Genomic DNA, 144,179 nt, shown 5'->3' with positions numbered 1-144,179 from the left:
GCACATTGTCATTCAAAAATTTCATAAATCGATGAATCTGGTCTCCAGGTAACCAAACGTAACCATTTTCAGTCAATGATTGGTTCAGTTGGACCAGAAGACCCAGGCCATTCCACATAAATACAGCACACACCTTTATGGAGCCACCACCAGCTTGTACAGTGCTTTGTTGAAAACTTTGGTCCTTGGTTTCTCAGGGTCTGTGCCACACTGGAGCCCTGCCATGAGCTTGTAGTGGCAGCTTCTGCCACCAAATGTATTAGGATGGTCAAATGTAGAGGGAAGAGGTAGAAGGCACCGTATTAAGACTCATCTGAGCTTTCCAAATGATTTATTTGTTTCCACTACAGTGTCCCATTCACCTCGGTCCATGTCGCAGGGTCCCGCAATGCTGAGGCCACTTTCCCAGCGATCCAGTGCAATGCGCTGCTGTATGTTGGCCTTGTAGGGCCACATTGTCAGGGCTGTGCCAGCTGCCAACTCAGCAGTCTTCTTCCCCGTTGACTCAGCACCACTCCGCTGGGAGCCGCCGAGCTGCCCGCTGAGTCCATCCTTGCTGGCGTAGCTGAGATCGCGGCGACCACAAGCGCCCACGATTTGGCATCCAAATCTGTGGCCCTCACCTCGGGATGCCTCCAGCATGTGTTGGAAGCCAGGGCGACTGCCCGCGGTAGCGAGCTGTGGAGTGGCCCGCTGCTGGCTGGCTACGGACCCCATGTCGACCTCAAAGGGTCGAACCAGCAACCTGCTGTGGACTGGAACGCTGGCGCCTCCCCATCTGGTGCTGCATGTAGCTGGTGGTGTGACACGCCCCGCCTTTCAGGAGAGCTGTCACACTTGAATGAATCTCATTAGATACCCATGCCTATTTATACACACCATGCAAACTGCTGCATTTACGCTTTTCTGTGGTTTGACGGCCCTGTGACTTCCATTCTAGTTTGCAACTGCTGGTCAGTGTAACTTACTGTCAACCATCCTGCACCAGGCTGTAACTCATGCGCTCAGAATATTGCACAAACCTAACTTTCCCTATCCTAAATGGTGGTGTTGCAACATTATTCCCCTCTTTGGAAAGATCCAGTCCCCGAGTCGACCCTTAACTAGCTCTTAACTTGGCGGGATTGGCACCCATGGCATATTTCCTTACTACTGGAAAACTTAAATGTAGTCTAGTGCCCCTTCAAACCATGACATGAAACAAAACGTAAAAATTCCTTACTGGACGACCACTGCCCAATCATCCCCTTACCTACTTGTCTCATACCCTCGGTATCCAATCCACTGGGACTTGGACTACCCTTGGTTCTCTCTTGGAATTAGCTCTCTGCCTGATCAGAAAGAAAACAACTCATAACCAAGTTAAGGCTGCAATGACACTTGGCACAGAGGTGCTCAAAATGATCGTTATTTGCAATTGCCTTTCCATATACTGAGCGACATGTTGCACAAGCTGTTCAGCTGATATGCACCCCTTTTTCTTTGAAATGAACTGGTTTACAGTTCTCAACAGACCTGGCTACAGAGTTCGATCTAACAAGGTCAGATTCTGCCTTGGCAAAAACTCTAAAGTGGCATCTGACCAGTACAGCTGTGGCTGCGTAACATTCAGTTACGTGACTCCTGAAGTTGACACTCCTATTATGTTACACTTAGTTCCATTAATTAAAATTTCATTCCCCTCGAGCTCTATACGTTTCACTTCAGCAAATACTCCCTGCCCAAAACAGCTTGCTACTACTACCAAATTCTCATAGATGGAAAAAAGTCCAATACATCCCGACCTGTTGCAAGCTCAATTTTTGCTCCACAATGTCCTTTGGACAATCTATTCCTTTTCCCCTGGCCAAAAATAAATGCACCGTGCATGTGTCCCATATTTGTAACTTCACAGATTTTTCCTCCAACATTCACTAGTTTTGATCCAAACCCAACACTGATTGTGTGACTACTTTCATCCTTAAATTTGCATTATATAAACACGACTTTCCTGACCCAGCACATTTGATAACTAAAAAATTTAAACAGGATATTGTAAGACTCTGACATCATTCAACGCCTATTTATTAGGTCTTTCCCACAACATTTACTCTGCCGCATTTATTTCTCCAGAACTGTGTTTGATTTCTCCTCCAACAACACTCCACATAGTCAGACGCTACACTTCCCTTTTCAGTGACCTGAGGATAGGGATCACCATCACCCTTCCTCCCTCTTCAAAAGGACTGCTGTCCCTAGCAGGCTCACAATACTCGAAAACACATATAAAATACAGTGCCTAATTACTCTACGCAAACCCAACGATACATGACACAAAAACAAAAAAAGCTACAAATACTCTACTACTTTCTGGATCGCAAAGCATATGGTACTTCATGCTGTACTCTATTTTCCTGGTTTTCTCAGTGCTTATCACCTCTCTTCACTCTGTCTTTCTTCCTCTTTCCTTCCTATAACACACCTGGAATCACATCCGGGCAACCCTTAAATGGCCATAACTGCCCAATGTGTACTATTTTTGTTCTAGTTGGCAGCTGAAGCTTAACATTAATGGGGGATGACGTTTTAACAACTTGGTATGGCCCTTGATACCTCGTGAGGAACTTCCTTTTCTCTTTTTGTGTAGAGGGGCTGGACAGCATTACCCATTGCCCCACTCTATTCTGCAGTAAACTTCCTTTCTGATTTACTGCATCTTCCAGCCTTTCCAAATCCCTTGTATTCACCTTTTGTACCCATTTCCAAACATCCCGAATTATTCTTGCAAATTGACGTACCGATTTACTGGTCCTTCCTTTCTGTAGCTTCACTAAATCAAAAGGTGATGGTATTTTTTGCCCTTATGCTACCTCATATGGAGACAAACCAGTATTTGCATGGACTTTTGCATTGTACATGCATACAGTATGCTTCAGATACTCGTCTCACTGATGGTGATGAGAATCCACATAAAAACTCAGCATCTTCCCAATTGTTCTGTGTACATGTTCTGTACTTCTGTTGGCCTGTGGATGCAATGCGCTCATCCTCGATGTCTTTATGTTCAACAATTTACACAGTTGCTTCATTAAATCCAACATGAAGTTGGTCTCTTGGTCAGCAATTATTGTCTCCGGTACATCAAACTTCAAAATCCAGTCGTTTACTAATGCCTGCGCGACCATTGCTGCCTGTTGATTTGGCATAACCACCATCTCCACATACCTTGAAAAATGGTCTATTATTGTGAGAATGAATCTGTTCGCTGATGGTGTTTGCCTAAAAGGTCCTAAGACATTGATCCCCAACAAAGAAAATGGACATGTCGCTTCCGGTAATCGTTGTAGCTGTATCTGTGTCCAACTCAAATCTGCTCTCTGTGCACATGGTATACAATTCTTGACATACTGATCCACATCTACTTTCCTACCTCTCCACCAATACCTCTCTGCCACTCTCCTATTTGTCACTCTACACCCTCCATGACCAGATAACACGTAATCATGTGCTTCCTGTAAAACCTCATCCCTCAGCTTCGTTGGCACTACTACCATCGGCCCTAACTTTGTACACATTAAATTGTGGCTGTGTCCAATACAATTTACAATCATTGTCAGCGTCCTGTAATTCTTGCCATACTGCTGGGTCATATCCTATGACTTCTACTTTTGCCACCTTTCTACTCAGTGCATCCGCATTACTGTGCTTCTTCCCAGGCTTGTGCACCACCTCATAGTCGAATTCACTAAGCCTCACAGCCCATCTAGTGAGTCTAGTGGACGGATCCTTCAATCCCAACAACCACTTCAATGCAGCATGATCTGTCATTATCTGAAATCTTCTACCATATAAATAACATTTAAAATATGTGAGTCTATAGGTTACGCTAAGCATCTCCATCTCAGTTGTTGAGTTATTCCTCTCTGCTGCATTCAACTGCGTAGACACATAGGCTACAGGATGTTCTTTCCCATCAATTTCCTGACTAAGAACACACCCAATGCTTCATTCGAGGCATCGCATGCTAGTATAAACTCCTTTTCAAAATCTGATAACACAAGAACCAGACTTGATGTTAACACTTCTTTCAGTGGGCCAGACACTTTGTGACACTCTTCTGTCCACTCAAATTTCACACCCTTCCATAACAATTGCGTCAAGGGCTGTGCTAAATCTGCAAAACCCTTCACGAACTTTCAATAGAAATTACAAATTCCAATGAATGACTGCACTTCCTTAATTGTTTTCGGATCCCAAAAATCCCTCACCGTGTGTACCAACCTTGGATCTGTTCACACTTTGTCCTTACTGATAATATGACCCAAATATTTTACTTCTTCTAATGCACAATGACACTTCTCCAGGCTCAATGTCAAACAGACTGCTCCTGACCTCATAAAGACTTCTCTTAAACGCTGTCTATGTTGCTCCATACTACTTGAAAACACTTTAATGTCATCCAAATACACTAGTCACTGCCATGGTTTCAAACCCCTCAAGACACTGTATAGCAACCTCTGAAATGTTGCCAGAGCATTTTTCAAACTGGATGGCATTCTAATGTACTGCTAATGGCATCCAGGAGTAGAGAAAGCAGTTTTTGGACGATCCTCTGGAGCCACCTCTAACTGATGATAACCACTTGTCAAATCCATCATAGTAAAGTTTTGGCACTGTCCTAAGCGATCCAAAGTCTCCAATATGTTTGGAATGGGGTATACATCCATTACTGTCTTATTATTGAGGCATCGGTAGTCACAACAGAACCTGTATTTTTTAGTTCCATCCATAGATTTTTTAGGCAAAATGACGATGCCCGCTCTCCAGCAAACTATTACTATGCTCTATAATACCATCCGCGAGCTGCTGATTGATGAAATCCTCCACAATCAGCTGCAAATACCTCGGTATTCTATATGGTTTATGGTAAACAGATACTTCATTCGCTATTGGTATCCTATGCTCAACTAATGGAGTTGCTGGTAACTGCCCTTTGGAAAAAACAAATCCTTAAATTCCCACAATAATTCTTCCATATGCTCTCTTTCTCCTCCTCTCAAATGCTGAATTTTGTCACACAATGCAGTTCTGTCAGCAGTTAGTGGTTGATCCCTTCACCTACCTCTCGAACACCAGTCTTTGTCATCTGGCACATCCAAATTATCTGCTGAAGCTCCTTTTCTCAAATTCGCATCTATAGCACTCAAATTATCCACATTCACGGTAACTACTCCCTCTTCATTCCCCTCCTGTATGTGTACAACACTACATTTCAGAAAACAACCCAATGGTCCCAAAACTTCATTATCCTGCAGTGGTTCAATAACACATAATGTACCCACAGGTAGATTTGACTCCACACTTACCCAAAGTGACTTCTTGGTGACACTAGACACACACTCATGTGAATTAAGCCTTAATGCTAATTTACACGGTTCAAATGGTCTGTTCATTACGTCGAACACCCCTCGTGACAGCTCTGCATTGACAACAGTTTCCGCTAGCTGAAATCACATTCCACCAAGTTCCACAGTTTGTCCTCTGAGGTCAATTTTGGCACGATGTTGATGCAAGAAATCTACTCCTAGGATCATGTTGTAGCCCTCACTTACCCATGGTACTACCTCCATGCAAGCATTAAATCGGACTTTCTCTATTTGAAAGTCAATTGTCACCGACCCCAAAGGCGTGATCTCCTTACCCCCACTCCACGCAACCTAAAATGTGGTGGGTCTAGCTTCCTTCGTCCCATTATATTCCTAGTAGCCACTGACACTTGTGCCCCTGTGTCCAACAAAATCTTAAACTTTTTAGTTCCTATGGATTGTACCACTGAACATTCCACCTCTGCATACATATTCGTAGCATTGAAATGAAACGGGAGCTCCCTTAGGTGGGTCTTGGGCCCCCTCTGCCATTTAATGCTTGTCCACCTCTCCTATCTCCACTTCTCCATCCTCCCTGTTGCAGCTTTCTACCCCTTCCTCTATTCCTCGGTGCCCGGGTACATTGCCTCTGGGCATGTCCCATACGACCACACTCATAACATTTTATACGCACTGTAAACACTGTTTGTCTATCACGTACTCCCATTGCCACGTCTATTTCCTCACATTGGATTGCCAGCTGAATGGCCAAATACAAATCTTTTGGAGTCCCTTCATGCACTTTCTGTGTCATATGCATCAGTAACCCTCTTAGATTTACATCAAGTGCCCTTTGCTCAGCCATACCCATTAATTTCCCTTATTCTGTCCGCCAATGTCTCTACCGTCTTCCCCTGTCTCTTCGTCACTGTACTCAATCTCTCCCTAAAGTACTAAGCGCTATTCTGTATCCTGTAGCCCTGTAAAAGCCCCTCCTTCAACTGCTTAAACTGCCCTGCCTTCCTTAAGGCCTGAGAACACCTTACATATGTCTTCGTTTCACCTGTTAATCTAATCTTGGCTACATGTAGCAACTGTTCATCAGATCAACCATTCATCACCACTGAAGTTTCCAAGTCCTCCATAAACGAGCGCACATCCTCAGATGCCTTGACAGAAAACTGAATAATCAAACTCACGGCAGCTGGATCAATCTCCTGCTGCTGCACCCTAAGCAACAACAACTGATCAGATGCGGTTTCCAGCTCACTCCTAGATATTAATTCACTTCTCAACTGCGTATTGACCGCTGCCTATTGTGCTACCTTTTCCAATAACTTCCATACCACTCCTGGTTCCAACACACTTTGCGTCCTTGACTCTGCTGTTGTGTTACTTTCATTCCCCGTTAATCTCAAAAAAAAGGCTCTTTAACACCAAATTTTGCTGCACTGTCAAAACAGATACTCTGTCGTATGTCCCACATTAATTTTTGTAGTTATTTCAAGCAGTGCTGCTTGTCTGTTAGCAATGATAACTAAGCAAATGGAGCTGCTCTCTATCATTAAGCAGAGGTTGTGGGCCATTGCATTGTCCTATTGAATTACCTAAGATTTCCACAAAGGAATATCCCTTGCGTCTAGCTTGAACTGTCATTCCACATTCAAAGGCTGTTAATTCATGTTGTGTGACCATAGTAACCTCAGAAACCTTTTCATGTGAATCAACTGAATATAAATGACAGCTCGGCCAATGCAGAGCCCTTACGTACACAGTACTACTGCCATATGAAATAAGTGTGTATCACTACCCCTTTGCTTTTGTCACCTTTTTGTAGACTGGATGGACAATGAAGGACAAAACAGTTTATGAATGGAAGCCAACCAGAAGAAGGCAAGCAAAAGACAAAACAGTGGGCAGACAATGTTGCAAGGGTTACTGAAACTCTGAACTTTACTAAAAGAAGGGATCAGTTGATAGGGGACATACTGAGACACTAAGGGATCACCACTTTAGTACTAGGGGGTATAGGGGGAATGGAAAGGGGGGGGGGGGCAGTGAAAGTCTTAGAGCAAGATTAGGAGATCAACACATAAGCAGGTGCAGAAGGATGCAGGTTGCAGTAATTATTCAGAGATGGAGGAGGTTACACAGGTAATTAGTATGGAGAGCTACATTGAACTGGAGAGAATACTAAGTCAGAGGATGGTGATGAACCATACTAGATAGGGTAGGTAAGAGGTAACTCATGTAGGGGCTAGACACATACAGAATTGTAATGTCATGAGACTTCAAATGTAATTATGTCTGCCACTTGCAAAAAATTTCTGAAAGGTGGAGGTAACTTTCAAACTATATTGGAACAAAACATAAGGCTCACTGCTTATAAATAAAACCTGCATCCTTCTGAACCTGCTTATGTGTTGATCTCCTAATCTTGCTCTAATACTTTCACTGCTCCCCCCCCCCCCTTTCCATTCCCCCTATACCCCCTAGTACTAAAGTGGTGATCCCTTAGTGTCTCAGGATGTCCCCTATCAACTGATCCCTTCTTTTAGTAAAGTTCAGAGTTTCAGTAACCCTTGCAACATTGTCTGCCCACTGTTTTGTCTTTTGCTTGCCTTCTTCTGGTTGGCTTCCTCAAAAAAATAAATAAATAAATAAATAAAAATAAAAAAAAATAAAAAAAATTGAGTACGTGAATAACCCGACTCCCTACACCTCAGTATCATCACAGCCAGTAACATCATACTCAAACCAATACAAAAGTAATTAAAGGCCACAAAAAATCTCACTGCCCAAAATACAATAACCCTTATATATATGTCCATCCTTGCTGACGTAGCTGAGATCTTGGTGCCCACAAGCGCCCGTGATCTGGCATCCGATTCTGCAGCCCTCGTCTCGGGATGCCTCAGAGGCCGAACCAGCGACCCGCCGTGGACTGGAATGCTGGCACCCCATCTGCTGCTGTGTGTAGCTGGTGGTGTGACATGCACCACTGTCCAGGAGAGCTGCCACACTTGAATGAATCTTGCTCGAAACCTGCACCAATTTATACGTGGCTGTGCACCTCCATTTTGCTAACACGCCACTTAAGGTCACATACTCACAATACCTGGGTTGTGCCAGTGGGCCCCTTCTGCCTGTAACTTGCGCCATGCAAACTGTTGTGTTTAAGCTTTAACACGGTTTGATGGCCCTGTGGCCTCCACTCTACTTCTCAACTGCTGGTCAGTGTAACTTACTGTCAACCGGCCCGCACCTGGTTGTAATTTTTGTGCTCAGAATATTGCACAAAACTAACTTTCCCTATCCTAAACAGTGGTGCCGCTACAAGCTTTTACACACAGAAATCAGGATTCATTTGACCAGGCCACAGTTTTCCAATCATCTAGGTCCAACTGACATGGTCACGACCCCAGTAGTGGCACTGCAGGCAATGTAGTGCTGTTAGCAAAGGCACTCACACCGGATGTCTGCTACCAAATTTGACCACACTGTCCTAAAGGATACATTTGTTATATGCCCCACATTGATTTCTGTAGTTATTTCATGCAGTGTTGCTTCTCTGTTAGCACTGACAACTACACAAATGCCACTGCATTGTCCATGTTATTGTTGTTGTGGTCTTCAGCTCTGAGACTGGTTTGATGCAGCTCTCCATGCTACTCTCTCCTGTGCAAGCTGCTTCATCTCCCAGTACGTACTGCAGCCTATGTCCTTCTGAATCTGCTTAGTGTAGTCATCTCTTGGTCTCCCTCTATGATTTTTACCCTCCACGCTGCTCTCCAGTACTAAATTGGTGATCCATTGATACCTCAGAACATGTCCTACCAACCGATCCCTTCTTCTAGTCAAGTTGTGCCACAAACTCCTCTTCTTCCCAGTTCTATTCAATACCTCCTCATTAGTTATATGATCTACCCATCTAATCTTCAGCATTCTTCTGTAGCACCACATTTCGAAAGCTTCTATTCTCTTCTTGTCCAAACTATTTATCATCCATGTTTCACGTCCATACATGGTAACACTCCATACAAATACTTTCAGAAACGACTTCCTGACACTTAAATCCATACTCGATGTTGACAGAGTTCTCTTCTTCAAAATGCTTTCCTTGCCATTGCCAGTCTACATTTTATATCCTCTCTACTTTGACCATCATCAGTTATTTTGCTCCCCAAATAGCAAAACTACTTTAAATGTCTCATTTCCTAATCTAAATCTCTCAGTATCACGTGAGTTTAGTTGATGTTCATCTTATATCCTCGTTTCAAGAAATTGTCCACTGCGTTCAACTGCTCTTCAAGTCCTTTGCTGTCCCTGACAGAATTACAATGTCATCGGCAAACCCCACAGTTTTTATTTCTTCTCCATGGATTTTAATACCTACTCTGAATTTTTCTTTTGTTTCCTTTACTGCTTGCTCAATATACAGATTGAATAACAACAGGGATAGGCTACAACCCTGTCTCACTCCCTTCCCAACCACTGCTTTCCTTTCATGTCCCTCGACTCTTATAACTGCCATCTGGTTTCTGTACAAATTGTAAATAGCCTTTTGCTCCCTGTATTTTACCCCTGCCACCTTCAGAATTTGAAAGAGAGTATTCCAGTCAACATTGCCAAAAGCTTTCTCTAAGTCTACAAATGCTAGAAATGTAGGTTTGCCTTTCCTTAATCTAGCTTCTAAGATAAGTCGTAGGGTATTGCCTCTTGTGTTCCAATATTTCTGCAGAATCCTAACTGATCTTCCCCGAGGTCAGCTTCTACCAGATTTTCCATTCATCTGTAAAGAATTCGCGTAAGTATTTTGCAGCCGTGACTTATGAAACTGATAGTTCGGTAATTTTCACATCTGTCAACGCCTGTTTCCTTTGGGATTGGAATTATTATATTCTTCTTGAAGTCTGAGGGTATTTCACCTGCCTCATATATTTTGCTCACCAGATGGTAGAGTCTTGTCAGGACTGGCTCTTCCTAGGCTGTCAGTAGTTCAAATGGAATGTTGTCTACTGCTGGGGCTTTGTTTCGACTTAGGTCTTTCAGCGCTCTGTCAAACTCATCACGCAGTAGCATATCTCCCATTTCATCTTCATCTAAATCCTCTTCCATTTCCGTAATAGTGCCCTCAAGTACATCGCCCTCTATATACTCCGTCCACCATCCTGCTTTCCCTTCTTTGCTTAGAACTGGGTTTCCATCTGAGCTCTTGATATTCATACAAGTGGTTCTCTTTTCTCCAAAGGTCTCTTTATTTTCCTGCAGGCAGTATCTATCTTACCGCTAATCAGATAAGCCTCTACATCCTGTAGCCATGCCTGCTTAGCCATTTTGCACTTCCTGTCAATCTCATTTTTGAGACGTTTGTTTTCCTTTTTGCCTGCTTCATTTAATGCATTTTTATATTTTCTCCTTTCATCAATTAAATTCAATATTTCTTCTGTTACCCAAGGACTTCTACTAGCCCTCGTCTTTTTACCTACTTGATCCTCTGTTTGCCTTCACTACTTCATCCCTCAAAGCTACCCATTCTTCTTCTACTGTATTTCTTTCCCCCATTCCTGTCAATTGTTCCCTTATGCTCTCTCTGAAACTCTGTAAAACCTCTGGTTTATTCAGTTTGTCCAGGTCCCATCTCCTTAAATTCACACCTTTTTGCAGTTTCTTCACTTTTAATCTACAGTTCATAACCAATAGATAGTGGTCAGAGTCCACATCTGCCCCTGGAAATGTCTTACAATTTAAAACCTGGTTCCTGAATCTCTGTCTTACCATTATATAATCTATCTGATACCTTTTAGTATCTCCAGGCTTCATCCATGTATACAGCCTTCTTTTATGATTCTTAAACCAAGTGTTAGCTATGATTAAGTTATGCTCTGTGCAAAATTCTACCAGGCGGCTTCCTCTTTCATTTCTTACCCTCAATCCACATTCACCTACTACGTTTCCTTCTCTTCCTTTTCCTACTATCAAATTCCAGTCACCCATGACTATTAAACTTTTGTCTCCCTTCACTATCTGAATAATTTCTGTTATCTCATCATACATTTCTTCAATTTCTTCATCATCTGCAGAGCTAGTTGGCATATAAACTTGTACTACTGTAGTAGGCATAGGCTTTGTGTCTGTCAGGACCACAATAATGTGTTCACTATGTTTGTAGTAGCTTACCTGCACTCCTATTTTTTTTATTCATTATTAAACCTACTCCTGCGTTACCCCTATTTGATTTTGTATTTATACCCTGTATTCACCTGACCAAAAGTCTTGTACCTCCTACCACCGAACTTCGGTAATTCCCACTATATCTAACTTTAACCTACCCATTTCCGTTTTTAAATTTTCTAATCTAACTGCCTGATTAAGGGATCTGACATTCCACACTCCAATCCATAGAATGCCAGTTTTTCTTTCTCCTGATAACGACGTCCTCTTGAGTAGTCCATCCCCGCCTGCAGATCTGAATGGTGGACTATTTTACCTGCAGAATATTTTCCTCAAGAGGATGCCATCATCATTTAACCATACAGTAAAGCTGCATGCCCTCGGTAAAAATTGACCATAGTGAGAGGTAATGCCTGCTGTTTGTGGCACACCCTTGATACTGTGGATCTCAGAATATTTAATTCCTTGACAACTTGCGAAATGGGATGTCCCATGCTTCTAGCTCCAATTACCATTCCATATTCAAAATCTGTTAATTCCATCATGTCAGACACAAACCACCTAATTGAGTACAAATGATGTCTCTAAAAATGCATTGACCTTTTATTCCTTGTCATCATGATACTACTGCCATCTGTATATGTGCATATCACTACACCATGACTTTTGTCACCTTATTGTGTATCATAAAATGAAGTCACAATTGTAATTTTGGAACTAGGGGAATCTTTCAGTCACTCTTCCACCACTACAGAAATGTATGAGACGGCAAACGTTTGTTGCAGTGTAGATTGATCTGTAACTCACATTTGTTTATACACAGTGTTGACAATGTTTTGCAGTTCATATTTATTATTATTATTATTATTATTATTATTATTATTATTATTATTATTATTATTATCATTATCGATTATTCCCTTTTGAGAGAGTGATTGAAATTGAGTAGTCATGATTTCTTCTTCCCAAATTCTCTTCATACATTTACTGTGTTCTCTCTTGCGTTCTTCCAACCATCTTTTCCCCATTCTGTTGCCCGTGTGTTCTTCTTTAAATGTGTGTTTCTAAACTGTTCTCTATTGTTTATGCTGTCTTGTGTGAGCCCCAGTTCTTTAATGTTTTGTTCTGTTTCAGTGATCCACTTTGTCTTGTTTACTCCCTCAAAGATTTGCCTTGTGAGCCTGCTTTTATTCATCCTGCTGATATGTCCATAACATTTCATCCTTCTCTTTCTAATGGTATCTGTTATTGTTTCTACGTCTTTGTAAATCTTTCTAGGTGACCTCTTCATCCAGATTCCTTCCCGAAACACTGGTCCATATATTTTCCTCAGCATTTTTCTTTCCTGCTTTTCAGTCTCTTTGATCTTTGTATGACCATGAATCACTGTAGTTTCCGAAGCATAAAGTGTTTCTGGTAGGACTACTATGTGGTAATGCCTTAGTTTCGCATTGACAGAAATAGATTTCTTATTATAGTGATTTCAAGTGAGCTTATATGCTTTTTGTAATCTGGAGATTCTGTCTTTATTGGCTGTTGAGTTCAGTCCTGATGGTTGGATTATCTCTCACAGATATCTGAAGTGGGCAACTTGTGCCACTTTCCCGTATTGGGTAGTAATGGGGAGGTTTTTTTTCTGTATACTATGTTTGATTGTAGGAGATTTGTAGCCTAGTTTTCTGTGAGACTTCATGTAGTTTTTCCAGTGTAAGTTTGGCTTCCTCTCTATTGTTCGTTAGAATGGCAAGATCGTCTGCGAAAGCCAGACACTTCACCCTGATTCTCTGCTCTTTTTTATTTCCAAGCTGAATTCCTTTTATTTCCTTTTCCCATGTTAACAATTTTTTTCAGAAGTATGTTAAACAGAAGGGGGGACATTCCATCTCCTTGGCGAACAGCAGTATGGATATGAAATTCTTCCGAGTTTCTCCTATGAATTTAACCTTGGAGGTTGTATCTGTTAATGCCTGTTGAATAGTTGACCTGTAAAGTGTGGAATAATGTTTGTCTATCTATTGAATCATAAGCCTTTTTAAAATCGACAAAAGTTACCACAGTATTTCTACATCTTCTCATTTGCAAAATTGCTTTTAAGTTCCACATCTGTTTGATGCAAGATCGACTTTTGCGAAACCCTGCCTGATACTCCCCTATTAACTGGTCTGCATGTTATTCTAGTCTGTTTAATAGGGCCTTTGAAAGAATTTTGTATATTACAGGGAAATTCCTCAGTAATTATTTGGATCAGTTTTTGCACCTTTTTTGTGGAGAGGGTGAATTGATGCACATTTCCACTTTGCGAATGTTTGTTCAGTTTCCCAAATATTTGATATAATTCAGTGGGTTGCTTGTGTGAGAATATTGTCATTTTATTTCCATACTTCTGCTATGATTCGATCTTTCCCTGGAGACTTTTTGTTCAAAGAATTGATTATTTCCTTCACCTCTTTAAGTGATGGTGGATTTGAATGGGGACTGGATGTGGGTTTTTTGAAATCTAGTTGTTCTGTCGGAGGCTTGCAGTTGAGAAGTGAGTGAAAATATTTACCTAAAATTTGACGTTCTTTTTAGGGTTGGTTTCCAGTGATCCATCAGGACAGCGAAAGCACAGATTAGGAGGTTGATACCCTGTTAGGTTTTCTTTGAAAATTTTGTAAACATTTCTGATGTTGTTCTTGATAAATTCTTGTCCAATTTCTTTAAGTCAGCTTATAGCATATCTATGCTTTTCTCTTTGTATTGCCTTGGATGAACTCTTGTGTATTCTCAAAAATTCCTGCCATTTTTCTGTAGTTTTGTTGCTACTGAAAGTTTTCCAAGCTTGTATTCTTTCTTTTATTACTTGATCACATTCACTGTTGCACCATCTGTGTTTTCTCTTCCTTGGGGGTTTGCCAAATTTCATAGTGTTTTTCAGTACTTCTGCAAGTTCCTTCCAGTTTGTTGCATTTGATTGCCCAATTTCCTGGAGAATTTCCCTCTTGTTAAGTTTAAGGTATTCTGAATCAATTCTAACTGTTCTGTTGATTGGTGGTTTCTTTCATTTAGGCTGAAACCTAATCTTTATTTGTAGCAGATGGTGGTCTGTCTAAAAAAAAAAAATCCCTTTCTTGCTCGTACATTGAGTATTTCTTTCGTATTCTTATTAGATATGGCAACATGGTCTATATGAAATTCACCCAAAGTTAAATTTGGTGATTTCCATGTTGTAAGTTTGTTTACACGTTTAAGGAATTGTGTAGACATGATTTTAACATCAAAATTTTCGCAGAGGTTTATCAGTCTCTCGCTGTTTTTATTTGTTCTCTTGTGAGCTGTGTGAATTCCCGTTGTTTTCCTGAATTTCTTCACTTTCCTGAGTTGTCCATTGAAATCTCCTAACATAATTTTCATGTGATGAGTAGGGCTTTTATTTGAGGTTTCCTCCAGTAGTTCCCAGAGGTCATCTATTGCCTGAAGATCTTTTCTATTGTAATCATTTGTGGGGGCATGTGCATTTATGTGTATGCCTTGTTTCCAGATTTTAGTGAGATTGTCAATATTCTTTCTGATGTTGAATGGTAGTTTAGTACTGAGACTATAATTGTTTTGTGTACAACAAAAGCTGTGCCAAATTGTTCGGCTGAACTGCAGGTTTTCCTTTTAGATTCTGAAGTTCCTGAATCAAAATGATTTTTGTCAGTAAATTGTGTTTCTTGAATCGCAAGGATTTTTATGTCGAATTTTTCCATAGTATTTGTGAGTTGTTTCAGTTTACCTACTTCGGAGAGTGTGTTTGTGTTGAGAATTCCAATGAAGTTTTTCTGTTTTGGTCTTAGAGATTTTTGAGAAGCTCCAACTCTTCTGCACATGACGTTCTTGGTCCCCCAGCATCCGATGACCAGGGGTAGTGGATTTCTTTCCTTTTGTTCCATCATGCTTATTTAAGTTGAAACTTGTTTTGTGGTGATCTTCTATGAAGGTCACATGTTTACGACTTGATTGTTGAGTTCAAGAAGAGCATGGAGCAGCTGCACCAACTAGGTGAACAGATGCTAGGGGATTTGGGCTGCCTCTTCCGCCGTTTCTGCTGTACCATTGATCATCTCCACCTTCACTGTGATTGAGGTCTTGACCGTATCCCTGGCAAGGGGCCCTCACAACGTACTATCACCTGGGCCAGGTGAGCAAAGGTTTTTTTTTTTTTTTTTTTTTTTTTTTTTTTTATGAGGTGTTACTCCTCCCCCTCCTGCTTTTTCAACCGGGCTTGGGATTGGCTTTGGTGGAGTTAGTTTATATTTTATTTATATAGCTCCATGTTTTATGATTACCACTTTTTTGAAAATATAGTCACAGAAAATAATAAAATAAAGTAAATGGTTTCTACCATAAAGAATGTTCTGTCATAAATAATTTTCTATCAAGCAGTGACAGAAGAATCTGTTAACATCATAAAATAAACCACTGACAATTCTTTCTTTTGACCCTCTGTGCTTTCTCTAGTTCATTTCAGTTTTCGAGATTTTCAGTTAAATGAGCTTGTTGTAATGTTTCCAATTGTTCAGGAAACATTCATAAATAGTTGAAGAAATGATCTTCCTAATACCACAGTTCCATGCAAAGACATTAAAATTCCTTGTCATCTTGTTGTTTAGTGTTAATTTCATATTTCCTCTTTCTTCGTTTCCTCAAAGTGAGTGCAAATAAAGGACACAGCTGACTGTCTTGAGAAGTGCTACTCATGTTTACTGGACAGCACCAACTTGCTCACAACAAGCACCATTCGACAACTGGATCACTGTGTGTTGCTCGCACTCTGTTCCAACAAGGCCGACCACAGCAGACGAGTGATTGTCCTGGGTGCAAAGTGGCCCGCTCTGTTTGACACAGCCTTATTCTCCACACAATCACATCGCCTATGAGATCATGCATGTGGTGTGTTTCTCACTTCTGCATCCACTCATGCTTATGTTGTCATCATACACAACACAACTTTTCATGTGGTTCTCAACTTAAAAGTAAAGTTTGTAATTCAAGTACTAACTGGTCATAGTGAAGCTGGTTCTGTTGTATTTGATATAATCAAAAGACAGTGGACTCTCCACTATCTGGCTAATGACTATCCAGCCTCTGGATTATCTAACCTGCTTAATATCATAATAATACTTCTTTGTAATAAAATGAAGATTGATTTATTGCGGGTACTGTACTTTCCCAAAGTTGTAGCAATCAGGCTGCCAGCTGCAATTGAGTGGACTTTCAAAATGTTTTATACATCTTTTAACACAATACTGAATAAATTACGGGAACCACTCTTCAAAAAATGATGTATAGAAGTACTCACAAACAACAAATTTATGGCCCATAAAAGACCTAGAGATGAAACATACACCATCTGCTTTACACCCTGTTCATGTATTAGCAAAATAATTTAGTAAAAGAGGATTTTGAGGTCGAATAATTGAGGGTAGACAAGACATGTGAGTTATAAATTAATGAACATAAAACAACGGAAGTAGGTTACAGTACTTGTTCGCCCACTGCTTGAATACTACTCACCAGTGTGGGATCCATACCAGATAGAGTTAATAGAAGAGAGAGAGAAGATCCAACGGAGAGCAGCGCGCTTCGTTACAGGATCATTTAGTAATCTCGAAAGCATTATGGAGATGATAGATAAACTCCAGTGGAAGATTCTGCAGGAGAGATGGTCAGTAGCTCGGTATGGTCTTTTGTTGAAGTTTTGAGAACATACCTTCACTGAGGAGTCAAGCAGTATATTGCTCCCTCCTACGTATATCTCACGAAGAGACCATGAGGATAAAATCAGAGAGATTAGAGCCCACACAGAGGCATACTGACAATCTTTCTTTCCACGAACAATACGAGACTGGAATAGAAGGGAGAACCGATAGAGATACTTAAGTACCTTCCGCCACACACCGTTAGTTGGCTTGCGGAGTATGGATGTAGATGTAGTTGTAGATGTAAAACAACAATGAACACACACAGAGATGAGTTCTCCTGGAATCCCTGTGTTATTTGTTTCTGTAGGTGCACACTGGATGTGCATGCATTGTTAAATTATTTTGTATGGTCATTTTATTTTAATTAGAGTGTTTACAGTGATTATGGAAGTCAGAAAATGTTAATAAAATTGGGTTTTGGTAATAAAAAAGGGTGTTTTCAATGGTATTGTTGGGGTCAAAAGAAAGAATTTATAAAACTCTAGTTTAGTTTTCTTTGTTGTCCAACTTGACCCTGCCGCATTAGGCTGGATGGTAGGGAGTCCGCTGTACGTTCACACTAAATCGTTTTTTTTTTTTTTTCCCCTCCCAGTTCATGATAGCAATATGGATGGACAATCTAGGTTAAGTGGTGCTGCTTATCGAATGAAAGTTGAAGAAGAAAGAAAGAGGGGTAGTAAACTTTTACGAAGTTACCGTGGCTGAACTCATATTCTAGTGGTTAAAGAAAAGTGAACCATGTGGCTCAGAACATCCAGGTGAAGCTGCAGTTCAAAACAGTAACAATGAACAGTGTAGCTCCAGAAGTGTAGATGAAATTAGAGTTCTAAATGGTAAACAGAATTCAGAAGTTCTAACTTTCAAAGAATCTACATACTCTAAAGCAGAGGATTTCCCTGTTCCCAAAAATAGCCCATTTAACTAGACACTGGATTAATTAATTAAAAATGGTATTAATCAAAACAAAAATACCAATTTTTCTATGCCTTCATGATGATATGCCCAAGGATGTCAGCAATTTTGCAGCAAAAAATAGTTTAAAAGGGTTTTGGTGAATAGGGAAATTACCAACTGTGAATATCACAGTGTGGTGAATATCTTGTACATTCCCTAGCCAACAATCATTGTTCTGTGCATGTTGTAAATTACTCAATGGCACGTTTTAATTAGCAACACCTGGTTTCAGTGACAGAAGCCATGCTGGAATATGAATAGTTGAACATGAAAATTCTGCCTCTCACAGAGACTGCTTGTTAAAACTGGAAAACAGATGAAACAAGATGACTAAAAATGATAAACAATTGCTCACCCAGCTTGAACAAGAAACGGAGAAATATGGTTCCTGTAGTTAAGAAGCTAACTTCCTGGGGTCAGCATTTCATGGAGACAATGAGATATTTGGCTCTGTGAAAAAGATGGGAATTTCTTGATGTGTCTGGAATGAATTGCAGAGTATGATTCTTTTTTGGCTAACCAGAGAGCAAGCTTTAGTAATCCTAGAAAAGGATTTACTTGCAGCATTGAGGGGAGGTTAGTGACCCAAAAGATATATAGTGAAGTTCTTTCTTCAGAATATTTTTCAGTAATAGATTCTACACCAGATACATCCCATAATGACCAGTTATGAATAATAATCAGACAGGTAAGTGAAATTGGCTATCAGTTGAAAGATTCCTGTTTTTTACAAAAAAATGCAGGTCAATCTGCAGAGAAAGTTTCTGAAGCAGTTTTGAATTCCTTAGAACTAGTGTCTTTCAGATGGAGGCATGACATCACAGCCAATTGCTGAGGCGGAGAGCTTCATCAGCCGTCCCGATCACTGTCCTGCGAGAGGACGATAGTTCACTGCAGCAGCTGCCAGGCACCATAACTTGTCGCACACCGGACACTGGTCTCTAGCCACATGCCATGCATCTATGCTGGTTCCATCGGCAGTTTGGCTATAAAGCGTGCAAGTGCCGATCACCACATACACTTTGCCACCATGTTGTGCAACCCACATCACGCACACGGATCGCAGGAACTACCCAAGCCTCACCTATCTGCAACGACAACACCCTCAAATTGGAGAACAATGTTACTGTATTAAACAAGATGTTCCAGCAGCATACCATGGCTTACCAACGTCCTTCACAACAGTGACAACTGCTGTGCGAGGCACATGCTCTGCCAGACCTGTCACAGCTGTGACTTCTCAACTCAGCAACTCATACCCTACGATCTCTGCGAGAAACAATCTGGTCATCTGAATTGAAAAAGATATCTTCTGAAGCTCAGCTAAAAACACTGTAAATGAGTCATAAACTTCAAGAGAAGTAGAAATATCTACAACCTCGGCTTGCACTCTTTTCATTGGTTAGCAAACTGTTGTACAGTGCAACCCCACAATGTCATGAAAGCTACTTACTTTCCAACTTTCTTACTACTACTTAACTAAAAAGACCTTCAGTTTCACATCTAACTGTACAACTCTCATTTTTTGAAATTATGCTTAATGCAGGAAACACAGCTTTCCTGTCTGTATTCAAAGCCTTACAAGCATCCTCATATACACACTATTGTGTTGTAGACAGTGACTTCAGTGTCATACTCATAGAATCAAAGAACATTCACATGATGTTCCATCTGCCTGCATAATCTTGAATTAATTCAAAAATGCATATTAAACTTGTGCAGCTCATGAGCCAAATAGGGAATGAAAAAAAAAAAAAAAATTAAGTGTGTTTCTGTCACTGAGTCTTGCTTGAAGAGTGTGTACTGTTGTCTGTGAAGAAAGAAGGTGACAGAGAATAGCTTTGGTGAAGAGTGTGTACTGTTGTCTGTGCAGAAAGAAGGTGATGAAAAATCTCTGCTCTTCAATTTCTCTGTAGTGTGTTGGGTTAAAAAAAAATTGGTGCGGTCTATTCAAATGTGTACAGAACACTCGAGATTTACAGTTTTACTCCAGCAACAAACTATTCCATTGAAAAGTCCTTTTCTGTTTTAAAATGGATTAAGAACTTCCTACAGACAGCAGAGAATCAAGAATGACTGGTCAATCTTGGAGTACTGGCCACAGAATCAGGCACAAGAGTCAGTCTGGATTTTGAGGAAATGAAAAATAAATTCTCATGTACACAAATGAGAAGAAAGTAATTTCTGTAAGTTTGCTATATTTTGGAAAAGGCCAGTTAAATAGTGTTGTATTATGTATTTGGCATTGACTATATTTCAACAGGTGGCGGGTCATGGTGTCTCATCTCAGTGCAGCCAGACCTAATCCATAAGCTGCCACCATCCTGCCTCCATTGGTGTGCACTCATCATTTCATGCTAATGTTGTCCCCCACATGGTGCTAAGTTGGAAGCCACTATCCCACTGGACAAGGTCATCATTAACTCGCATCTCCACTGCCTCTTCAATAATAGAGTCCCAAAGCCATCCACTCTACACAGTATCTTGGTATGTTCAAAGTGAAATGTATGATCTTCAATGATGCTGTGGTTGTCCAAGGTGAATGCTTCTCGTGTTGTTCAGAGAGGCATTCTGTGATGCAGCTCTGTGTCGGTCCAATATATTGTTTTCCACATTCACACAAAATGCTGTAGACACCTGGCCTTCTTAGACCTAAGTTGTCCTTCATTGAGCCCAGCATATTCCTGATTTTTGCTGGAGGACAGAAGATGGTTTTGATCTTGTTCTTCCCCGGAATCCTGACAGTCTTTGGCGTGGGTGGCCCCACATATGGGAGGAACACCAGGCCTCGTTGTCCCCTTCTTCCTGAAGGTCGTCCTCGTCCTTCTTCTTCTTGCTCATCTTGAGAGTGTGTCTAACCTGTGTTTCAGTGTAGCCATTCTTCTGGGTGCCTGTTGGTATCCCACACCGACTCCTTTCACCTGATGGCAACACTTGCCCCCACACTTGAAATTTGTGGCTGTGAGCATATGGCAGAATAATTTCACTGTGTCTTCATCCAAATGGTTCTCCAGTAGTTTTGAGGAGTCCTCTAGCGGCACCCTATGGAAGAGGGACGTGACGTCACAGCCGTCTTCATGAGGGTACCTCTCTAGTGTATTTTCAGTGTGGGGGCAGGTTTTACCGACAGGTGGATGAAGTTGCTATGGGAATATCACATTAGAAACAGCTCACCTTAAATCCAAGATCTTTTTTCTCAACCATCTGAACAGCATAAGTGAGAATATAAAGTTCACAATGGAATTAGAAGAAAATGGGTGCCTATCCATCCTCAATATCCTAATAAAGAAGAAAATGGATGGCACAATAGGACACTCGGTCTACCAAAAGAAAACACACATGGACCTGTACCCCAGTGCTAACAGCTGCCATCACCCACCACAATGGAAATCTGTGCTCACTACCTTTGCTCACAGAGTGCATGACATATGCAACTAGGACAGCCTAGGTACTGAGATGCAGCATCTGAAGAAAACCTTCAGGAAGAATGGCCACTCTGAAATGCACATTAGACACACTCAAGACTAGCAAGAAGAAGAGTGAGGACTGCAGGAAGAATTCAACAACAAGGGCCTGGTGTTCCTCCTGTATGCAGGGCCGCCCATGGAAAATATTACCAGGTTGCTGGATAAGAACAAAATCAAAACCATCTCCCATCGTCCAGCAATAATAAGGAAAATGCTGGGTTCCATGAAGGACATCTTAGGTCTAAGAGTTCCAGGTGTCTACACCATTTCCTGTGAATGTGGAAAACAATATGTAGGACAAACACAACGCTGCATCACTCAACACCTCTCTGAACACAAGAGAAGCGTTTGCCTCAGACAAAAGAAAAAATCCGCGGTAGTGAAGCACAGCCTCAGCGAAGAACACACATTTCAATTTGAACAAACCAAGATGCTGTGTAGAGCAAACGGTTTCTGGTACTCTTATTAAAGAGGCAGTAGTGATAAGAGTCATTGATAAACTGGTCAACCAGGATAGCAGCTTCCAACTTAGCATTACATCATAGGACACACCATTAGCAAGAATATGATGAAAGCACACTGATGGAGACAGGATGATGGTGGCTGATGGATTAGACAGGCCACACAGAGATGAGAAGCCAGGAAATGCCACCACATCCCCCCTCCCTCCTCATACATGCCAATCCCTTTCGCACCTGATTGGTCTGACTAGCTTCAAGGATACAGAGAAGCCCTTGGTCAAGCAGCTATAAAGTCCGGGACCAGATGTGAACTCAACACTTTGCCTGAAGATGGCAAGTAAGAAACTTCATGAAACATTCCCGGAGAACAACACATTGATTCAGCTGTCAACCTAAGAAGATTTTATTAGCTGGTTGGTAGTTTTACTAATATGAAAAGCTGTGCAATGATTGCAGCAGAGCTGATAAATGACATGCCTGCTTTCACAGGTGGCCTGGCCAGTGATGGGGTAAGATAAACCTGTGAAAGGACTGGAATAGGAAGTGCTGGGTGGGAGGATTGGGCAGGTTCTGCACCTCAGTCTTCCACAGGGATATGATCCTTATGGCAAGGAGTTGGGACTGGGAGTAGCAGATGGACTGGGATGTTGTGGAGTTTTGGTGGGTTATGGAATGCCAGTTTAGGAGGGATGGGAACTTTTTAGGGCACAATGATGGGTAAATGAAGCCCTAATGAAGGATATGGTTAATGATTATAAAGAATCTGCCTATACTGCAAATTGAAACTGGATGTTGACCTAGGTTTTGGCACAGATAACCATGCCTTCTTCAGAACATACAAAAACTACAAACTGCCTAAAGAGGCATGGTCCAACATTAATACAAAATGGCAAAAGACTTTTGGGTGTTCTGTATTAATGTTGGACCATGCCTCTTTAGGCAGTTTGTAGTTTTAGTGTGTTCTGAAAAAGGCATGGTTATCTGCGCCGAACCCTAGGTCAACATTCGGTTTCAATTTGCAGTCAAAGCGGATTCTTTATAATCATTAAATTATTCACAATTGCTGACGTGCTGCAATGTTAAAAGTTCTCAAGGGTATGGTTAAGTTGTTCCAGTCTGGGGTGGTACTGGGTGATGAAGGGAATACTCCTTTGTGGCTGGTTCTTAGGGGTGGTGTGAGGATTGTGGGTGTGAGGTGAAATGGACCAGGTCTGAGGGACAGGGTCTATCTGTGAAGGCCTTGGTGAGACACTCAGCATACAGAGCAAGGGAGCTTTTGTCACTGCAGATATGACATTTCCAGATACTAAGGCTATATGGGAGGGATATATTGGTGTGAAAGGGTGACAGCTATCAAAATGCAGGCTCTGTTGGTGGTTGGTATGTTTAATGTGGACAGAGGTGTGGATGGAGCCATCAGAGAGGAGGAGGTCAACATCTAGGAAGGTGGCACACTGAGTTGAGAAGGACCACATGAAGCAGATGGGAGACAGTGTCTTGAGATTGTCAAGGAATGAAGATAGGGTGTCTTGGCACTGAGTCCAGATTATGAAGATATCATCAATAAACCTCAACCAGACCAGGGGTTTGGTGTTTTGGGAGGCTAGGAAGGTCTCCTCTAGATGATCTGTAAAAAGGTTGGCATAAGAGGGTCCCATGCAGATGCCCATGGCAGTGCCATAGATTTATTTATAGACTTCCCTTCAAATGAGAAATAGTTGTGGGTTAGGATAAAGTTCGTCAAGGGTATGAGGAGTGAGGTAGTGGGTTTGGAGCCTGACAGACACTGGAAAAGGTAGTGTTCAATAGTGGTAAGACCATGAGCATGAATGATGATGATGTATAGGCAGGTGGCATCAACAGTGGTGAAAAGGGATGCAGGAGGTAAAGGAGTGGGTATGGTGGAGAGGTGATGAAGGAAGTGGTTGGTGTCATTGATGGGGAGTCTAGATTAAGGGCAATTGGTTGGAGGTATTGGTCAATGAGGACCAAAATTCTTTCAATGGGGGCACGATAACCAGCCACAATGGGACATCTCGGATTGCTGGGTTTGTGGATTTTGGAGAGCATATAGAAGGTGGGTGTGCAGGGCATCATAGGGGTGAGAAGGGAAGTGGATTCAGGGGGGATGTTCTGGGAAGGGCCTAAGGCTTTAAGCAAGGATTGGAGTTTGTGTTGGACTTCTGGGATGGGATCACTCTGGTGGGATGGGATCACTCTGGCAGGGTTTATAGGTGGACTAGTCAGATAATTGGCAAAGGCCATCTGCCAGGTAGTCACTGCAATTCATAACAACAGTGGTGGAACCTTTATTGGTAGGTAGGCTGTTTAGGTCAGGATTTGTTTAGAGGTTGTGTGTGGCTGCTCTTTCTTCTACTGAAAGGTTGGTGTTCTGATGAAGGGACCTGGAGAAGGATGGTGATGCTAAGTTGGACTTAAGGAATTCCTGGAAGGTGACCAGCTGGTGGTTAGGTGGGAAGAAAATGCTGGGGGGGGGGGGGGGGGGAGGATCACAGTTGGGTGGTGGTATGACCTGAAAGAGGCACAGTCCAGTGTTGGAATTAGGGTGATTTTGGTTGGAGGGATTGGCAGCAAAGATGTGCTTCCATTGCAGACATTGGGCGAGTAGGTCTTTGACAAGTCCAGCATGCTAAAATTTGAGTGTAGGGCTAAAGGTGTGGCCTTTGTATATTACTGATACTACTACTCTGCAATCCCTATTTTATACATCACATCTCTGAAATTGAATCTCTAGCTCTCCAGCACCTGAAGGAGTTTTCCCAACACCACCTCCATAAGCTATCCATTCTGCCGACATCCTACTGCTGCTTTCAGGGCAACACTATACAACCCCTATTGTACTCACAATGTTTTTCCCCGTCCAGGTCTCATTGCAACTAACACCTGCCCAGCTGACCTTTTCAGCTTGCCACATCACCAAAAACTCCCTACCAAACCTCCACCAAATCCAGAGCCAAAAAATTCCTGTAACACTATTGTAACACCTTTCCATCAAAACCTTCAGCCCCACAGAAGTTTGAGTCCTATCCAAAGGCCTCATCTTTTGCCCTACACCCAAATTTAACCACACTGGTCTTGTCAAAAACCTATTCTCCTTCTCCCAATCCCTGCAATGGAAACACTTCCTTGCCACCAAGCCCTCCAACCAAAATCACCTGAATTCCAACATTGAACCTCGCACCTCTTCCAGTTCATACCACTATCCAGCTGTGATCTTCTCGTCATACCACCTAACTATGCACAGGTCACCTTCCAGGAATTCCTTACCTCCAACTTACTCTCACCATCCTTCCCCAGGTCCTTTCCTCAGAACACCAACCTTTCAGTAGAAGAAAGAACAGCCACACACAACCTCAAAACAAATTCTGACCTAATAGTCCTACCTGCAAACAAAGATCCACCACTGTTGTTCTGAATCACAGTGACTACCAGGCAGAAGGCCTCTGCCAATTATCTGCCCCCTTCCACATATAAACCCTGCCAGAGTGATCCAATTCCAGAAGTCCAAAATAAACACCAGTCCCACAGGCTCTTCCCAGAACATCTCTCCTGAATCCATTTCCCTCCTCACCCCTATGATGCCCCACACACCCACCTTCAACATGATCCCCAAAATCCACAAACCCAGCAACCTAGATGCCACATTGTGGCTGGTTATTGTGGCTCCTTTGAAAGAATTTTGGCCCTCATTGACCAATACCTCCAACCAAATGCCCACACTCTAGCCTCCAACATCTAAGACACCAACCACTTCCTTCACCACATCTCCATCATCCCTACCCCTTAACTTTCTAGATACCTTCTCATCACTGTTGACACCACCTGCCTATATACCAACATCCTTCAGGTTCCAAATGTCCTACCTCATTCCTCATACACATTACTAACTTTATCCTAACCCACAACTATTTCTCATTTGAAGGGAAGGTATATTAACAAATCTGTTGTACAGCTATGGACACCCGCAGGGGACCCTTCTATGACAACCTTTTTAAGGGCCATCTAGAAGAGACCTTTCTAGCCTTCCAAAGCACCAAAACCCTAGTCTGATTCAGATTCATTGATGATACCTTCATGATCTGGACTCAGGGCCAAGACACCCTATATCCGTTCCTTCATGTCCTCAACATATTCTCTCCCATCTGTTTCATGTGGTCCTCCTCAACCCAGCATGCCACCTTCCTAGATGTTGACCTCCTCCTCTCTGATGGTTCCAACTGCATCTCAGTCCACATTAAACCCACCAACCACCAACAATACCTGCATTTTGAGGGCTGTCATTCCTTCACACAAAAAATCCCTCATATGTAGCCTGACTATCTGTGAATGGTGTATCTGCAGTAACAAAAATTCTCTTGCTCTGTAGGCTGAGGGTCTCCGCAAAGCCTTCACAGACAGGCACTAACCTCCAGACCTAGCCCGCAAACAGGTCTCCCATGCCATTTCCCCTCACATCCCCAGTCCTTCCACCATCCCCTAGAACCAGCCACAAAGGGAGTGTCCCCTTCATCACCCAATACCACCCCGGAGTGGAACAACTGAACCGTATACTTTGCCAGGTCTTTGATTACTTATCATCATGCCCTGAAATGAGTGACATCCTACTCAATATACTTCCAAACCCTTTCTAAAGTGGTGGTGTGTCATCCACCCAACCTCCAGACTATCATAGTCCATCCCTATGCCACTCCATATTCCAATCCCTTGTCACAAGGATCGTATCCCTGTGACAGACCTAGGTCCTAACCCTGCTCATACCACCCACCCAGCACTTCCTATTCCAGTCCTGTCACGTGTCTGTCCTACCCCATCACAGGTCTGTTCTACCCCATCAGTGGCTGGGACACCTGTGAAAGCAGCCATGTCATTTATCAGCTCTACTGCAATCATTGCACAGCTTTTATGTTGGTATGACTGCCAACAAGCTGTCCACTGGGATGAACGGCCACCGCCAAACTGTGGCCAACAGAAAAATTGGTGGGTTTGTTGGTTTAAAAGATGGGGGGAGGGACCAAACTGCTAGGTCATCAGTCCCTCGTTCAAATTAAAATAATTCCACAAAGGTGGGAGGAAAATAATCAAGATATACAAAACACAGCTGGAAGAAAGGAGAAAACCAGAAGAATGACAGAATTCCAACAAGCACTAGAATTGGACAAGAAAACCACAGAGAGATGTAAGAAACATGTAGAAGAGATTAAAATAAGAGAGCAAATTACCATGGCTCACTGACCATGAGAATATTAAGGAGAAGCCAGCCACTCTAAAAACACTAGGGTGGAGGACACAGAGGGACAAAGGACATGTGCTAAAACTTAGATCAAATGATAAAACCTGCCCTCGCGAATAAAACGTAAAACCAAAGCTGCTGTTGAGGCATTGTCACCCAATGCCAAAGGTAGGGTGCTGGGAAAGTTAAATGCCCACCACAGAGTGGCTAAAAGTGGGCAGTCCAGCAAGAGGTAGATGACCATCATTTGTGAGCCACAGCGACACCAAGGTGGGTCCTCGCGGTGGAGGAGGTAACCATATATATGGCCAGTTCCCTGCGAGAGGACCGCATGGAAGACTTCCACACATTCATAGTCTCCTTAACAACGTGCAGTTTGTTGTGCGTACTGTTATGCCGCTTCTGTCTCTCAAAGCCAAAAACCCCTGCAACGTAAGACAGAACGCAGGTCAGTTTTGGAGATTCCCATCGCCAGAAGCAGTTTCCGCATATCCTTTTTGGTCTGCCTGTCAGCAAGTTCGTTGCCTGGTATTCCGATGTGTCATGGGTTCCACACAAGCACCACTGATGGAACTGTTCCAGGGCATAGATGGATTCCTGAATGGAAACTACCAAAAGATGGCGAGGGTAGCACTGGTCGATAGCTTGTAGGCTGCTCAAGGAGTCAGTACACTGGAGAAATGACTCGCCAGGGCGTGAGAAGCTGTGCTCAGGAGAACGAGATATGGCCACCAGCTCTGCAGTGAAAACACTGTAGCCACCTGCAAAGCCTATATGACCATTAGCCATTGAGACATTGGTGTAAACCACTTCATGGACCCGGTACATGCCAAGAATTGAGTGGAAATGATAGCGAAGAGCCGCAGGGTTAACGAAGTTTTTAGGGCCATGCAAAAGGTCCACATGAATCTGCAGCCTAGGTGTACACCATGGAGTCATACGTGAATGGACCTCAAGGCGAGGCAGTAACGGGAAGGACTCCAGTTCAGACAGAAGGGACCAGACGCGAACCACAATTATAAGCCCTGACCTTGGCCTCTGATGTGGGAGATGAACCGGCGTGGTTGGAAAACAGAGACAGTAATTTGGATGCGCAGGAGAACTACAAATGTGTGCAAGTGGTAACTGGCAAGCGTTGTGCACGCCTAACCTTCAATGAAGGGACTCCAGCCTCCACCAGGACACTGGTCATCGGATTCAGTCTAAAGGTTCCCGTTGCTAGGCGAATGCCACACTGGTGCACGGGGTCGAGTACATGCAATGCTGAGGGCACCATCGAACTGTAAACCAGACTCCCATAGTCAAGGTGGGATTGAACAAGGGCTCTGTAGAGCTGCAGCAGCATAGAGCGATACACACTCCAATTGGTGTTGCTCAGGCAGCAGAGGGCATTGAGGTGCTGCCAGTACTTCTGCTTAAGCTGATGAAGGTGAGGTAGCTAAGTCAATCAGGTGTTGAAAACTAGTCCTAAGAATCGACATATCTCCATTACAGTGAATGGATTGTCATAAAGGTAAAGTTTTAGTTCTGTATGAACTGTGCGACGCCGACAGAAATGCATGACACACTACTTCGTGGCTGAAAACTGGAAACTGTGTGCTGGAGCCCATGACTGCACCTTGTGAATGGCTCCCTGTAGGCACCGCTCAGTAACACCAGTACTGGAGGAGCAGAATGAAATGCAGAAATCATCAATCTACAGAGAAGGTGAAACACAGCCCTACAGCTGCTGCTAAACCATTAAGGGTATACAGAACGCCCTACGCTTACAATGTTAAATTGAGCTAAAAGTTAGGAACATTTTCTCATTTGTTATTTGGATGATACTCTTGATTTTTTCACAGAATGCAGAGATACGTTCTGATTTTACGCTGAATTATTAATTTTGAAAAAATAACGTATAGTTTTTCAGATATTTTATTTTTTGTAAATGTTAAAAAAGTTATACATCTTAACAAGTATTTTAAAATTTACATCCATTAATACAAAATAATTCCACATATCTTTTAATTCAGATATATTAGAAGGTCTTAAGGAACAACCACAGAAAATTTCATCTTTCTACTATAAATAGGCCCTGAGAAAATGTACCTTATACACAAAAAAACTAAAGTTACGGGAAATTAGCTTCAAAGTGTTTACTTCAGTACAAGCGTGCTCCATGGCTTATATCATCAAAATCGTCCAACAGCTTCCTCTTGATGGCTCTGCTATGCTGTCTAGCCATCTTTGAATATACTTTTATGGCATTATCTGAAGACCTGAGCCGTTCCTTGTCCAAACAAAGCATAGCTATGGCTGTTCGTAGTCCTACACAGAGCCCCAACTTCTGCAGAACTTTGCACTTTGTTATATTGCCCTGATTGAATGATGAAACAGCATCATAAACGCCAAACACAATTTTAGGTAGTCTATTCCATATCACATGGTTCACACACTCATTTGGATTTTGAGTCCAGCCATGAAGACATTTCTTTAGTAGACTAATATCTGCGAGGTCTCGGAATATTGGTTTTATTTCGTCCATTATGGCAGGTGGCAGGTGATGGGGGTGATTGTATTGTTTCTTAGTTACCTTGCCTCTGTTGTACTTGCACCAACTATCGTCTCCTTTTGGACATAGCCCATGTTGGGGATTCTCATTGTTTGAAGCTGTATGAAAAAACAGAGCCCATACTGCTCTTCTCATTAATTCTGCACCTGCTGTATTCTGTCTTATTGCTAGATCATAGCACTTCTGAATATGATCTATTGTAGCATCTGTCAGTCTATTTTTCCCATCTAAAGTTTTTCCATTGCTCAATTTCTTGCCTTTCATGCTAGCCTTGAGCTGTCGAAGTCTTGATCCCATTCTTTTCTGAACATGGCCAACACATTCCAGTTTGGAAATTTTCACATCGTTACCACAGGGTCTCAGTCCCTCAATTTCTTTGAAAGTCTTTGAGTCACCATCTCTGAGATAATTTATGTATCTAACGTTGTACCATTTTACTGAGCCTTGATGAATACTTCTTACACCAGCAACTTCCATACCACCACTTGGCCCATTGTAATTTGCCATGCACTCCTCTTCATGTTTAGTTTTCATTTTCTCCTTACATCTGCAATGCTTGGAAAGTATTGCCACATCAATTACCTTACCAGTGTCCACACTTGTAGCTGTTACTACACCATTCACAGATGTGTGGCCTCTCCTCTGCCAGCTTCCATCAAAAACTATGGACAAGTCTCTGCAATTATTATTTTCAACAACTGCTTCCTCAACAGCATCTTTCATGTTTTCCTGTGCCACATCTTCTAAAGCAGAGCCTATTGCAATTATGTGTTTGTTAAATTTTGAAGGTGGAGGAGGGAGGTTCATCACACCACACAACATGGCACCTGCAGCCCTGCCCTTTCCTATACACCGTAATCCATAAACCAGTCTAATGTTTATATCGTATAGTTGACCTGTATCTGCAGCGACATGTGAGGAATTGAAGAAAGTAACACTGTGTTTGCAATAACTGCACATCAACTCTAATGCACAAGCAAGTCCTACATGTAAGTTTGTTTTCAATGAAACACCACATTTTCCACATTGTTTGCGGCACATATTGTTCTCCAAAACATCTGATAATAAAGAAACGTTAATTACCTCATATTTTGTAGTCCCAGCATTTAGTTTCTTGTATTCTTCTTCAATTCCAGATAGTTTTCTTCTTGAAGCACTTTCTGGTGTAGTGGCAGCAGCATCACTCAATGTATAACTATCAGTGTTGAGGTTAGTCCCTACTGGGACATCAGATACTGATGAAAATGAATCAGACGAATTTTTAGTACACTTTACTTTCTTGCACCAATTTACACGTTTTCTAAATACCTTCAGACTAGGTCTTGGCATGTTGAAGGAAAGAAAACTCAATGACTTCTCCACATACGACTTTCACAACAATGACATGGATGTACTCACAAAGGAAACAATACAAATGGTGCAGAATCTATTGTCAACTGTCTAGCAGTGTAGCCAACAGAAAAGCTAATACTCTTGTGCTCAGTTATATCTCTGGCAAGGCTGTCTATATCAGGTATATTTCGCGTCTCATATACAAGGTGCGGAACATTGTGTGTCGAAATTATTTAAAAAAATTATTTAAAATAGTTCTATTCACATCATCCAAATATTTTATACATGGTATTAAATGGGAAAGTCTAAATTTTTCGAAAATTCATTTACCCAAAAATCGATTTTTTCATTGAAAAACTCATTCTGTATACCCTTAATAGGCACTAAAAATAGAGACACACTCAATACAGAGCCCTGCAGAATTCCATTCTCCTGAATATGGGTGGATATGTGGGAGGCACCGCCTTGGACACAGAAAGTACGGAGCGACAGGAAGTTTTGGATAAAAACCGGAAGCGGGCCCCAGAGATCCCACTCATACAATGTGGCAAGGATATGATCTTGCCAGTTCGTGTCATATGCCTTACGTAAGTCAAACAAGACGGCAACCACATGTTGGCATCTGGGAAAGGCTGTTTGAATGGCATACTCAAGGGACACAAGATCATCAGTGGTAGAGTGACCCTGACATGGAACCAGTAGGCCACATAACTCCATCACCCAACCCAACCGCCAACACACCGTAGATTCCAGCAGCTTGCAAAGAAAGTTGGTGAGGCTGATGGGCCGGTAGGTATCCCCATCAAGCAGGTTTTTACCGGTTTTGAGCACCAGAATGATGGTGCTTCTCCACCATAGCAATGGAAAGATGCAATCGTACCAGGTACGGTTGCAGATGATGAGGCGTTGTCGCTTGTAGCCAGACAAGAGATGTTCAATCATCTGCCTGTGGATTCGATCCAGCTGTGTTGGGGCAATGTGCAACAGCACTGAGGAGCTCCCACTCTGTTAATGGGGCATTATAGGGTTCACTGTGGCATGTAGTGAACGAAAGGACTTTCCTTTCCATCCGCCGCTTGAGGGTGCGAAAAGTTGGTGGGTGCTTCTCCGACACAGAGGCTCGAGCGTGGTGCTCAGCAAAGTGTTCGGCAATAGCGTTTGTGTCGGTAGATAACACACCATTTATATTAATGCCAGAGCAACTGTTGGGGTCTGGTACCCAAAAAGGCATCTGATTTTCATCCAGATTTGGGAAGGTAACGTATGGCACCCAATGGTCGACACGTACCTCTCCCAATACTCCCGTTTCCGTCATTTTATAAGCTGGTGAATGAGGGCACAGAGCCACTTAAAGGCTACTAGGTGCTCTAGGGAAGGTTGCCACTGATGTCACTGTAGAACTCGCCAACACACTGTAATTGCCTAATTGTCATCCGGCAACCACTAAGGGACTGTCTTTCCCCGGGGGCACCCTAAAGAATGAGGGATAGTGTTTTCCACCACAGAAACGATTGTTATAGTCACCTGCTCAATGATGGCACCACATGGGAGAGATTCAGCGTTGATAGCAGAGGTGAAGGCTTCCCTGTGTGCCTAGTATAAAATCCATCTGGGTAGGGATCCGTGGGCATGATGCTTGGGGAGTGACATGAAGATGGAGAAATGGCTACTACCACACAGGTCATCGTATATTCTCCAGTGAATAGATGGGAGAAGACCAGGACTGCAGATCGAGAGATCAATGGCTGAGTATGTGCCATGTGCCACACTGAAATGTGTGGGGGCACCTGTATTTAAGGGGCAGAGGTCGAGTTGTGACAGTAAATTTTCGACCTCCCTGCCTCGGCCAGTACGCATGGCGCCCCCCTACAAGGAGTTATGAACGTTAAAATCTCCCAAAAGTGGAAAAGGTTTAGGGAGTTGATCAATCAGTGCAGCCAATACGTTCAGTGGTACTGCACCGTATGGAGGAAGATATACATTGGAGACAGTTATTTCCTGTGTTGTCTTTATCCTGACAGCCACAACTTAAAGAGGGGTTTGAAGGGGTACAGGTTCACTACATACTGAGTTCAGGACATACACGCAAACTCGACCTAACACTCTATTATAGTCACTATGGTTCCTGTAATATCCCTTATAGCCGTGGAGAGCAGGGGTCGCATTGCCAGGAACCATGTTTCCTGGAGGGCAATGCAGAAAGCAGGTGTAAAGCTTAACAGTTGTCGTAGCTCAGTCAGGTGGTGGAGAAAAACACCACAATTCCACTGGAAGATTACGTGATCGTGAGACTGGGAAGGCATGAAACACTCAATGAGGCAGTCTATGCCTCAGGTTCACCTGCTGCCTCCAGATGAGTACCCATACAGTTGACATGCATTGTGTCTGTGGGTCTAGTGAGATCTAGGTCCTCAGCAGACACCAGAATCTCCATCTCATCCTCACACATGGAGCTTATAGGTCATGGTGGTGTGGGTGCCACCGCAGTGTCTTTTTCTTGGGGGTCTTTTTCTTTTTAGGTTCGTCTCACTGCTAATTAGGTTTGTCTGACTAGGAGACCTTCACTGATTCAGTCTCAGGGACTGAGGTGGACTGTAAAGCCCTACAACCACTTACCTGTCGTAAATGTATACAGGGTTTGGGAAAGGGGGGGAGGCAGTTGTTACATATGCTTCGTGACGACAGGGTGAAGAAGGTCGAGCGGTCAGGATTACAGAGTGGACATCCAGGGCTGCTGTTAAATGACAAAACTGGAAATTAGGTACAATAAAGAGGATGTATTTCAATGTACATTACATTGTACAAAGGGCATGCCTAGGGTTTGAAGTTACCAGGTTTAGGCCAGTCTAGGAGGTCGAACAATTAATTGAAATGTGCAATGGAAGGGGAAGCGATTCATGTTAATTTATGGTGGTGGCCAGTCATGAAAAGCAGAGCCAGAGGCTCTGCCTTTGAAAGATGTCTGTTCTGCTTGAGGTCTGAATTACAAGAGAGTGAAGCAATTGTGTTCTGCACCGCAGAACACTCCAGCGTCCACAGGTGATCGGTATCCCGCACATGCTACTGGCCAAAACCAATGACGTGAATTTGCTATCAGTTTCAACAGAGGGCTCAAGGCATCTCTTGTCAGCAGCTTTAACTGGACAGAACTCCCTCAGATTTGAAAGACAGACATCTTGTGTCACATAGGCACGGAGTAGGTTACACGGGGACAACACTTGTAAAGATTTGACTGGGCCTTTGAGATAAATCTTTTAAACAATTGTCTAAAATATTCCTTGACTGGCTTCTACCATGTACACTGTGATTGCTTCAGCCACTGGCAGGTGTCAGCTTTGCCACTGGTAGGAATCTGGGAAAGGAGTGACCCCAAGGGATCCCTTCGTGGCGAGAGGAGCCGAGTAAGACTTACACTTCTCAGACTGAGAGGTGGGGACTGACGTCCCCAATGGTTGGAGGGGGGGGGGGGGGGGGGGGGGTTGCTCCTGAAGTAGGTTGTGCAGGAGCATCAGGGAGGGAAGTGCCCCCCACCATCGAGGGGGCAGATGGAGTCTGACGGCTCTGAGAGCCAACTGTATGCTGCGGAAAGGGAGATGGTAAAATTGTAGTAGCAGCAGTGTAGGTTGATGTCATATGCGCAGAATGTAGCCTCTCATATTTTCTCTTAGCTTCAGCATAGATCAGTCAGACCATGGTCTTTCTTTCTGGAGAATCCTGCAGTCTGGCGAGCAAGGTGAATAGTGCTCTCTCCAGTTGACATTGATGGGAGGCGGGGCACAGGGAGTACTGGGATGTGAAGGGCGTCCACAATTCAGATAGGTGACACTGAAAGAACAGCAGGAAGACATATAGCTTAAACACTGCATCGGGGGAAGGATATATGGCTTCACCTCACAGAGGTAGACCATCACCTTGACATTCTCGGGTAATGCGTCACCTTCAAAGGCCTAGATGGAGGCACTGGTGGCAACGTGATTATCCCTTGGACCCCGGTGGACACGCCAGATGAATTGGACACCTCACCACTTTAAATTGGAGCACAGCTCATTGTCAGACTGCAAAAGAAGATCTCTGTGAAATATGATACCCTGGACCATATGTAGGCTCTTATGGGGTGTGATGGAAACAAACATCCGCCAGCTTGTCAAAGGCAAGTAGTGCCTGTGACTTGTCAGAGGACACTGTTTTGATCACGACCAATGCTGACCCCATTTTGGAGAAGCCCTCCACCTCCCCAAACTTGTACTCTAAATGCTCCACAAAAAACAGGTTTCATTGACAAGAAAAAGTCCCCATCTACTCTCATACACAAGAGGTACCAGGGTGAATAGGCTTTGCTGCCATCCTTAGCCTGGCATTCCTCCCATGGTGTGGCCAGATGGGGAACGATTTGGTGTTGTATTTCTTAGCATTGAAGTTAGACCTTGACCACTTAGAGACTGCTTGTGTTTGACCACCAGCAAGAGATGATGATCTATGCTTCATGGCGTGTCATCCACCCTAATGCCACCCACTCCAACCAGAGTCCCTCCCCACGAGTGCCATCCAGCTGCAGGGAAGGCCACCTGGCAGGATGGCCATTGCCGAGAGTCCCGATGCCCCAGGCTGACAGGCATCTCCTCCTTGGCATACATGGGGAGTTAACAGTGCAGACATCAGCAGAGCAATCCCTGTGTGATCAGGAGGGTACAACCCACAGGCTGCATTGGCCCCACCACAAAGGACTGGCTACCATGCTGGATATCAGGTGCAAATGAGTTACGAAGTCCATTATCGTTGACAGCGCAGGAAGTGGTACTGCACAGAGGATGGAGGAAAATGCACCCAGGAGAGTGACCTAGCCCAACAGCTGGAGAATGAGTGGAAGTGCAGATCCATGTCAACGATGGATGCAAGAGGTCTCAGTGCATGATGGACACTACGCACCATGTAAGGCACCCTTCCCCAATTGGCTTTTTGAAAAATGGAGCTCAAACGCTACAGGGGACCATCACATAAAGGCCGAAACGTTTGAGACTACTTTCAGTCACACACTGGACTCGCATTCGGGAGGACGACGGTTCAATTTCCCTAAATCGTTTCAGGCAAATGCCTGGATGGTTCCTTTGAAAGGGCACGGCCGATTTCCTTCCCAATCCTTCCCTAACCCGAGCTTGCGCTCCGTCTTTCCATCTCTAATGACCTCAATGTCAACGGGACGTTAAACACTAACCACCACCACCACTCCTTTCAGTCACCTCTTACGACAGACAGGAATACCTCGGGCTTTTTTCTAACCCCCGGACTCACAGAGGGCATGAGCAAACTAGACCATCCTGTGACACAGCGCGCAGCTGAACATAACACACTTGATTTCAATGGTTGCTTCACTACCTGAACCATCTGAGTCCCTCTCTCCACCACCAGTTTTTCTGAACTGCACAGATGGGAGTTATCCTTACAACACTTTCTCAGCTTCACCTTTGGTAATATACTATCCCCATACCCTCCATGCAACAGTTTCCACCCCCTCTATAACCTCCTCTCCATTCTCATCTAACACCCTGTTTGTTTGAAACCCTTTGCCAATGCATCCACCCATCTTTCCCCACTCACCGCACAACCTCCTGATGCTGGGCCTTTTGGCAGTCTAGCCCCCGCACACTCCACCAGACAGTGTTCGTCTCTCCCACCGACCGTACACTACTATCCCTTCCCCTTCTTCTCTTTCCTCTTCCCTGCCCCCTCCAGATTACTACTTGCATTCCACATGAGGTTCCATTTTGGCCTGCGATGCTGGAGTTGGTGGTCGTTTGTGTGTGAGATGTGCTTGCTTTTTTTGTATGTGACCTATCTTTGTCCTACATTATTAAACCCCTAAGAATTTAGAGTATTCTGTTTCCATTTATTAATTTGCCCTCTTCCATTATTTTGAATGGTGTGGTCAGGCCTTGTTCAATACAGAACTGCGTTTATTGAATTTTACCGAAATTGTATGATGGTCCATTTGCAGAGAACAGTTACTAATTTTTAAGAAAATATTATTCATATTTTTGCAGTGGCGCAATTCTTCCACCTGGCTTGACTATAGTCTTGCATTATCAGCAAGGAGAACTAATCTGCTTCTTGGGAACAAGAATATGAGTGGACCCTATATCAACCCCTGTGATACACATGTAGTGATTCCCCATTCTAAAGACGCTGTTGCACTGTGTACACTCCCTGTGTTTCTTAATGCAATTGCTTGCATGAAAACAAGTTAACAGGAAGATACTATAAGATTTGACTTTCTCTGTGAGAATACTGTGAACTGAGCAATCACATGCTTTGGCAAATCACAGAAAACAGCAGTTACCAATATTTCGTCATTTATCTTTTGTATAATTTGATTCACAAATTGAAAAATAGTATGTTTGTGGAGGGATCATTTTGAAATCCAAATTGAGTGTTATTAAGTACGTGTTATAGTTTTTATATAATTAATAACTTATAGTATTTTTGAGAGGGCAGTAAGTAGTCTCATTATCTTCCTTGTAAAGGGGCCCGACAATAGCATATTTCAGTTTGTCTGAAAATATTCAGTGTGATAGTGATGCACTGCATATGTGACCTGAATGCATTGCATATACAAGAAGAACAGATACTGTAACATCCTCCAACCCGTTACTGAAAAAGTGGAGGAAATGGCCCAGGCACAAAAATAAAACACTTCAAGCACAAATCGACAACAACTCAGTAAAAATATCAACACAAAGTGAAATAACTTCTAACTTGTTTTCTAGTGGATCCACAACTTGCATGACGTTGAATCACAACACATTTTATTTTTAGTACAGGTTACTCATAATGCACCCCCCCCCCCCCCTCCCAAGCCATGGAATTCGCCACTGGTGGGGAGGCTTGCATGCCTTTGCAATAAAGATAGCCATACCATAAGTGCAACCACAACAGAGGGATACCTGTTGAGAGGCCAGACAAATGCATGGCTCCTGAAGAGGTGCAGCAACAGTTTGGATGACTGACTGATCTGGTCTTGTAACATCAACCAAAAATTCCCTTGCTGTGCTGGTACTGCGAACAGCAGAAAGCAAAGGGAAACTACAGCTGTAATTTTTTCTTGATGGTATGAAGCTATACTGTATGGTTAATCATTGATGGCATTCTCTTGGGTAAAAAATTCCAGAGGTAAGATAGTCGCCATTTGGATCTGCAGGCTGGGAGTAAACAGGTGGACCTTGTCATTAGGAGAAACAAAATGGGGGTACTACCGATTAAAGCATGGAATGGTAGATCCCTTAATTGGGAATGTAGGTCAGAACACTTGAAAAGGGAAATTGATGATATACAGGTATATATTGTGGGAGTTACTGAAGTCTGGTGGCAGGTAGAACAGGACTTTTGGTCAGGTGAATACAGGGTTAATACAAAGTGAAATAGGGATGATGCAGGAGTAGGTGTAACACTGAATATGAAAATAGGAATGTAGGTAAGCTAGCATGAACATCATAGTGAATGCATTATTGTAGCCAAAACAGACATGAAGCCCACACCCACCACAGTACTACAAGTTTATATACCAACTACCTCCACAGATGATGATGATGATGATGATGAGATAAAAGAAATTATTCAGATAGTTAAGGGAGACAAAATTTAATAATGATGGGAGACTGAGATGTAAGATAAGGAAAAATTGTAGGTGAATATGGACTGGGAGTGGGAGAAATGAAAGAGGAAGCCGCCTGGTAGAATTTTGCACAGAGCTCAGTTTAGTTATCACTAACACATGGTTTAAGAGTCATGGAGAAGCTTATACATGTGGAAGGCACTTGGAGACACTATATCATGTCAGATTGATTATATAATGGTAGGAGAGATTTGGGAACCAGATTTTAAATTGTAAGACATTTCTAGGGGTTGTTGTGAACTCTGGCCACAGTTTATTGGTTATGAACTTTAGATTAAAACTGAAGAAATTGCAAAAAAGGTAGGAAATTAAGGAGATGGGATCTGGATAAGTCGAAAGAATCAGAGGTTGTGAGAATTTCAGAGGGAGCATTATCAACCATTGACAGTAGAAGACAAATGGGTAGCTTTGAGAGGTGAATCAGTGAAAACAGCAAAGGATCAATTAGGTACAAAGAAAAGGCAAAGTAGAAATCCTTGGATAATGCGGGCGGTATTGAATTTAATTAATGAAAGGAGAAAATATAAAAATGCAGTAAATAAAACAGGTGAAAGGGAATACAAACTCCAAAAAATTAGATTAACAGGAAGTGCAAAATAGCTAAGCAAGAATGGCTGGAGGTCAAACATAAGGATTTATGAGTATATTTCCCTACGGGAAAGATAGATGTCGCCTACAAAAAAGCTAAAGAGGCCTTTGGGGAAAAGAGAAGTGTAAGAGCATCAGGAGCTCAGATAGAAAACCAGTCCTAAGAAAAGAAGGGAAAGTTGAAAGGAGCATATAGAGGGTGTACACACGGGAGATGAACTTGAAGGCAATATTATAGAAACAGAAGAGTATGTAGATGAAGATGAGATGGGGGACATCATACTGTGAGAAGAATTTGACAGAGCACCGAAAGACCTGAGTCGAAACAAGGCCCCAGGGGTAGACAACATTCCATCAGAACTACTGATGGCCTCAGGAAAACCAACCATGACAAAGCTCTTCTATCTGATGTGCAAGATGTACGAGACAGGTGACGTACCCTCAGACTTCAAAAATAATGTAATAATTCCAAAGAAAAAAGGAGCTGACAGGTGTGAATATTACTGAACTATCAGTATAATAAGTCATGGTTGCAAAATGCTAACACGATTCTTTACAGAAGAATGAAAAACTGACCTCAAGGAAGACCAGTTTGGATTCCAGAGGAATATAGAAACATGCGGGGCAATACTGACCCTACAGCTTCTCTCAGAATACACGTTAAGGATAGACAAACTTATATTTATAGTGTTTGCATACTTAGAGAAAGCCTGTGACACGTTTACTGGAGTATCCTCTCTGAAATTCTGAAGGTAAAAGGGTTAAAATACAAGGAGCGACAGGCAACTTGTACAGAAACCACACAGCACTTATAAGAGTTTTAGGGACATGTAAGGGGAGCAGTGGTTGAGAAGGGAATGAGGTAGGGTTTAGCCTACCCCCGATGTTGTTCATTCTGTACATTGAGCAAGTGGTAAAAGATCAAAGTAAAATTTTGAATGGGAATTAAAGTTCAGGAAGAGGAAATAAAAACTTTGAGGTTTGCCAATGACATTGTAATTCTGTGATAGGCAGCAAAGGACTTTTAAGAGCAATTGAATGATGTGGACAGTGTCTTAGAAAAGACGATAATGGAATGTAGTTGAATTAAATCAGCTGATGCCGAGGGAATTAGGTTAGGAAATGAGATACTTAAAGCAGTAGATGAATTTTGCTGTTTATACAGCAAAATAACTAATTTAGAATGGCAGTGGCAAGAAAAGTGTTTCTGAAGAAGAAGAATTTGTTAACATTAAATATAGATTTACATGTCAGGAAGTCTTTCTTGAAAGTATTTGTAGGATTGTAGCCATTTATGGAAGTGAAACTGTTGAGACAAGAAGGGAATAGAAGCTTCTGAAATGTGGTGCTACAGAAAAACGCTGAAGATTATATGGGCAGATCACACAACTAATGAGGTGGTATTGAATACAATTTGAGAGGAAAGAAATTTGTGCCACAACATGACTAGAAAAAAGATAGGTTGATAGGTCACATTCTAAGACACCAAGGGATCGTCAGTTTAGTACTGGAGGGATGTGTGGAGAGAAAAAATCATACAGGGAGACTAAGAGATGCATAAAGTAAGCAGATGCAGAAGGATGTAGGCTGCACTAGTTATTCAGAGATGATGAAGCTTGTACAGGATACAGTATCATAGAGAGCAGCATCAAACCAGTCTTTGGACTGAAAACTACAACAACAATTAATATAATGATTACAAAGTTACATGACATGCTTGTTTCAGCAGTTTGCCATTATCAAGCATACCTGTGCAGATGGTATATTAGGTATAATATTATTTCTTATATCTATGTTGCTTTTTATGTCTATGTACAGCACTTTCAGGTTATGTCTTAGCTGACTCAACAGGTAATTTTGTTCATATGAAATTTCAAAAAAAGATATTAAGAAGCAGATTTAACCTTACAAGTTGATGGGAGACCATGTAATAGTGTGCACTTCGGTCTTCATACCTAGATGCACCCTGAATTCAATTAATAAAATATGGATTTGAAAATTGAGTCCTGATCTCTCTAAAATTAATTTAGATGACACAAGCATACCAAAAAACTTGACCTTGCAAGACACAGGACATGTGACAGCTGAATAGACATTTTCAATCTTAACCTCACAAAGATTCATATTATATCATAAATTGTTCTAGCACTGGAATTAGACTTCAAGGTCACCCATTACATGTGTTAAAATGGAACCAACACAAAGATAAATTAAGCACAGTCTTGCAGTTACAAGTAACTCATTTTGTTGACGCAAAGACAAGACTGTTGGCTTATTTTGCATGTTTTAACTGCATGTTGCCATATTGATTTATTTTCTGAGTCAGTGCTTCTAAAGAGTAAAAGTATGTAGAGAAGTTCTGGCAAAATGTAAATATTATGCACAGTCGCAGTACAAGGCACATAAATAATTTTCATGTACACTTTGCTTTCTTAGCAGAGTTCAGAATAGAGTTATGTACAGGATGTTTATAATAAAACAAGTGCCATGACTTGCTGTTACGCCCCTGCACTGGTACGGCAACGTAGGGTTGAAACACCCACATCAGTATGCATTACAGTTGCTGACAGTCAATATGAGTCTAGACAAGGTTAGGAGGACTTTACCCCTAAAGTTGTTTTATCAAAACTGCAGCACTAGTGCTGCTGCTCTTCCTGAGTCCTGACACATTAAAGGACTACAGAGAGATCCTATTTCCACACCGAGGCTTACAATCACAATTCAAAAGATGCCGACAGCCAATTCCAGCACAAATTGTTGAAGTAGTTGTTGCCATGGAAGTGGCCATTCATCACGCATGCAAGAGCTGCGACATGACAGCTGAACATTCCATGTTCCAGCATTCGAATAATGCTGCAAACAACTGTAAAATCAGTAGTCGTACAAACTTGCAGGGTGATATGGATGCAGATGGTCATTACAATGAGCAATGTTTGTAACCGGGAATGTAAACATGGCACACGATAAATAAACGTTACCGCCTCATGTAGAAATTAAAATGTTTCTTTCAACTGTTTAGTCATTCTCTTCTGTATGTCCTCATGAAAGCTTTCACAAAGTTTCATTGGCCTATGCTCAATCGTTTTTCATGCCTATTAAGCAGCAGAAGTTTAATTTTGCTGGGTGATTGTAATTTAAGTGCAGCAGCTCACGGAGGTCCAGTGTGGGCTGTGATTATCATATGGCACCAAAATTTGATAGATATGTTAATGCATTACTGCAGAACCTATTTATGATGGAAAATAAATAAGTTCCAATTGTGGCCATCAACCATGTGCTGTTAGCAACAGTAATTACAGTGGTGCATTGAGAGATACTCAGCAACTGAAAGGTCTGAGGAAAGGCCCAATGTTATTAAATGGTTTAAAAAAAGACAATGAAATTCAAAAACATGGGTGAGCTTGCTGTTTTATCTGGAAGAGAAAGGCTTCATATTCCAGTGGAAGTTATTGACGAGGCTGCTCATGCAGTGTCACGAGATTTGTCCATCCCACTGTACAGAAAGTTTTGTGGTACCCATAAAAGATCCAGACAGTGCAGCAACTGAAATATAATGATCTATTGCAATGTTCTGAATTTGTGCTTCGGTTTCTGGCATGGATTGAAATTGCTGGCATGTGGCCAGGGAATATTCTATGGAGTGACAAGGCACAGTTTACACTACAGAAGGCAGTGGATTAACAGAATTGATGGGGGTACTGTACCATGTGCTGTGCATGAAGAGCCATTGTACTCACTGTACGTAACTGCTGTAGTGTGGGTTCACAAGCACCTTTATTCTCGGTCAGTTCTTCTTTGAAGAGAATACTCACAGAGCACCTGTCAGGTGTACCGTGACATCTGCACATTATCAAGATCTCCTTGCGCACCACATAATTCCTACTTTGGAAGAGTACAAGCCACTGTTTTCATGCAAGATGGAGCAACATGTCATGTCACTCGTTGCATGGAAGATCTGCTTAATGCAATCTTCCACTAATGTGTTATCTTCAGAGGTTCTCCAGAATGCATGGCCTCCAAGATCACCTGTTCTGAATCCATGTGACTTTTGGTGATGGGGCTACTTAAAAGAATTCATTTACGAGGGAGATATTCAGTCTACTCGACCTGAAGGCCAGTATACAGGAACACAGTGCTCACATTCCACCAGAACTGCTGTGAGCAATTATTGATCACCTAGGTTTATGGATGCAGCATCTTGATGTCTCTGGTGCTCTTATTGAACGAATTGTGTAAGCAGCACTTAATAATAAAATCAATATGTCTTTCTCACTTGATTAACCTTTTCTGCCTACATTCTGTTCCTAATCCACTACGTATGGAAACATTTCTATACTTTCTTGCATTCACAGTGCCAGATTTACTCCTAATGACCAAAATTGGAATGTTTCTACTGTAAACCTGTTCCACATTAACACACTAGAATATCTACCAAGTTTTGCTGTTTTGCTGTCATAATGTAATTACATGCCACACTGGACCTCTGTGAGTAGTTGCACTTTAATTATAACCACCTGGTAACTTTTCCGTATTCTGGTGCAAAGATCTTCGGCTAGTTCCCATAAAGCAAAAAATTGCTATCACCTAACAACTCAAAAGAAAATTAAAAACTTAGTTCATTAGCCACTCCCGCTTTCAGATTTACTTACAGTGTCAAAAGCTGAGGAATTATGTTCTATTAAATCAGTTAAATAAGTTCAAAGTGCAATTACGAAACTAATATTAGTTACTCATAGTTACTGTTAAAAAAAATTTATGGATCATCCTAGAAATAGTAAAGTAATTGAAATCATTATAGATTGTAAATCTACATGACAGAACTTTCAACTTACTGAAGTAAGTAATAGACGGTTCTGTATAACCTTTAAATTATGCATGTTGACATTGATTTTCCTTTTATGACAACGACATTTGTTTTGTGTCGACTTTGTTCAAGTGAATCTGAAAGTACCTTAACTTTTGTCCTATCGACTACAGCTTTATTATAATTTTGGTATTTGCAATTAAAATATTACTAGTAAAGTAATATGCTAAATGAAATGGCAACACAAATATTTATTTAAAAATAAAAGGCATATTTTAAGTAAATGGTTTTGTATTACTGTGTCTTTGCAGAGAAAAGTATTACAAAGAATATCAGATGGCAGTGCTTTCCATTCATAAAATAGCAGGAATGAGATACAAGTTACTCAACTAGTGCTGAACAAGAATATCTAGAAGTGTTTTGCAGTTGCCTAATTTGTTTTGGTTTATTTGTTGAGGTGTAACATTTTAACACATACAGAGAAAGGCTTGGAACAGTATTTCAAGCCAAAAAATTCTTTAGTATACTGAACTGGCATTTTAAAATTTCATTTTTGTGGGGTTCCCCAGCCTCAGTGGTGTTTTGAGAATGAAAACACAGTCCCAGTAGGCTATATACTTATTTTCCGTACAGTTGGCCAATGTCAACATGGGTCATTTTCAAGCACATATCATAAGCTTCTGGCTTCTTTTCACTTTCCACGCCTCATTAACAAGTTAGGAGGCACAGTACAAAACAGATGACTGGAGACTCTTCATTGATTCAAGTATGGGAAGTTAAAAAGGTGTGTTGCTACATAACAGCAACATTCCAGCATCTATCCCAGTCACTCATTCTGTCCATCACAAGCAGACATACGAGAATCTTGAACTGCTACTTGAAAAAGTAAATCACAGTGAATGTCAATGGGTGATCTGTGGTGATTTGAAGGTTTTTTGTATGTATCTAGAGCAACAGGATTATACAAATACCCGTGTTATATTTCTGAATGGAACAGTAGGAGATAGAACCACAGAACAACACAAGAATGCCCTTGAAGAAATACACTGATTCTAGGATGCAAGAACATTGTCAGAAGCAGCTTAATAGGGCCTCAGCAAATTCTGCTACCACCCTAGAAAATTAAATTGAGACTAATGCATCAATTTACAAAGGCACTGGAGAAAAATGTCAACTGTGTTAAATACCTATCCAACAAGTTTCCTGAGCTCAGAGGCAAAAGTGGAAGCGGATATATTTGTAGGATCACAGACCAGGAAACTAGGTAATAATAAAAGTTCTGAGGAATGTAATGACTCTTCCAGGAAAGGAAGCTTGGAAAGTTTCAAAGAAGAGGTTCAGAAGTTCTTTGAAAATAAAAACGATTCAAATTATGTGGGATACGTGAACAACATGCTGGAAAAATATAAAGCCTTAGGGGGTAACAAGAGTGTGAAGGTATACTTCCTTCACTCACATTTAGACAAGTTTCCAGAAAACCTGAGGCGAGCGAATGAAGAATACGATGAGAGACTTCACCAAAACATTGAAGAAATGGAAAGGATGTATTGGGGGCAATGGAGTATACCCACAATGGCTGACTTGTTGGTTAACACAATGTGATAGTCTTGCACAACACAAGAGAGCATGTGCCACAAGAAGTTTTTCATCCAAGCAGCAAAGAAGATTTGGTCTTTTTTCTTTGAATTTTATATGTTATAATAAGTGTAAGGTAATATGCTTTTACAATATTATGAAAAGAAAAGTTGCCACTCACCATATAGCAGAGATACTGAGTCGCAGATAGGGACAACAAAAAGACTGTCACAAATAAAGCTTTCTACTAGTTTAAGGCCTTTGTCAACAAACACACACACACACACACACACACACACACACACACACACACACACACCTGCACTCTCATGCAACTGAAAGCACATAATGAGTGTGGTTTCAGTTGCTCGAGGCAGTGTGTGTGTGTGTGTGTGTGTGTGTGTGTGTGTGTGTGTGTGTGTGTGTGTGTGTGTGTGTTGCTGACAAAGGCCTTACTGGCTGAAAGCTTTATTTGTGATAGTCATTTTGTTGTACCTATCTGTGACTCAGCATCTCCAATACACAACTTTCCTTTTCACAATACTATTACATTCTATCCTGATTTTCCATTGTTTGATTAATATGCTTTTTTATTTTTGTACAGTAAATTCTCTTTCCTATGAAAATAATGCAATAGCATATGTATTTAATTCATGTTTAGTGCATTATGTTGGTCTTATAATTATACAAAATGAAGAATTGCAACTTCAAAGGATGTTTTAAAGGTTTGTGTACAGTACATATTTAAGAATCCTGATGTGATACATGAAAATGGAATTCTATTATGTCAATCACGCACATTAAACATACAAAATGCATTATTGGATTTCAAAAAATAATTGGCCTGTGCTGTTGTATAAACAAGTATATACCTGTGGGATTTTTGCCTGATGAGCTTAAAGTGTCTCGGTTAGTTTCAGTATAGAAGAAGGGAAATAAAGTCTCTCCAATTTAAGGCAAATTTCTATATTCCAAGTGTTTTATAAAGTGTTGGAACGAATCACTTAGCAACAGTTACTTGTTTACTTTGAAAATCCAGACATAATCAACAGAGCACAATAAGGTCATACAAAAATCCTGTCAGCCGTTTATCCCATAGATCCTTTGGACTTTGACTGTATAAAGCATGTACCACAGCCAGAAAAAATGAACTTTCGTTCCATCAGAGGCAGCCTTAAACTATTAAAATATTAGCTACAGAACTATAAGCAAGTTGTGTGTGTTGGAAATAAATATCCTATTACTGACAGTCATTAATGACCTATCACCACTTGTTAGATCCAGAACAGTACTATAAGCTGATGTCACAATTTATCTTCACAGTAGTTATTTTAAAACTTGAACTGACAGTAGGCTCACTGGACAAAACACCAGTCACACCCTTAAAAAAAAAGCAGACTGTTTGCCTTGGATGGTTTAGACCTGATACCATGCTGTCACATGACCCTTAACTGCTGACAACTCATCGCACTTTAGTGATGTGAAGGTGCTAGTCAGTTTTATGGAATCAGTGCAGGTCAAAGTCGAGACTTCATAGAACAGAGCTATTGTGGTTAGACATGCCCATGACCACACTGTGAACAAAGTTACACAATTCATGTGTGTATCAATGTGGACTAGGAGTAGTTTACCACTGACAACAATGTAACATGGCATAAGAACAGTGATTGTATAACAATCCTAACCAGCAGGGACTGGAGACGAGGGCCATACTTTTTCAATGAAAATCTGACTCAAATCGAATAAATTGCTGATGTCAGTGATCCAAGTCTATCTCTGAAGGTTCCAGAGAGAAAACTGAACGGAACTACATGCAATGGGCTTTTGAAATAGGTTAGCTCACAAGAGGATATTGCTAATAGTGACACACAAACCTGCATGTCTTCAGTGGGCCAAACCATGTAGAAAATGGACAGTAACGGACTGGAATGGGGTCCATCGAGTCACGAGTTTGCCTCTAATGCATCAATGACCCAGTGAGATGTTTAACCTGCAATGTATGGAGATGGTGGTTCAGGTGAAAGCTGATCCTTCCATGTTTTGGGGACATTTTTCATACAGTGACTTACACTCACTCATTCACGTTACCTAGAACATGAAGAATGGTGTTAGTTTTCTATAACTTCACGAAAAGTGCGCAGTAGATACTCCCATCTTTCAAGATGACATCAGCCATGTTCACAGGATTGTACATATACGTTCTCAGTATGACAAACACTAGAGCCTCTTATCGTACCTTGACTGTTCTGCTAAATCATCCAATCTTAATCCCATATAAATGCCTGGGATTATTTGGGACAGTGGGCAAAACATAGCTATCAACACCCCTACAATTTGGTAGCTCATCAGATCCAATCAACAATGGATGGCTTCCGCTGGCTCTAGCATACTCAAGAAACCTTGTGGATTCTTCTTCACCAAACTTGGCCTATTATCAAGGTTGGAGATGGTGTTAAACAGCATTAGTGCGACTTCTCTTGGGGTTGTGACTAATGTTTTGTTGTATATGCTTTCAATTACATATACATATTACTGGCTTAGAGCAAATAGATTTCTAATTAATGAAAGGAAAACTCAACAGACAGATTTTACTTTAAGTGATAAATTTTCTCTCAAATGATTATAGTTGTGTTAAGCTCTTGTGAATAAGTTCAAAGGTTAAATTATCTCTGGGTCATCATATAGAAGTGGCACATTATGCCGAGTAATTTATGGGTCATTCCATGTCAATTCAAACAATTTGAGAAAATGTCCAGCTGATAGTCTCAGATTTGGCTAAAATTTAGGACACCAATGCTTACCAAATGTGTAACACACGTACAAAATTTTAAGTACCCCTGCCAATTAGTCCAGAATTATGGCTTGTGAAAGGTGGCATGACCCAGATATTGCAACCCGCATCTGGCAATCTATCTTCAGACCCAACTTCAGGTCTTAATAACTTTGGAACTATTCCGCACAGTCCAGTGAAATTTTTACAACCCAATAACATCCACTTGGAGAACACACTTTATGAATCAAAACACCAACAACATATTTCTGAGGGAAAATAAAAAATTCCGAAATGTGATAAAAGAAATGTAATACATAAAAGGTACACATATCGTATGTGCCCTATATGTCAAATATAATTCACTCAAAAAGGGTATATATATAAATAAAATAGAAAGAAACTTCCACATGGGAAAAATATATTAAAAACAAAGATTCTAAGACTTACCAAGCGGGAAAGCGCCGGCAGACAGGCACAATGAACAAAACACACAAACACACACACAGAATTACTAGCTTTCGCAACCGATGGTTGCTTCTTAAAACCCACATCCTTTCGTCTTTCCCTCTCCTTCCTAAAGAAGCAACCATCGGTTGCAAAAGCTAGTAATTCTGTGTGTGTGTGTGTGTGTGTTTGTGTGTTTTGTTCATTGTGCCTATCTGCCGGCGCTTTCCCGCTTGGTAAGTCTTAGAATCTTTGTTTTTAGGGTGTATATATTAAAAACAAAGATTCCAAGACTTACCAAGCGGGAAAGCGCCGGCAGACAGGCACATGAACAAAACACACAAACACACACACAGAATTACGGACTTTCGCAACTGGCAGTTGCTTCGTCAGGAAAGAGGGAAGGAGAGGGAAAAATGAAAGGATGTGGGTTTTAAGGGAGAGGGTAAGCAGTCATTCCAATCCCGGGAGCGGAAAGACTTCCCTTAGGGGAAAAAAAGAACAGGTGTACACTCGCACACACACACACACACACACACACACACACATATCCATCCGCACATACACAGACAGAATCAGACATATTTAAAGGCCAATATATATTAAAAATAGAGATTCCAAGACTTACCAAGCAGCCGCCGGTTGTGAAAGCTCGAAATTCTGTGTGTGTGTTTTATTCATTGTGCCTATCTACCGGCGCTTTCCCGCTTGGTAAATCTTCGAATCTTTGTTTTTAATATATTTTTCCCATGTGGAAGATTCTTTCTATTTTATATATATATGTGTGTGTGTGTGTGTGTGTGTGTGTGTGTGTGTGTGTGTGTGTGTGTGTTTTAAGCTTAATGTGGTCTAAACACACACAGAACTCATCTTGCCCATATCAGTCACACATACAGAGTTACATGCACACAAAAGTACAAAAATTTTAAAAATTATGTGGAAAACATGGATTTTCTAAGTGTGGTAGCACAAAAGCGACAAGTGATATCCAAGCCAAATTTCAAACACTGCATAAGTAAACAATAATATAATGTGGCAAAATTTCAACTTGTTATTGCAAGGCATTTGTGTACAATAAAAGTTGACAGAGATGTATTTGGTTAAGTTTCTTTTAACATGATTTAGCAAGTAATAGTGATGATACAGACAGCTTGTTTCAGATAAAGCTGCAGCAATTGTTGGGAACCATTAGGCAACAGAAAGCTAAACAATGGTAGTTTTCAGGGGCAGAATGAGTCATTGTTAGGTAGGAACAACAAAGGAAACAAGCAACAATTACAGGTTACTCATGTTTTTTAAGATTCTAGTTCAGACTGGTCAGTACTGTTGTGGAAAGTCAGTATGGAGGCAGAAGAGTGTACTAGTGGTGCTTTTGTTCAAAGTTGCAGTATTGGTAGAGCACAAGCATCTGAATGTCATAAAACAATATATGGAAAAAAAATGTGGCATTCGCTTTGTACTGTATGAATCGGACCAAGATTTGTTGCTATGGAGATCCGGGATACACCCTGTGGGCAAAAGAATTACAGTTCCAGGAAACTGTAGTGTTTGTTATCATCATACGAAAGTGTTTCTGGATAAGTATTCTTTCCTACAAAGAAGTTGTTTTGATCCATTTCGGATTCGTAAGAAGAGTGAAGTGTAGCCTCAGGGAAATTGATATAAAATCAGTATTAAACGTGAATCAGTGCATTGGACTTAACATGAAACCAGGACAAAAGTTATGTTCCAGGTGTGTTACACTGCTAAAAAATGAAGAATATTCTGATAATTTACATACAGTGATGAAGAGTATTAGCCACCTACAACCACAGCCGATGAGCAATTAAATACTTCAGTGACTGCTCTTGGTTTGTCTCCCATGAAGACACACAAAGTTGAGAAAAGAGACAGGCCCAGCTATGGTAGAAGAAAACTACAAGAAGCTCAAATGGAATTAAAACACAAAATAGCTGACACACTAATGCTGGAAGAGGAAGAATTATCTGCTCCAAAGGAACAGAAATCATGCCATAAATGCTCTGATTTGGACAAAATTGTGCATGATTTGAAAGAAAAATGTGCCATATCCACACACCAGAAAAAAGCAGCTATTCTTTCCCTTGCACCTTCCACTGCAAAGGAATTCAATGTTTCTACATACATGGTAAAGCAAGCTAGGAAAATAAAAGCAACCCCAGGAGTGCTTCCACAACTTCAGCAGACTCAGGGTAAGCAATTGAGTTCAGAAATAAAGGTGCTAGTGTTGGAGTTTTATGGAAATAATGACTACAGCCGAATAATGCCTGGAAAAAAAGGCTATGTAACGGTGAAAATGGGAAATGTACGTGTACAGATGCAAAAAGGACTGTTACTATGCAACATATCAGAACTATATGCAGAATTCAGGGAAAAGTATCCCAACGCCAAAGTAGGTTTATCATCTTTTTTTTTCAATCTTCGGCCAAAATGGGTTGTGCCTTTAAGTGCAAGGGGCACACACAATGTTTGTGTAAGTGAGACCCATCAAAATGCTAAGCTGATGTTTGTTGCTATATAGGATTCTTGTCTGGATTACACAGGTGCAATGAAGCTGCTAGTGTGTGACATCAGTTCCTACCAGTGCATGATGCACAGATGTGAAAAGTGTCCTGGGAAGGCAAATCTTGCAGAACACATGAATAACTAATTGTATGGTGAACTCCTTATGGATGACGATGAACTTGTTTCTGATAAACAATGGACACACATTGATCACACAAGTCTTGAAACAAAGCGTAGTACAGTGGAAGATTTTGTTGAATTGTTGTCGAAAAATAGACAAACTGACCACACACAGCTTCACAGCAACAGCACAATCGGCTTATCTCCAGTTTTGTAAGGATAATTTGAAACAAGATGAAATTATAGTAATACCAGACTTTTCTGAAAATTATGCATTTATAGTTCAAGATGCCATCCGAGGATATCATTGGGACAACAGTCAAACAACTCTCCAGCCATTTGTGATTTACTATAGAGGTGAATCAGGTGATGTGTCTGTCATGAACCTGTGTGTTTTTAGTGACTGTTTAATTCATGATGCCATTGCATTTCATGCCCACATTCACACTGTCATGGCATATGTGAAAAACAAGCTGCCTCTCATACATTTCACAAAATACTTCAGTGATGGGCAGCTAGTCAGTACAAAAACTGTAAAAATCTCAAAAAATTATGCATGCATTACCATGATTTTCAAATTTATGCAGAATGGAATTTTTCGCAAGTCATGGTAAAAATGTATGTGATGGTATTGGTGCTACCATTAAGCGCATGGCATCATGAGCTAGTCTGCAGCACCCTACAGAAGGTCACATTCTAACACATCTTCAATTATTTACCTGGGTACAGAAAAATATCTCTGGCATACAATCATTCTATGTTTCGGAAGATGAGGTGAAATCAGTCGAAGTGTTGCTAAAAGGCAGACTAGAACACGTTAAAACTGTTGCAGGCACAAGGAGCCATCGTCACTTCTCTCCAGTGGACTCTGACAATGTGCAGATGAGCAGACTGTCCGGTTATAACTATAGGTTCGTGCACAACATGTCTCTTCACAGTGGGTCTGGCTCAGGATTCAGAAGCAAAAGCAGCAACATACAACCAGGTTGCTATGTTATTGGTGTTTATGATGACAAATGGATGTGTTGAAGAGTGCTGTGAAGCAGAAGGATGGCACCAGCAAGATCATCTCATTGGCCACGTTTGGCAGACAGGTGTTGGATACCTTTTGAACATATTCTTACGACAGTTCCAGTTCCTACCACAGTGTCAGGAAGACAGTACAATCTGCCACTCAATGTACAGAGTACAGTAGCTAAAGTGCGGGAGAACTTCTGTTTGAAGCACAATCGACTGGTTCTTAGCAGTTAAGGTGCAGTAAACATTCATGATAGGTTGTGTTAATCTGTCTATATGTTGTTGGTTAGTGATTAAGAAGTTGTGGGAGAGGATAAGAAGAGGCACAACAGTTTACGATACATATTTACAAATTTGTGTCGTGGAACAATGGCCACATCACCAAATACATCTGTCAGCTTCCACTGTACACAAATGTCTTGCAATAACATGCTGAAATATTGAGATATATATCATTATGGTCTACTTATGCAGTCTCTGAAATTTGGCTTGGATACCAATTGTCCCTTTTGTGCTACCACACTTCGAAATCCATGTTTTTCAGGTAATTTTTCAAATTTTTGTATTTTCGTGTGCATGTAACTCAGGGTTGGGTTGTTTGGGGGGAAGAGACCAAACTGCAAGGTCGTCGGTCTCATCGGATTAGGGAAGGACGGGAAGGAAGTCGGCCGTGCCCTTTCAAAGGAACCAACCCGGCATTTGCCTGGAGCGATTTAGGGAAATCGAGGAAAACCTAAATCAGGATGGCTAGACGCGGGATTGAACTGTCGTCCTCCCAAATGCAAGTCCAGTGTGCTAACCACTGTGCCACCTCGCTCGGTGTTTAACTCAGTTATTGGACTGATATGGGCATGATGAGTTTTGTGTGTGTTTAGGCCTCCACCACACACCGTCAAGTGGCTTGCGGAGTATGGATATGGATGTAGGCCACATTAAGCTTGCCACCAAAAATTTTTACCCTTTTTGAGCGAATTATATTTGACGTAGAGGGCACCTACAATACGTACCTTTTAACATATTACATTTTTAATCACAGTTTGGAATTTTTTATTTTTCCTCAGAAATATGTTGTTGGTGTTTTGATTCATGGAGTGTGTTCTCTAAATGGATGTTACTGGGTTGTAAAAATTTCACTGGACTGTGTGGAATAGTTCCAAAGTTATTAAGACCTGAAGTTGGATCTGAAGATAGATTCCCAGATGTGGGTTGCAATTTCCGAGTCATGCCACCTTCTTTCACAAGTCATAATTCTGGAACTAATTGGCAGGCGAAACTAATACTTTGTACACTAGTGTTCCACACTCGGTAGAATTAGTATACCGAATTTCAGTCAAATCTGAGACTATGAGCTGGAGCCCCTGGTTGAACTGACACGGTGATTTACACATTGTGTACCTGAAATGCATGTTACAACATCCTAGTTAGCAAGTTTTCATTGCAACAATATTATGTAGTATCATTTTTGTGTAGAAATTCTAGCAGTATACATAATAGCTCAATAACACAGAAGAAAGCTATTAGTCTAATTAATAGATTTTTTGATAAAGTACATACAAACCTTTGTTTTCCTGAGAGAAAATTGTGACGCTTAGTTTTGAAATGAATTCTCAGGCATCATACAATTTACAATAAAGTAATCTGTAACTTCGTAGGTTTTACAATAGCTTATGACTTACTGGACCTTAAGTCTCTCTTCCAAATTTTGAAAACACGAGGTCCGAACTCAAAATTACTGCAATTATTAGGGAACCACTAAATACTACCAAATCTAATAAAATTATGGGGGGAAATTTCAAAGCACTTTGAAATTAAAAGAGGGGACAGACAAGGTAATGAACACTCTCCATTACTTTACAACTGTGCCTTTGGAAAAGTAAAACAATAATCCAAGAGTTGTAGAAACTAAAAACCAGGGCTTCCCATTGACAAACCAATGTAATTAGAAAGAACTAATATTAGAATAGACTGCGTAGCTTTTGCAAATGACTTGGAAATTCTTTGTTAGGGCTTTCAAACACCACAAGAAACAAACAGAAATTATTAAAGAAACTGCAGGAACGGCACTATTCCAAATATTGTATGAGAAAACAAAATACATGTCTTGCAACAACCCAGGATTTAAAACTCTAAAAAATGCAGGAAAATCAATAGAATTTTTCATTTTAAATATTTGGATGAAACCATTCAGGAAACTGACCTAGAAGATATAAGTTTACTATATATAAAAATCACCCACCAACTACCAAACTGAGACAGTACAACACAGTCATCAAACCAAAGTAGTTTATAGGACAGAAATGCTCATTTCAAACAAAAAGCAATACAGAAACTGAAAAGGGTACCAACATATCTTCAGACATTAAATAACACTTGTTAACATTCTATCAGCATATTAAAATAATGGAATGAACCAAATTAACCAGCTAGATTGTGGAAGTTACAAAATTTGCAATAAAGCAAAAGAACTAAAATAAATGTATCTGCACAGAAAAAAGGCAGGAATAACAAATCTTTATAAATTGGACACAAAAAAATCTTAGGCAAGAGCTCCACCACCAGACAGCTGGCCTCGCAAAAGAAATCCAATATGAGCAGAACAAGTGGTCTAAATATGAATTCATAGAAATGCTACAATAAAATCCTGAAAATATCCGTTATTATACATAATAACAATTATACAGAATATATAAAAAAATTTGTCATAAAATAGTTTTCCATTCAGACATAATATATGCTCACCAAGTAGGAAACATTCACAAATATAAAACATTTATGAAGTAAAGAGAAGATGCCATTATAGAACAATTTTGAAAGCTGCAGGCCTATTAACTAATTTCAATTTGTGCTTACACAAGTAAGTTTGCAAACCTTGTTGTTTCCTGTACTTACCTAACACTGATTGCTTAATATTTACATGGCTAGAACATTTAAGAAGAGAGAAACATTTACAATGAACATTCTTAGCTGTCATGCTACTAACAAAAGGCGTCAAAACTGTAAAGTAGAAATCACATGATTAATTCTACCAGAATTTTCAAGTTTTTGCTCTGTGTCTCCTGGTACCTTGTTAAAGATCTCTGTAAAAGCATGATGAATGCCTCTTTGAGCTACAGATGAGGATGTATCATGGAAACAATCATCATTTGTATCTTCATTTGTGATATGCAAGTTCTTGTCCTATGATCTGAGTCACCTATGCCGTCTTCCCACACGATATGTAACAATGAAAAACTACAGCATTACCCTTTCCCCTTGATGGGTATTAACATTCATGTAGAATATATTATAGTCATGAGTTTCAGTTCCTAAATTTCCACATTTTACATTTGAAACAAATTTCTACAATCAGAAACAAAAACACCATGAACAACTAAAAATGAAATCTCATTACTATAAGGATTCTAACAGGTCTGAAGGGACTTCTGAAAGATGTTTGACACAACCCCCTCACCTCAGCTGAAAGGTGTCATTATGACTGTATGAATGTATACTCTTGAGGTGGAGGAGGAAGATAAGAAAACTTCATAATTTAATTTCTTGTCCATCATTTTGGAACTTGGTGATACAGGTTCTGCAACTGTAGTATTGATTTGGAGTGAAATGACAGCCCTAGTCACACTTAGTTTGAAAACTACAAACGGTTTTGGCTCCCCCCCAAGGCAATCCAGTGGTTGTGTCAGACATTCTGAGAGAACACAGAACAACTGATCACTCAATCATTCATTCAGAATGACTGGATAATGGTCTTGGGTGCCAAAACCAATTGTGGTTATTGAAACAAAAATATAATTGCAACAGAGGCTGACATTTTATTCCAAATTCATAGAATTAGTTACATTCAAGTTGTTTATTATGTGTACAGATATAACATCATGACCTCATTTATGAGTGGATTCTAAGTTTACATACTCCCACAGTCCTCCAGTATCATCCTGAATTTGCACATTATCATTGTTCACTTCCATTAAATTAATACATTTTTATATACTTGACCTACATTAGCCAAAACAACAGTTTCGTGGCACAAAAAAGGCAGTGAAAGTATACAAATAAACTGTATTTCCAAATGGGACTGAAACTGCATAAATAATGAACATATGAATGAACCTTATTCCAAATTGCCTTAATCCCCCCCACAAAAAAGCTTGAGCAGAAGCACTAGCCACTAAATGATAAAGCAGTCCTAATACATGTATGACAACATATAAAAAAATATCACAGTGAAGTCTTAAAACAGAGGACATACAACAAATACTGTATTTTTTTCCTTGTCTACTGTGGCTGTACAGAATAGTATAAATACGTTTAAGTCATTTACCAAGAACTTATGTGATTTGCAATAATTGTTTTAAAAGGGAAAATAATTAAGAGAACTGTCAAAAATTACAAAGTGAAGTACTTTCAGTGTTCACAACATTTCTTCTTCAGTGGTAAAAGAAGGCCTATTAACTGGAGAAGGTTGGAATGAAGGGTGTGCATGAGCAGATCACTCTAGGCTCGAGTCATGTCAGCAGAATTCCAAACTGGCATTGGCACAACAAAGAGAAATGACGTCCTGGATAATTGCACAGCTACAGCATGAAATTTCCCTTCTGCTCTGGTATATAAGTAGAAGAAAGATTCTGAAAGAAACCTCTTAGCCCTATGATAGCCATCAATGCTATTCTGTCAAGGCTTACAGACAATATACTTCTGAAACACACAACAGAGGTACTGAACAACAGAGACCTTCTGTCACTATGAGATACATCCGTGTGTGGCACCACTGCCAATGAGAGGCAAATATTCTGCTTCAAACTGTGAATCTGAAAGATGTGTTCTGGGCCTGACAAATTGTTGAACACGTTTATTTCTCGCAGTATCTTTCCTGAAAAATACATTGCAATTCATTGCAATCTCAACTATATAAAACAAGCACTACAAAAATTATAGTTAATTATTCTATGGCATCAAATGTAATAAGCTAGAGCACATTGAGTAAATATGCAAATCTTACGAAAAGATAACTGATTAGTCTTTCTGATGAACAATCTCGTCCAAGTACAGGGCAGAAAAGAAGGGAAAAAAGAGAAACAGAACAAATCCAATAAATTCGTTTATTACAAACAACTCCAAGAATTTTCTCCCATCACTCAACTTGTTTATACCCGATACAAAATATTTTTCGTTAACAGTGAAGCAATATTAGAACAATAACGCAAGAATCACAACCACAATATGTTTGAAATATGTGTAATGAGACAACGAAGTTTTCGGTGCAGTTCAGATGAGATTATTAAGTCCAAGATAAAATTATTTGCACATTTTTCCACCATGTCATTCCGGTGTAGATGTTGATGTTATGATCGTACACCTTTGGCGTAAAGTCTCGAATATGTGATGAGATCAGTGTTTAGTTCTAAATGATTATCACGATAACAATTTAGATTTCGCGGAAAATGCCACATACCATACGGCAACTGCAAGGACTGCAGCCATAAATTCTGAATTAACCCAAGGGCCGGTGTAAGCGCCTGGGTAATTCACAACGATTGTGACCAAAGGCTTCACTGTCGATGGATCTTCACCACTTCTGGCGGCTTTACGAAGCGCTGCATACCCTTCGTCATCGTACAGATTTACGCTATAGTCGCCTGTTCTTGCCTTCTTCACGTCTTCCGTCCAGCTGACTTGATATTTGTCGTCTCCAATCCTGGCGGCTGGCACGGTCCTTCCGTTAATTTCTGCGTACAGTGGGATTCCTTTCGCGCCGTTGCTGCATTTGAGCGTAAATTCCGCGACAAAGGCGACGTTTACCAGAACTGTAGCATCTGGAGTTGTATATGCAGATGCTGAAACTTCAGGTTTGGTACAAGATTCTGATAATGCTGAAGAAAACTGAGCCACTCCTAAAGCTAACAATAGAAGATAATTCGCTGGAGCCATTGCTGTTTAACTCACAAATTAAACCGTACGTAGAAGAGTCCGTATACAGACAGAATACCACGCCACACCACCACTGCTAACGACCTACTTCACCGGCCGACAGATGTCTGCTGGCCACGTTTGTGTCACGTATGAAATAAAGCAAAGACTTTCGGTCCCACGAGTTGAAAGATAAAATTCACCCACACCATCAACGCCAGCTAACTAACGAAGTTCAAACAGTATAAAATGCAAAAACTGGAAACTACTTCTGAATACTATATTAACAATAAATAACTACATCGACAAACTATATTGTCTTACATATAAATAAATAACTATTTCTTCCGCTGTCGCCGAAGAGAAATCGTTAAATTTTAATATAATCGTGTTTTGTATGCCCCTTGTGAAGTGGTATCTCGTTAATTTACTCATTCATTCATCCGTAGACAAATTTCTGTGTATGTCTTCACTGTACATAGATATGCCTTTTATTTATGGAAGAGGTACACCAGATGGAAAAAATACAGGATACGGTATACATAAGAAATTAATGGTGGAGGAGGAGCAGTTTAGTGTTCAACATCCTGTCAACAACGAGATCATTAGAGACGGAGCATAAGCTGGCTTTAGATTAGGGGAGAATGGAGAAGGAAAGCGGCCGTGCCTTTTCAAAGGAACCTCCCAGCATTTGTCTTAAGCGATACAGGGAACTCACAGAAGACCTAAATCAGGATGATCAGACGAGAATTTGAACCGTCGGCCTCCAGAATACGAGTCCAGTGAACTATTGCTGGGCTACCTTGGTCGATTTATGGTACCAGAGTAGGCCTGTAACATTTTATAGTAACTACGAATGTGACAGGTATCCCTAACTGAAATCCACACTGGTCCAGGAAACATATTTATTTTTCCATATAAACACACCTTTCCCAACAAACAGATTAAGCCCCCTTTACATCGGAAGCGAACACAAGCGAATGTGCATTCGCAAACACTGCGTGGGGAGTTCGCTTGCTCGCTCCATCGTTGGCTTCTACATGCGGATAATCATTTACGCTAGAGCGAAAGCAAATGTGATTTTTTTTTTCACGCTAAAACATTATCTCGGTAAAGTTACTTAACCTATTTTCTGTACGTCGTGATGGAGTAACGAAACATACAATTTGGTTTAATTTATTTTTAGCGAGAACGCTGTTTGCCATGAAAGCAAAACGTAGTACAGACAGAAAAACACGGCTGTATGAATTTTCGAAGTGTTGGTTTGGCAGTTATTAGTGATTTGCAGCTGTAACCATCGCTTCCTTTGTTCCAAAACTTTACCCGAATGTCGATGGACGATTTTCGCCTCCTAGCTGCGACTGAACGGAAGATTGCATGGCAAGACAAATTACCGACGATCCATAACAACAGAAGAGAGACTAGCATTAACGCTGCGATTCTTAACAGCAGTTGACAGGTACGCTGACTTCAGATATCTATTTCCTATATAAACCACTCTGTTTCCCAAATAATATCTGAAATGTGTAGTGACATATGCGAAACACTTGCGGATTTCATAACGGTAAAAGCGAGAGGGAGACAGGCACTAAAAATGAGCAATGTAGTTTAAAAATATACAAAAGATCAGTAGCATCTGTATTGGGGGGGGGGGGGGGGGGGGAACAATTTTCATTTGTTCTGGTCCTTTATTTAAATTTCGTGAAATATTGCCTAAACTGTCATACTAAGACAGATGTCTTGAACGCAAGTCACGAGAATGATCAAGTCTTTCATTTTACGTTAATCTATGTTTTTTTTTTATTTTGATGACATTTTTTATAGTGGTTATATGAAACAAAGGAGTAACCGAAAAAGCAGGACACAGATAATACACTCCTGGAAATGGAAAAAAGAACACATTGACACCGGTGTGTCAGAACCACCATACTTGCTCCGGACACTGCGAGAGGGCTGTACAAGCAATGATCACACGCACGGCACAGCGGACACACCAGGAACCGCGGTGTTGGCCGTCGAATGGCGCTAGCTGCGCAGCATTTGTGCACCGCCGCCGTCTGTGTCAGCCAGTTTGCCGTGGCATACGGAGCTCCATCGCAATCTTTAACACTGGTAGCATGCCGCGACAGCGTGGACGTGAACCGTATGTGCAGCAGACGGACTTTGAGCGAGGGCGTATAGTAGGCACGCGGGAGGCCGGGTGGACGTACCGCCGAGTTGCTCAATACGTGGGGCGTGAGGTCTCCACAGTACATCGATGTTGTTGCCAGTGGTCGGCGGAAGGTGCACGTGCCCGTCGACCTGGGATCGGACCGCAGCGACGCATGGATGCACGCCAAGACCATAGGATCCTATGCAGTGCCGTAGGGGACCGCACCGCCACTTCCCAGCAAATTAGGGACACTGTTGCTCCTGGGGTATCGGCGAGGACCATTCGCAACCGTCTCCATGAAGCTGGGCTACGGTCCCGCACACCGTTAGGCCGCCTTCCGCTCACACCCCAACATCGTGCAGCCCGCCTCCAGTGGTGTCGCGACAGGCGTGAATGGAGGGACAAATGGAGACGTGTCGTCTTCAGCGATGAGAGTCGCTTCTGCCTTGGTGCCAATGATGGTCGTATGCGTGTTTGGCGCCGTGCAGGTGAGCGCCACAATCAGGACCGCATACGACCGAGGCACACAGAGCCAACACCCGGCATCATGGTGTGGGGAGCGATCTCCTACACTGGCCGTACACCTCTGGTGATCGTCTAGGGGACACTGAATAGTGCACGGTACATCCAAACCGTCATCGAACGCATCGTTCTACCATCCCTAGACCGGCAAGGGAACTTGCTGTTCCAACAGGACAATGCACGTCCGCATGTATCCCGTGCCACCCAACGTGCTCTAGAAGGTGTAAGTCAACTACCCTGGCCAGCAAGATCTCCGGATCCGTCCCCCATTGAGCATGTTTGGGACTGGATGAAGCGTCGTCTCACGCGGTCTGCACGTCCAGCACGAATGCTGGTCCAACTGAGGCGCCAGGTGGAAATGGCATGGAAAGCCATTCCACAGGACTACATCCAGCATCTCTACGATCGTCTCCATGGGAGAATAGCAGCCTGTATTGCTGCGAAAGGTGGATATACACTGTACTAGTGCAGACATTTGCATGCTCTGTTGCCTGTGCCTATGTGCCTGTGGTTCTGTCAGTGTGATCATGTGATGTATCTGACCCCAGGAATGTGTCAATAAAGTTTCCCCTTCCTGGGACAATGAATTCACGGTGTTCTTATTTCAATTTCCAGGAGTGTATTAGCACAGTCTAACATAACAGTCGCAACACTGCTGTAAAAGTTGTTGCCGTTTGACAGATCGAACGACACTAGCGCTTCAAGCGGCAGGTAAGGTGAACGCCAGACGCGTCGTTAGGATGTGTGTTTACATCCATTTCCTACGTAATTTCCGAATTATTCGAGTTAGTTTCTTGCCTCCAAGAGTTTTTATAGTATCAGAAAGCATATATGTTTCTAAAATAAGCGCGAGCTTGGTCAAAAACCATGAATAAAGTGGCAAGCTACAACACATTTGTGAAGAAACACTTGTGAAATTGAACAGAATTGCAGCTTACCACGTTGATATCAAAAGAATATAAACACACAGATTCACATGTAAGAAGCACGGACATGTGCCTCTACATGCAGAAGCGATGGACAGCTCGTTTATCGTTCTGTAGGCCTACTGTGTTTGTCACTGTCGCCTTGCCACAAGTACGACCTTCATCTTTAAATTATTCTAGGTGGGACAAGCAACTGACAAATAGTGGGAGAAATGTGCTGAAAACATTATAATGAGCTGATTACATTACATTTCACGAAAAACCAAATATTTGAATAATTTTCAAACAATCTGTCTGTAGGCACTTTCCTTGTCCCATAATACACTCCTGGAAATTGAAATAAGAACACCGTGAATTCATTGTCCCAGGAAGGGGAAACTTTATTGACACATTCCAGGGGTCAGATACATCACATGATCACACTGACAGAACCACAGGCACATAGACACAGGCAACAGAGCATGCATAATGTCGGCACTAGTACAGTGTATATCCACCTTTCGCAGCAATGCAGGCTGCTATTCTTCCATGGAGACGATCGTAGAGATGCTGGATGTAGTCCTGTGGAACGGCTTGCCATGCCATTTCCACCTGGCGCCTCAGTTGGACCAGCGTTCATGCTGGACGTGCAGACCGCGTGAGATGACGCTTCATCCAGTCTCAAACATACTCAATGGGGGACAGATCCGGAGATCTTGCTGGCCAGGGTAGTTGACTTACACCTTCTAGAGCACGTTGGGTGGCACGGGATACATGCGGACGTGCATTGTCCTGTTGGAACAGCAAGTTCCCTTGCCGGTCTAGGAATGGTAGAACGATGCGTTCGATGACGGTTTGGATGTACCGTGCACTATTCAGTGTCCCCTCGATGATCACCAGAGGTGTACAGCCAGTGTAGGAGATCGCTCCCCACACCATGATACCAGGTGTTGGCCTTGTGTGCCTCGGTCGTACGCAGTCCTGATTGTGGCGCTCACCTTCACGGCGCCAAACACGCATACGACCATCATTGGCACCAAGGCAGAAGCGACTCTCATCGCTGAAGACGACATGTCTCCATTCGTCCCTCCATTCACGCCTGTCGCGACACCACTGGAGGCGGGCTGCACGATGTTGGGGCGTGAGCGGAAGACGGCCTAACGGTGTGCGGGACCGTAGCCCAGCTTCATGGAGACGGTTGCGAATGGTGCTCGCCGATACCCCAGCAGCAAGTGTCCCTAATTTGCTGGGAAGTGGCAGTGCGGTCCCCTACAGCACTGCGTAGGATCCTACGGTCTTGGCGTGCATCTGTGCGTTGCTGAGGTCCGGTCCCAGGTCAACGGGCACGTGCACCTTCCGCCGACCACTGGCGACAACATCGATGTACTGTGGAGACCTCACGCCCCACGTGTTGAGCAATTCGGCGGTACGTCCACCCGGCCTCCCGCATGCCCACTATACGCACTCGCTCAAAGTCCGTCAACTGCACATACGGTTCACGTCCACGCTGTCGGGGCATATTTTACTAGTGTTAAAGACTGCGATGGAGCTCCGTATGCCACTGCAAACTGGCTGACACTGACGGCGGCGGTGCACAAATGCTACGCAGCTAGCGCCATTCGACGGCCAACACCGCGGTTCCTGGTGTGTCCGCTGTGCCGTGCGTGTGATCATTGCTTGTACAGCCCTCTCGCAGTGTCCGGAGCAAGTATGGTGGGTCTGACACCCCGGTGTCAATGTGTTCTTTTTTCCATTTCCAGGAGTGTAGTTTCGCTCGAAGTGCAGCAATCTGCACGTTCTGACACATCACACGCTTTTGTAAGACACGAACAGCTGCACTTAATCTAACCACTTCATCGTCGAAGCAGGTCTGTGTTGATGATTCTCACGAATCTAGCACTAATACATGGAGAGTTGAACTGGCTGCTTCTGTGTCATAGGATTGTTTTACAGCTTTAGATTGACTGACGAATCTTTGTGGCAGTTTCCTCTTCGTCAGTTGAGGTGGCTTATTTGGAATGTCAAACAGTGTGGGTACTGCATTCCACACGAGTTTTTATTGTCTGCGTTCATGAATTGGTTTTGTTCGAAATGTAGCGAACAAAACCTAATATTATTATACAGGTAAACCAGGTCTTTCTTCACAACGTCTTCTCGTCTGCTATCAACTAGCGATTTTTTGCTCCTAAAACGAAACATTTATCATTTATACACATACATTTGCAACTGAACCCTGACGATACAGTTTAGTAACATGGTGATATATACCTCTCGGGATCCTTAAGAAACCTAAAAAAGACGGCTGTGGTGTCTTCTTCCTATTGCTGCTGCAATTTATTGCGCTACAAACGCTCCCGATGGTAAAAACCATTGTATACATCAAAATAAACAATCACTATTCGCTTTCACGATCGTGCCGAACTCACAGTTCAACCTACCGACCGCTTGGTGCGCTAAAGGCAACAAAATCGAGGCGAAGTGTCGAGACTGTTATGTTAGACTGTGATGTTAGTCACAGTCTGTGAACTACGTTATCTGTCACTTATGCAGTATCTGTAGACGTGGAAGGGGAATACATCATATCACAGTGCACTAAAGGCAAAGTACTTGGAACAACCATTTTTCGTCGGCATCCATTCCCGAGGTTGTACATTGTTTAGCCAACCTTTCATACCTAAAAGAAGATAGGTAGTAAATGTAACCATAGGCTTCCGCGGCCGTTGTCAATGTCAATAAAATTCTTCTGGGTTAGAGACCGCATTGTCATTTATAAAATTCTAACGTTTCCGCGTCTGTTGCAAGACGCCTTCCTCAGGGTGTGTTGCTAACTGCTGAATGAGCGCAAGTGTGGGTACATATATACTATGGAAGAGTGTTGTGATTGGATGTGAGGATGAGGAGGAAGGGTACTAGGAGTTCATTTTATTGGCGTTTGCATTGCGTCTTGTTATTGGCGGAAATAGGCGTTTTCCATTGGAGTTTCCTTTACTGCCTGCCATTGGTGGAAATCGGCGAATAGGAGACTTAGCGGCGACTGCAGCGTAGCGTTGTTTACTAACTGCCTAGTATCGACTAGGCCGCGTCAGCGTTCTGTGTACCATCCTCCGCTGTGGCCTACCGCACGCCTGTTGCTATGCGCGAGTTGTCCTTCCGCAGAGCTGTCACAGCAGGCAGCCAAGACGCTGGAAGTCTGTACCCGTCTTCTCTGTTCATATTATCGGGTCGCTTGGCTATTTCTATAGCCTCTCTATCTTCCTCCTCAAACTAAACGGCTGTTTCGCCAGTACTCGGGCCTCTCGAAATACAATGTTCATCCTGCACTGCTCATGATGTTCTGGCACCGCTGATTTGCTATATTGTTTGAGGCGGATATATCTCTCATGTTCAGTTAGCCTCGTGCTTATTGGACGCCCAGTCTCACCTACATACACCAGTCCACATTCACACTCGATTTCATAAACTCCGGCGGCATGAAACTTGTCAATTGTATCTTTTGTCGAGCCCAGAATGTCTTTTATTTTGTTGTTGCTACGAAAAATCGGCTTAATACCTGCCCGACGGAGAATTTTGCCCAGACGTTCAGTAACCCCTTGTACATACGGTAGCACGGCGGTGTTCTGTGCTTCGTTCTGTATTTCCCTGTTGCCCTCCTCCTTCGGCGCCATGGTTTTGCGTATCAGCCTCATGTCGTAGCCATTAGCTCCAAAAATGTACAAGGGGTTACTGAACGTCTGGGCAAAATTCTCCGTCGGGCAGGTATTAAGCCGATTTTTCGTAGCAACAACAAAATAACAGACATTCTGGGCTCGACAAAAGATACAACTGACAAGTTTCATGCCGCCGGAGTTTATGAAATCGAGTGTGAATGTGGACTGGTGTATGTAGGTGAGACTGGGCGTCCAATAAGCATGAGGCTAACTGAACATGAGAGATATATCCGCCTCAAACAATATAGCAAATCAGCGGTGTCAGAACATCATGAGCAGTGCAGGATGAACATTGTATTTCGAGAGGCCCGAGTACTGGCGAAACAGCCGTTTAGTTTGAGGAGGAAGATAGAGAGGCTATAGAAATAGCCAAGCGACCCGATAATATGAACAGAGAAGACGGGTACAGACTTCCAGCATCTTGGCTGCCTGCTGCGACAGCTTTGCAGGACAGCTCGCGCATAGCAACAGGCGTGCGGAAGGCCACAGCGGAGGATGGTACACAGAACGCTGACGCGGCCTAGTCGATACTAGGCAGTTAGTAAACAACGCTACGCTGCAGTCGCCGCTAAGTCTCCTATTCGCCGATTTCCACCAATGGCAGGCAGTAAAGGAAACTCCAATGGAAATCGCCTATTTCCGTCAATAACAAGACGCAATGCAAACGCCAATAAAATGAACTCCTAGTACCCTTCCTCACATCCAATCACAGCACTCTTCCATAGTATATATCTACCCACACTTGCGCTCATTCAGCAGTTAGCAACACACCCTGAGGAAGGCGTCTTACAACAGACGCGGAAACGTTAGAATTTTATAAATGACAATGCGGTCTCTAACCCAGAAGAATTTTATTGACAAGATAGGTAGTAGTTCATTTTCTTAACTCCCTCTGTTGGCACTGCCAGCACTTTGGCAATTTCTTGGCAACCTTTTTGAGCATTTTATGCTATGGATCCTTAGGGTCACACAAGCACTTTTGGGATCTGTACTTTTAAATTCCTTCGATGGTCATTCTCAAACAATACCCAGTGGACCAGAAGTGAACACTTACGAATGCTAGTTGCACGCAACTTAACACCACGCTAATTCTCGTTCACTTTGGAACCTTCACTTGAGTTCACTTCGGTGCAAAGGGGGCATTACCATAAAACGGGGTGACTTGAGACAAAATTACGTTCATTTATAGTTCTGTATTTTCCAGTTTTTAGTTTACATAACAAAGTTTTATTCTTTGTTTGGTTTGCACATAACATCAGCTTTCTGTCTGAGGGCAATTTATTCTTACATTAATAATGCTGGCAGCCATGTAATATTTGTAAACAGGAAGTAAATCATCAACTTTGACCATTGTTCCGGAACTTTGATTTATTACATGATTGAGAAATAATTTTCGAGGAGTGTCTTCTAGGCTTTGACATGAATATAAAATAATAAACGTAACATTTTTGTTAAACTGTAAATTCTGGGAATTATTTATACTGATCGGGAACTTACCTGGGGTGATAGAGAGTTTTTGTGCAGATATATCCTCATTCCTGCTAAAGATTTTTAAATTTTATTCTTGCAGGAAATGCAACGTGTTTATGTTAAGAGCTAATACACGCATAAATGCAAATAGCAACGTAAAAAAAATGGAAAAGGCTCTTGAAGATGTATAAATGTGCCGCCTAGGCTTCGTAAAGCAGCAGAGTAATATTCTATAGGAAATTACAAGCTTTCTCATGCACTTAATGGAAAACATAGTAGTAAAATTGGCGGCGAATTACTCTGTCTTCAACAGAAGAAGATACTTTTGTTAAAAATTTGCTTACAAACTATAAGATGATGCTAGGACATAATTAATAGTGATGCATATGTAAGTTCAGATTTGGCAGCCCCTGCAGTACTATCAGTGAGTATGCTGTCCTTGTGTAGAATGGGGAAGGTGCACGATTTGTCTGAATTGGATGAGGGCGGATTGTGATGGCCTGGATGCTCAGCATGGGCATTTCTGAAACTGCACAACTTGTCAGATGTTTGAGGAGAGCTGTGGTGACTGTGTTCAACTGTGGCAAAACCATGTCCAGACATCATGGGGATGGTGGCCACACCTCATTGCAGATGTTGGACATCATCAGCTACGCAGACTGGTAAAAGTGGACAGGTGATGAACTGTGAGGAAACTAACATCATCAGACTTTAATGCTGGGCAGAATACAAGCGTATGAGAACACACAGAGCACCGAACACTCCTAGCAATGGGCCTCCACAGTGAAAGACCCATGCATGTGCCAACATTAACATCAAGACATCATCATCTATGACTGAAAGGGCCAGGTGATCAATGGCACTTGATGTTGGCACAGTCACAGAGTGTTGCATGGTCCGATGAATCCTGGAACCTCCATCATGCCGATGAAGGGCATGAATCCATCCCCTTCCAGGGGGGCAGCTCCTTGACACCTGTACTGTGAGATGGAGACAAGGTGATGGCAGCTCCTTTATGCTCTGGGGAGCGTTCACGTGGGCGTCAATGGGTCCAGTGGAGCTTCTGCAAGGCACCATGATGGCCAAGGAGTATCGTACACTGGTTGCAGACCACATACACCCCTTCATGACAATCATGTTTCCTGATGGCAGTGATATTTTTCAACAGGATAATGCACCATGTCGCAAGGCCAGAGAGTGGTGGAGTGGTCTGAGAAACACAATGGCAAGTTCCAACTGATGTGCTACTCCCTTTCCCATGCCCCCTCCAAACTCGGCAGATCTGAACCCGATCAAACACATCTGCAATGTGATCGAATGTGGTGTCAGCTTGTCAACCCCCTCCTTGGAATTTACGGGAATTACATGACTTGGGTGTGCAGATGTGGTGCCAACTCCCTCCAGCGACCTACAAAGGCCACATTTCTTCCATGCCATGATGCGCTGCCACTGTCATCCATGCCAAAAATGGTCATACCATATATTAGGTACATGGCAAAAGTGTTTTGGCTGATCAGTGTACGATTTCTGCAGAGTGGGAAAGTCAATGTCATTCCATGACTCAGTTTTTGCTGTTGGATAGGAAAACATAAGTTCAGCTAAAAGTAATACTGGATGCTGTTTATGATTACTCTTCACTATTTATGACAAAAATTACATATTGATTCTAAAAATTTTGAAGTGACCAGCACCTGTTTTCTTTACAAGGACTGGCCAAGCAGATGTGCTTGCCAAAGAAATAAGTCAAAAATGCCACAACATGATTCTTGCTAATTTTCAAACAAAGTACCACAAGCCATAGGTGAGTTGATGGAAATGAGAATTAGTGTTTTAAAGGATAAGTAGGTGATGAAAATACTTACAATGCAATGGATATCATGACTTGGAACTGGACACCAAGCAAGTGCTGTAGTCACATTTGAAGCTGAGCTTGGAGCAATTTAAGCAAGATATAAATGATTTTTTTGGTCAAGCTGTCATTGTTGGTGAGACCAGTTTTCATAAATACACCCAGAAACCAAGCAACAGTCCAAACAATGGAATGCTTCTGGTGAATCTACTTCAAAGAATGTAAAGACGGGCACTGGAAAGATTATGGTAGCCCCATTTTACCAAGAGCAAATGTCATTTCACGACAGCAATGCACTGTCACCTTCATTTAGAGTTATTGCTGCAGAATTGCAAAAATTACATTACAAATTGTTGGCGTACTCCTGTGTTCACCCAACTGAATCCTGGCTTGTCAGCAACAATATAACTGTCAAATGTCATGGTCCTATGCTCAGATTCTGCTGGAGGGTGGTTGGGACTCCTGCTGGTGATCTCGGCTGTGGCAGATGAATAATGCCGCCACCATGATAAAAGTGCATTACAGTTAGAAACAGATTTTATAGATTTGGTAACTAGTATGGGAATGGTTACTGTTGCGTAATTGATTAAATAATATGTTTTCATTAGGTTTTGGGGGCTTCCAGCCTTTTTTAAAGTAGAAAAATGTTGAATGATACAATTGTGAGAGCCATGGCAAGAAACCTTTCCTTTATTAGGGACCCATACAGTTTACTGTGAAAATGGAACCTAAATACCATAGAGTGACATGGTGACACGTAAAAATCTGCAAACATGGCCTTCTAGTCAGACAAACTGACTAGAACGTTCAATTTTAGAGTCCTTGAAACTGCCTCTTAATCAAATCTGCCACAAATGATGTTATAAAACTAGATGGCATTTCTTCTCATTTCATGAACCTGGTGTTCATATAAGACCTTTATTTGGTAAATGGAGCACATGTTGATCAGTTAGATAGTAGATTTGTAAGCCATTTGTGATTCTGTAGTAAGAAACCTCTCAGTCAAGTACCATACTTAGTTGTGTGGCTGTTTGGTTTTATTAAAAAAAGAACTCCCTAATTAATCATGTTACCAGGGGATTCTTACAAGGCTATCATTTCACCATATTGCTTGTTTGTAGAAACTGTGGTGGATAGTATCAATCTCATTTATGAAATGGTCTACACACTGTGTTTTGAAGTTTTATAGACATATCCTTTCTACCAGCTTAATTTAAAAGGAAGGGAGGTTACAGTAATGTCATACTGTTGGTCTATGTCATTACAGATGAAATACAAGTTCAGGCTAGACAAGAATGAAGAAGAAATGGGCTATGGGCTTTCCAGGAAATGTCTCAGCATTAGCTGAGAGTGAGATAGGAAGGTGAGAAAATCTAACTTGGGATGGCCAAGCAGGAATCTGAATCTCACTTATTATACTGACACTCTCAGTCACTGTACCACGCTGCTCAGTCTCAGACTGTCACTGTACTTGCCCTGCAGTCACATTTATGAAAATAAAGGGCACTGGAAGATTAAGGTTTCACAGCCCTTCAAAAAGAAAACTGTTAAGACGTGAAGCTGAAGCTCAGATCATGGAAGGAATTCCAGTGTCCTATTCAACGGTAATGTCCAGAACTCACCTTAAGCAATTTACGAAAACTACGGAAAACCTGAATATGTGGCTAGGCATTTAGTTGAACAGCTGCCCTTCCAAATGAGGGACCAATACACCTCAACCCCTGTGTCACCACTTCACTGTGTTAACAGAACTGATGTTTGACTCACTGAACCAAATCCAATTCACTAGTCTGCTAAGTACTTCACATATCAGATGTTCATCTATTTCAGTTAAAGAGGTTTTAAGACAGTGTCAGAGAGAAGTTTCAAGAAAAGCATGTACCTTATGTTTTGAAGCGAAAAGAATTTTTTTGAAAATTTTAGCAATGTTATGCAATAGGGTATCAAGCGAACAGAAATTTATGCCTTAGTTGCTTTAGTGTCATAAACCAAGGCAGAGACAGGCAGGCAGTCCTGGCAACAAGCAAGAATTGTTAGAGAGGTAGCAAAGTTTCAAACAACATGTCACTTTAAGTAACTTAGGAGTACTTATAATGTTAAAATGAATACTGACAAAGAGGCGAAATGTAGAGACTAATTTAAAATTGTAAATATGACTAGTGATTTTTTTTTTCTGAACCAAGGAAAGTTACATATAAAGGGAAGTCAAATGGAAATTAGACTATATAACAAGCATGGTGCAGATGTTGGTAACACAAGTAGGTGTTTCTATAGAAGTGCCCTCTATTGGGAATCGGGAATAAACAGCACTAACATTCACTACTGTGCCGTTTTTCTCTCAGACATGCTCAATATGAAGTCAGCAAGTCATGTGTGCATGACTTCACTATGAAGGAAGGCTGGTAAAGAAACAGCGTTATAATGAAGTTTATGACTGAGAAAGGAGTGTCAGGAAATGAAACTCATCCCCGAATGGTTGCTATGTATGGCAAACATAGTATGTCGTGTGTGTGTTTCTAGAAGGTCAGGTGTCATTTAGAGACGGTAGGTAGCCAGGAGAGGCTGATCACCTCATTACCCTTTCAGCTACTCTGCTATTCATAAGAAAGTGACTGGCAGAGCGTTCAATGAACCATCTTCCAGCTGTCTCTTTACTGATCCACTCTCTAACGGCGCACGGGAAAAACAAGCACTTAAATTTTTCTGTGCGAGCCCTGATTTATCTTATTTTATTGTGATGATCATGTCTCCCTATGTAGATGGGTGCCAACAGAATGTTTCTGCAATCAGATGAGAAAACTGGTAATTGAAATATCGACAATATACTGTAATAACGAAAATCGCCTTTGTTTTAATTATTGCCACTCCAATTCACATATCATGTCTGTGGCACTATCTCCCCTATTTCACAATAATACCAAATGAGCTGCCCTTCTTTGAACTTTTTCGATGACACCCGTCAGTCCAACCTGATGCGGATCCCACACCGCACAGCAATACTTCAGAATAGGGCGAACAAGCATGGGTAAGCAGTCGTTTTGCACCTTCTAAGTGTTCCTCCAATGAATCACAATTTTTGGTTTGCTCTACCCCCAACATTATCTATTTGATCATTCCAATTTAGGTTATCTGTAACTGTAATCCCTAAGTATGTAGTTGAATTTACAGTCTTCAGATTTCTGCGACCTAATGCGTAAGCAAAATTTAGCAGATTTCTTTTAGTATTCATGTGAGTAACTTTATACTTTTCTTTATTCAGGGTCAACTGCCACTTTTCGCACCATACACATATCTTACCTAAATCATTTTGCAATGTGGTTTGGACATCTGATGACTTTACAAGACAGTAAATGGCAGCATCATCTGCAAACAATCTAAGATGGCTACTCAGACTGTTTCCTATGTCATTGCTGCAGTGGATGCTGCCATTAAAAATGGCCAATGGTGGACAGTGGAAGACATTCAGCTCACGTTGGGCGTCAGTCACATGGTGGAACATGTTGTTCATCCAGAATAACATGTTTCCACTTCTTCTTCGCAAGTAGATGAAAGATGTTCATGTAAAAATATTATTTAAGTAGTTAGTATTTACAGAATTTCCCACCTTGCATGCACTTGGTTGACATACATACAAATTTGGAGAAAGACATGCAAGCACAGAACATTTCCAAGGTGCCACTGCAACGAGTGTCTCCACCTGCTGCAGAGGGGTCACTTATGCTTTGGTGACATGGATTGGTGGTATAAGAGACAACAACTGTTGAACATGGACTCACCCCCACCAAAAAATCCAAAGTCAGCTCTCAGAAAGTCAACAGGATCTTTTTCTTTGACAGCAAGGGGCTACTGTTCATTGAGTTTCGGCAACACGGTGCCACAATTAGCACACAGCAGTACATGGACACTTTGTAACACTTTAAGCATGCCACTAATTCTAAATGCCTGGTAGTGCTGCAGGATAATGCCTGCCCACATGTAGCCCAGGTTCTTTTGACTACAATGCAGAAGTTTTGCTGGGAAGCCCTTACAAATCCTCCATACAATCCCTATTGATTCCTTGACTTGCGCCATAGGGTGGTGGGGTTTCGGGTTCCGCTGAATAGGTCAGGAGTTCACTATACTCAGCTGGCGGCTACACGGGTAGCGGAGGCTGTGTGGCGTGGACTGGGCGGTTTTTTAGGTTAGAAGGCCTCGGGAAAGTGCGGGATGGGCTGCAATGTCAAAGGGTGCTTGGCAATTACAGGACGTGCTTGGATCAAGGAACAGTCGGAATTATAGTTGTAAATTGTTGTAGTTGCGCTGGAAAAGTCCCTGAGCTTCAAGCGCAAATAGAAAGCACAGAAGCTGATATCGTTATAGGTACAGAAAGCTGGCTAAAGCCTGAAATAAGTTCTGCAGAAATTTTTACGAAGTCTCAGATGGTGTTCAGGAAAGATAGATTAGGCAGAATTGGTGGTGGAGTGTTTGTGTCTGTCAGTAGTGGTTTATCTTGTAGTGAAGTCGAAGTAGATACTCCGTGCGAATTGGTGTGGGTGGCGGTTATACTTAACAGCCGAATTAAGTTAATAATTGGCTCCTTTTACCGACCCCCAGACTCCGATGATACAGTTGCGGAACAGTTCAGAGAAAGTTTGAGTCTCTTAACAAATAAATACCCCACTCATACGGTTATAGTTGGTGGGGACTTCAACCTACCCTCGGTATGTTGGCAAAAATACTTGTTCAAAACCGGTGGTACGCAGAAAACGTCTTCCGAGATTGTCCTAAATGCATTCTCCGAAAATTATTTTGAGCAGTTAGTCCTCGAACCCACGCAAATTGTAAATGGTTGCGAAAACACACTTGACCTCTTGGCCATAAACAATCCAGAGCTGATAGAGAGCATCATGACTGATACAGGGATTAGTGATCACAAGGTCATTGTAGCTAGGCTCAATACCATTTCTTCCAAATCCATCAGAAACAAACGCAAAATAATTTTATTTAAAAAAGCGGATGAAGTGCCACTAGAAGCCTTCCTAAAAGACAATTTCCATTCCTTCCGAACTGACTATGCGAATGTAGACGAGATGTGGCTCAAATTCAAAGATATTGTAGCAACAGCAATTGAGATATTCATACCTCAAATTGGTGAGAGATGGAACGGATCCCCCGTGGTACACAAAAAGGTCCGAACGCTGTTGCAGAGGCAACGGAAAAAGCATGCGAAGTTCAGAAGAACGCGAAATCCCGAAGATTGGCTAAAATTTACAGATGCGTGAAATTTGGCATGGACTTCGATGTGAGATGCCTTTAATAGGTTCCACAACGAAACATTGTCTCGAAATTTGGTAGAAAATCCAAAGAAATTCTGGTCGTATGTAAAGTACAAAAGCGGCAAGATGCAGTCAATACCTTCGCTGCGCAGTGCCTATGGTACTGTTACCGGCGACTGTGCCGCTAAAGCGGAGTTATTGAATGCAGTTTTCCGAAATTCCTTCACCAGGGAAGACGAATGGAATATTCCAGAATTTGAAACACGAACATCTGCTAGCATGAGTTTCTTAGAAGTAGATACCTTAGGGGTTGCGAAGCAACTCAAATCGCTTGATACGGGCAAGTCTTCAGGTCCAGATTGTATACCGATTAGGTTCCTTTCAGATTACGCTGATACTATAGCTCCCTACTTGGCACTCATATACAACCGCTCGCTCACCGATAGATCTGTACCTACAGATTGGAAAATTGCGCAGGTCGCACCAGTGTTCAAGAAGGGTAGTAGGAGTAATCCATTTAACTACAGACCTATATCATTGACGTCGGTTTGCAGTAGGGTTTTGGAGCATATACTGTATTCAAACATTACGAATCACCTCGAAGAGAACGATCTATTGACACGTAATCAGCATGGCTTCAGAAACCATCGCTCTTGTGCAACGCAGCTAGTTCTTTATTCGCACGAAGTAATGGCCGCTATAGACAGAGGACCTCAAGTTGATTCCGTATTTCTAGATTTCCGGAAAGCTTTTGACACCGTTCCTCACAAGTGACTTCTAATCAAGCTGCGGAGCTATGGGGTATCGTCTCAGTTGTGCGACTGGATTCGTGATTTCCTGTCAGGAAGGTCGCAGTTCGTAGTAATAGACGGCAAATCATCGAGTAAAACTGAAGTGATATCAGGTGTTCCCCAGGGAAGCGTCCTGGGACCTCTACTGTTCCTGATCTATATAAATGACCTGGGTGACAATCTGAGCAGTTCTCTTAGACTGTTCGCAGATGATGCTGTAATTTACCGTCTAGTAAGGTCATCCGAAGACCAGTATCAGCTGCAAAGCGATTTAGAAAAGATTGCTGTATGGTGTGTCAGGTGGCAGTTGATGCTAAATAACGAAAAGTGTGAGATGATCCACATGAGTTCCAAAAGAAATCCGTTGGAATTCAATTACTCGATAAATAGTACAATTCTCAAGGCTGTCAATTCAACTAAGTACCTGGGTGTTAAAATTACGAACAACTTCAGTTGGAAGGACCACATAGATAATATTGTCGGGAAGGCGAGCCAAAGGTTGCGTTTCATTGGCAGGACACTTAGAAGATGCAACAAGTCCACTAAAGAGACAGCTTACACTACACTCGTTCGTCCTCTGTTAGAATATTGCTGCGCGGTGTGGGATCCTTACCAGGTGGGATTGACGGAGGATATCGAAAGGGTGCAAAAAAAGGGCAGCTCGTTTTGTATTATCATGTTATAGGGGAGAGAGTGTGGCAGATATGATACACGAGTTGGGATGGAAGCCATTACAGCATAGACGTTTTTCGTCGCGGCGAGACGTTTTTACGAAATTTCAGTCACCAACTTTCTCTTCCGAACACGAAAATATTTTGTTGAGCCCAACCAACATAGGTAGGAATGATCATCAAAATAAAATAAGAGAAATCAGAGCTCGAACAGAAAGGTTTAGGTGTTCGTTTTTCCCGCTCGCTGTTCGGGAGTGGAATAGTAGAGAGATAGTATGATTGTGGTTCGATGAACCCTCTGCCAAGCACTTAAATGTGAATTGCAGAGTAGTCACGTAGATGTAGATGTAGATCTCTCACCATGCGATTTCCATATTTTTGGAGCCTTGGGGGAAAAAAGGGGGGGGGGCATTCTTGGCCATCGATTTGCTTCAGATGAAGAGGTGCAAGTCTGGGTGCATTCATGGTTCCACAGGCAACTGCAAACATTTTTCCATGAAGGCACTGACCGTCTTGTCTCACAGTGGAACAAATGTATTAACAGTTATGGTGATTACTTTTGAAATAATAAACAGTTTACTTACTTATTTTCCATCTGTCTCACCTCCATTTGACTGCCCCTCATATGTAAAAGAGACAGCAGGCTGTCCCTTGGTGAAGGAGACAAAGGATGCAATGTTTCAATCATTGCTAATGACAGAACTAGTGGGGACACACAATGGACTGTTGACAGTGATAGCTGCCTGTTACAAGGTAAGCAATCAGGGGCGGTTGTGTAGGCTTCAGAGGGCTGCCACTGTGCACAGCCTTCTCTGGCAATGTGGTCCAGCAGGCCATCGCCAGCCACTACCAACTGCAAAATCTCAGCTGTCAGTTTGGGAGACTGGCCAGGAACATGAGAGGATACTAGCTCATGGTATACAGGCTGTACAGGTCACAGCAATATACTGTATCATAAATTCCTGTCATTGGGAAGAGGGTAGTTCTTGTCATTGGGAAAAGTGTAGTAACTCCAGAGACTTGCTGAGACATCAGCTCTTAGCTGCCAATAACAATGTGATGCATTGATTCAGAACTGTTTCATTAATTAATGGGAAATATAGTACTCAGAAATGGTTTCTTGAACTGATGATGTATTTCATCAAAGCCTTAAATATCCTAACTAAGAACTAGAATGCTTTCTTGTGAAGCTCTCCTTGGAACACAAGGTAGAAGGAGGTAGGACATAGTTTGACATCGTTGCACCAAAGGCTGCACCCTCAAGCCTAAAAAAAAGTAAGTGGACATTAACATTACCTGTAACTGTAACCACATCCTTTCCCTGAGATGATTCTGTTTCTGACATGGCTTGTTCCTGGAGGTGTCATTATGCAAATTAGCCTTTTTCTCAGTATTAGCAGTAGTGTCAGGGCCAGTAGAAGGTAGATTCTTGGTGGATAAGTTGGGCTTGACTTCTGTGGAGGTTAAATTGATTTTCTGACATTGCTGTTCTATCAACTGCATTCTGTGTTTGTGTTATGAATGAGAAGTGAGAGTTTTATATGTAAGAACTTACATGTCAAAGTTAGCAGCAACGTGGGCACAGTGTTTTGACACAATGAAAAAGGAAGAGAGTGCTAGGCAAGCGACTGGCAGGTATGAGCTGTGGGGTAGTGATTCCTGCCCCCCCCCCACCCTTTTTTGCAGGTTACAGCGGGCAAGCGAGATCTGTGCCGGTGTTTTCATTTGCAGAGATGGCTGCTGAGATTCGCCATACAATCAATGAATGCATCAAGGTAACGCAGGTTTAAATGTCTCGAAAAAATTGGGAGTAACAAACCAAATTAGTATGGGATGATGATAGCATTCTTGTCAGCACATCACTGAGGACTTAGTATGAGACAAAAGAGAAACTACAAAGTTTCAGTGGATAAAGTGGTAGAACCCTAGCTTAACTAACAGAATGAAAAAGACCTACAAGGTGTACAACTGTGCTTCCACCGCTTGCCGATAGGTGGCAACAACGGTAAGTAGTGGTCGAAAGCAACAGATCGCAGATGTCAGGCAGATAGCTTGGATCTCAGTCAACATAACCTCATTCAAACGTTAGTCGATTTGTGTCTGAATCACAGAGTTTTTCTTGATTGAAAATGTCAGTTTACGAGCCGAATGCTCGTAATTTGCGGGAGGTGTTACAGTTTTTTTCAATATGAAGAAAACAGCAGGGGAGTCTCATCAAATGCTCTCAAGTACGTATGGTAAGGATGCTATTAGTGAAAGAACATGTCGTGAGTGGTTTCAACGCTTCAAGAACAGTGATTTTAACAGTGTAGACCGGCATAGTAGCAGAAGAGAGAACGTTTTTAAAGATGCAGAATTGGAGACATTACCGAGTGAATACTTGCATCAGACTAAAGAAGAATTGGCACGATTAGTGGGAGTGACACAGCAAGCCATTTCAAAACGTCTCAAGGCTATGGGCATCATTCAGAAAGAAGTAACTTGGGTCCCGTGTGAGCTGAAACCAAGAGACATGGAACGGCATTAGTGTGTTTGTAAACAGTTGCTTCAGAGGTGAAAATTAAATGGATTTCTGCAGCGCATTGTGACCGGGGATGGGTTCATTATGATAATGGTAAACGCAAAAAAATCATGGGAATATCCTGGCCATGCTTTCACATCGACAGCCAAACCGAATATTCACGGCTCCAAGATCATGCTCTGCAATTGGTTAGACCAGCTCTGAGTCGTGTACTATGAGATGTTAAAACCAAATGAAACAATCACAGGTACTCGTTATCTAACACAATTAATGTATTTGAGCAGAGCATTGAAAGAAACGGGCGCAAATACAGCGATAAGCACGATAAAGTGATTTAGCAGCATGACAACGCTCAACCCCACATTGAAAAAGAGGTCAAAACGCACTTGGAAATGTTAAAACGGGAAGTCCTACACCACCCACCGTATTCTCCAGACATTGATCCCTCTATCACCTGTTTAGATCAATGGCACATGGCCTGGCTGACCAACACTTCTGATCTCATGAAGAAGTCACAAATTGGATTGAATTGTGGACCGCTTCAAAAGATGAACAATTTTTTTGAGGCACGATTCATAAACTACCCGAAAGATGGGAGAAAGTAGTGGCCAGTGATGGAAAATACTTTGAATGATACATGTGTAACCAATCTGTTGCTTTAAAGCCTCAAATGCCGGGGGGGGGGGGGGGGGGGGGGGGGGGGGAATGGTGGAAGTAAAGTTGTACACCTTGTATAACGACGAGAGGAAGCTGGGGGACTCATTGCAAGCACTGAACTAGTTGGTACAACACTTGAGCCTCAAGACAGCAAATTGGTGACCAACAGCAGGAAGGCTTCAGCTGGAAGTCTTCTGGATGCAGTTGTTAAGAAAATGATTCAGATTATACAGGAAACCAAACTGTTCTCAAATGCATTTGAAAACTAAGGGGTAATGCTGGTAGAGGTAGCAAAACAATTTTCATTCACAAAGATCAAATGAAGAAATGACAAACCTTTCATTTTACCATTTTACTTTCTAATACAACAACATTGAGACTTATGAGTGTAACCAAAATCATCACTACACATTCACTCCCACTTTAATTTTCTGTTAATTGTGATGACAATTTATTACACTTTATAACAACTGAACACAAATATGACATTTTTTATGTAAATCACAGCCTCCATAAAACAAACATTACTTATCTTTTTATTTAACATGTAAATACTTGTATGTGTGTCTTGTGTAGCTCACAAATTTTACAGGTCCATCTCAGATTGCAAATCACAGGCCACAGCCAGACTTCCAAAGCTGTTTATACACAGAATTATCTCCTTACTACCTGTGCCCTATCTTACAAGCTCTTACTTTGGCAATTGTACAGTAACATAAAACTTTTGCATGTAAAAAACAGCACAGCAAGACACATCAAACCATATTACTTTCCAAGTAGTCTCTCTTTTCCTCTTCTACAGATTCCAAATGTGTCTTCAAAAATTCTTCCACTGAATCGGTATTCCACTTATCAATTGCCAGTACCTGTAAATAATTTGTAATACAATTGTGTGTTTGTAAGTTCTGTACTATAATTAGGTAACATAGAAAGAACATAAAAAATATTAAATCTATTATGACTTCACTATTTCAACATCTAGGAACATGTCAGGTAATACTGGCCCTATGACTTGTCTTAAAAGATGGTACATGATTTTAACAACGCTGTCTCAAATGCTTGCTTTAAAATTCTGATGGTTGTAGATATAAAATACTACGAGCTAAATGCTATTCACAATTCTGTACAAAAAGCAGACTTCAGTTGTAAGACTCAATGGATGAGAAAGAGAAACAGTAGTCAAGGAGGCAGAGAGAGTTGTAGCCTGTCCCTGATGTTATTCAATCTGCATACTATGCGAGAAATGAAGGAAATACTCAGAAAAATGCATGAAAGCTCAGGGAGATGAAATAAAAACTGAGATTTGCAAATAATATTACAATTATGTCAGAGGCAGCAAGGTACTTTGAATAGCCACTCAATGGAATGGATCATGCCTTGGAAGGAACTTGCAAGATTAACACCAACAAATATGAAACAAAGCTAATTTAATGTAGTGGAATTAATTGAAGTGATGCATGTAGAATTAGATTCAGAAATGAGACAATAAAACCAGTAGATGAGTTTTGTTATTTGGGCAGCAAAATAACCAATGATGGCCGAAGTTGGGAGGATAAAAAATGCAAACTGGCAATAGCAAGAAAACATTCTATAGGAATCTGTATGGAGTTCAGCCTTGTGTAGAAGTGAAACGTGGATGATAAGAAGTTTAAAACATATGGAAATTCATTATCACTCGTTAAAAAAAAAAAAAAGGTAATTCACTGGAAATGAAAATGGTGGATAATAATATCAAAAATGCATTGTTTCAAAAGTCATCAATAATTTTTAATAAGTTCCTCAAAAATGCATTGTTTCAAAAGTCATCAATAATTTTTAATAAGTTCCTCGCACAGGGATTGGTTAATCCAGTACTTGTGGAAGTTTGTTAATTATATTTGTTTAAAAAATATTTTAGTTTTCAAAAATTTTACAGTCATGTGACAACACATTAGACCAGAGATACAGGGAATATGGGCAGTGTCTCCCAGACGACCGAGAGTATATGTTAACACATAGTAAGACGTCTATTACTGACTACTGGGCAACAGTCATAGTGTACCATGTGGTTCTTTTCTGTGTGGTATTGTCGTTGAGTGTGTTTGTTCACACTTACACACAAATTAACATACAGAGTTGAAGACATCCTAAAGAGACAGGGTTTCCAAATAGCATATAAGACTGGGCAAACCCTCCAATCACATATAAGCCAGCTAGCTACCAACAGGGATAAATTCCAGTGATCAAAAATATATAAACTTGAATGTCAAAGTTGTGATGCAGTATAGATAGGCACGACATGCAGAAATTTTAAAACATGATACAAAGAACATATCAGCTGTTGGAAGTATGAAACAAACCATTCCACTTTTGCAGAACATTTAAAACACCATAACCACCATCCTAAAACATGGAACAAGAAATGAAAATAACGAGAATAAGCAACCATGACAAACATCTTACACAAATTCAAGAAAACTTCCACATTCAGAAAGCCATTGCTGAAAACAAACATGTGATAAATGAACAAACACACATCAGTACAGGCTCCCTACTACATTTAGTAAAAGATATGATAATATAAAAGAACATCCCTCTCACATAAGCAGGGGAAAAAACCCACCCTTCCCCCCTTCACACACACACACACACACACACACACACACACACACACACACACACACACAACAACTACATTTGACAGTCGGCAACACAAATCAAAACACTACATCAAAACAAGTGTTCAGTTCCTAGTGCTGTGAAATGTGGGAAAAAAAGCTGCAAGTGGCATTTATAAGAAGGGGAATGGCACCAAAATGGAACAGAAGAGTAATATGTAGAAAGTCTTCCACATAACCTCTAAGTATAGTTCAAATTATTACTACATAATAGCAAAAACCAACTGCCAAAACTGTTTATAACATATAGGTACACTGGCCAAAATGTAAACTAAATAGCAAAAATATGTACATATTCCACTAAAAATGCCTTGCAGAGAATAAGGGCGAAATGCCCATGGCACAAAATTTTTGTTTCATTCAGCTTTAGTCAGAAGGTCCAAAAAGTAAAAATTATCAATATTACATGCAACTGAAGAAGACAGGACTACAATATGATGCTACGGTAGTTTAGTGGACCCTCTTGGATTTGTAAACAAAAACATTGAATGTAAAGCACATGTGCGATGGTCAGACATGAATATTATGAAATGCGTTTCACATGTCACTGTGATTTATTTAGAATAAGTGCGCTGTTTGCATTGCAACAGATTATACATTGTCTTGGAAAAGCATTAACAAGACAAAGTGTCATCCAGTGGAATATTTGTAAGCGTATACAACTGTTTCAACTTGTGTCTAAGTAAATGCAGATAAATTAGCGAAACTCTAAAGTAACGAAAATATGTGGTGAACTATTTGTTTAACCTAGATGATTCACAATTAATTCATCTCTGTGGTGTCATCTTCATATCCATAAAGAGAAAGAAAGTGAATGTCTAGAGAGCAATAAAATCTTTGTGATTATATTGATCTCTACCCCTATGCTGGAGGTGGCAAAATATAACAGTGGAAAGTGAAACACTTTAATTAATAGAAAAATAAATGTTTGCACTTTAAGAATGACTTATTTGAGGACTATGTGACAAGTTGTTTTCAAGAGCTTTCTAATTTTTAACAATAACTGACAGTTGAAATTTTAACAAAACATTATAAAGCCATCGGACTGCATACTACAAATCACACTTAAAGTGATTCTGACAATCATTACAGTTTGTGAGTGAGTTGTGTGAGTATATAAAATTAATTCACTAACCATCATTAACTGCCACAAAATTCATGAGATGCAACATGGAAAAAATAAAAGTGAAATTGTCTGGGCAGGCTTTCTAAATAGTTTATACCTTTAAAAATTGCAAAGTGAAGATCATGTAGGTAATTCAAGCTATAGTGGTTAATAAGACTAGTCTAGCTTTTAATGTAAAGATTTATTACATTACAATTAACATTAAGAGCCAAAGTAAATCTGCACAAATTGCCAAGTCTTAAAGCAAAATAATGTGGTTATTAAGATGATTACGTCTTAATAACCACATTAAGATATTACAAACCACACCCCCCCCCCCTCAAAGAACCATGGACCTTACTGTTGGCTGGGAGGCTTGCATGCCTCAGCAACAGATAGCCGTACTGTAGGTGCAACCACAACAGATGGGTATCTGTTGAGAGACCAGACAAACATGTGGTTCCTGAAGAGGGGCAGCTGCCTTTTCAGTAGTTGCAGGGGCAACAGTCTAGATTATTTACTGATCTGGCCATGTAACACTAATTAAAACAGCCTTGCTGTGCTGGTACTGCGAACGGCTGAAAGCAAGGGGAAACTACAGCCGTAATTTTTCCTGAGGGCATGCAGCTTTACTGTATGGTTAAATGATGATGCCATCCTCTTGGGTAAAATATTCCGAAGGTAAGATAGTCCCCCATTGGGATCTCCGGGAGGGGACTACTCAGGAGGACGTTGTTATCAGGAGAAAGAAAACTGGCATTTTACAGATGGGAGCGTGGAATGTCAGATCCCTTAATCGGGCAGGTAGGTTAGAAAATTTAAAAAGGGAAATGGATGGGTTAAAGTTAGATATAGTGGGAATTAATGATGTTCGGTGGCAGGAGGAACAAGACTTTTGGGCAGGTGAATACAGGGTTATAAATACAAAATCAAATAGGGGTAATGCAGGAGTAGGTTTAAAAATGAATAGGAAAATAGGAATGCGGGTAAGCTATTACAAACAGCATAGTAAATGCATTATTGCAGCTAAGATAGATATGAAGCCCAAGTCTACCACAGTAGTACAAGTTTATATGCCAAATAGCTCTGCAGATTACAAAGAGATTGATGAAATGTACGATGAGATAAAATAAATTATTCATATAGTGAAGGGAGATGAAAATTTAATAGTCATGGGTGACTGGAAGTCGATAGTAGGAAAAGGAAGAGAAAGAAATGTAGTACGTGAATATGGAATTGAAGTAAGGACTGAAAGAGAAAGCCGCCTGCTAGAATTTTGCATAAAGCGTAACTTAATCACAGCTACCACTTGGTTCAAGAATCATAAAAGTAGGCTGTATACATGAAGAAGCCTGGAGATACTGGAAGGTCTCAGATAGATTATATAATGGTAAGACAGAGATTCAGGAACCAGGTTTTAAATTGTAAGACATTTCCAGGGGCAGATGTGGACTCTGACCACAATCTATTGGTTATGAACTGTATATTAAACATGAAGAAACTACAAAAAGGTGGAGATTTAAGGAGATGGGACCTGTATAAACTGAAAGAACCAGAGGTTGTAGATAGCTTCAGGGAGAGCATTGGGGAATGATTGACAAGAATGAGGGAAAGAAATACAGTAGAAGAAGAATGGGTAGCTTTGAGAGATGAAATAGTGAAGGTAGCAGAGGATCAAGTAGGTAAAAAGATGAGGGCTAGTAGAAATCCTTGGGTAACAGAAGAAATATTGAATTTAATTGATGAAAGGAGAAAATATAAAAATATAGTAAATGAAACAGGCAAAAAGGAATACAAACGTCTCAAAAATGAGACCGACAAGAAGTGCAAAATGGCTTAGCAGGCTTGGCTAGAGGACAAATGTAAGGATGTAGAGGCTTATCTAATTAGGGGTAAGATATATACTGCCTGCAGGAAAATAAGAGACCTTTGGAGGAAAGAGAACCAATTGCACGAATATCAAGAGCTCAGATGGAAATCCAGTTATAAGCAAAGAAGGTAAGGCAGAAAGGTGGAAGGAGTATATAGAGGGGCTATACAAGGGTGATGTACTTCAGGGCAATATTATGGAAATGGAAAAGAATGTAGACGAAGATGAAATACGCCCTGGGAGTAGACAAGATTCCATTAGAACTACTGACAGGCTTGGGAAAGCCAGGCCTAACAAAACTCTACAATCTAGTGAGCAGGACGTATCAGACAGGCGAAATACCCCCAGACTTCAAGAAGACTATAATAATTCCAATCCCAAAGGAAGCAGATGTTGACAGATGTGAAAATTACCGAACTATCAGTTTAATAAGCCACGGCTGCAAAATACTAACACGAATTCTTTACAGACGAATGGAAAAACTGGTAGAAGCTGACCTCGGGGAAGATCAGTTTGGATTCTGTAGAAATGTTGGAAAGCGCGAGGCAATACTGACCCCACGACTTATCTTAGAAAATAGATTAAGAAAAGGCAAACCTACATTTCCAGCATTTGTAGACTTAGAGAAGGCTTTTGAAAATGCTGACTGGAAGACTCTCTTTCAAATCCTGAAGGTGGCAGGGGTAAAATACAGGGAGCAAAAGGCTATTTATATTTTGTACAGAAACCAGATGGCAGTTATAAGAGTAGAGGGACGTGAAAGGGAAGCAGTGGTTGGGAAGGGAGAAAGACACGGTTGCAGCCTCTCCTAATGTTATTCAATCTGTATACTGAGCAAGCAGTAAAGGAAACAAAAGAGAAATTTGGAGTGGGTATTAAAATCCATGGAGAAGAAATAAAAACCTTGAGGTTCGACGATGACATTGTAATTCTGTCAGAGACAGCAAAGGACCTGGAAGAGCAGCTGAACGGAATGGACAGTGTCTTGAAAGGTGGATATAAGATGAACATCAACAAAAGCAAAATGAGGATAATGGAATGTAGTCGAATTAAATTGAGTGATGCTGAGGGAATTAGTTTAGGAAATGAGACACTTAAAGAAGTAAATGAGTTTTGCTTTTGGGATGTTTGTTTGTAATCCTTAAACTTTGTTATATTAGTGATGTTTGTTTGCAATTATTAACATTTGTTATAGCAGTGATTTGTCTGTTCTTTCTTATGTGTCTGTATTGCCATATGATAAATAAATACAATTCTCCTGATACTTCAAGTAGTCTGAGGGGAAAAAAATGGAAATTATCTACAAACATAAATGCTGCAACTAAACTTTGTCATTTGGATTGTGTTACTTCAGAAAAAAATAATAATAACAACAACAACAACAACAACAACAATAATAATAATAATAATAATAATAATAAACCCCGTGGAGGCCCGGGAAAAGAATAGGCCTCCGGTATGTTCTGCCAGTTGTAACAGGCGACGAAAAGAACAAACCACTAATAGGGCTAACCCCCCCCCCCCCCTTTTAGTGTGATTAGTTGGTTCAGGACAGAACTACAGAAGCCTCGGATAAGCACCGTCATGGTCGTGGACGACGCTTGAACCCTATGCCCGCCCACAATCGTAACGACACTGCTAGCCAACTGGAAAATGATTTAAATCCAAAGGGAGATGTTTTGCAGGATATGTTTCCTGCAACCATCCTAGAAGGAAAACAAAGACAGAGGACGAGATAGTCAGATGAAGTTAATTGACACCTCAAGTTCTGTTATTACCAAGCAACAAACCTAGGAACCAACACAACTGGATACAGATCACATTTATTACCAGATACCCAGAATTAAATTTTTTAACAGAACAACGACTAGCTGATCAGATCCATGTAATAATAAAAAATAACAGGATTCCCCATTCAGAATTACAATACATCAAACAGGTACAACAAATACTGGAACAAAATAATGTGCAAGAAGAAGAAGAAGAAGAAGAAGAAGAAGAAAATACAGTAATGGACTCAAACATCCCAGAGCAACCAAAGAACAACACGCATCAATTGAACAATCAGAGGAAAACAAAATCTTAAGACAGCCACCAGAACAAGCAAAAATAGAACACGAAGTGACACACATGTAAGATATAGAAGAAAAATTTTAGCTGACGTCTATAGAATACAAAGACACAAATACAGACATTAGACCATTCTTGCATAGACCGCCAAATAACCCCCAAGTCGAAACAACAATAAAAACTATCAACACCATCATACACAACAAAATAAATGAAAATACAACTATGGAAGAGTTACGACTACTGGTTTATGTAGGAGCACTCACTACACTAAATATACACACTAGGCAGAGATCAGAACCAACCAACACACAGCAGAAACCCACAAAACCAGCATGGCAACACAGGCTACTAATCAGAATAGAAAAACTGAGAAAGGACATCAGACAGCAAACACAATTTATAAGAAATGAAATGTCAGAAAAAAATGAAAAAGGTTAGGTAAAATCTCACAACAAGAAGCGATAGAGCAATTAGATGAAAAGAAGCAGAAATTACAAGCATTGGCCAAACGACTTAGAAGATACAAAATAAGTGAAAATAGAAGGAAACAAAACCAAACATTCAACACAAACCAAAAGAAATTTTACCAGACAATAGATAATGCACGCATTAAAATAGACAATCCACCAACCATAACAGACATGGAACAGTTCTGGAGCAACATATGGTCAAACCCAGTACAACATAAGACATGCACGGTGGATACAAGCAGAAACAGACACATACAAGATGATACCACAAATGCCTGAAGTGGTAATTTTGCAACATGAAGTCACCCAAGCAATTAATTCTACTGACAATTGGAAAGCCCCTGGAAAAGATAAAATAGCAAATTTCTGGCTAAAGAAGTTCACTTCAACACATTCACATCTAACTAAATTGTTTAACAAACGTAATTGTTGGGTTCAAATTAATGACGATGTAAATAAAACAGAAAGAAACTTCCACATGGGAAAAATATATTAAAAACAAAGATTCCAAGACTTACCAAGCGGGAAAGCGCCGGCAGACAGGCACATGAACAAAACACACAAACACACACACAGAATTACAAGCTTTCGCAACTGGCAGTTGCTTCGTCAGGAAAGAGGGAAGGAGAGGGAAAAATGAAAAATGAAAGGATTCATGATCTGGACTCACAGTGAAGAACAACTCCAGAATTTCCTCTCCAACCTCAACTCCTTTGGTTCCATCAGATTCACCTGGTCCCACTCCAAATCCCATGCCACTTTCCTAGATGTTGACCTCCATCTGTCCAATGGCCAGCTGCACACATCCGTCCACATCAAACCCACCAACAAGCAACAGTACCTCCATTATGACAGCTGCCACCCATTCCATATCAAACGGTCCCTTCCCTACAGCCTAGGCCTTCGTGGCAAACGAATCTGCTCCAGTCCTGAATCCCTCGACCATTACACCAACAACCTGAAAACAGCTTTCGCATCCCGCAACTACCCTCCCAACCTGGTACAGAAGCAGATAACCAGAGCCACTTCCTCATCCCCTCAAACCCAGAACCTCTCACAGAAGAACCCCAAAAGTGCCCCACTTGTAACAGAATACTTCCCGGGACTGGATCAGACCTTGAATGTGGCTCTCCAGCAGGGATACGACTTCCTAAAATCCTGCCCCGAAATGAGATCCATCCTTCATGAAATCCTCCCCACTCCACCAAGAGTGTCTTTCCGCCGTCCACCTAACCTTCGTAACCTCTTGGTTCATCCCTATGAAATCCCCAAACCACCTCCCCTACCCTCTGGCTCCTACCCTTGCAACCGCCCCCGGTGTAAAACCTGTCCTATGCACCCTCCCACCACCACCTACTCCAGTCCTGTAACCCGGAAGGTGTACACGATCAAAGGGAGAGCCACATGTGAAAGCACCCACGTGATTTACCAACTGACCTGCCTGCACTGTGATGCTTTCTATGTGGGAATGACCAGCAACAAACTGTCCATTCGCATGAATGGACACAGGCAGACAGTGTTTGTTGGTAATGAGGATCACCCTGTGGCTAAACATGCCTTGATGCACGGCCAGCACATCTTGGCACAGTGTTACACCGTCCGAGTTATCTGGATACTTCCCACCAACACCAACCTATCCGAACTCCGGAGATGGGAACTCGCCCTTCAGTATATCCTCTCTTCTCGATATCCGCCAGGCCTCAACCTCCGCTAATTTCAAGTTGCCGCCGCTCATACCTCACCTGTCTTTCAACAACTTCTTTGCCTCTGTACTTCCGCCTCGAATGACATCTCTGCCCTTAACTCTTTGCCTTTAAATATGTCTGCTTGTGTCTGTGTATGTGCGGATGGATATGTGTGTGTGTGTGTGTGTGTGTGCGAGTGTACACCTGTCCTTTTTTTCCCCTAAGGGAAGTCTTTCCGCTCCCGGGATTGGAATGACTCCTTACCCTCTCCCTAAAACCCACATCCTTTCATTTTTCCCTCTCCTTCCCTCTTTCCTGACGAAGCAACTGCCAGTTGCGAAAGCTTGTAATTCTGTGTGTGTGTTTGTGTGTTTTGTTCATGTGCCTGTCTGCCGGCGCTTTCCCGCTTGGTAAGTCTTGGAATCTTTGTTTTTAATAAATTGTTTAACAGTTACATTGCAGACCCATACACATTCTCTGATACACTTATACATGGAATAACTTATCTGAAACCTAAAGATCAAGCAGACCCAGCTAAATATCGCCCCATAAAACGCCTACCAACAATATACAAAATATTAACTTCAGTCATTACACAGAAATTAATGACACATACAACACAGAACAAAATTATAAATGAAGAACAAAAAGACTGTTGTAAAGGAGCATGAGGATGTAAAGAGCAACTGATAATAGATGCAGAGGTGACATATCAAGCTAAAACTAAACAAAGGTCACTACACTACTCATACATTGATTACCAAAAAGCTTTTGATAGTGTACCCCACTCCTGGTTACTACAAATATTGGAAATATACAAAGTAGATCCTAAATTGATACAGTTGCTAAACATAGTAACGAAAAATTGGAAAACCACACTTAATATCCAAACAAATTCAAATAATATCACATCACAACCAATACAGATTAAGTGTGGAATATACCAAGGAATATACCAAGGAGACTCCTTTCTGTTTCTGCCTTGCTCTGAACCCACTATCCAACATGCTAAATAATACAAATTATGGATACAATATTACTGGAACATACCCACACAAAATCACACATTTGCTTTACATGGATGATCTAAAACTACTGGCAATAACAAATCAACAACTCAACCAATTACTAAAGATAACAGAAGTATTCAGCAATGATATAAATATGGCTTTTGGAACAGACAAATGTAAGAAAAATAGCATAGTCAAGGGAAAACACACTAAACAAGAAGATTACATATTGGATAACCACAGCGACTGCATAGAAGCAATGGGAAAAACAAATGCCTATAAATATATAGGATACAGGCAAAAAATAGGAATAGATAATACAAATATTAAAGAAGAACTAAAAGAAAAATATAGACAAAGACTAACAAAAATACTGAAAACAGAATTGACATAAAGAAACAAGACAAAAGCTATAAATACTTATGCTACACCAATATTGACCTACTCATTTGGAGTAGTGAAATGGAGTAACACAGACCTAGAAGCACTTAATACACTTACACGATCACAATGCCACAAATATAGAAATCACATACATTCAGCAACAGACAGATTCACTTTAAGCAGAAAGGAAGGAAGAAGGGGATTTATCGACATAAACAACCTACATTATGGACAGGTAGACAATTTAAGAAAATTCTTTATATAACGAGCAGAAACTAGCAAAATACACAAAGCAATCACTCATATAAATACATCGGCTACACCACTGCAATTTCATAACCACTTCTACAACCCTTAAGATCACATAACATCAACAGATACGAAGAAAGTAAATTGGAAAAAGAAAACACTACATAGCAAGCACCCGTATCATCTAACACAGCCACACATCGATCAAGACGCATCTAACACATGGCTAAGGAAAGGCAATTTATACAGTGAGACGGAAGGATTCATGATTGCAATACAGGATCAAACAATAAACACCAGATATTACAGCAAGCAAATTATTAAAGATCCCAATACCACAACAGGTAAATGCAGACTTTGCAAACAACAAATAGAAACAGTAGGTCACATCACAAGTGGGTGTACAATACTAGCAAATACAGAATATCGCAGAAGACATGACAATGTAGCAAAAATAATACAACACTTTACCACATACAAGTATGCACCACAAAATGTACTGGAGAATGATGAATACAAATTATACTGGAACAGAACCATTATAACAGATAAAACAACACCACATAATAAACCTGACATCATACTCACCAATAAAAAGAAGAAATTAACACAACTAATCGAAATATCCACACCCAATACAACAAATATACGAAAGAAAACAGGAGAAAAAATTGAAAAATACATCCAACTGGCTGAGGAAGTCAAGGACATGTGGCATCAGGATAAAGTTGACATTATACAATTATACTATCAACTACAGGAGTCATACCACACAATATCCACCAGTACATCAATGCAATACAGCTACATCCAAACTTATATATACAACTACAGTAATCTGTTATTAATGATACATGTTCAATTACCCGAAAGTTCCTAAATGCAATATAACATATACTGTACAGTTAAAAGGAAGTCACACTTAATCAAGGTCCGCGTCACTTTCCATTTTTGACCAGACATAACGTCTGACAAGAGACAGAAGAAATAATAATAAGAAGAAGAAGAAGAAGAAAGTATTTTCACCACATTGTCATATTTCCCCAGATGTCATTGAAGGGATGTATCTTTATTGGAAAAATAATGACTATTCTTGACTTCTGAGAATATAGAAAATCAACTTAAGCTGTTGTGATCCAAACAATGATTTTTAAGTATGTATACACTTTCTAACAGCTGATACAAGACTTATTTTTATTGAAACTCTGTTTTTTTTTTTTTTTTTTAAATAAGGACACCCTGAGAGTTTTGATGGATACTGGATGTTCATTTAACATATATCACATCATTTTCAGAAGATTATTCAAATCAGATACTGTAAACTGACAACCTATAGTAAGGCTTCCTGATGGACGTACAGAGCCAAAAGTTATAAATTTAACTGAAACATTTTCATTGCACGTGTTAACTATTTTTAGCATCTTTAAACAACAAGTGTTCTAGCCACACTAATGTTAATTTCAAATGTACATGTTCAGCAGTGAAGATCCCTGAAACTATCAATGAAACTTCTTAAGAGCATCTCTGTTTTAATCTACTGTAACAACTTATCATCTGTTAACTTCACATCTTTTTTATTAAAGTTATACAGTCTGCCTAATTGTATTGATTTAGGCACACCAACAGCACATAAAACATTTTCCAATGGCACAAAACGAGAGTCTTCCTTCTCAGGCCAAAAGAATGACACTGCTGGTGCAAGTGCATGGAGAGAAAGTAGTCCAATGTCTCCTTCACCACAGGCATTTCTGATGAAGGCAAGTACCATCAGTCATCATGTACATCTGCTACAAAAGAATTTTGTTGAGGACGAGTGCATGTCCATTGCGGGACACTTTCACTGAATGAAAATATCAAGGAAGGCTTTTCAGAAGAAGTTACTTTTCTAACCTCTAAAGAATCACGAGAAAGTGGTGTGTAATTGTTAAAATTCCTGGCACCAGGTATTGTGCGGTTTGCCAAAAATCTCTTCTCGAGCTTCTTGTGTAAGAAATCTACATTGATTTTCTCTAAGAAGTGAAAAAAAACATTTGTTAATATTTGCTTTGCAGAAATCGTAAACACTAGATGCAGTTGTTATTTGTGTATCATCCACCCAGTTGAAGGCTACCTCTTCTCAATGTATGTTTTATAGTTCTCCCAAATCATTGCACACAGAGTTACCGTAGCTAGTGGCAAAAAAGGAGTGCTCGGCCTCAATAGAAAAATCTGTTTTTGTGCTCACAAAATTTTTTAAAGCTTTTTCTATTCTTATATTGAGCAGCATACCCATCTGTGAAATAATGCACTTTCTTCACTTGTGGGTAATGCTCTGCCAGCCACTTAACCATTTCTTTCTGTACAAATCCTACATCATGTTCCATATCACTTATAAAGCTGTGGTTCACAGTTACTAATTTACTTTCTTCATTTACCACATAGACACACAGAGGATGGATTGTGCCGTTACTTCTTGTCCAGTGGCAACCCTGAATTTCACGCTGGATTACAAAACTGTAGCTTTCACTATAGTCCATTAACAGAATCGCTTTTTCCAGGTTTAGATTTCCTTTCAATTTTTTCAATTATTTTGACTGACACTTAGATATAGCAGTAGTAGTATGGTATTCTGCCTTACGGCAGGTCTTGTCATAGGCTAAGCCTCTCCACTTTTGTCTGTCCATAGCCAGTCTTTTTATTTCTGAATATTTGTCTCCATTCATATTGTCCAGCATTTGATATCTTCTTTTTCCTCTTCCCCCTTTTCCCTCCACCATTCCTTCTATTCCTTCCTTCAATAAACAGTCCCTCCTCAAAATGACTTTCAGCATGTTTCTTTCTTCTCCAACTCTTCTTAATACTGCCTCATTACTTACTCGGTCTTCCCATTGCACTTTTTTCCATTCTTCTCCATATCCACATCTCTAGTGCCTCCAGTCTTCTTTCATCTTCCTTTCTCAATGTCCAGGTCTCCACAGCATATAGTGCAACACTCCAGATGCAACATTTGGCAAGTCTTTCCCTCAGATCTTTGTTTAGTGGTCCACAAAGTAATTTGTTTCCTCTTGAATCCTTCTTTTATCATTGCAAATCTTTTCCTAATTTCTATTGAGCAATACATATCATCCATTATTACACTTCCCAAGTAACTGAAGTTATTCACTTGCTCTACACCCCCCCCCCCCCCCCCCCCCCATTTTCATACAGCATTTTCTCTCCTTTCCTCCAATTACCATGCTTTTCTATTTTCTTCTTGTTAATCTTCATTCCACATTCTTCTAATTTTGTGTTTAGATCATCTAACATTTGTTCCATCTCTCTTGCACACTCTGCCATCACAACCATGTTGTCTGCAAATCTTATACACCCCACTCTCCGACCCTCTATACAAACTCCTCTCCTTCCATCAAAACTTTCACTAATAATTTCCTCCAGATATATATTGAACAGTGTTGGTGATAAAAAAACAACCTTGTCTTACACCTCTTCCCAGTTCAATTTCTTCACTCATCACACCTACTCTTGCTCTCTGGTTCAAATGTAAATTTCTAATTAGTCGTCTATCCCTCCAGTCAACTCCATGTTTTCTTAGGATTTCCATCAGTTTGTCCCATCTGACACAGTCAAAAGCCTTCTCAAGATCAATGAACACAATATACACCTTCCTTTTCTTCTCCATGTACCTCTCCCCTATCACTCTCAGTAGCCCAATGGCATCTCTAGTTCCCACTCCTCGCCTGAAACAAAATTGTCCATCTCCTATTACACAATTCAGCGTTTCATATAGCATTCTGTGGAGTGTCCTCAGCAAGACTTTAGCTGCATGTGATATCAGGCTTACTGTTCTATGTTCCTCACACATTTTGCTGTTCTTTTTCTTTTCTATAGGTATTAAGATACATTCTGTGAAGTCCTTTGGCCATTTTCCTGTCATGTATATTTGATTACACAATTCAATCAGCTCCCTTTTCCCTTCTTTCTCTAATGTCTAACAGTTCTCCAGGAATCTCATCAATTCCCATTGCCTTTCCATTTTTCATGGCTGTCTGCAGCGTACAGCCATTATATATATTCTTCCCATCTTCTCATTATTTCTTGGGGTTCATGCATTATTTTACCGACTGCTGCCTCTACTTCCTTTAGTCCATTGTTGTTTCTCTTTTCAACGTGAAAAATTAGAGAATGCATATTGTAAAATCATGATGAAAGGACAGGAAACAGAATTCACAGAAGGAAGATGGGATCGTTTTAAAAATTGGATCAAAAAGGCAGCTAAGGAAACGCTTAGAATCAAGAAGGGGAAAAAAGTAAAGAAAGAATGTGTAACGCCAGATATGATGTCCAAGATGGATGATTGCAGGAAATGGAAAACTGTAAACACAGAAGTAGGCAAGTGCAACTAAAGGAGGTTGAATAATGAATTAAGAAGGGAGGCAGAAAAAGAAAATGAGAAATGGCTGATAGAAAAGTGTGACAAGATAGAGAAATTAGAGAAAGAAGGAAAATATGATTTGATATACAAAGAAGCAATGGATTTGACATTCAGGGAAAAGAGACTTAGAAATGAGTGTGGCTTAAGTACTTGTAATTTTGTTACCAACAAGTCTATGAATTCATCAACAGTTTTAGACTGCTTTACCAATTCCACCTTATGATCTGTGGTTATCCACTGGCTGAACTCAATTTCACCATTAGCATGTTTGTAAGCTCATTTTCTGTTCAAAACATGATTCACTTTTCTAGCTTCTTTTTGCCATCTGAAGCCTTGCTATGATTTGGAATGGAGTGAAGTTTTAAGGGAGAGCACACCAAATCATGTAAAGTTTTATTTGCATCCTCAATATTTCGATTTTTTAGTAATGATTCATGAAATGTCACCTCTGGATAATCTGCATCACTTTCATTTCTATCACTGATGTCAGTTTTCCGTTCACAAATCTTACAACATGTTGCGCACAGTTTTTGGCCTGGTTTTACAGATTCTTTTAGCACTTCATGTTTAGGCAAAGACTACCGAACTGATCTCAAAGAAAAAAAAGCTGTGTGTCTGTTTTTTTTTAAAGGATCACAACAAGTTCTTTGATGAGTTTCAAAAACTTAAGTAATACTACCTGTGATGCCCATATACAGTAGCACTTTCTAGATCTTGTGGAAAGCTTATATTGGATCACAGCAATATCAAATCTCGTTGGTCTTTACTTAGCTCTTTAATTTTTTGTGGAGTTCTTACTAAGGTATACATTGTAAAATGACATGGTGTTTTTAGTAATTTTCCAACAGTGCATGAATTCACATTTTACACCACAGTTACTGAGCACCAATTAACTTAAAACATACTTTATACAAGTGGAATGACAGGGTCACATCGCGAAGATATGTCCTGTCTCACAGAAAGACAAAGAGCAACTGAGGCCAAATAGACTAACTGCTGCATGCCAGTTAATCTCAACAATACATTTCAGCAATTTTTGCATTTTTTTCATGCCCATAAAGGTTTCGAACAAGCTACTGCTGCCTAAAAACACTTTTATCACTGTGAACAGGTGACTGGCTGAACACACAACTCATATATTATAGTCTTTGAAAAATTAATGAATTAGTCAAATGAAAGGAAATAAATTCACACACTTAAAGTTAACTTGACTGCCTAGAATGAGTTATACTTAAATACACTAATTTGATATCCTTGCATCTGAGGCAGTGACTGGATGTACTTACTTAAAATTACCCTTTTCCATCACAGCAAAAAGTATTTTGATTTCAGATGTGTGTGCCAATTAGCAGAAGAGCCATCAATTTTTTTTTTTTTTTATTGGAAAGGTTGCAATCTAGGTGATTAAGACCAAAATCAGGTTCCTAGCAGGTTGGAGAAATGTGATAAGCATTTTTATCCTCGCAATTTTTACGAAATTGGAAACAGACGTAAGTCAACATTTTTTAAAAAATTCTTTGTAACTTTACTGCTTCAATAACTCGATACGTGCTAACTATATGGCTTGCTTACTTCTGAAAGAAATTCCATATCAAAAGCTTCATAACACCTGAGTTATGGGCGTTTATGTAGACAAGTTCCATTTTGCGTTGGCATTCTTGCAGAGCCCAGTTATCACAGTATCAACACATTTAAAACTCGATATAAAATAAAGTTTTAGCCTGAGACCGAAACGATTTTACAGAAGTTCCTATGTTATAAATATAAGCAAATGTGCAAAGTTTTGTGAAAATCTGAGATAGGGTTACAAATCCTTGAATTATTGCATGTTTTGAAGTGTAATGACCCAGCCTCATGTGGAAAGACCCAGCCTACATGTTTGGAACCAGATTACCTGGTATTAGCTAAGGGCAGGTTTGCAATCATGTTAAAAGAAGGTAATATCCCACCAAGTGATCCACAGTTGTTTCCACTGCACCTGGTTCCTAAGAAGAGTGAAGTATGGCATCCATGCGCCGATTGTAGAGTGCTTAATGCAAGGATCGTCTCAGACTACTACCCAGTTTCATTGCTGCAAGATCATCGTGCAACGATCTTCAGTGTACTGGTGGCAGAAGAAGACACACCAAAACCAGCAATTATTAGACCATTCTAGGGTTGTTCGACAGCATGTTTATGACGTCTGATTTACACAATGCAGCCATGACCTTTGATTTACACAATGCAGCTCAAACCTGGCAAAGATTGATTGAGGCTTTGTGTACCTTGAAGACATCTTTATCTTTTCAACCACTGAAGGAGGTCAACAACACCTCTCTCAGATGTTCAAAATGTTGGAATCGTACGGGGTCACTTTGATCATAGTCTACTATATATTCAGGAAACCTGAGGTAGATTTTCTCGATCATCACACATTATCTGCCGGCTCCTTTCCCCTACTGGAAAACGATGAAGCTATTTTATGAATATAGAAGCCAAGTACCACCAAGGAGAGACGTCACTTTCTCGGGACGCTGAATTCTTATCAACAACATCTCCTGTGGAGCAGCACAGAGCCACATGAACCGTTAACTGCAGCCCTTTCTGGCTGTAGGATTAAAGGAAACCCTCTGGTGCAGCGGATTGAGGAAATTAGCTCCGTCTTTGACCCTACAAAACATCACATGGTGAAAGCTCCACTTCTGGTGCATCTTACGCTTGATGCACCCTTAGTGACTGTGGCTCATGCAAACCCAACAGCTGCAGATACCATATTATAATGACAGCTGGAACAGCTAGCCTTTTATTCTCATAAACTTTCACCATTGCAACAAAAGTGGAGTGCTTATGACTGAGGACTTCTCACTGTCTATGAAGCCATCATATACTTCTAACCACATATAGAAATGAGATTTCACCATCTATATGGACCATAAACTGTTAACATGTATATTCAGACAGTCCTAGTTGCAGATGCACCGACAACACCAACCCTAGTGGTGCTTTATGGACCGACTGCGGGACTGCTAGAATGACTGCAAAATTACTTTGTTACTGAATAGATGGCCAAATATTTAAACCACACTCCACAAAACACTGTGTGATGGGCTGTGGAGGGTACTTTGGTACCACTATCATTTCACCACAATCCTGTTTGCATTGTGAACACTTTGTGGTAAGAAAACTTATCGGCAAACCATAAGAATGTTAATTTTTTCCTCCTTTTATACAGGAATGATAATTTTGTGAGCTGTATATTGTCAGAAGTAAAACATTACCCAACTTTTCTCACAACATACACTCATAATTTCAACAGTGAAAACCTTTGTGATGCACAACACATCTTGCAGCACCCACCACTGGAGTTTGACGAGTACCTTTGTAGCACTCTCGTATTTACTAAACAAACCAACGACAACACACACTGCTCTTCTTCATATCGTCTCCATCTCTGTGTCCGTGAACCAAGTGTATCCCTTTCCATATGTGGCACAAGTGAATTTCCCTCCTTTACAAGCTTCCTCTGAACTCTATCTTTTTTGCCTGAGGAAGGAACATGGAGAGCTGAGCACTTTTCTTTCTTTCTACTTTTAAAAATGTGTATTGGCAGTGCTTGAAATTTTGACTCTGAAGGGAAGCAATGACCAGTCATCCATCTACTTATAATTTTACAGTTTTCTGAAATTAATTTTGCTTTTGGTATACTTGCTAGAATGAATCACTTACTTGGAGATGTCAATGACCTCAATGACCAAAAGAAGTCAAGATACCTTGTGCTGCTATCGGAGACTAAATTTAATGATCAAAAATTAAATGACCATGCCTGACTCATCTTTATTTGCACATAAAACTGTTAAAGGGTACACATAAATTAACATCTTGGAACATGGACCAATCCCACAACTCAGCACAAAACCTATGTTCGTTTTCTAATACAATAGGGCCTAACCTGAAGAGTAACTTGACATTTTTATGAAATGATGTGTCCCATGTTCAGGCTTCCATGAGGATGAAAGAAGTTAATCACATTTTGCAGTACGTGCCAGAATATCCTATTGTGCAAAATATTGTTACAATATGTGCGGATGGGAGAACATACAGAACTTATCACGTCTACAGGGCGGAACAGCAATTCAGCACCTCCACCTGCTGTGTGGGGCTGCTTGTTCCTTGGCATCATGGTTTGAAGGTATGGTTTTGTTGCGGCAATACATTTTTCTTCATTTATGAACTGGTCAAATTGTGTACCTCCATTTCTTCTTGCCTCTTTCTCATGCCACAGCATGGCAAAAAGATGAGATCACTGTGTGGTTGCAGATCCCTGCATTGGAATCTCGCTTTCTTCCTAACGAGACGCCTATGTTGCTCCACCTTTGGTATGGGTCAAATAGATCCATTTCACTGCAGACTGTCCATCCTAATGCCATTCATTCAGGTCAGAGGATATCCTCAGGTATCTGCCTCCAGAGGTATTCATTTTGCATATTTCCAGAAGAGTCAGCAGCTATTACTATATGTGATTTATTTGTACATAGTTTAACTGCTAAGTAAAATGTGTGATTATGAAGAAGCAAACGCATAACAGTGTTTTGCTGATTCTTTCCTACATATACGATAATTATCCACAATACTTTTGTTTTACCAGGTAGTCATTATAGCATGAAATGTGACGGTAACCTGCACTGGAAATAATTTTCTATTACCTGTGACTGATTTCCTCCAGTAACAGAATAGGTTTACAATATCTTCTACAGTTAACTTTACATGGATAATTCCAACATGTGGGCATTTACTGAAATGTATGCACATTACAACTGCACAGATTTGATTACAATTTTGTATAACAGATATTACATTATTACACCTACCTCTTTAACGTTTCCATCTTTATCCATTAGTTTTATTATGGGATCTAAGCCTCGAACATACTTTATCTGCAAATTCGGAAATTTTGAAGGTCTCTCACTTTTGACAAAAGCTAAAATGAAAGCAAAATGTGTGTTATATTAGTACACAATAATTCAATAAATGTTGTAAATTAAAGTAGTACATTTGTACAACTAATTTTGTATTGGATAACATTAAAATTATAATTTGCTCTTTCATAAATAATATAAAAAAAGGAAAACAATAAAGAAGAAGAACGAGGCCACTGTTACATAATAGGTCATATTCTTTCACATTAGTCTGAAAATTAGAAGTCATTACTGTATTCCACTGAATAGCTTAAAATGAAAAAAAGGGGGAGAAATGAAAATTCAAATGTTGGAAATAAACTGTAGGATTTCAATCATTGTTTAGCATTACAGGAGGAAAAAAATAGTTCAACTGTGAATACTCTCTCAAGTCAGCTACGCACCAATATGGGGAACTACTATGAATAAATAGGAACAGAGGTGAGAAAAGTGCATGTGCGTGCACCACTGTTATGAATTGTAGTGACCATCTGGTGAAAGGCCTCTGCCAATTATCTCACTCCTCCACCAATAAACTCTGCCGGAGTGATTTCATCCCAGAAGTCGAACATAACCTCCAATCCCTGCTTAAAGCCTTAGGCCCTTCCCAGAACCTCTCCTATGGACCATGACCTAGCCTCCCATGTCAAAGATACCAACCACTTTTTTCGCTAACACTCTACCGTCCCCACCCATTTACCTCCTGGATCCCCACTCATCATTGTTGACACCACCTCCCTACACACTAACATCCGTCATGCTCATGGTCTTGCCACCACTGAACACTATGTTTCCCAATGTCCTTCACATTTAAAATTCACTACATTATGCATCATACACATAATTAAATTTATCCTAACTCAAAGGGAAGGTATATAAACAAATCTGCGGCCCAAGCACCCTCCCCTCCACTTCACCTGGTCCTCCTCAAGCCAGTATGCCACCTTCCTGGGCATTTACTTCCCCCTTTCTGATGGTCCCATACACACCTCTGTCCACATTAAAACCACCAACAGTACCTTCATTTCCACGGCTGTCATCCCTTCCACACCAAAAATTCTCCCTCCTAAATAGTCTGGCCACTTGGGAATAGTATATTTGCAGTAACAAGAACCCCCAGACTTCCCATACCATTTCCCAAAACACCCTCAACCCCACCATCCATAAGAACCTGCTACAAAGGAGTGCTCCTTTCGTAACCTAATACCAACAACTGAACCACATCCTTCATCAGGGCTCATATCATCAAACCCTGAAACAAGGGGCATCCTACTCATGATCCTTCCTACCCCTCCTAAAATGGTGTTCTATTGTCCACCCAACTTCCATAACATCCTAGTCCATCATTGTTGTTGTGGTCTTCAGTCCTGAGACTGGTTTGATGCAGCTCTCCATGCTACTCTATACTGTGCAAGCTCCTTCATCTCCCAGTACCTACTGCAACCTACATCCTTCTGAATCTGCTGAGTGTATTCATCTCTTGGTCTCCCTCTACGATTTTTACCCTCCACACTACCCTCCAATACTAAACTGGGATCCCTTGATGCCTCAGAACATGTCCTACCAACCAATCCCTTCTTCTGGTCAAGTTGTGCCACAAACTTCTCTTCTCCCCAACCCTATTCAACACTTCCTCATTAGTTATGATCTACCCATCTAATCTTCAGCATACTTCTGTAGCACCACATTTCGAAAGCTTCTATTCTCTTCTTGTCCAAACTATTTATCGTCCATGTTTCGCTTCCATACATGGCTACACTCCATACAAATACTTTCAGAAATGAATTCTTGACATTTAAATCTATACTCGATGTTAACAAATTTCTCTTCTTCAGAAACGCTTTCCTTGCCATTGACAGTCTACATTTTATAACCTCTCTACTTTGACCATCATCAGTTATTTTGCTCCCCAAATAGCAAAACTCCTTTACTACTTTAAGTGTCTCATATCCTAATGTAATTCCCTCAGCATCACCCGACTTAATTCGACTACATTCCATTATCTCCTTAGTCCATCATATGCCATTCCCAATCCCAATTCCTTGCCACAGGGATCATAATCCTGTGCAAGATCTGCCCAATTCATTCACCCAGCTCTTCCTTTTCCAGTCCTGTCACAGGACTATCAAAGGCCGGGTCACCTGTGAAAGCAGCCACGTCATATAGCAGATGTCCATCAGGATGAACAGCCACTGTATCCATGGCCACTAGCGAAGGAGACCGCTCTATAGTGCATCATGCAGCTGAACATAATATTCTCAATTTTAGAGGCTACTTCACTACCAGAGCAATCTGGATACTATCCTGCACCACCATCTTTTCTGACTTTCACAGATGGGAGCTACCCTTACACTGCATTCTCTGATCCCGAAATTATTCAGGCTTCAGTCTATGGCAACTTTTTGTCCCCATACCTTCCACTCAATACTTTCCACCCTCTCTGTCCTATCACCTCCCTATTCTCGTCCCCTCACCCTCTGTGTGCCCCCCCCCCCCTCAATCAACTCAACTGTGTGTGTTTTCCCTTCCCTGCCTTTTTCCTTTTTCACCTCCCCCCCCTCCTCCTCCGCACCTCCCTGCTCCACAACCTCCCAGCATTGCACCCATTGGTAGTCTAGCCCCCTGAAGCCCCACCAGGCAGCACTTTTCTCTTCCCCCATCTGTACCCTGCTACTCCTCCCCTTCCTACCGGCCCCCACCAAATTGCTGCTTCTGTTCTTTGTGACAGTTGCATTCTGGTCCGAGCTTTGGAGATGCTGGTCATGTGTACATCAGTGTGCTTGCTTGTGTCAATGAATGTGTGTGTTTACTTTTCTGAGAAAAACTCTGGTCGAAAGCTAACACCTAAGTGTCTTAATTATGCCTGTCTGCAACTCAGTGTATCATCTTTATGGCAAATATGAATCCATCTTTTTCTACCTTTGTTAACGTTCATCTTACACCCTTGTTTCAAGATAAAATTACAATGTCGTCAACCAATCTTAACTTTTTATTTTTTCTCCCTAAACTTTAATTCCTTTTGAAAATTTCTCCTTTGCTCCTTTTACTGTTTGCTTCATGTAGAAACTGAATAACATGGAAGCTATGCTACAATCCTGTCTTCTCTCTTCTTAATTACTGCATCGCTTTTGTATATTTCGTTTTGTAATTGCCATCTAGTTTATGGCTGATTCCCAGCTTAGAACATTCAATATGCACGAGTTGATAATTTTGGTAGTGGCATATGTAATGTACGGCTGCAGCAGGAAACCAGCACACCTGCCTAAACCAAACCAAACCAAACCAAACCAAACCATAGCCGGAACGGCCTCTGCTCCATGTGTAGTCAACAGATGGGATAATTGGCTCAAGGTATACAACAGAAGCATCACACTTAAACCAACACAAGTGTCAGATAGTTTTATTGCAACAGCTCAATGATAATTTAACAACGTGGAATACATGAAATTCAAACAGTGTTCTCCAACTTTAAGGAAGATAATGCACCAATACCATTTAGAAAGAACAAGCAAGCCTGCATATTACACCCACAACTAAGAAGCAACAACTGGAGCAGTGAGAGAATACAGATAAATGTAAAACATATCCCTGTTAAATTTTAAACAATTCTTATCCCTCGATGTTCTCTAGTAGTACTTAAAATGGCTACTGCAAGCATGCTGCAAATATTCTTTATGTTCTTTTTCTTACCTTAATTTTGAGAAAATAGTGTCTCTTGCACTATTTATCATAGCGCTACCTCATTTCAGCAATTAATCTAACTATAGAATTGAAATATTGTCATATCAATATTGTTAAGTAGGGCACAAATCAAATGAAAGCATCACGAACATACCTGCAATCTGAGGATATGCACCAAACTTACAAGTGCAGACTTCTAACCGTGCTTGGGCATAACGTTTTACTTCGTATGTGTTCTCATCCTTCTGGCAGCACTGTGTGCAGTGTTCTCTGGAAATAGGGTACAAGCTGTTTAGACACATCAAGTAAATACAAAACTGGAAATCTGCTTGTTGGCTAGTTGGCTGGCTATGGGTTAAGGGACTAAGCAGCAGGGTCATCAATCACCCAGTCAAGAGGTAGTGCACACGGTGTTAGTGACATCTGCCAGAAATTTGAACCAATGAGTGAAGTCGTAAAAACTGATGCACTAAAGGTTACACTGTTGTCCTAATGAGAAATAATTTATGGAGAAATATTTGTATATGTATTAGGCTGGTATGTATAGCAGTATACACGAGGGGCTGTGTTTGACCCCTCAGCAACCCCATTAAACATGAAAAGAACCGCAGAGAGAAGATCATCATCTAAGCGGAAGACACACAATAGTAACAGCGAGAATGCTAGAACTGCATTGAACATATGTTTAATCATAAGTATTAAAGGGTCATTCCATGGTAACTCACGTTACAAAGTTATGTTTATAACATAAGTTTTGGACAATTAACGGAAGGAAATGTTTCTATTAAATATTCTTTAGCCTCAAATTATACAGAATGCCCTATAAACCTATATCACAATAATTGTTGCATTACTATAATTATAAAACCAAATTTTATATTTATTCTTGGTAACTCAAGTTACATTTCCAACAAGTGGCTTTTGCATATGACAAAGAAAATACAAAAGTCTGCTCTGTTTTATGTGAACATTTCTTGTAAGTTTTACACACAATACCAGAAGATATTATAAATATTTTAACAAAGTTCCAAACATTTAATCTCCAATAAAATAAATATTAAAACATAATGAACAGGTAACTCATGTTACAACATCTGGTAACTCATGTTACATTGTCATAGATCACAGTCAAACTTGAAATAACCACGCAAATTCACAACACTTGGAGGGTTCACTTTTCTGACAAGCTTGTCTTTAGTATAGTATATCTCCATCTTTAATTTCAGGCTACTTCCAAAACTTCCCATCTTTCATCATAACATCAACTTTAAATTCACCATTTTCAATTTTAGTAACATTATCTGGAAAATATGAATTGTCATATTTTACCACCACCCAGTCATCTACTTGTGTTATCTAGTGATTTTTTCTGTTCTGTTAGTGTTTTCCTCTGCAGCTGATGAAGTGGTGTGTCCTACAATTTCATTATTATAGAGTTTCAAGTGATGAATTTTAGAATTGTTCAAGAAAGGCTTGCAGTTCTTGATTAAGGCCAAGAGATGTAGCTTTTTGCTTCTTTGTAGTTGTTGTTGTTGTTGTTGGGATGTTTAAGGGGGACCAAACAGCTAAGGTCATCAGTCCCCCATTCCAAAAACAGGCGAAACAAAATTTACGGAACAAGTAAAACCCCAAGGGGAGAGGAGACGCCCCTCCCCCCAGTCACTGAAAGAACACCAATGTGGCAGCGAACACTAGAGACAAGAAGAGTACAGACGAACACTGGACAGAGAGAAACGGAAGAAAAGAAGAGGGCCGGAGACTGGTTGACTGACCATGGGAACAAAAATTGGGAAAGAGTCAACCATCCGAAGACACACATTAAAATCTGCAACCAATGAGACACTCGAGGACAAGATACACAGAAAGGGAAAGGGCCAGGTCCCCCCTAAATGGAACCATAAAAAGGACTACCACGGATAAAATTTAAAACATCGTCAGCCATGGAGGCATTGTCGCATAAAACCAAAGGCAATGTGCCCGGGAGATTAAAAGTCTGCCGGAGGGTGCGCAGGCGGGGACACTCCAACAAAATGTGGGCGACTGTCAACCGGGACCCACACTGACACAGGGGGGGATCCTCCTGACGCAAAAGATGTCCGTGCGTCAGGTAGGTATGGCCGATGCGGAGCCGACATAGGATGACACAGTCCCTGCGAGAAGCCCGCAGGGAGGACCGCCACACATCGGTCGTCTCCTTAACAGCCCGCAGTTTATTCGGAAAAGTCAGGCTACGCCACTCGTCACGCCATATCTGAAGCACCTTACGGCGCAACGCCAGCTGCAAATCACGAGCCGGGAGGCCGATCGCCAAAGTGGGGGCGTCGACCGCCCCTTTGGCCAGCCTGTCGACACGTTCATTCCCCGGGATGCCAACGTGACCTGGCGTCCAAACAAAGACCACCGAACGACCAGAGCGGGTAATGGCAAAAACAGACTCCTGAATAAAGGATACCAGAGGAGAAGAGGTATAGCAGCGGTCGATAGCCTGGAAGCTGCTCAGGGAGTTACTGCAGATGACGATGGACGTACCTGAGCAGTAACGCATATGCTCAAGAGCGCGCAATATGGCCACCAGCTCTGCAGTAAAAATACTGCAGCCAGCCGGCAAGGAGCGCTGTTCAACATGGGCAGCGTGAGCAAAAGCGTAGGCAGGACGACCATCCACCAGGAAACCATCAGTGTAGACAGGCTCACAGCCTGAAAATGAGGCGACGAGCGCAAGAAAACGGTGATGGAGGGCCACATGCGGAACCGAGTCCTTGGGTTCCCGTGCCAAGTCCAGGCGGACGGACGGACGGGTCATACACCAGGGAGGCGTGGGTGCACAGGCCCGGAAGGGCGGCAGAAGGGGAAACGACCCGAGTTCCGACAGCAGGGACTGGACGTGGACAGCAATGGAAAGCCCAGACCTAGGTCGCCGGTCGGGCAGAGGGAGGACCCTGGCAGGGAAAAGCAGGCGATGATTGGGATGGCCCGGTGAGCAATGCACGTGGACAGCATAGTCGGCGAGCAGTCGGTGGCGGCGAATCCGCAGCGGGGGAACCCCAGCCTCCACCAGCAGACTATCCACGGGGCTCGTACGGAAAGTGCCAGTTGCAAGCCGAACCCCACAGTGGTGTATGGGGTCCAACAACGTCAACACTGAGGGTGATGCAGACCCATAGGCCAGGCTCCCATAATCAAGCCTGGACTGCACAAGGGCTCTGTACAATCGCAACAGCGTGCTGCGATCTGCACCCCAAGACGCATGGCTCAGGCAGCGGAGGGCGTTGAGGTGCCGCCAGCACTTTTGCTTCAGCTGAGTAATATGAGGAACCCATGTGAGCTGGGCATCAAAGACGAGTCCTAAGAAGCGGCTAGTGTCCACCACTTCAAGTAGGTGACCGTCGAGGTAAAGTTCCGGATGAGGGTGGACCGTCCGACGCCTGCAGAAGTGCATAACTCGAGTCTTGGCCGCAGAGAACTGAAATCCATGAGTCACAGCCCATGATGCCGCCTTGCGAATGGCTACTTGCAGCCTGCGTTCGGCGACTCCTGTAGTCGTTGAGCTGAATGAGATGCAGAAGTCGTCGGCATACAAAGGAGACACCGACGACCCCACGGCTGCAGCCAGACCATTAATGGCCACTAGAAATAAGGAAACGCTCAACACCGAGCCCTGCGGGACCCCATTTTCCTGTATATAAGATGAACTAGAGGCGGCACCGTCTTGCACCCGGAAAGAGCGGCGCAATAAAAAGTTTTGAAGAAAAGCTGGGAGCTGACCACGAAGACCCCACTCGCGCAACGTAGCAAGGATGTGATGCCTCCATGTTGTGTCATATGCCTTCCGCAGATCAAAAAATACAGCAACGAGATGCTGAAGGTGCGAAAAGGCCGTACGGATAGCAGATTCCAGTCGCACCAAATTGTCCGCAGCAGACCGGCCCTGACGGAAGCCGCCCTGGGATGGAGCGAGGAGACCACGCGACTCAAGGACCCAACACAAACGCTGCCCCACCATACGTTCGAGAAATTTGCACAAAACGTTGGTGAGAGTAATGGGACGATAGCTGTCCACCGCCAGAGGGTCCGCACCGGGCTTCAAGATGGGGACTATAACACCCTCTCGCCATTGCGACGGGAACACGCCCTCGCTACAAATGCGGATAAAGATGGTGAGGATGTGTCTCTGGCAGTCCCCGGAGAGATGCTTCAGCATCTGCGCGTGGATGCAGTCCGGTCCTGGCGCTGTATCAGGGCAATCGGCGAGGGCAGCGAGGAATTCCCTCTCGCCGAAAGGAGCATTGTATTTTTCAGAACGACGTGTGTGGAATGATACCGGCGTCTGCTCGGCGCGCTCCTTTAGAGAGCGAAAGGCAGGAGGGTAAGTTGCAGTCGCAGAGCTCGTAGCAAAGTGCGTGGCAAGGTGGTCAGCAATGGTGGCAGCGTCAGTGCAGACAGCGCTGTCCAGGGAGATTCCAGGGACACCCATAGGGGTCTGGTATCCATAAATCCGCCGGATGCGGGACCACACGAGCGATGGGGAGACACGGGAGCCCAAGGATGAAACGTATCTCTCCCAGCACTCCTGCTTACGCCGTGCAATAAGACGACGGGCCAAGGCACGGAGCTTCTTAAAGGCGATGAGGGTCTCCAGAGACGGGTGCCGCTTATGATGCTGGAGAGCCCGCCTACGGTCGCGAATAGCCTCAGCAATCTCCGGTGACCACCAGGGGACAGCCTTCCTCCGAGGGAGTCCAGAAGAGCGGGGGATGGCAGTCTCGGCCGCAGAAATAATTGACGAGGTCAAGACACGGACCACCTCGTCAATGTCACCCTGTGGGGGAGAAGCAATGGTGGCAGCGGAAGTAAAAGCCGGCCAGTCAGCCCTGTTGAGAGCCCAGCGGGGCAGGCACCCAGAAGAATGACACTGGGGCAGTGACAAATAGATGAGAAAATGGTCACTACCACACAGGTCAGGATGCACTCTCCAGTGAAGGGATGGGACAAGTCCGGGGCTGCAAAGAGAGAGATCGATGGCCGAGAACGAGCCATGGGCCACACTGAAATGCGTGGGAGCACCGGTGTTCAAGAGGCTAAGGTCGAGCTGAGCCAACACATGCTCCACAGCGCGACCGCGGTCATCGGAGACAGTCCCACCTCATAGAGGGTTGTGGGCATTGAGATCGCCCAGAAGCAGCAATGGCGGCGGGAGCTGAGCCAGCAGCGCAGCCAAGACATGTCGAGGGAGCTGCCCATACGGAGGAACGTAAACAGAGCAAACAGTAATAGCCGGCGAGAGCTCAATCCTGACAGAGACTGCCTCTAAAGGCGTCAGAAGGGGTACTGGCGAGCTACAGACAGAGTGGTGAACAAAGAGGCAAACTCCACCTGAAGCTCGTTGACAGTCAGCGCGGTTCTTATAGTATCCCCGATAACCGCGAAGGGCAGGGGTCCGCATTGCTGGAAACCAAGTTTCCTGAAGAGCAATGCAGAGAACAGGAGAAACACTCAGAAGCATCCGGAGCTCAGGCACGTGGCGGAAATAACCGCCGCAATTCCACTGGAGAATGGAAGCAGGAAGGGACTGGGAGGGCGTGAAGGCGACTACGAGGCAGACAGCGCCGCAGAGTCAACGGCCGCCACTGGGCGAGAGTCAGCTGTGTCCATAGGAGAGGCCCCTGAGGGTTCTGTGAGGGCGAGATCCGCGGCAGAGGCGAGGATCTCCAACACATCCCCAGAGCCAGAACTATTGACAGCAGGCGGTACTGAAACTGCCGGAGCGTCCTTCTTCTTGGACACGTTCCGTTCCTTCTTCTCGCGTCTGTCCTTTGGCTTAGAGGGCTGGGAGAGTTTCTCTGAAGGAGCGTCGGAGGCTGACGACGACGCAGAAGCCCTACAACCAGCAGGTGGAGGAACCTTCAGCCACTGGCTGACATCCGGCGGGGTAGCAGAAGACACGGAAGAAGAGAGGGCCCCGAGGGACCCCTTCCGCGAGAGAGGAGCCGGCAGAGACGACGCCGGCGGAGAAGGAGGGGGAGGGGGAGGGATAGAGCCCCCTGGTTTTGGAGCAGATGTCACTCCCGAAGCATGTGCGGGGGGAGTGACAAAAGGGGGTTTGCCCCCAACTGCTAAGGAGGCAACAGAGGAACGCTTGCCCCCAGACACGAGGGGGGCAGACAGAGATGTACGGCCCCGAGGGCCCACTGAAGGCGGCACAGAGGAGGCGACAACTGCCGCACGCGAGGGCGACGATAACGTGGCTGCAGCATAAGAAGTTTGAAGAGGGACAGGATGCAACCTTTCAAATTTCAGTTTTGCCTCGCGTTAAGTAAGCCGCTCCAGGGTCTTAAATTCCATAATCTTCCGCTCCTTATGAAGAACGGGGCAGTCCGGCGAGCATGGAGAGTGGTGTTCCCCACAGTTGACACAGACAGGCGGAGGCGCACATGCAGAATCGGAATGAGAGGGGCGTCCGCAATCTCGACATGTGGCGCTGGATGGGCAACGGGAGGACATATGCCCAAACTTCCAGCACTGGAAGCACCGCATCGGGGGAGGGACGTATGGCTTGACGTCACAACGGTAAACCATTACCTTGACCTTCTCAGGCAATACAGCACCCTCGAAGGCCAAGATAAAGGCACCGGTGGCCACCCTGTTGGTCTTGGGTCCTCTGTGCACACGACGGACAAAATGCACACCACGTCGTTCCAAGTCAGCTCTCAGCTCGTCATCGGACTGTAACAAGAGGTCGCGATGGTAAATAATCCCCTGGACCATATTTAAGCTACTGTGGGGAGTGATGGTAACAGGGACGTCTCCCAGCTTATCACACAAGAGCAACGCCCGTGACTGGGCTGGGGAGGACGTCTTGAGGAGGATGGACCCATTCCTCATTTTAGACAACCCCGCCACTTCCCCAAACTTATCCTCCAGATGTTCCACAAAAAACATAGGCTTTGTCGAAAGAAAGGAGTCACCATCAGTCCTGCTGCAGACAAGGTATTGTGGTACATAAGGTTCCTGCTTGGCACTAGATCTGCGTCCCTCCCACGGCGCAGCCAACGAGGGGAACGACTGAGGATCATATTGCGCAGCATCGAATTCAATTCTGCCTCACTTAGAGACGCTGGTGGCAGTGCGACCACCAGCTTGGTGAGATAGATTGCGCTTCATTGCGCCACATCCGCCCAGATGCCACCTACTCCGAATGAGGGCTCTCCCCAAGGGCGCCACCCAGCGAAAGCAAGGTGTACCTGACCGATATACCATTGCCCAGAGTCCCCGTGCCCCAGACAAGATGGGCACATACTCCTTGGCATGCATGGGGAGGAAACAGCTCTGGTATGTGTAGTGCGATCCCTGCGTGGTCAGGGGGCTACCACCAAGAGGGTACATGACGACCCCCACCACAACGGACTGGCTACCGTGCTGGATTTTAGGTGTTGAAAGGGTCCACAGTTGTCGTGGGCGCTAAGAAGGGGATTGCGCACAAGACGAGGAGGCAACCCAGAAGACATGGGGTGTAAATCCCTCCACATGACAATAGACAGCATGCAAGATGGAGGTGCACGATGGACCAAGAGAAAAACACCACGTAAGGCATCCTTCCCCAAATGGCACGCACTAACAACGGAAATTTTGAAAATGGCAGGTCAAACCCAAGTGGGGACCATCACATAAGGCCGAAACTTGGGAGACTCCTTTTAGTCACCTCTTACGACAGGCAGGAATACCGCGGGCCTATTCTTACCCCCGAACCCGCAGGGGGTTTTTGCTTCTTTGGGTAAAGTCTTATTCACCCACAAGAACTGCTGTCACATTAAAAGAAGAATTCAACAATGCTTTAACAAAATCTGTTGCATTGTTTACAGCACACTTCCTGCTTTTCACACAAGACCAAACTTGGCGTTTGACAGCCCCACCAATTCCATCTGTTGGCCCCTTCCCATGAGAAGTTGCAAAGTACTAACATGTAATTCTTTTGGCATGACTCTTACTTAGAACTTTTATATCCTCTGCAATATATCTGTTTTTAAACTGGGAAGCATGACTATCTGACCAGATTGTAACTTCTCTAATATTTTTTGGTAGTTCAAGAAGTCTATCAACATAGGGAATGACAGTGTTTTTTGTGTGGTCCAGATTATCAGATACCAACAGGTAGGGGTGATAAGTACCTGAATGCCAAATTATGGCAGTAAAAATACTAATTTGATTCTGCTGCCAATGTACACTTTAAATTTCATCTTGACTTACACATCTAAAATTTTCAGAAAAATCAATTTGCATCATGGCAGTTAGCATTGCAGAAGGCAGTGATTCCTTATCACTCTTACAGTCCTTTGATTGTTCTCTCAAAGAAGCAGTGCTCTAAAAATTTAGGTCCCATGGTAAGAATATGATCAAGAAGATTCTGTAATGTATTTTCTTCCTCTACTTTCAAAATTCTGCCATCACTCTCCTGCCACACAAGCAATTTCACGACATAGTCTTCTACACCACTACATCAATCAAGAAGTTTAACTGCCAATAAATCTTTAAATTTCATACACTTTCCTAGCAAACAATCGGCTTGAGGCTCTACAGATAGAAAAAATTCTGTACTTAGGTATTTGAAGTACTATGCTATGAAGGGAGTTAATATCACTGATTAAATTCTCATAATATCTGCAGACACACACGTTGTGTGGAAGTTTATTGGAAATCATGACATGGTTTTGGGAATCACTTTGCCATTTTCTCCACAAAACATTACATGGACTTCTTTCAAAGAAAACATCAAATGTCATACTTGCAACTTACTCTTACCTTTCTCATCTTTTACAGTCACAATGTCATTGCACCCAGGGGCCTGCCTGCTAGCCTCATCCCTTTCATAGAATTTGCTCACTGCACTTATTATTTCATCACTTATTTTTTTGTTTAGAGATTCTTTCTACTTCTAAAGGTTCAACAAAAGTATGATACAACCTTCTAATAACACATTCTTGTTTTCTGAGTGATGCTGGAAGTACACATTTCACTTTTGATATGGCTTTTCCCAATGACAACCTATTTTTATGTGGTGGAGAGGCAGAACTACTTGGTGTAGCTGAAGATGCTTTCTTTAGCCACCTCCTGTACTTGGCAACTCTTTCTCTAACATTCCGTTTCCTATCTACAGCAATCCTTTCTTGTTCTCTTTTACTGAAACATTTTTTCTCAATGTTTTCATAGTTTCCTTGTGTTTGATTATATACTCTTCATATTTGCCTTCATTTTTGAATTTCTACCTTCTTCTCACCTGTACTTAGAGGCATTTTGCAAAAATTGTAAATTGTTGTAAAGTAGAAATAGCTATTCCCTATGGGATTTTGTGTGGCATATGGAGATAAATATACATTAAATATCTAGAAATATATTATTAGTTGTGTTGTATATAATTCAGAACCAATCTGACTGCTCAAAATTTCTACAAAAATTATGGTAACTCATGTTACATAAACAAAGGTAGCTCACATTATGTGAATTAAATATCCTATACCAGGGGAAGGCTTCCAGGAGGAAATTTGACACACCAAATTATAAGGCACACTTATGCAAAGGACAGCATAGCATATAAGTTACTACACTTTAATGTATTTTGCGAAAATCTTAGAAAAATTGTCATTTGGTAACTCATGATACACATTTTGGATTAGGTTATATAAATGTTTTTGTATTTATCATGCTTAAATTGCTTGCTTCTAAAAATATACCAAAAAGAAGTTACGCACTTTAAAGAGATATATAAACCATAAAAAATTATTATAAATTTCATGATTTTTCTTACCTCAAAACTGATCAAATCTTCTGCATGAACAAACTCAACAATATAGTCTTCAATTCAATGGCTCCCACAAGTAAACAATAGGTTTTGGAGGAAAAAATAAATCTTGCCAACAAAATTCAAAGCCCAACCTACATATGTAAGAGGGGAAAATATTCACACAGAAAAATTAATTTTTTGATAATGATTCCTCATTTACATGTAATGACCCTAAAATAAAGTGAGAGAAATCAGGTCAGCAGGTGGGTGGGGCCACGGTAGTGCCCCTGGGCCTCTGCATGTGACAGGAGACATTCCACCCCTGATCCGTTACCGTCAAAGCAGTTAAGAGAGCACCAGCACCCACTATTCATCAGAGTGCTTACCCTAAAACAGAGCACAAGATGGGGTATGAATGGGCTAACCACATCTAAAAGCAAATAAAACTGAGTGAATGAGGGATGCCTGAAGCAAATGGCAAAGGATTTAGGGTCGAAGATCACCCAGAACTAGCATGTGGCAGACGACATCCCAACATCAAGCACCCCAACTCCACCTCAAAAGTAGTTTAAAAATGTAATGTCTGAGAATAAAAACCACCATTCAACTGTGTGAGTCATCCAAAAATATTATGAGGTAAAGAATGTGGAAGACCATGTTGATCATGGAGACATAGATAGAGGTGTCTGCCTGCAGGACTCCACAGCTAAAACATGTAGGTGTCTTGTTACATATAAAATAAAATATGGTTTAACCTAATATGATGGTGTGGATGTGCTAAAAGCAACACTGGGCTCATCAAAGCAAATGTTGGACACACATTCATTCTTCTAGGCAAACGGTCAGCCAGTTCATTCCTCAGGAACCCACATTACTTGCGACCCAGACAACTGAGCAAGCAGAATAACTAAAGTCAGACAGGAGATGATGGGTAACAGATATCTCAGGGTGCCAAGAGTAACTTCAATCAATAGCCTAGACACTGCTCATTGAGTCACTACAAAATAAAACACGGTTGAGGGAGGGCTGCTTAATAAAATGTAGGGCTCTGTTAATGGTTATTAGCTCTGCCATAAAACCATTAAACATATCTGGCAACAAATGGTGTTCCCAACCAGTGGGAGATGTAAAACCATATCCTGTCCTGTACATGGTTTTAGAGCTGTGAGTGTAAATTATAGTAGTACCCTGATACTCCACAGGAACTGAAAGGAACAGATGCCAAAAGGTCACAAGAGAAATGTGACAGTGGGCCACAAAACGCATTAGAACTGGTAACAGGTATCGGGGTAAGTGCCCCTTATAAGCAAAACAAATGTGTTAACTTGGAATATTAGTGCAAATTTAAACAAACAACGGAGAGTCCAGGATGGAATAACAACAATATTATGAAAAGGACAGATTGCTACTCACCATACTGAGGAGACGTTGAGTCGCAGACAGGCAGAACGGAAAGAATATTGCATATTTTAGCTTTCACACAAAAGGCCTACCCCCCCGCCTCCCCCCCCCCCCTCACACACACACACACACACACACACACACACACACACACACACAGAGAGAGAGAGAGAGAGAGAGAGAGAGAGAGAGAGAGAGAGAGAGAGAGAACACTATGTCTGGCCGGTGTGGTCAGTGTGCATGTTTGACGGCCTTTTGGTTGAAAGCTAAATTGTATGGCAGTCTTTACGATGAGCCTATCTGTGACTCAATGTCTCCTCTATATGGTGAGTAGCAATCTATCCTTTTCATAATATTGCTATTAGGGAACATTTAATTGTGTCAGTGATCTACTTCTTACGTATTATTGATATTCAATATATTGACCCAAGGCTAATTCACTTGAGAAAGCTAGAAAATTATAAGACGAGAGAATGGCTCATCATTACTTAATTTCAGGAACAATATTCCAAGTACTGCTGATATGTCACATATATGAAACTAAAGGAAGAAACTATCGTAGTTTCCAGAACTGTTAGTTGCTTTCCCCAGGAAGAAAGGGGGATATGTTTGTGAAAGTTGAGAGGGACTGCTGTGAGGAGGAAGGAGGAGCCATGCCACCAACCATCCATCCATCTACAGGGAGAAAAGAATGGTTTTGTAGGCACTAGTATTCTCTACTTTTAATGATAAGTATAAAATGAATTCATAAAAGAAATATAGATCCAGAAATGAAACATCTGATCAATTTATTAATCAATCATATATGTAAAATAACATATTGCAAAAGATAAAGAAAAGTAGCATCTCCATGATCCCAAGAAGAACAGAACAACTGCATGTGAGGATCATATGATACTGAATATTCTATTGCCTCATTAAAGTTACTTTGAGTGCATTCCTAAGTCATCTGATAAAATACTTAAAATGTTGAAATAATCAATATTTCAGTCATGGTGTAGGAGCCAAAATGTCAGCTATTTTAATATTCTACCTTTTTCAGTATTTTATAAGATCAGTATTTACTACAATAATAATAAAACACATACACATCAGGAAGAAACAAACTAATTTAGCGAAAAAAAACAATTCAGCTCTCAAGACCACAGAGGCACAAGAGAACCTAGCCTAATTGTTTATAGTTTAACTGAAGAAAGTTTGAGAATCAACAGAAAAATGTTATACAGTTTTCACAGATTACAGAAAAGAATATGAGACAACTAACTGGAGCACACTACCGGAAATTCTAACAATAATTAGAAAACTCTACAAGGACAAGCAATGATAGTAAAGATGAACAACACAGAAAAAGCAAGAATTCTTTAAGGCATAAGACAAAGACGTAATTTGCCTCCATCCATGTTCTACCTTATATACAATGTGCATTGAGTGATTATAAAAGTGCTGTAATGGTGTGAAAGTAAATGGGGAAAGAATACACATGCTTAGATCTGTGGATGTCATTGCTCTGATACATTCAGACAAAAGAAAATTTCAAAGATATTGGGAAAAGGACTAGATCTACGACAAAAGAGTCTTATGAGATATGTATTCAGTACACAAAATAAATGGAAAAACTAGTGTACTCCAAAGAACAAAAAAAGTAAAAATTAAAATTGTGGGAACTAAGACAAAGCAAACATAGGTAAAAAAATGTTTACCTAGTAAGATAACTAAATATGGAAGAAGCAGACAAGATATGGAAGAAAAAGTGGACACACAAAAGTAATGTATATAAATAAAAGGAAAACCTATGAAAAAAATACAGAAGTGAGGGGAAAATATGATTACACATTGCATCCGGAGCATAGCACTTCATAAATGTGAAATGTGAGGCAAAAAGGAAACTAAATCTACAGTTTTTTTGAGATATGGTTTTGAAGATGTGTGTAAAACATTGCACGGATAGAACTACCAACCAAGAAGTCTACAGAGCTGATGAAAAAAGGACATTAAACCTTTGAATGCTGCAGACATGCTTGCTGCATGCCAAGCTGAGTGTGACTGTGTCACTGTAACCTAATGTGTCTATCTGTGACAAGTAGCCTGCATTTGAGCTTCTGCCTGTGCCAGGATTACCCAAGTGGCCTGCCTCCCCTTAAGTTGAATATTTCTGGAGTGCTTTCTACAATGTCTCCTTTTACTAAGACTTGTCACCACTGGGAGACCTCTATCAGCATTTTTAAAACAAGTCACAAATAATGAGGAACTCAGCAAGTATGCAAAAGTGAGCAACAATGAATCCAAATGGAGAGCTGCCAGCATATTGAAAAATTTGCGAGGAAGAAAAAGAAGAAGCAGACTCTTGAGCATGAATTATTACTGCTTATAAAGCACTACGAACCTAGTCTATCTTCTATCAAACAAGGGTACCACGTCAACATCCTCTAGTGCCACTGCACAAGAAATCAGTCCCAGTTTGCAAGAGTGACTTCCACTGCTACATTCCTCAGTCTGTATTAACTGCATATTCAAAAAAATGGTAGAAACCATTCATTTTTAAGCCACGCATAAAAAAGGGGTAAAAGAAAACTGGCCTAGGATAGCGATAAGAGGCTTTTAGAACAAATTATTAAAAAGAGTCAGGGGATAAAGGTAAAAGGTAGGGTACATGTCAGCAGGGTGTGATTGGAGGCTCACCACAGCTTATCATGTGGTGGAAGGTGCACCCATGCACTCAAACAGGCTCCTAACCCATTACACCAGGTCAACAGAGTTGGCAAATTTGTTATCTAGGAGGAGGAGCATTAAAACACACTTTATTTTGAGAAGTGATTAAAGCTCCAGGTCTTATTAAAAACTGTTGTTCATGGGGCAACTGAGTTAATTTGTCAAACGCCAGTCGTAAAAAAGTGATGTAAAGTTCTGCGTCAAATTTGGTAGCAACAAATTGGAAGTCATGCATATAAGCTCAGCAAACTTCATATTGGAACTATTGTAGCTGCAAAATAAACACATCAGAATGGGGAGACTACATATTCCATTGCCTCTGTGAGTCTGTCGATAACCATTAAGAAGAGTGTCACGCTCAGGATTGCTTAGAGAGGTACTTCTGAATGAAGGTCAGGAGGGTGTCACAGAAGCCCCATCACGTAAGGTGGTGAGGAAATGGTGATGCCATGTCATGTCACAGACATGACGAGTAAAAGCCATTCTGATGAGAAACTTCAGGCAGACTAGTGAGCACTAACAGATCAGTTTTCCCAACATCTGCACGGTGAGTTAGACAAGAGGCGCTGCCACTCTCAGCTCACCATGTGTCTGAAACACTTGGAAAGAACATAGGGAAGGCAGACTGGTCTGTAGCTGTGTATTTCCTGTGGAAACTTACCTCCTTGTTTCAAAACTGTAATACTTGTACTTTCTTCACCACCATTGGGGGAAGGCAGAGAGGGAGGGGGACTCACCCTCAAGCCATATTCAGTTAGAAACAGCAAGGATATGGTGCTTCCCCTTTTTTAGGCAGATACAGTAACAGTTGAGTAACTTTGTATTCAGTAAGGGCCTGCCGCTGTATTTCGGCATGCTGTAAGAGTACTGACAGTATCACACTTAGGAGGAGGAGTGTTTTAGGATAACAAACATTGTGTGCTGAAAGGCGGTGACCCTCTCTGCTTGACTTTTGTGGAGACAGAAGATTGGGGGGGACGTGGTGGGTGTCAACTGTCAGTCACTAACGCTCAGGTAGCGGTTCACCAGATAGCCAAGAATAGCAGCAGGGTTAGATTTCACTACAACACCCTTACAGATGCTTGGGATGTCAGTAGCTTTTTTGTTGACTACGAAAACACAGTAATTTGACCCACATCTTTGGGGGGAGGGGGGCGGAGAGGAGGAGGAGGAGGAGGAGGAGGAGGAGGAGGAGAGAAGTTTGATGGCAGATACAAAACTTTTCCAGCATTCCTTCTTTTTTGTAAGGTAGCCAGCTCTGGCTTGGATACATTTAGAGATATGAGCATGTTCTAGCAGATGGCACTTACACTGTCAAAGAACTCTTCTGTGACATGCAATAGCTTTAGTGATTTCCTGCAAGTCATCATGGGACTGTCCTTGAACATGTGAATATTAAGGAAAATGATACCTTAGTTCTGCTGAGTGGAACATTTGGTGGTTGTGTCGCTGATGGACTCTTTAGTGTGTGTGTGTGTGTGTTTGAGGTTTACGGGCGCTAAACAGCGTGGTCATCAGCGCCCAAGCGCATAGAAACAGGAACACAGGCGGTGAAGGGACGAAGACGGACGCCGAACAAGGAGAACGGCTAAAAGACACAGGCCTGATGCAGTTCCAAATGCGCACATACAGAGGCAAAACAAGAGGAGAAGAAACACACTAAAAAAGGAAAGGAAACACAAGGAAAAGAGAACAGATACCGAAGTGAAACAAGGAGGTAATCGTGACTGGCGGACCTCTTACCTAAAAACTGGGTGAGCCAGTCACCCAGCAGCACATTAAAACCTTCTCCCTAAAATCCGAGGCAACAGATTGGACAGGACACAAAACCGTAAAACCTTAACCACAGTCGCTGCGTCGTCTTGCAAAATAGAGGGCAAATCCGGTGGCAATGAAACCACCGCCCTCTGGTCAGAGAATAAAAGACAGTCAAGTAAAATGTGGCGGACAGTAATCTGGACGCCACAAGCACTGCAGATTGGGGGGTCCTCCCGCCGGAGTAAAAAACCATGCGTGAAGGGACTGTGTCCAATGCGGAGGCGAGTGAGGAGAACCTCATCCCGCCTGTATGACTGGTAGGACGTACGCCATGGTCGCGTAGTGGTCTTTACCAGACGCAGCTTATTGTCAGAAACTGCCAACCACTCCTCTTCCCATTGATGCATAACACGAAAACGCAAAAGGGAGGTTACAGCATGGAGGGGGACGGCACATTCAACAACGTGAGGGAGGGAACATGCATCTTTGGCAGCCACATCCGCCAGTTCGTTGCCCCTAATACCCACGTGCCCCGGCACCCAGCAGAAAGAAACCTCCTTCCCCTGCCGTTGCAGGTGGAGTAGGGCATCATGGATGTTCTGGATGACCGTATCCGCTGGGTACAAGTGTTGAATGGTCTGAAGGGCACTCAGGGAGTCAGAACAGATGAGGAACTTAATACTGGGAACACATCTCATCTGCTCCAATGCCCGCAGTATTGCAAACAATTCGGCATCGAGGATGGTAAACACCGTAGGAAGCCGTAACTTGACGACTCGATCAGGGAAAACAACAGCACAACCAACAGTGTCCCCCTGTTTAGAGCCATCTGTGAATACAGGTACATGGTCCGGATGCTGGTTTAAAATATCGTAAAATAAGGAGGTAAAAACAAACGCCGGAGTGCAGTTCCTCCGGTTCTCCGACAAGTCTAAGAGGACGCTGGGCCTCTGGAGCAACCAGGGAGGCAGGCGAGTAAAACCTTGTCGTTGGGGGGCCACACGCTCCACACCAAGGGACTCAAGCAAATGCTTGGCACGAATCCCAAATGGTTTTGTTGCCCTGGGACGACTGGAAAAGAGACGTTCCATAGGCGGTCGGGCAACGGTAGGGTACGCAGGGGAGGTAGGACAGGCAAGGAAATGACACACCCGTCGCACCATGAGGAGTTTCCGCCGGATGGCGAGCGGCGGTTCCCCTGCCTCAGCACACAGGCTGGGGATGGGACTGGTACGGAAGGCACCAGTGGCCAGCTTGATACCCTCATGGTGTACTGCGTCAAGGATCTTCAGATACGAAGGCCTTGCTGACCCATACACGGTGCAAGCATAGTCAAGACGCGATCGGACGAAAGCCCTATAAAACTGCAGCAGACGCGCCCGATCTGCTCCCCAGGACCGATGGCTCAGACACTTCAAAATATTCAGTGCCTTCAGGGCCCGCACCTTGAGGTCTTTAAGGCGAGGCAACCACGACAACTTGGAATCAAAAGTGAGGCCCAGGAACCTCACAGTGTCTCTAAAAGGAAGAACGGTGTCCCTCAGACGCAATTCAGGGGAGGTAAAAAGACGCCGAGAACGATTAAAATGAACACACACAGATTTGTCTGCAGAAAAGGTAAAATCCGTCTTTGCAGTCCATGCCTCTAAGCGCTTTATCGTAAGCTGTAACTGCCGACTAGCACTGACAAGACTGGAGGAAGAACAGAAAACAGCAAAATCGTCCACAAACAAGGAGCATTGGGCAGGACTCCGGATAGTGGACGTGATACTGTTAATAGCAACGGCAAAGAGGGTGACACTTAAAACGCTGCCCTGAGGAACACCATTCTCCTGCACGTACAAATCCGATAGCACATTACCAACCCGATACCGAAAGAGGCGGTGAGAAAGAAAGGACCGAATGAAGATGGGGAGACAGCCACGAAAGCCCCACTCATGGAGTTGATTGAGGATAAGGCGGCGCCAAGTAGTGTCATACGCCTTATTAATGTCAAAGAAGACCCCTAGACAATGCTGGTTACGTAGAAAGGCCTGCTGGATGGCGGCCTCAAGCAGGGTCAAGTTGTCTATAGTGGAACGACATCTCCAAAAGCCACACTGAGAGGGGCTAAGGAGCTGCCTGGTCTCGAGCAGCCAAACCAGGCGGCGGTTGACCATGCGTTCCAACGTCTTCCCGACACAGCTCGTCAAGGCAATACTCCGATAACTACTGGGATGCGTTCGGTCCTTCCCTGGTTTGAGGAGGGGAATCAAAATTGCCTCCCTCCACGAGTCAGGGTACGTGCCAGATAACCATATCATATTGAAACAGTTCAGGAGAACTTCCTTGGATGGCAGCGACAGGTGCCGCAGCATGCTGTACCGGATTTGATCATGACCAGGCGCAGTATCATGAGCCACAGACAGCGCAGAATCCAGTTCCCACATTGTGAAGGGGCAGTTATAGGGTTCAGAATTTAGAGACCGGAAGTCCAATGACCCCTTTCGACGGCAGTGCGGTAGCGGCAGAAATCTGGATCACAGTTAATAGTGGCGGTAGATTCCGCAAAATGCATGGCCAGTGTCTGGGCAATGTCTCTCGGCGCCGTGAGGAGACATCCCTGATGCAGCAATGCCGTGACAGGTAGCTGGCTGAGTTTCCCGGAAATCCTCCTGATGGCTTCCCATACTTTCGTAGAACTAGTGGAGCGAGAGATGGAATTCAAGAACGATTGCCATGACCGTCGTTTGCTCTCTTTAATCACCCGCCGCGCTCTGGCCCTTGCCACTCGAAAGGCCACAAGATTGTCAGCTGAGGGACGGCACTTGAAGCGGCGCAGTGCTGCACGGCGGGCGCGGATGGCTGAGTGGCACTCAGTGGTCCACCAAGGGACAGGACGCCTCTTGGGATGACCGGATGACCGTGGGATGGACAATTCAGCAGCATGAGAGATCACGGCTGCAACATGGTCTACCCATTCGTGGACGCTGGCACGGTGTTCCAAAACAGCCAGTTGGCTGAAAAGTGTCCAGTCAGCTCTGCAAAGGTGCCACCGGGGCGGCACTGGTAATGCCACAGCCTCATCCAGGAGGCGAATCCAGAGGGGGAAGTGGTCACTAGAATGGAGGTCAGCTGCAGCCTCCCACAGAGCAGAATCCGCGAGTGCTGGAGAGCAAAAGGAAAGGTCAATAGCCGATGACGATCCGGAAGCAGTACAGAAATGAGTGGGAGCACCAGAGTTGAGGAGGCACAGTTCTTCAGACATCATGACGCTTTCCAGAATGCGACCCTTGGGGCAAGTAGTCGGAGAGCCCCATAAGACATTATGAGCGTTGAAGTCCCCCAGAAGAAGAAACGGGCGAGGGAGTTGGCTAAGAAGGTCCATGAGAGCCTCAGTGTCTATCGCATCCGGAGGTGGTAAATAAACAGAACAGACTGTGAGCCTCCGACCCACAAGAATGTCAACTGCAACTGCTTGCAAGTCGGTGACGAGAGGGAGCTCAGATGAGGGGTGCACATCACGGACAAAAACTGCAACACCAGCCTTTGCCCTTTGCCCCGTCAGATCATCTTTTCGATATGCGGTATAGCCGCGTAAAGAAGGAGAATCAGTGGCCCGAAAATGCGTCTCTTGGAGACATAAGCACAAGGGGCACTCTCGTATGAGGAGTTGTAATTCGGCCACATGCGTCCTGAAACCATTCAGGTTCCACTGTAATATGGGAGCCAGTGATCAGGGTGGTTGAACTTTCACCCTGCCTCTGTGCTTTGGAGGAGAGACCGTACTGGCCGGAGATTTATTCCTGGGGCGAGAAGATCGCCCCCGGTCGACATCAATGTCCATAAGATCCGATGACGACCCACGGGAGATGTCAGACAGCACGATGGCATCATCATCGGACCGACGCTGACTAGTCTCCTCAGGTGGCAGAACCTTCATCTTTTGAGGCTTTGTCTTGGGGGGCTTGGAATGCAGAGCCTTGTCAACAGTTGGAGGTTGACTTGCCTGGGCAGAAGGCGCCATATGGGGGGAGGCTGGAAGTACCTCAATGTCAGCAACCACGGCCTTGTCCGATGTAGCGGGGAGAGCCGCAGATTGCAAAACAACCGCAGCAGCACAAGTGCACTGGCAAGCGCAGGTTTTAGTGCTAACACTAGCAACCTCCGTTTGTGTAGCAACAGTGGCCAGTTGTACCAGTTTTTTGAGAGCGGAAGCGAAAGATGTGGAAAACACAGGAGGTTGCATGGCCTTAAAGATCTTCTTGGCCTCACCATAGGGGATGCGCTTAGATGTTTTAATCTCCTGTACCTTCTGCTCTTCGAGATAGATGGGGCAGATCCGGCTCCAGACAGGGTGACTCCCAGAGCAATTCACGCACTTCACAGGCGATGAACAATCGGCTCCGTCATGGGCAGGCTGACCACATTTACCACACGTGGCTATTCCATTGCACCCCAACGTAGTATGCCCAAAGCGCTGACATTTAAAACAGCGCATTGGGTTGGGGAAATATGGCCGTACGGACAAATGTAAGAACCCCGCTTTAACATGCTCCGGCAGTCTCGGGCAACTGAATGTGAGAATAAACGAGTCAGATTTGACGAGGTCCCCATTGACTCGTTTCATAATGTGCTGCACGTCAACAATTCCTTCGTCAGCCCACTCAGATTTTAGCACGTCTATGGGGATATCCACCAAGTCCCTACACGTCACAACACCCTTACTATAGTTCAAAGTGGAGTGGAGCTCGGTCTCGACAGCGTACTCTCCTAGACAATTTGCTTTCCGAAGGGCAGCGACTTGACGGGAACTAGAAGTTTCAACTAACAGAGTCCCATTGCGCAGTCGCTTTACAGATTTCAGTGTTCCTGCAATTCCCTCAAGACCCTTGTGGATGTAAAAGGGAGAAACCCTCTCAAAGCTACCCTCCTTCCTTTTAATAATCAAAAACACATTCTGATTATCAGCATGTGCTCCGTTACTACATTCTGTTAAATCTCTAGCAACACCAGGCGCTGGAGGACTCGCAGCGCGTAGCCGCTTTTTCGATTGGGTGTGTTTTCCTACCAGCGGCCCACCCAAGCCACTGGTAGGGGGAAATGTAGAGGTCGAAGGGTCCATTGTGGTCCCACGAGCAGCTAGGGAACTAAAAGTCCGCTCAGACAGAGCCCCGCGTGCCTGAGTAAGCCTTATACAACTGGGGTGCGGCAGGTGCCCCAGAGGTTGCCCGCTTGCGACTGTTCCACCCCAACAGCCATGCATCTTCTAGGCGCGGAGCACACCGAAAGATTGAGGGGTTTTTATAGAGGTTGGCCTTCCTCGCAATCCAGGCGGTCAAGCCAAGATTACCATTCCCCGCAGCACACAACATTTCACCGCCGCGCCGTACGGTGGTCGCTGAAGCATGTCCGGGGGTTACGGTGACAGGACACTGGCGGCGCAGACCAGTCCCCAGCTCAGGACCCCGGGGTCGCCAAGCCCGTACTCAGCAAGTGAATGCTGAGCCCCTGGGGGGACTCTTTAGTAGACCCATGAGTAGACTGATGAGGAGGCGTATTGACAGTTTGGGAAGTGCTAAAAGTGAGCCAATCAGCTTCTTAACAATCCAACATACAGGGGACAGGCAAAATAATGTGAACACCTGTACTTACTTGGGAATGGTTTGTTAATAAGGGGTTTGACCTCCATTTGCCCATAATACAGATGTGATTCTTCTTGGAATACTACCATATAATGATTGTATAGTCTCCAGTGGAATGTTAATGCCACTCTTCCATCAGAACCTCTTTTACTTGCTGTAGTGATGAGGGAGGCAGAAATCTGCTCCAGGTCTGTGCTCCAATACTGCCCACAAGGAACTGTGCTGACCAGGGAAGATGCTGCAGTTAAGTTGCATGCTCCTCATACAACGATTTGAAATATGGCATCACTGTTGGGGAACAACATCTGAATCTTGGGGTGTACCTGATTACCTGAAATATTAACAAAATCATTGGCTGTAACACGGCCTTTGAAACTAATGATGGCACCAGCAGAGTACCATGATATGGCTGCCCACACCATCACACTTCCACTTCCACACTTAACCGTTGAACTCAAGCAATCAGAATTGTAGGTTTCTTTGGCATTCTCCAGACATAAACCCGGCCAGATGTTGGAAATAACGAAAATGTTGACTCTGACAATATGAAGTGTTTCCACTGATCAGGTGTCGAGGATTTATGCTCCTGACACCAGGTTTTACGCTTCTTTGCATTGGTTGTCATCCCTCATCGTTTCGGTATAGTAGCTTGTCCATGAATATTCGCTTTATGGAGGTCTCGGTAGACAGTGTCGTTAGATAAGGGGTCTCTAAGATGGCTATTGAAATCTGCAGCCACCATAGTTGAGTATTGTTTTGACATAATTCATGTTAGCATACAGTGATCTCTGCCATTTAGATTTGATTTGCGCCCAGTATTATGTTTACACTATGAAGTCTTTCTATGTTTCATGTAGGCTGTCATGACTGTTGAAACTGCTGTTCTTGAGACATTCAATAAGTTAGCTGTCTTTGTTACTGATGATCCAGCTAATCAGGCACCCACAATCTGCCCTCTTTGGAACTCTGTTAGGTCTTTCACTGCCCATCAATTTTTGCCTCTGAATGCATATACGAACTCTGCACTATTCATAAACAACCTGCACTGATGCCGAGTCCGTACTGAAGGTGCACAGTCCAGCACAACACATGCCTTACCTGCATTGCTGACTGCCAAATATAACCATACCATTACTACCATTGTTCGCATTACTTTGCCTATCCCCTGTAGGTGGCATCCGGTTTAGTACTGGTGTGGGAGAAAGCAAACGACTAAGTAGTGATCATATCACAGAGGTCAATGTGAAGTATACACTGAATAAAATTACAAAAAATAGGCTACAGATGATAAGATCGAAGGGGGAATAGGACCCACACACTGTAATACAATGGGGGGAGTCATTATTTAGTATGCACAGGTCAAGATTTAGAAACACTTGCTCTAAGAAGTTAATGCAGTATGTTAAAGTTGGTCCATTAATGGTAATGAGCATTAAAAATATTGTGTAAAAGAAAGGACAGGGACAATCAATTTGAAGATTCCACAGCTCCATCAGTAGAGCGGAACGAACAGACGCTGCAAAGGATGAAGTCTGTATTCATTTGTATACACTTGCCAGCACTTCTTCACGGTATAAAGTGCTACTTAGTCTTGAGAGTTGGCCTCTAACATCAGTGAATGCACTCCACCAAAGGGTCTTTCACAGTCAACTTGATTCTTACAGCAGGTTCAATACAAGGAGGTGACAAATGTCATGGGATAGTGACATGTACATGTACAAATGATTGTAGTATCAGGTACACAAGGTATAAAAGGGCAGTGCAATGGCAGAGGCATCATTTGCACTCATTTTCCGACGTGATTTTGGCTGCATGACTGGAATTAACACATTGAATGTGGAATGTTAGTTAGAGCTAGATGCGTGGGGCATTCCATTTCAAAATTCAATTTCTGATATCCACAGTGTCATGAGTGTGCCAAGAACACCAAGTTTTGGGCATTACCTCTCACCATAGACAACACAGTGGTCAACAGCCTTCACTTAAAAACCGAGAGCAGTGGTGTCTGCATAGAGCTGTCAGTGCTAACAGACAAGAAACACTGTGAAATAAACACATAAATCAATGTGGGACGTATGACGAACGCATTAGGACAGTGGGGCGAAATTTGGCGTTAATGGGCTGTGGCAGCAAACAACTGATGCGAATGTCTTTGGTAGCAGTGAGACATCACCTGCAGTGCCTCTCCTGGGCTTGTGACCATATCGTTTGGACCCTAGATGACTGGAAAACCATGTCCTGGTCAGACGAGTCCTAATTTCAGTTTGTAAGTCAAGAGCTGATGGTACGATCTGAGTATTGCGCAGAACAAAGCGATGGACCCAAGTTATCAACAAGGCACCATGCAAGCTGGTGGAGGCTCCACAATGGTGTGGACAGTGTTTACATAGAATGGACTGGGTCCTATGGTCCAACTGAACTGATCATTGATTGGAAATGGTTATGTTCAACTACTTGGAGAGCTTTGTAGCCATTCATGGACTTCAAGTCCCCAAACAACGATGGAATTCTGAAGAATAATAATAAGCCACAACATCAGGCAACTGGTTTGAAGAAAATTCTGGTCAATTCGAACAAGTGATTTTGCCATCCACATCACCTGATGTGAATCCTGTCAAACATTTATCGGACATAATCAAGAGGTACGTTTGTGCTCAAAATCCTGCAGTCGCCACACTTTCGTAATTATGGGCAGTTACAGAGGCAGCATGGCTCAATATTTCTGCAGGGGACATCCAACAACTTACTGAGTCCTTGCCACATCAAGTTGCTGCACTATGCCAGGCAAAAGGATGTCAGATACAATATTAGGAGATATCCCACAACTTTTGTCACCCGAGTCTATATAATTATGAAATATGGGTAGATATTTCATATCATTTATCCATAGACTATCTTACAATACTGGATTTGTCATCGTAATACAATGAAAATAAATTGCTCAAAAATAGACATACACATAGAATATATAATAATGCTTTATGATGATAGGGCAGGTTGTCAGTCGTGGCCTTGAGGGGAACATCCAAGCCTCCGGTTGGTTAGTTTAAAGACGGGAGAAGGAACCAAACTACAAGGTCATCAGTCCCTTGTTCCTAATAAAACGATGCCACAAGTGTGAGAATAAAATGGGCAAAACATATAACACAAAACAGAATAAAAGGAAAAGCCACAAGAACGAAGGGAAGGCAATGAACATTAAAAGGAACAAAAAGAGGACACGAAAACAACAGAGAGACACTAGAAACAGAAGAAAGTAAAACATGAAAGCAGATTACAGTGGCTGGCCAACCACAAGAATAAAAAGGGAATGCCAGCCACTCTGCAACACATTAAAACCTCCACTCAAAGTACTAGGGTGGAGGACACAGAGGGACAAAGGTAATGTGCTAAAAGAGGGCAGTCCAGCAAGAGGTGGACGACTGTCATTTTGGGAGTCACAGCGACACTGAGGTGGGTCCTCGCGACGGAGTAGGTAACCACGCGTTAGCCACGTATAGCCAATGCAGAGCCGGCAGAGGATAACTGATTCCCTGCGAGAGGCCTGCATGGAAGACTTCCACACATTCATAGTCTCCTTAATAACACACAGTTTGTTGGACATTCTGTTATGCCATTCCATCTCCCAAAGCCGGACAACTCTGCAGTGTAAGACAGAAATCAGGTCAGCTTTGAAGATGCCTAATAAACTCGAGAACGCGATCGGCTGAGCGCGTGTCATCTGCTAAAATGGATGATATTTTAGGTGACAACTCTAGACGGGCGCATAACGGAGTAAAATAGGGGCACTCAAGTAAAAGGTGTCTTACCGTCCACAGCTGAGAGCAGTGGGGACAGAGTGGGGGAGGATCGCCACTTAAAAGATGTCGATGGCTAAAAAGACAGTGCCCTAACCAGAGTCTAGTTAAAATTACCTTCTCCTGACGACGCATTCAGGAGGACGAGGTCCAAGCACAGGGAAGAGCTTTCACATCCCGCAATTTATTATTGGGAAGTGTCGACCAATGTGCATGCCATATAAGAGCAACACGACGACATAAAACACTCCGTAGATTGGTGAAGGGAATCATGCAAATAGCTGGCTGAAGAAGAGAGACTGCAGCCTTGGCCGCTATATCGGCCGTCTCATTTCCACAGATACCAACATGTCCTGGGATCCAGAGGAACGCCACAGAGACGACCCCCAAGTGGAGAATGTGGAGGCAGTCCTGAATCCGATGGACCAAAGGGTGGACAGGGTAGAGAGCTTGGAGACTGAGGAGAGAGCTGAGAGAGTCTGAGCAGATAACATACTGTATCCGCTGATGGCGACAGATGTATTGAACAGCCTGGAGAACAGCGTAAAGCTCCTCAGTATAAACCAAACACTGGTCGGGAAGCCGAAATCGATTTGGGGTGTTGCCAACAATATAGGTACTCCCTACACCAAACAATGTTTTTGAGCCATCAGTGTAAATAAATGTGGCATCGTTCATTTGTGCGCACAGAGCAGCAAATGCCCGACAATAACAAGTGAAGGGGTACCATCCTTGGGAAAACTGACAAAGGTCACGGAGCAGGCAGGTCTGGAGACGGAGTCATGGCGGTGCTGTACCCCAAGTTGTCAAGAAAGTTTTAGAAAAGAGGAAGGAAAGAGAATGGAGAAGTTAACGGAAGCGGACTCCTGGTGGTAGTAGGGAGGGAGAGCGGCCTGGATACCCTAAAAAGGAGGCGTAGAAAAAAATGTCGTGAGCCGGATTAGCAGACATGGAAGACAAACGGCTAGCATAATGACTTAGAAGGACAGCTCGCCGATTGGACAGCGGAGGTTCAGCAGTCTCAGAATAAAGGCTTTCCACAGGGTTGGTGTAAAAAGCTCCAGACACTAAACGTAATCCACAGTGGCGGATCGAGTCGAGACGCCGAAGAATAGACGGCCGAGCGGAGGAGTAAACTATGATTCCATAGTCCAATTTCGAGCGCACTAAGGCGTGATAGAGGCGGAGAAGGACCACTTGGTCCGCTCTCGAGGAGGTACCATTCAGGACACGGAGAGTGTTGAGGGATTGCAGACAGCGAGCCGAAAGATAGTAAACATGGGAAGACCAGCAAGACCATGGGATTACTACTGCAAAACATTTTATTTTAAAAAGTAAAATCTTCAGTTACTGTTACCTTCAACATACTCCCCTCCTCTATGCCTACAATGCTCCACGCAAATTTTCCATTGATGGAAACAGTGATGGAAGTTGTCTTTTGTGGGTGCATTGATGACATGGGCAATTTTTTTCTTTCACTGCTTCAATGGACTTATTTTGTTCCTTTTAATGCAGAGCTGACCTTGGGTAATAGATAAAAGTCACATGGAGCTAGACCACATGAACAAGGTGGTTGTCTAACACTGGGATGCAGTACATCAGTAGCCGGATGCACTGTCTTAATGCAGAACCATGAGTTGTTGTTCCCCAATTAGGGTCTTTTTTTCTTATTTTCTCAGATCATTTTCAGTGATATTCAAAGTGTTCACACAAACATGTTCATGTGTTTCTGTTTGTTCAATCGTGAGACTTTTCGGTACAAGTTTAGTGCATTCTTTTCTCATGTTAAATTGGTTACATAATTTGACTTACACATTCTTTGTCAATTCCTACACTTTCAGCAAGCAATCAAATACTCAACAGACAGTCAAACTGAATTATATTACCTACTTTTTCAATAGTTTCATCCATTTATAATGGTAAAGTGTGTCTCAGGCAAGAGTCACCTTCCACATCATCTCAGCCGTCTTGGAAGCACTTTAACAACTCATAAACTTGCGTACTTGATTAACAGTCTTCACTATACACTTCTTTTAGTAAAAGATAGTTTTCAGTATCAGGATTTCCAAGTTTTACTTGACACTTCATAATAATTCATTGCTCTATTTTTACGCTTATTTTTCCAACACTACAAAACAACAGCTCTTACACACGAAGGCCACAGCCACAATGATTTGTCTACAGACACCAGATGACGCATTCAACTGAGAAGGCTTCGTGCTTCACAGCTATTGGTCATTCATCTTTGGGGATGCTTGCTTCCTCTGTCACAGCATCAGTCCCTTTAATTTTGTAGCCACACCTTGCAAAATGTTCTTTTGTTCATACAAAATTTGCATAAGGTAAGTTGTAATATGAAAAATTGTTTTGCACTATTTCTTCCCATGGCTCTAGACTCTTACCACACACGCTATGGACACTCGCTGGTGACTCTAAGACCACAAATTTTATGTAGTCTCGTTGTCTCTGTAGAGCTGTACCATATAAGCAATAAGAGGATGTCGTTTGGTGGCCCATATCCTCTTTCTCTAACACAGACTGTACGCATACATTAACTGAGTTCTTGATTCATAAAAATGCGAAGTTTACTTAACTCAAGATATTTGTTGCAGTACGAGCTCTTCTGTATAGTCCACGTTAGCGTCACTGCTGGTGAAGTACAAAGTGTGCTGTGTATACTTTTATTGGTTGATATGTGCTGCCTGTCTCTGAGTTAGCGGCAGAACTAACCGCTATTGCGATTCCCGCTGGTCTGCGACTAATGACACTGGGACTTCCTCGGTGTGAGAGACTCAAACAGACTTCCCCTCCGGTCCGCGGAGAAAATCTAAATACTGGCAGCCAAGAGGGCGCTGGCAGCACATTTCGTGCTAGTATGTTGTTGGCCTCTTCTGATCTCCTCGCAACCTCTTTGCTGCATTGTGTGCTGATGCCAGCTTTTGCCAGCATAACAAACATGCTGCTATGCCCTATGCACTCCTGTCCAGAAAACTGACTCCTAGGCCACAAAAATGCTCACATGCATGTCTCCTATAATGTGACGAGGTTATGTAGCTATACCCTTTCATTACTGACCACTACTCTGAATCCTCTATATATCATCTCATTTTGTAGTACGCATTAGTTATGAATAATGTTTATATTGTGTGCAATCCGATTTCCTGAAGTATACAAGTCAATGAGTACTGCGAGAGCAAGTGTCAGTTCAGTTCAGCAAGATGGTAAAGATAGCCACTAAAACGGCATTCGGTTATGACAGTGTGTCTAATGGCAGTGTGAAAAGAATAGATCACGTAATCACAGTTCTGTTTGGGCTATTACCACCTGTTGGTTGACACCTAATTGCCTAATATCGATAATGGTAGAGGGGGGACCCAAGGCAGTTGGGGATACTGGGTCCACCTTTGCCTTTTTCTTCCTTTCCTCCTCTTTTGAGATTTAGATTCAATAGAAGAAGTGTCCAGGTAAGAGTCTGGAACAGATGAGTAGTTGGTTGTTCTGCAGCCCAATGTCTGCAGGTTGTGGTGTACGAAAATCTTTATTGTGAGTCCCTAATACACACGAAGCAAGAGGAGGATAAAGGGGGAAGACAGGGAGGGAAGCAGGAGTTCCTTCACTTACACAGATGGATGAATTAAGGTGGTCACTTGGGCACAGGAAAAAACTGGAGAGGGAATATTCCTCCTCATTGCAGATAATGGGTCAAATTATAGTTGTGAGTTTATACCATCTGGAAAGTGTAAAGGCAATTTTACTTTTCCCATTCTTCCAGAATGTTAAATTATCATAGACCTTGAACTCCTGTATCTTACATTCCCTGATATAAATGTAACAGGTTGGTGAACAGGGACTAGGGGTGGAGGTGGGGGAGGGGTGGGGGTTAAGAAGTGAACCACATTTGGTGCAGTAAGGCATAGCACACAAGGGACATCACCATGTACTAGCTGTACACAATCTCCATAGATAGGTAAATTTGACAGACTAGATGACATGTGGACGCACTTCAGACATCTGAAACATCTCACATCACACTGGTTATTTATAATCTTACCTTTACTCAGTAATAAGTTACCTTCAAAACTCAAGATACATGGTCTGGTGTCCACTCCATTATCTTCAAGTCCTTGTTGGACACGACAAACATACACCAGGCCTTTCAATATTTACACCCATTCAAGTTAAAGGTTTCATGGAAGGTTATACACTTAACCATATTTGTGTGTGTGTGTGTGTGTGTGTGTGTGTGTGTGTGTTGTGGGAGGAGAAGGTAGGGGGAAGAGTAATTGTGACTGCCAAGTTTGCTGCAGCTGAACAGTGGTCATGACTGAATGGGGGAAACTATTCTCATCAGTGTGTTTCACATTTTGTTTACTTATGTGTCACTGCCAGATTTGTTTTCTATTTCATCAATAAAAAAATTATTTCTTATTGTCTGAGAATGACTCATTATCAGTCCCGATGTAGAACAGGAATTAAGATATGTATCTCTCTCTCTCTCTCTCTCTGTCTGTCTCTATCCGCATCAGTTTTGTTTTCATTTCAATTTGTATTATAAAAGGTAAAATATTGGGGTTAAACTCTTCTGCAATAAACTAAACCAGCTCCTCTGACGAGATGGCTATGCGATTCTCTCTGTGAAATTACTCCCGAATGGTGTCACCAACTGACCACAGAAGGCACTCCACATAGTCACTGATCAGCATATGTAACAGCAACCTGGCACTGCAGTCACTGTCCAGATTACCAGTGTACCAAATATTACACACACATACTCCTGGACATTCATGGGGAGGTAACGCTGCGGACACCACCACTATGTCCCTTTGCAGTAAGGAAGCTATCACATAAGTGTATATGATGACCTTCCACTTGGATTGACTACCACACTAAGTATTGTATGACATTCACCATGCACCGCACACCACTGAAAATTTTTGAAGATAAAAGTGGAGGTCAAACCATACAATGGTGGCCATCTGTAACTATACTGAAACAGATGTAGGATTTAATGAAAAAAGAAATATTGAGCAACTGCAACAAGAAACCAGAGATATGGTTGAGATGACAAGGCATTCGCTGGAGGTAAACTCAAAAGGAAAATATGGAATGTAACGCTTCCAGAGAAAAGATGAATGCCACAATGGCTCGTGGACTCAAGCTTTCCGCACATGTTCTCACAAAAAGAGTTGAGCGCCATGGTGACTGGAGGTGAGAGGAATCATCCACACTTATTTAACAGTAATAAATAGGAATCAAATAATTAGATTATGATCATGAGTTGCTACATAGGTATGCACAAGAAATGGGGGGAAAGGTACAGAACATCATTAACCCTTTTGCGGTTGATGGGTCATATATGTCCCACTAACTTTAAGAGCCAGTTCGAGTGTCGGGATATATGTTGCGCAGCTCTGCACGGTGCTGCTATCTAGGGACGACTGTACTGAACCTAAGAAAAAAATTGGGACTGCACTGCAAAGGCAATAGAGAAGCAGTGACTACTTTTGTTGACTGGCGTGTATATATATGGCCGCTGCAATGCCACTTATTTCTGTCATTGTTCAGTTTCATGATTTCTCACTTTCCAGCGATGTCTGAAGTAGGTAATTCATCATATTATTAACTTAATAATCTTTTTTAGCACAAATACAGTGTGGAATGTACTTCTCAGTGGCTGTACTATCTTATAATCGAAATAAAATTAGTGGGACACATGTGTCCCAGCACACATTATTTGTAAAGATTAGCAAGACAACTGATTAATGGGTATTCATCCAGGAAAAAGAGGGGATCAATGCCCACTTTCTTCCCAGCAAAGAGAGGAGTCTCTAGTGTGCCAGATGATGTCCGGCTCGTGAACGCAGGCAAACATGTACCGAAAGACAGTGGCACTAGGAAGCGATGCAGAATCTGCCGCGCAAACTCTAAAGAGAAGAGAACAAAAGTTGTTTGCTCTGTGCCACACCATGTTTTTCCAAATTTCATGGCATGTAAAGTTTTGTAAGTATTGATCATGTATCATGAAAACTGAAATGTAATGAATATTTTTTACACTGGCTCTACACAAGTAAAAAGATTACATGCATGTATAATTTGTAGTTATTTTATTCTCTGCAAAATCCTGTTTATGGCTAAAAAAATAAAATTACAAACTCAGTCAGTCAGCAGAAAAGGCATCTTGCGTTGATTCATGGGACATGTGTGTCCCACTTCCTGTTGTGAAAAAATGGAGAACTTAAAAAATATTTTGGTGGTGCAAATATAATAATGGGACTGAAAAGAAACTGTTATTACCTTAATATTTTAAAAATCTGTAAAAAATGAATTTTATCCAAGAAAGGGTTAAAACTAAGGATATCAATGACAAGATTTGCTGATTTACTGCCACCCTCTGCGAACCTGTACATGCCACACTGAATAGAATGAACAGTCTACTGACTACTGTGCACAGGATCATTAAGAAATGAGTCATGTAAAACTTGACCTTAAAACTGGGAAACGCATACTACACACACACACACACACACACACACACACACACACACACACATACACACACAAAATTAAGCAATTCTGCCATCTCTGAAGGAAACTACCCCACATTATATATACAATTCACACACACACACACACACACACACACACACACACACACACACAATCATCTTCCAGGTACCTGTTTAAATGTGAAATATTAACCAGTCTCTCAATACATTTATTCTATTATAAGACTTCTTGCCAACAATCCATTGCAAGTTTTAGGAGTACAAAAAGAGATATATTCACATATACTACACTGGAAAGCATATTAATCTTTACCTCCATCCAGTGAACTTACATAGTTTGGCAGAGAAAAAGAGTGAAATATATCACTATAAAACTCTGCAATCCGCCCATGAAAATAAAACTTCGGACAGACAGCAGAAGTATTTTCACAAGTAGACAACAGACAAATTACTGAATATACATGTTGTGCAATCTTTCAATCATTTCACTCACGCCACACAACAACATCTACTGCACAATCTTTTATTGGGAGAATTCTAAAGAAGAGAGGTTCACCTGTGAAGGATACCACATATAGGATGATGGTGCAACCTATTCTTGAGTGTTTGGGACCCGTACCAGGTTGGATTGAAGGAAAACATCTAAGCAATTCGGAGACGGGCCGCTAAATTTGTTACTGGTAAGGTCGAACAACATGTATTACACAGGTGCTTCAGGAACTCAGGTGGGAATCCCTGGAGGGAAGATGATACTCTTTTTGAGAAACACTACTGACAAAGTTTAGAGAACCGGCATCTGAAGCTGACTCAAATGATTCTACTGCCACCAACATACACTGAACGGAAGGGCCACAAAGATAAGAGGCGAGAAATTAGGATTCATAAAGAGGCATACAGCCAGTCATTTTTTCCATTGTTCTGTTTGCGAGTGAAACGAGAAAGGAAATGACAAGTAGTGGCACAGTGTATCCTCTGCCATGCACTGTAGCATGACTTGCAGAATGTCTATGTAGATACAGAATTAAGTGATCTGATATGTACAAGTGGATACTCTCCCCTGCAACACTGTCTCCATTCCCAGAATGCCTGTCTTTGTTTCCAGAATTCCTCAGCCCTCACCATCTTCCTCTACCTACTGACTGTCACAAACCTAAAACTCCTGTGTTTGTTTTCAGTTCCACCCTGGCTTACTCAACTCGTACCCTCGACCTTTTATCAAGGCCTGTACTATTTTCTATGTATTTCTCCCAGCAGCCCAAAACATTGAGCAGCTGCCAGCACCCCATCCCATATCTGTCTTATCCAACCTCTTAGCCAACATCTCTTGCCTCCCTCTCCCTCAGCCGTCATATTTCTCACATATTCTTCAGACACCTGAGCCAACATCACCATGTGCCATAGTCATGCTGTAAAAACAAAAGTGTGTTTTTTGTGTCGTGCTATTAAATATTGCCACAGAGATGTGGTATGAACTGAAAAGTGTTACTTTACAAATTTTTTAATAGTTGCAGCCCTAAACCAATTCCATGACACAGGGGCAAATTTATGTTACTTTACTATCTAACAAATGTAACTGAAGACACAAAATGCAGTAAATTTCTCAATATTCCAAAAATTACCTACTTGATAAGATCCAGATCAAAAGATTTCAGCTGGTCACACGACGAACACAGCAAATTGGCTTTGTTGAAGCCCAACGCCCAGCAATCCTCAGTCGTGTATTCCGCCAAAGAACAGACAACCTTGGTATAGGAAAATAAGTGCAATTGGTCACTACACAATAAAGTTACACTGAACAAAACGAAAACTACTGTCATACACTTCAGCGTGAAGAAGGGAAATGACAAATTTAATTTTGATTGAAAAAAATAATTATTCAAAATAGCTTGCAGGCTCATTGTAATGTTATGCATCTTGTAATTATTGCACTAAACGTTCTTCCACAACCACAGAACAGGATCAAGACCGAACTTGCCTTTACCAATCAAGAATAAAGAAAAAAAATCAAAACAACGCTTCCTCCCAGGAAATAAAATTGTACAATAAGTAACCCTGTTGGATAATGAGATTACCGAAGTAAATTTATTTAAAATCAGTACGTAAAACAACAAGCTATGTAGGCCTACAACGAAAGATAACTTACATAACATCCATATGGGGACTGCTAAAAAGTAAGAAATAAACAATAATGAATTGTCCTTTCATAACCCACTTTTACATTATAAATGTTTTAGATTTCTGGAAACCATTACACCAGAACTCTATATGGTGCAATACTAACATTTTATCCTCTTTCCGGGCCCAACATCTCATGTCACTCGTTTTTTCACGCAGTCCTGTGGGAAGTTCGCGTGTAAACCAAACATTGTAGCGTCCTGCTGTGTATGTGTTTCATGAATTGTACCGAAATGCGGGAGTGTAAAATTCGCTTTTTGCATGATGAAATTTCTTTGGATGATTGTATAAACAAAACCGTGTAGTATTCTGTGTACGAAGTCTTGCTGTTAATAATAACCTGGTCCTGAGGTTAGAATCATTCAGCCGATTTTCGTTCTTAAGCTTTGAAATGTCAAACATCCTTGTCGACATGATCTATGAATGAAAAAATTAACAACTCACCAAATTTGTGAAGAGATAAAAAGCAAATGCTCCTGAAATAAACTGCATATTGAAACAATGTAACACTCCTTCCCTATCACCACTCTTTCATCCACGTTATACAGACACTGACGGACGTCACAAGCATCTAAAGCTAGCGAAATGAGGGATGCTCAACTACCTGACCTACCGATAGATGGCTCTAGCGTCAAGCTACCATGATCCTTTGCGAGTCCAGGTGTCTCGGGTCACGCTCAACTACAGGATCAAACAATAGATGACTCTACGGTCACATTACCATGATCCTTTGCGACGCCTGTAATACGGAGCGACAAAGAAATTCCAACTCCTGCTTACTGCTTATTCTATAGTCTGATGTACGAATGATGGCTGTTCGCTCAGATCGAGATATGGACGGGGATTGCACTGTTTGCCGCTTTCAAGCGACGATTGCCGTAAGCGCATAGACGTGCTCTGCGCCAGGAAAAAGCATGGTTGCTGCAAATTATGATTCTCACTTGCCTGTGCGGAATTTGTTGCTTATCTCTACCATCGACCGTGAGAAGTGAATAACTCGCTACGCTCGCGTTTAATGCTCACTATGGCAACCACTTTCACAGCAGAGATCTGAGAATAGTACTGAACGCATATTGGTTGTCGGAGAATGAGTGCGCAGAACAGGCTTGACCCAACTATAGTGAAAAAATCTTGCAAGGAAAGGTTCCCTTCCTAGTTCCGCCACACAGTTTCTACCTAAATTCTGTAGAACTGGTCTGGAATCTTGGAAAGAATAAGATCTGTAGTTGTAATGCATAGAGCATCTCGCTCGGTACCCGAAAAAATATAGGCCGATGCTTCTGCTGTTAACAAATGTGTCACCTATCCTGAAGCAAGCCTTTCGACGTAAACCGTTACGTTTGCGATTTGCCCGTCAGTTTTGCTCCTTTTATATTCAAGTAGCTTTTCTGTTGGTTTCCCAAGACAGAAGGAACCTCCTTCCAAATCTTTCCACCAGATAAAAAACTTCAGTGAGTACTCATTGGCTATTGAACCCAGGCACTTGACAATACTAGCCAAAAACGGTAGTCTTTACGCTATTATTTTTATCTCATTTTTTTCGTTCGTTGTAACTGCTCTGGGCGGACGTCGAAAGACACCCGTTTAAGTTCGTTGTTGATCCATTACCTCAGTTTTTTTTTTTTTTTTTTTTTTTTTTTTAATTACAGAGGGCAACTATCCCTCTGACCGAATATGCTGAGCATGCTACAACGTTATTGGCAATTGTAACTATAAGTAGCATTATAACTATAAGTAAACTATCACAGTATGGATCAAGACCGTCACATACACAAAAATGGTGTGTGATAACTATTGGAGAAGAAATACTTTGACGGGCAAGGGAACTACAAATATAACAAAATCACTCGGAATAGATTCAAGCAAAGGATCGGCATTATCAATCGCGACGAATCAACATTCACAGCTATGAAAAATAACTGCATCATCAGAGAAGATAAGTTAACTGTGGTTTTGACGGATACTGCCAGTGAAGAGTCGTTAGCAGCTAAATTAAAGTATACTGATACGTACTGTTTCTGTTATCTTAAATGTGCACCTATTTATGTGGCGCATACAGACACAGGCGTCTACAGCTAACGGTAGCTTGACGCTAGAGCCATCTATCGGTAGGTAAGATAGTTGAGCATCCCTCATCTCGCTAGCTTTAGACGCCTGTGACGGACGTCTACCACAGACACATCAGGTCAAACATAACAATCTCCTCCGCCAACCTCCTTGGTCTGCCTGCGCACAGAGAACTTGGTTGTCAATCATAGGGTAAGTCCACACGATTCCTCATTCCTCGTGCACAATCGCAGATGCACGGGAATAAAAGGGAAAGAACGCATGCACGCACCGGCGTTCTCGCATCCTCATATTGACTCATTGTGCAGGCAGTCTGCTATGAATTCCCTTCCTTGCTTGGGAAATTCTATTTATTTGTTTATTTATTTGTGTTCCGTAGATCAGGTATACAACAGAATTGCATGGATGTGGAACGAGCCACAATATAAATTAACACAGTAGCCTACTTGTATACACTAACAAATGTAAATTGCAATTGGTGTATAAGAAACAAAGTATGTTAATAGTTACAGGCTTAAGCATTTTCTATGGTAAACAGAAGTATAAAACGATAAAATAATAAATTACAATTTTCCGTATTACAAACTACACATTAGCAGGAATTTGATAGTGCCAATTGCCTGAGCACGAATTCCCATACTGGTGTAAGATGTATTGAGTTACAAAGTGGCAATAGCAAATATTACAAGTAAAGTATTACATCTAAGTTACAATGTTACTTTAAAGAATTGATCAAGATAGTAAAACGCTTTTGGACTGACCGAGCGGTTCTAAGCGCTACAGTCTGGAACCATGCAAGTGCTACGGTCGCAGGTTCGAATCCTGCCTCGGGCATGGATGTGTGTGATGTCCTTAGGTTAGTTAGGTTTAACTAGTTCTACGTTCTAGGGCACTGATGACCTCAGAAATTAAGTCCCATAGTGCTCAGATCCATTTGAACCATTTTAAAACGCTTTTTCCAGAAGACATTCCTTCAATTTACTCTTAAATTTTGGCATTTCACTGGTAAGATTTTTTATGTCAGACGAGAGTGCATTAAACACCTTTATGCTTGAGTAGTATACTGCCTTTTGTATCAGACTCAAGTTTTTTCTGTCAACATGAAAGTAATGTTTTGTTCTTGTGTCATAGTCATGATAAGAAGTATTGGTTTTGTACATGTGTAGGTTCTTAGCTGAAAAGCACATAAGGTATAAGATATATTGTGAGGTCATTGTTAATATTTTGTGTGTTTTAAAAAGATTTCTGCATGAATGATTCCTATTAACTCCACTTATAATTCGAATTGCTCTTTTCTGAGTTACAAATACTTTATTTGCCAATGGTTGTTTACCCCACAATATTAAGCCATAGGATAACAATGAATGGAAATAGCCAAAATAAGCAGCCTTAACAGCATCACTATTAGCAGTTGTTGCTATAATATATAGAGCATAAGTTGCTGAACTAAGTTTTTTTCTCAAGTCCAAAATATGGCAAGACCAATTTAATTTATTGTCAATGTAGAGACCTAAAAATTTTGTTGAAAGAACTAGATGTATATCTTTATCATTACAGCTTAGACTTATGTCATCCTGAACTTTGTGAGGCCCATGGAAATGTATGAACTGGTTTTTTTAGATTTAAAGTTAGGCCATTGGATCTGAACCACTTATGGAGGTCATGGAACATCAAGTTGGCAGATTATGCACTAACATTTTCAAGTGTTTTTTTCAATTACAAGTGATGTATCATCTGTGATGAGAATAAATTTGGTGGTAGCCTTATAACATGGCTAAGCACGGATGGCTAGAGGACAAATGTAAGGATGTAGAGGCTTATCTCACTAGGGGTAAGATAGATACTGCCTACAGGAAAATTAAAGACACATTTGGAGATACGAGAATCACTTGTATCAACATCAAGAGCTCAGATGGAAACCCAGTTCTAAGCTAAGAAGGAAAAGCAGAAAGGTGAAAGGAGCATATAGAGGGTCTATACAAGGGCGATGTTCTTGAGGACAATATTGTGGAAATGGAAGAAGATGTAGATGAAGATGAAATGGGAGATACGATACTGCATGAAGAGTTTGACAGAGCACTGAAAGACCTGAGTCGAAACAAGGCCCCCAGAGTAGACAACATTCCATTGGAACTACTGACCACCTTGGGAGAGCCAGTCCTGACAAAACTCTACCATCTGGTGAGAAAGATGTATGAAACAGGCGAAATACCCTCAGACTTCAAGAATAATATAATAATCCCAATCCCAAAGAAAGCAGGTGTTGACACATGTGAAAATTACCAATCAATCTGTTTAATAAGCCATAGCTGCAAAATACTAACACGAATTCTTTACAGAAGAATGGAAAAACTAGTAGAAGCCGACCTCGGGGAAGATCAGTTTGGATTCCGCAGAAATACTGGAACATGTGAGGCAATACTGACCTTACAACTTATCTTAGAAGAAAGATTAAGGAAAGGCAAACCTACGTTTCTAGCATTTGTAGACTTAGAGAAAGCTTTTGACAATGTTGACTGGAATACTCTCTTTCAAATTCTGAAGGTGGCAGGGGTAAAATACAGGGAGCGAAAGGCTATTTACAATTTGTACAGAAACCAGATGGCAGTTATAAGAGTCGAGGGACATGAAAGGGTAGCAGTGGTTGGGAAGGGAGTGAGACAGGTTTGTAGCCTCTCTCCCATGTTATTCAATATGTATATTGAGCAAGCAGTGAAGGAAACAAAAGAAAAATTCAGAGTAGGTATTAAAATCCATGGAGAAGAAATAAAAACTTTGAGGTTTGCCGATGACATTGTAATTCTGTCAGAGACAGTACAGGACTTGGAAGAACATTTTGACGGAATGGATAATGTCTTGAAAGGAGGATGTAAGATGAACATCAACAAAAGCAAAACGAGGATAATTGAAAATGAAATGTAGTCGAATTAAGTTGGATGATGCTGAGGGAATTAGATTAGGGAATGAGACACTTGATAATGGTCGAAGTAGAGAGGATATAAAATGTAGACTGGCAATGGCAAGGAAATCGTTTCTGAAGAAGAGAAATTTGTTAACATCGAGTATAGATTTAAGTGCTAGGAAGTCATTTCTGAAAGTATTTGTATGGAGTGTACCCATGTATGGAAGTGAAACATGGACGATAAATAGTTTGGACAAGAAGAGAATAGAAGCTTTTGAAATGTGGTGATATAGAAGAATGCTGAAGATTAGATGGGTAGATCACATAACTAATGAGGAGTTACTGGATAGGATTTGGGAGAAGAGAAGTTTGTGGCACAACTTGACTAGAAGAAGGGATCGGTTGGTAGGACATGTTCTGAGGCTTCAAGGGATCACCAATTTAGTATTGGAGGGCAGTGTGGAGGGTAAAAATCGTAGAGGGAGACAAAGAGATGAATACACTAAGCAGATTCAGAAGGATGTAGGTTGCAGTAGGTACTGGGAGATGAAGAAGCTTGCACAGGGTAGAGTAGCATGGAGAGCTGCATCAAACCAGTTTCAGGACTGAAGACCACAACAACAACAACAACAATATGAAATTTTTATCCCTTTTGTAACCCAGGGCTTGATTATGCAATTCTGGGAGTTGATTTTAGTAGTTTTCTTTTGAAATACTGCTTCAAAGAGGGACATGAATTCATCTGTGAATAGGTTGAATATAATATTAACAGTTCTTTATATTGGGCTCCAGTCAGTCTGCTGCAAGAGCTGATTGAAATTTTCTAAAGTGTCCACACTGATTGTTCTGAAGGACCTAATAACTGGTTTATATTTTTTAATGCCAGAACATAAGGCAGTAAAAGTTAGCAACTGCCCATCATGGTCTGACAGACCATTAAGAATTTGACATACAGCGCTAAGACTACCACTAAACTGATCAATAAAGGTGTTGTCAGTAGGCTTGACACTGGTATCTGTCACTCGGGTAGGAAATTGAACTATTGGAGTTAAAGGTTTCCAATAAATGTTCCAATTCTCGTCTACTGGTATTGCCTGTAAGGAAGTTTGCATTAAAGTCACCCATAAAGACTAACTGCTTAGCCTTTGAATATATTTTTACCAAAACTGTTTCAAGCTGTTTTATGAAAATACAGATTTTCCCCGCAGGAGCCCTATAAATTGTTATCATTATAGTACGCTTATTACCAGCAAAAATTTGAGATCCACATGCTTCAAAAATAAAATCTTCACAATAAATACTTAAGTCAAGTGATTTATGAGGTATACCCTCTTTGACATAAATTACAGATCCACCTTTCTCTATGTTTGATCTACAGTAAAACATAACCTTCCAGATGGGGCATGAGCATGGCAGACCTTACATGGTGTTCTGTAAAGCACAATATATGATGTTGGTTTTCATTTAGCATGAGACCCTAAAGATCCAATTTTCCTCTAAGGCTCATGATATTTTGGTGAAATATACAAAATTTACCTTTCAATACAGATTTAAAGTTGCAGTTTATGGGTGTTAAATTAGAATCTCTCAATACATCAGGATTGATACTTGATTTACTGACCGGTTCCCTGTTAAGGGAACAAGTCAAATCGTAAGTAATGTGTGCACCTAATTGTGCACACATTACTTACGATTTGACTTGTGCTTTTCTCTGTTTCTTAATGCAGCACTTCTACTGCATTTCTTCTGGTGAAAAGG

General features: G+C 41.9%; 2 protein-coding genes across 2 annotated transcripts; both read right to left on the bottom strand.

Annotated features, from left to right (window-relative positions):
* Nucleotides 1-57,856: 57,856 nt before the first annotated feature.
* Nucleotides 57,857-58,811, bottom strand: LOC126267073 (translocon-associated protein subunit delta). Its single transcript, XM_049971935.1, has one exon. It carries the CDS (start codon nucleotides 58,697-58,699, stop codon nucleotides 58,184-58,186), a length of 516 nt encoding a protein of 171 aa, XP_049827892.1. The 5' UTR covers nucleotides 58,700-58,811; the 3' UTR covers nucleotides 57,857-58,183.
* A 20,700-nt stretch (nucleotides 58,812-79,511) lies between these two features.
* Nucleotides 79,512-138,059, bottom strand: LOC126267075 (selenoprotein F). Its single transcript, XM_049971936.1, has 5 exons — nucleotides 137,897-138,059; nucleotides 136,901-137,019; nucleotides 103,862-103,977; nucleotides 99,940-100,049; nucleotides 79,512-80,044 (listed from the first exon to the last, which is right to left on the bottom strand). Exons 1-5 carry the CDS (start codon nucleotides 137,942-137,944, stop codon nucleotides 79,934-79,936), a joined length of 504 nt encoding a protein of 167 aa, XP_049827893.1. The 5' UTR covers nucleotides 137,945-138,059; the 3' UTR covers nucleotides 79,512-79,933.
* Nucleotides 138,060-144,179: the final 6,120 nt, after the last annotated feature.

The sequence above is a fragment of the Schistocerca gregaria genome, chromosome 4 (assembly GCF_023897955.1).
Source record: "Schistocerca gregaria isolate iqSchGreg1 chromosome 4, iqSchGreg1.2, whole genome shotgun sequence".
NCBI classification, from domain to species: domain Eukaryota; kingdom Metazoa; phylum Arthropoda; class Insecta; order Orthoptera; family Acrididae; genus Schistocerca; species Schistocerca gregaria.
This window is presented reverse-complemented; position numbering and strand designations above follow the sequence as displayed.

Bases quoted from the DNA above. Each gene is read 5' to 3' on its own strand.
- LOC126267073 (XM_049971935.1), bottom strand. From the start codon at position 58,699: ATGGCTCCAGCGAATTATCTTCTATTGTTAGCTTTAGGAGTGGCTCAG.
- LOC126267075 (XM_049971936.1), bottom strand. From the start codon at position 137,944: ATGCAGTTTATTTCAGGAGCATTTGCTTTTTATCTCTTCACAAATTTG. The intron at 137,020-137,896 runs GTGAGTTGTTAA...TCCTATACCAAG, and splicing joins TTTATCTCTTCACAAATTTG to GTTGTCTGTTCTTTGGCGGA. The intron at 80,045-99,939 runs GTAGGTGTAATA...AATTATTTACAG, and splicing joins AAGATGGAAACGTTAAAGAG to GTACTGGCAATTGATAAGTG.